Raw genomic sequence first — 121,896 nt, 5'->3', positions numbered from 1 at the left:
GTCCACACAGGAACTCTTTTCCTACAAATATAAGTTGCATCTTTTTGGGCACTCTGAAATTAATTTCCTAGATTTTAATGGACAGCCTGTAGTTCCACTGCTTTAGCTTACACCTTTTCTAGCAATTCTTTCTCTAGTAGATGTCAGCTTTATGGATTCTAAGGATCATTTTGAAAATTTGGTGTTCGTATCACAGTTACATCAAACTGCTTTCATCTAATAGTTAAACTAAACTCTTATAAGGAATTGCTGTTCTCCTGAACACACCGGTGAGTTTGGAACATATCCTTAGTTGAAATATGGGCTATATTTTTAGACAGTCTTAAAAAATTAAGGAAAAAAAGGTTAATTAAAACATCAAGAGATGTGAACTTGCACTGAGCTTGGCTTGAAAGGCTGAGCAAGCCACTTCCTTTCCAACTCCTTTTCCTTTCAGTGTATTCAGGACAACAAAGAACCCATGATCAGGTACCAGGAGAGGATCATTGTAGGACCTCTCTTTGCATGTTCTTCCTCATGTGGCCCCCACATTCATCTGAGAGTTAACTTTCACTGCTATTTCACATCACTGTGTAGTCACTAAGCTCCTGTGGGATTGGCTTTGGCATCCTGTTACATTGAGCTTTCCCATAAATTGTGTCTGTCCATCCTGACACCATTTCTCACATCCTGGGTTTAGCAGCAGCAAGAATTGGGCTTAATCATTTACTGAAGCACAGGCAAAGCAGGGGCTGTAATGTTCATTGTCAATATTTTGGCACATGCAGCTCCACTCATGCTCAAGGGTTTCACTCCTCAGCAGAAAAGGAAGCAATTTGCAATGTCATTTTGTTACTGACAGGATTTCTGGAAGGCCATGATTTTAAGCACCCTAGTCATTGTATATTACTATATTTATGCAAATTCTTTTCTCTCCAATCTGATTGACCCTTTATGACATTTGTTTCTCAGGCACAGCACCCATAAACACTGGATAAATTATGTTTTCTTCTAAGAATATGCTTATGTCAACCCCTATTCTTTACCAGCATCCCTAGGATTTTCTCTTATTTTCTGAAAATTAACTTTGAGCAAGGGATGTTGCCAATTCCCTGAGCTCAATCTTTCAGGAATAGAATTGTCTTAAGGGTGGTGCATTATTTGTAATTTTCATCTTCAAACCAACTGCTCTGGTCTCAAAAACATATGACTCATTCTGAAGTGAATAAAAGAAGGTTGCCTGTAAGAAGTCCCATCCTCCACATACATCTCTGATGAAATGATACATCTCTTACTGAAATAAGATTGTTAGGTCTAGAGGGAAAGGACTTATCATTTTTTGGTCTGAAAAGCACCTTCCTTTTCCTTTGGAAGAAGAGAAGTTTGTAAGGATGACCTGCTACTTCCCTTAAACACCTTGTCCCCCTTACAAATGTACCTCCCTCCTCACATCAGAGTCTAACATCCAAAGCCCGCTCTAATTTTTTGGGGTAAGACAAAAAGGAAAAGGAGATTCCTTCCCACTGTTCTTTACAGAGAGGGAATCTTCACGATCCAGCCAAGTCTCTTTTCAAACTAAGCTTTTATTACAGGCAGGTATTATCTATGAGCCTGTCAGCCCATCAGAGAGTGATGCAAATTCCTTGATTCCCAAGGAGAGATTTTCTTCTCCTTGCAGTCTTCATTACATCTCAGAGTCCTTCAAAAAGTTGAGCTAAAGATCCATCACCACAGAGAACACTGTGACAGAAACAGAGCAGACCATGTTTGGTGACACCAACTCATTCTCAGGTGTCAATTAAAGAAAATACAGTACACTGTTGCCAGATTTGGATGTCCCTTATCCCTTGACAGTGATGCCAACTGAGGTGCAAAAACCTGTCAGATGCACCTGCACTCCTGTGACTTGGGGAAGAAAAAGGTGTCTTTTCCTGTTGCTGACTGGTGATTAAACATGTCCCAGAGCACAGCAGTTGATAGCCCACATTCTTCTTCTAGACATGCACCACGATCATATTCTATATAGAGATTAGTGAGTTGGGATGGAGAGATGCTTCTGTTTTCTCTTTCTGGGGACATTACAGAGATTTGCTCCCTGGCTGTTATTAAGGTTACAGTTTGTGATGGGTTTAGTCCAGGCCCTGGTAGGATAAGTAATACCAATTACAGTAATCAATAAAATGGATTTCTGACACTGCAGTTTCCTAAATGCTAAACCAGAATATAATGTACCCATCTATGCAGTAAAAAATACTATTACACATTTGAACATCACATATTTACAGCCAAAGGTTGACATCAGTGCAAATTATGGCTCTGTAAAGTACACCAGAAAACCTGAGTCCTGGGACTTCAAACACAAAGGCTAAAACCGAGACATGCCAATGACTGAAAATTTGCAGACTTCATGTCCAGATCCTGTACCGTACAGGGCACCAAATTTCATAATTCTCATTTATAGACTCTAACCGTGATCTCAAGTACCAGATTAGATTTCTCCTAATTCTAACCCATGCAATCGCCAGATAATGTATATATTGATGTGCTGGATTGCTAAACCAAATCTTCCTTATAGGCAGAGATTAGTCCCTCTATAAAAGTAAAACACATGGCTGTGGGTCATGTCTGCTGACACTTTTTGGGCTGTAGAAGCCTAAATATTGGCTCCAGCCCATGTCTTTGGGCTAACCTCAATAATAAGAATAAGGCAAATCCCTACAGTAGCATGCAAAGCAACTGAAACACACTAATCTCTGAAAATTTAGACTGAAACTGAAATATATCATTTGAACATTAATGAAATACACTGAAATGCTATTACTAAGCATATACTGAATGTTAGTCATAAATGTTAATAATATGAAGACCCCAAACTGAGTTTTGTTTTGGAGATCGAGTCCTACGATAACACAGAAGGTATTATTCTTGTCAGTCCATTGTCAGTCCTCAGCCTTCCTTTTAACCTGTCAGTGCCTGAGCTTCACCACCAGAAGCCCTGACTGTGAGCCCAAATTAATGCTTAGTAATATCAGTATATTGACCAATCCCTAGAGTAAATGAGAGCAAAAGGTCCATGCCAGGCACCTCCCTGGAACTGAGCACCACAAAGTTGAGTCACTAGACTTATAATCTAACTTTAATTCAAACCATAAAATTAATTTGAAGTCTAGAAAGGGGATGAGTCATTTAAACAGAAAAGCTGCCAGCCCTCTTTTAACCGTTTGGGCTTTTAAAATCCACAGAGGCTCATCTTTCCAAACCTTGACCTTGACCCCAGCCTTCAGCATAGCATCCCTCAGGAAGGATATGGGGACCAGTTCAGGTCCCCAGCCCTAATAGCTGTCAGTGCTGGCAGTCCATGCTGTGAAAGAACTGTTTGGGAGAGGTAAAGAGCTCCCTGCCAGAAGGGAGCTCCTTCCATCTATGCTGGTACCCTTAAGAAACAGGTAATGATGTGGACTTTTACTTTTAGATTTCTAAAACCTAATACTCAGTTCTAACCCCAGACATAATTATAGGCAAACAGAAGCCAATGACTAGAAATTTCCTGATATAGCAGAAAGATATTTGGATAACAACAACAGCTTGGGGATTTTTAAATTGCATTTTCTCTCATCAGATCAGGTCAAGAATTCTGCCTTTGCTGCAGATCATTCCTGCTCCAGATCAGCACTGCAACCTGTGATATAACATAGCCTTACTGAATAATTTACATATTTGCCATAGTTTCATTAGTAGACAGAAAATTCCTGCCATATTTGAAGTACAAACTCAGAGCTGTTGAGCTTCAGTGCCCCGCTCAGAGCTATTGAAACCATGCTGGGCTTGTGCAACTCTTGCAGGAGGGCTGAGAAGAAAAGTGATTTCTCAGAGGCAGAGTTCACATTGAGAGCATTTAAAAGAGAGTACAACGATTTCAAAGGTCATTGAAACTGAAGAGGAAAATAACATTTTCTCATGTTTTAAATACCTTTACCTCTGCCAAAGAAAAGGGGATTTATCATGCTGAGACAATTCACTCTGCCAAACACCCAGCCAATCCTTGTTCACTGTAGGTGTCTTTTAAACAACAGAATCCGAATAAACAGAAGTACTGAACATTTCAGAGGAATAATTCAGATTCTTGTAAAATAATGTTCACAGTAAGAAAGAAAGCAGGTTCCACAAGCCTCTGGCAGCTTTAACCAAAGCTTTCTCCACTACCATTAATTTACAGTATTCAATACTGCCAGGAGAGGTTTTTGTACAAGAGCTTGTTATGTGACCTTTGAGACCTTCCTGTTGAATGCACATCAGAAGTTACTATTCAGTTCCCACTCTGAAGTCAAGCAACAGCAGAAAAGTTCCAAAAAGGAAAAAAAAACCTCTCAGAGCAGTATACATTAAAATCTACTTGTTGCTCTTCTGTATAATTATATTGACCCAGGAAGATTTCCCCCCTTGCATATACACATTTAACAGATAATTTTTTTGCTTGAGTACATAAGAAGTGAAAGCTTGAAAACGTGTTAAAAGAATTATTTATAGTAGCCTGAGTGTGATGTCTAAGAAGGATGATTCTTCATGTTACAAGAAAATTACTTCATACCAAGTCTGAAAACCCCTGTCTGACACTTTTTCACTACTCTTTTGCCAAGCTGAGGGTGTTATTTGTCAGCCATATGAAAAGTGGTGACTGTTTCTGGAAGCCTCTATTAACTGTCCTGAAGGGGTAATGAAATAGTTGCAGAAAATTCTTTCAGTTTAGTTTTTAGTCACAAGATTACCAGGAGCCTGTGCTAATCCTGCTCCTACTGTTGAACTGAGAATTCAGGTTTAATTGATAAACATAATTATAGACAGACATATACAACTTCTTGCTCACCTAGATTTACCTTTCTTTTGTTAATTTTCTTCATTCTTCTTATCCTGGGTCATTCTTCACAAGAATCGAATCTTGCACAATATTTTTTTTCCTATAGTTAAATCTCTTGTTTTCTTGCAGCTGTGATTCAGTAGAATTAGTCCATACACTATTTGAATAAAAATGAACAAACAATAAGAAATATATTTCATTTTGTGAGACATATTTAATGAAAAAGTACTCACTTTTATCAGCTATCTGTATTCAAAGCTATAACCATTTCACTAGGCTCAGGTTCAGAGAGGAATAATTCCTGTAGGGGGAAAGAAACAGACGTTGAACATTTCTTATTTAATGAGATCCTGTTCTGACAGACATTCTTCAAAAGATTTTACCCCGGAATGTTTTGCCACTAGAAGTCTGCTCTGTTGTATGTATCAGAGGACAGATTCCACATAAAATGAGATTCCAGTCTAGCTCAAATAAATCCATACTCTAGCTTTGGGATAAAAACATTTTAAAATTATTTTAGAGGAACTTGTTAGGACCCACTGAGAAATGTTATGACAGTATAAAGTGATGTCCTTATGGCTCAGACTCCAGAGAAATCCAGTTACATCCAGAAATGTATGTAAATCTGTTTCTCCTCCTCCTGCTCTTCAAGATGTTCAGTAATGTCCACAGCTGAAGTGACTTTAAAGGCTCTTTTGGATTAAAAATATTTCTGCTACTGACTTTGGCAGTACTATAAAAATAACACAAACTTCCAGATTCTATCCTTCATCTTCCACCTATGATTATGGGCTCAGCTGGGATCTCTGTGAGGACAAATAGAGTTTCTAAGATGTATTTTCCTCTCTACTTCTTGCTTTTAAACCGTTTTCTCACCTTTTTCAGAATTGAAAATACGATAAATCTGTATTTACATCAGCTGAATGATGCATGTGAGAATTTTGAGCCTTCGTACAGCAAAATTCATTGCAGTACTACTGCTACTCATAAACCATGGAAGGGCAATGGTGTTAATATTCCTCTGTCTTAAAAGCCAGAGGTGCTCTTTCAAATTAACTTTTTTGGTTGGTTTGTTTGGTTTTTTGGGGGTTTTTTTGTTAGTTGGTTTGTTTGGTTTTTTTTCGGTTTGTTTTTGGTCTTTTGGTCTTTTGATGTGTTTTTGTTTGGTTGGTTTGATTTTTTTATTTGATTGGGGGGGTTGGGGGCTTTTTTGTTTTTTTAAGTTGTTTTTGTGGGGTTTTTTTGTTTGCTTGTTTGTTTGTTTTGGTTTTGTTTTGTTACAATAAAATAAAATATACCAATGAAACATAGCCAGTTGTGCATGGAAAAAAGTGATAGACTACAGAATGCAAGACAAGGAAGCACCTTTAATCAATTATCAGTTATCCCAGAAAAACTGATTGTAATCCCATGCCCTTCCCACATGAAGGCTTCTACCCCCTCTACACCATTCTCCTTCCTTGCCCTCCCAAGGCCACAACCCTGAAAGTCTGTCAGTCCTTCTTGCAAGACCTAAAGTTTTCTGTGATTCTTCCTAACTTTTCTTAGTAACTTTAGTGAGACCTCCAGCACTCTCATTTAACTTGCAATTACATTCCTTCTATGATTCCTTTTAACTTAAAAGTGACATAGAGGTTCACTAATCAATGATCATATTTAACAGGCCAATCAATTTAACAGGCCTTCAAATACCCTTTCCTCTCGCTCAGCTCAGTTTCTCTCTATCACTTCTAATGGGATCCCCCAGCAGCTCTCCCTGAGTCCTCACAGGGGCTCAGAGCACCCGAAGGTAACTTAGTGTCCACATGAAATTCACAGGATATTTTGAGGATCCTGATGCATTTACAAAGGGTTTACTGAAAGAGCAGTAAGGCTTCTGTCAGAGCAGTCCCAGATCATCCCAAAAACTGTTGTCAGGGGTTTCACTGACTTACATTTTCCATCTGAACCCAGTGGATATGATCACATCCCCAAACCACTATCATAAATGTGACTGACTGATGAGCTTGTGAAAAAGCCAAGGCCTGAGAAGGCCCTGCTGTGTCATCAGCATCAACATAAGAAATCTGTTAATCCAGAAATAAAAAATAACAGCAACAGTGCTGTAATTGTGATCATCTCAGGGCATAGACAAAGCATGGTTCATAAGGAAAGGCTTTTTTTTTTACCCCTTTTTAAAAAATTGCAGTCAAGTAGTGAAGTTGGAAGTACAGATAAGATTTTGGATACACATACGAAGGTTTAATGAAGGGGTTACATTGCCTGAAAGCCTTGCCAAATTAAAAGACTGGCCAGTTGATATCTAAGTGAAGCAATGAAAATTAGATAAAAAATAAGGTTTTCTTTGATTGGAGTGACTAACCATAATATTAGGTCCCATGTGCTTCTTCAAGACAAATTAAAATGCTGATGAAGCCATGTATCCTTATTTACTCATCAGGAATGTAATGAGTCTTGTTTCCCTAAAGGCAGCTGAAATCAAAAGGAGGAAATGGAACATTTTGTACTTTCCCTATGTTATATCTCTGTTTGGGATGGAGCTCTCCCTCCCCTGCCCATGCTCCTCTCCGGGCCCTTCTCCCTGGCACTCTAAACTGGGCACAGCAGCAGCAGGAGCACACTGGTCAGCACAAGTGCCCTGAGCACTTTTCCTGCCACCTCCCAGAATCCATAGCAATAATTTACAGCAGGATTTCAAAATCCATGCCTAAAAACAAAGGGAAGACCTGCAGAAGCTGGTCAGGATCCAGTCCCCACCTGACCGTTGTCTGACCACCCATCTCAATGCAACTGTGACACTACAATTTAAAGGTGCCTTAAGTGCTCTTCACAGCCTGTTGATCCTCTTAAGGAATTCTTTTCACTCAAGCCTTGCAACCCCATGTGACCTCTAACAACCCCAAACTTCAATTCAGAAGAGAAATGAAACAATACAATCCTACCAAAAGGAACATATCCATAACACAACGTAGCAGCCAGTCAGACTACTTATATTTCAAGTGTATATGTACGTAATTGTCCTTCCATGATTTAGTTGAGCCCTGGCATGTTAATTGAAGAATGATAAGAATTTTGATCTTCTGTTACGTTTTATTGAGTCCTTTACATATATTTTCACCTCAGGCAGTCAGCCTGTATTAACTGGGATTCACAGCTGCACCAGCTGTGAATTGATGGAAAAGACAACAAATCTCCTTTATATCATGGATCTCAAAGTAAGGATACACTCAGTAATGTAGTCTTAAATGTTTTGCTTGATCAAATTATAAATTTATTAAGTTACAAGGATTTCAGTACTTTTCTAGGAAACCTCTCATCATGTTGATCCGATTTAGCTACTCTAACAAGTGCTTCTTCCCCAGTCTTTAAATAACTGTAGACAGCACCATTCTACCCAAGCCAGAGTTTGTTTCTCAAGCTTATAGTTCACTAAAGACAGACCTGAAACTCTTATTCTAAAGCATGTAATATACATTTCCTTCCATGTATGACCTTGAATAAACTTCATAAAAACTCAGTCTCCCTTTTTCCACAGAGCAATAGTTACTCCATTTAACTGGAGTAAATAATTACTCCATCTGCACAAAATGCAGAAAGACTGAATGAAAATCTCTGTTGTGATAATAGAGAAATTAGAAATTCTAGCATAAAACCACTAAAGCTGTACAGTCAATGAACCAAGTGAGGGAAAAATTCAAATACATGTCTAAACCCACTCCTGTTCTGCATTATTTCCCTTAAGAGACTCATTCTCATTTGAAGTCCTTTCCTCAACTGGGATCAATGTGCACTATACCATATTTATTATTTTAGGTAAACAGTACTACTTTGGGACTCAAGTAATATCATAAAACAGAAATATTAAGGCCTTAAGAATAATTTCTGAATAAAAAATCCCACTCGGGACTATTAAAAGTTTCAGTTACAACCACCTTTAGCTCTGCGAGTAACAAATTACTATTTCCAGTATCCTGAATCTGGAACCAATTAGACCATTAAAACAATTAAGGGCTCTTTCATTCATTTTTGATGTCTTACATATCACATGTTCAATAAATTTGAGATCTGACTCAATTCTTTGATTTCTAGCCAATGCCTTGGCAACATTTCCATTCAGTTCAGGGAAAAGTACAAGTTTTCAGTGCAAGTGGTGAATTGCTTATGTCTGTATGAATTATCTCTCACAACTTTTTGGAGAAGATACACCATCAGTAGCAGATAAAACTGCATAATTTCAGGCTACTGTCACCTAAGCTCCATTTACCAGGAAAGAAAATACACTCAGCATTTGCCTGTGATGATTTTCTATTGCTCTGCAATGCTCTCTAATGCCTTCCAGCTGCATTGAGGACAATTTGTTCATTTCTCTCAGTAATCAAAATGTGTTTTGACTAGTAAGACCCTATTTAGTTTTTCTGTAATCGTTTTTCTTAATGGGAGTATTTTCCAGATGTTATATTAGTCTAGTCATCCGGGCCCCCTTCCAAGCCCTGTGGAAAGTTTGCTGTCATGAGCTGTCATTGGTGGTGTGTTTTACAAGCTGCCTAATTACCTGACCCCAACACAGTTCCAAAGCAATATATAAGGATTCTGGAGCAGCCCTGGGAGAAGACACGCTCTCTGCTAGGTAAGTGCTACACCTGTCTCTACCCAGAGCTCTTCTTCAAAATGAAAACAAGGAACTGGGACAGAAAACCCAAAGTTTTCCTTTTGAAAGAAGATTTAGTTTTTAGCTTATGTTTCCATTTGACATATTGCAATGCTAGGTTATAGTTTATAAAATTATGTTGCTGAATTACTAATGTTCTGTCAGTATTTGGTTTTCTAATAGATTTTTATTTATCAGTGTTATAACTTTACACATTGTTGTGCCGAAGTCAACCCATGTTAGAACCCATGACTGTGACTGCAGTATACATGTAATAGAATTCTGTAAAAATTATTTCTATTACTTGTTAATAACGAATTTCTATTGTCTTACTACAAAATTTAACAACTAATTGACTAATAATCAAGAGAGAATTTGTGGAGTAATTATAAATTAGCAATTTGTCCTTGAACAGTTTTATTATTTATTTTACGTTGTTATTGAACTAGTCTTATATATAAAGATATGCACTCCATTTTTTTAAATTGCAAACTAATTGAATTGCATATAGTGATATGAGATTATTTCTTTTTAGGAATGATGTCGTACCTGAAAGTTATGATCATATGGAACATACTTTGCTTATCCCTGGTGGTCCTTTCACTGTCCTTGATTCCAGAAGTGTCTTCTCAAGGTACAGTAACACACAAAATTAAATGGAGGGGGTCCAGGATATCCGACACAAACTAGAAATGCTTCAAATGCATCATCATAAAAATACTAAGAACTAGAACTGTATTCAGAAAGGAAATATGATTCAGTTTCATCATCATATATGAATATTTTCATAAAGAAATTTTGGTGCAACACAGTCCTCTTTTGTTGAGGAATACCATAAAAATATAAATGTAATGTAAAGTGTGTAGGAACTTACTACATTTTCCGTAGATATAGTCTACAGATTCTCTTGCCCTCAGACTGATGTATTTAGCCCCAGTGATTTTCAGTTTGATTCAGGAATAATCTAACATGACAATATCCACAAAGGTTAGTTAGAAATATTTCAATAAGCTCAGGGGAAGGAATGTCTCTACCTTGCTATGTGCTTTGCCATTAAATGCACCATTATTACCACCACTGAAGCAAGTTTGGGGAATTATTTGTCTAGTTATACAGATTTGTATTTACTCTCCAAGCTCTATAATTGATATCTTAACCAAAGTAACACTGCTACAATGAAGTGGAACATGCAGCCTGGCAAATCCTGTGCTGTTGCAGTTCTCTAGCAGCTCCCAAGCTGTCATGGGGATAACACTGGGTATTATTTTCTGGTAGAAAATTATTTATTCCTACTTGATACCAGAAGGCACAATGTCATGTATCCGAGCAGCTCCTCAGGGCACACCCGATGCCAGTGACCTGGCACTGACCCCCTTAATAATCGATAGTTTCAGCAAAAATCAAGACTTTTGTCAACAGCAATCAGAACCATTCAGGCATTTTCCTTGCGAGTAACTCCATAACTTACAAGTCATAAACTCAAAAGAAACTAATTAGGAGGTATAACTATTGGACTAAAACTATATTAACTATATAACCACTGGACTTATTTTCCTTCCATAAAGGAAGAAGGGTTCAATATATTGGGCATACATCCATAAAGGAGGATGTCCATCTTCTCTTTTCAGCTCCTGTATTAATAGCCCAGTAATTCAAGTTCGTTGATGTCTCCAGTTATTCCTTAGTTCCACTTTTCTATTTGTAGGAAAGTGGTAACAAGCATTACAACTACTTGCTGAAAAATCACAGTATATGTAATATATGTAATATATGTAATATTTGTTATCCCATGGTCTTCCTTGAGACACACACACGAGGAGTATGTGCTGTTGGAAATTGTCTTTGGTGTTGTGTTGTGTTACATGTTATTTCCTTGTTGTTCCTCAATGTTTCAGCTGATTATCTGTTTGAGCTTGCTGATTGTTCAGCTTCTTTGTTTGTATTTAGGGACGCTTCACTTGTGGTCCTGCATGTTTCATTTCCAGAAGAAGCTGGTAGCTAGCTGTGTTAGCAGAGATTTCACAGAGGAAGGGAAGGAATATCTGATCTGGCAGTAAAAGGTAGCAAGGCACTGCCAAGCTGGAATGCTCACAGGGTAAAGCAAAACACCTCCTGATGTCTTGTTTTACCACCAGTTATCTGCACCATTTGCTATTATCCAGCTCTTTTCAGCACTGCAGCAGTCTGGCAGTAAAGCCATCGTGGGATGAGTTTTTCTGTTAGTCTGCTAACAACTAATCTCCTGATGAACTGTATTTTATAGGAGGCGGCAGGACTAGATCCCAGTTGTTCTTAACCTTAGAGCTGATACCAAATTCTTCCCTGACATCAGGGAAAAAAATATAGTGTAGGGGTTACGCAGATTTTGAAATTTCCAATAAAAATGGCTTCAGGGAGCTGTATGTATTATGACAGTGCTCTCCAGTGTGAGAGGCAACCTGATTAGATGGGTTATTATGAACAGCATTACCAACAGTAAAAATCAGACACCTGAGGGATCTATCAGGTATGGGCGTGCAGGTGCATAAACAGGCACATACTTGATTCATACAGAGAGTGAATCAATTTGGAGAATAAATCAGCAGAGCTCATATACTGCCTAAGGTGAATCTGCAGGGGCTGGTTTGGACACCTGTGTGATACTACAAAACCAATCCTCAAGTATTCCTTAGTTTTCAGGAGAAAGAGAGTAAGTTAGCTCAGTGGAACACCCCTCTAACCTGAACATGGGCAGCATGCTGCTGCTCGTCCTCAGGCTGGCTCAGAGCAAACCTGTGCTCCACATGCCTTCAGGAGGGATCACATCAGGCCCTCAGTTTCTGCAATAGCAAGTGAAGAAACCACATTCTGTAGGGAGAAAAAAAACAAGAAGAGAAACTTTACTCCTTTTCCGTTCAGCATTTCCTTAAGGACCATTGTGGTTTGGCAATGCTTACACCAGTGTTGTGTGATTTTAGATGTATCGAGCTGTACAGGGAGATGTGGGGCAGGGTATTCTAGAGAGCATGACTGCCAGTGTGATTTTAACTGTCACCACTACATGGAGTGCTGCCCTGACTTCAGGAAAGTCTGCACAGTGGGTAAGTTCCCAAACACAGCCAGTTCCTCTCCACAAAATTCCCCTCCCAGCTCCCTACCACACCAGTGTCTCCTCTTTGAATGCTTAAATGTCTGTTGGTTCACTGTGTCCTTGTTACCTCTCATACATGTATTGTTGTCCCCCCTCAAAAACTCAGGATAACCTCTAGCAATCCAAAGAAAATTGTGTATCCACAGGTCATTGCCAAGCAAAGAATTTTGGTTTTTACAAAAACAGAACTAGGCAAGATGGACAAAAACAGTTTACTGTTTGTTTTCTACTCCATACTGCATGTGTCTGTCTCTTATACAAAGAAAAAAAATGGTAATAGCAAATTCAGGGTTTTGCAGAAAGAAATTCTGGCATATTCCAACTCAAATTTAAGAAGTGTGGATGCTGTAGGGTCTAATCCAAAGCCAGGGTGTTCTTTTATGGACAGAAATTGACTCTGGATCAGAAACATGTCCAGAGTCTGCTGGAAAAGATGGTTGAATGAATATTACTTTATGCCTTATTTATATGCAAAACTGTACAATGTAAATAAACACAGGTTTTTCAAACTGCTTTGCTGAGCATTAAAAATATTTTCTTAGGAACTACCAATGTCAGAAATGTCAGTGATTTGGATAACTGCAATTTGTTATGCTACACTGTGTTTCCAGTAGGATTACATGGGTAACAAATACTTCTCAGATCCAGCAACACTGCCGAGCATTGCCTAAAATGCAGATCTAGCACTCCCTAAAATCCCAGTTCTGCTGCCCTGACACTTTGCACTTCAGCCCTCCCCATCCTCATTTTGCTTTGTGGGGGGACATCGGCATTTCTCACAGCTAAAAGTGTAGACTGAAACATTTCAATTGTGTAGACTATTTATTTACTGTAGGTCAGATTCTAAAGGTATTCTGGCATCTGCATAACATTTAATTAAAAGTTTAAGGCTAGAGGAAGTCTTTGCTGTTCTATTCCAAACCAGTGAGTCCAGGCAAGCACAGTAGGTGCCATCCTGAACGGATGCAGGCAGTCTGGCTAAAGACTGTTGTTTAGTTAGTGTAGGATCAATGCTGACTAAATGAGAGAAATACCAAACATTATTTATGAATAAAAACTTCCGTAAGATAATAAAAATAATTCTCACCTGTGCACGTGGGATGGCTCCACTGGCATCAATAGACTGATTCCACAACTACACTAATCCAAAGATGTTCAGAATCTGCCTATACAGTAATCCTAATTTTGCTAGATAGGGATTTAATTGTAAAACATCATTTTATGCCTTGTGTGCCACAGAGGCAACAACTGCAAGAGACTTATGTAGAGGAAGTACTTCTTCTGAAGTCTGCCATAGCTGCACACACTCTTTCCAGCACAATTTGGTCATTACTTGATATGAAATAGTGGCTTGGTAGGTGAAGTTTTCAGAATTTAACCAAAAATGAAATATTAAAATCATGTGGTTATTAATCATGCCGAAATGTGGTAGATACTCCTTTAGTACTAATAGTTTAAGAACTGTATTAAACAGTTCCAAACTGATCTCTCGGGGTAACTTGGTTTACTTGCACTCACAATTAGGTTGCAGTGTTTTCCTGGACACACAGGTACAATTGGTTGTGACCCAGTTAGGCTGCTTATTTTTCAGAAGTGCTTTGGTAGACATATCATTATTGCTGCAAAGTGATACCCTAGTGAACACCTTTCTGCAAACCCAGCCCAGAAATTAAATATCACTCCTGAGATCACTGCTATGTGGTTGGGGAAGTGGAAGCCTCCTACGGTGGGACCTGGCTAAAGTGAACACGGAGGTCATGTTTTATTGCAATGTAAATCAAATGGTCTCGATTCCTGCAATGGCACAGTGCCCTTCTGGCTGTACTGCCTGATCCAAACCCCTCAATTACAGACAAATCCTGGATTACACCAGGATAAGCACCTAGTGGCAGCAGCCTGAGCAAATGACTTCACTGTAGAGAGGTCCCAGCGTTCAATGTGAGCTGGCCCAGCCCCTGACTGTGCTGCTCTGCCTCCCGCAGCTGCCTCCTGCGAGGGACGCTGCTTTGAATCCTTCGAGAGGGGACGGGAGTGCGACTGCGATGCCGACTGCGAGCGCTACGGCAAATGCTGCCCGGACTATGCCAAGCACTGCAAAGAGGGTAAGAACATTAGAACATTTCTCCACTGCTGTTTTTCAGAGAGGTATCTAATTAGAGGTGCTTTGCTTTACATAAACACAACTGTGTGGGCTTCGGTAACAAGTAACAAAAGAAAACAGAACAAAAATAACAAAATCTAATTTCACAAAGAAATTGGCCAGTTTCTCAAGCATGAATACTTGAGACACATACAGGTAGATATACTATGGACACATAGTCCATAGTATGTGTCCATAATACTATGGACACATACAGGTAGATATCCTGGAAACCGTCACCAAGATGTGAATTCTGAAGGTAAAGTTGTATTTTGCATTAGGCTCTTTTGGCACTAGCAATGCTCTAATTAACTATCAGAACCATTACTTGGAACACCACATGGAAGGACAGGTCCTGCACATCAATACTAAAAGTCAATGAGAGAAGCTGGGGAATCAGAACAGTTATGTTTGGAAAAGACCTTTCAAGATCATTGTATCCAACTATTTCCCCAACACTGCCAAGGCCACCATTAAAATGTATCCCCAAGTGCCTTCCTGACATGGCTTTTAAATCCCTCCAGGGATGAGGACTCCATCACTGCCCTGGGCAGCCTGGTAATCTAAACCTGCCCCGCTCCTACTAGAGGTCATCTACCCTTGTCCTCTCCCTGTTCCCTGGGAGCAAGGCCCAATCGCCCCCTGGATGCCCCCTCCTGTTGTGCAGAGCCACAAGGTCCCCCTGAGCCTCCTTTGCTCCAGGCTGAGCTCCTTTCCCATCTCCCTCAGCTGCTCCTAGTGATCCAACCCCTTCCCCAGCTCTGTTCCCTTCCCTGGACACTCTCCAGCCCCACAATATCTCTCTGGCCATAAGAGACCCAGAACTGGACACAGCCTTCAAGGGGCCTCAGCAGTGCCAGCACAGCGGACACTCACTGCCCCAGGCCAGTGCCAACACCATGTTTGGGACAGCCCAGGGGCCATTGGCCTCTTGCCCACCTGGGCTCATGTCCAGGTTCTGTCCCCAGCACCCCCAAGGCCTTTTCCACTGGGCAGCTGAATAAATGAATTGCAGTAAAAAGCCGAGTTCATCTCGGTTCATCAAGGTGGTAATGGAGGAAGGTTCAACTCCCTTAAAATACCTGTCCATCCAAAAGTGGAGAACACCTACTTCATGTCTTCGGATAGCAGTACCTGGACACCCAGACCACTTGCTCAGGGTCACTGCAGTCACTGGCAACTTATTAGAGATATGCATCCTAGATCCTCCTCACCCCAAACCCAGTGTGGGAAGAGCAGCCCAACACAGAAACCCATCCTGTGGGGCAGAAGGGAGGAACTGGATGTTACACATTCACACCATAGCAGGAAAAATTTTAAGAAAACATGTATTTAACCTTTAGGCTTTAAGTTCAGTCTAGGGCAAAATCACACAGACCTGCAGTCATTTCTGTTTGTTCTGTCCTTCTCTGCAGAGCCTGGTGGGGTTTCAGCTGAGCACAAAGACACAGATCTGGAGGTGCAATCCCACCCTCATGTAGCTTTAAGGACACCAGCAAATGAGCTCTAGAAAACACCAACAGAATATGTTTCATTTCATCATGTCCTTAAACTTTCTGCTACCTGCAGACCTAAATTAATTTCTGCCAACACACTTGGCAAATATGGTTTGGCACCAGGGCACAGCATCCACAGAGCAGCCCATCCACCTCCAAGGCAGCTAATTCCCAAAGCCTGCAGCGTAACACACAACAGCTGGCTTTCGAAGTCCCAGTTCTCTTCACCCAAGTGGTCCTCAAGTGCTGGGATAGTGGCTTGGCTTTGCCACACAGTTGCACTGTAAGTTAGACTGAAATAGAGTCTGTATTCACCATTTTTAACTGAATGTCAGAGAAGTGTCTTGCAAGCATCTTGAGGTGAATTTGCTGCTTTTGAGGCTGCTTAATGCTTCCCTCTTTTTGCTGAGTTTATTGAACCAAAACACTGTTAAACAATTTCTCTTCAGTTAATATATAGTGAAGAATTAATCAATTGTTCCTAAACTTAGTTTCTTCTGTATTTTACTAAACTTTGCTGTCAATTTTTGTCAAAATACCCAACAGAAATACCCCAAACCACTGTATTCAGTATTTCTTTATTTATACTATGTGTGAATAACTGAGAAATTTGTTAAACCTCTTGGAATAAATTTGCTATTTCAGCATCCTCTGAACATTTTTTTATGTACAGTAAAGCCAAGTGTACAATGTATATCCAGAGCTCACTGTTATCTTCCCGGTCCTCCAGAAGTTCTTTATTCCCTGAATACCCATACAAACTTAACCAAAACATTCCTCTTCCCAACAATTGGCTTTCAAAGGAGTCATTCAGCCTCCAGAGTGATTTTATTCAAACTACAGTTTTTCTCTCTTCCTCAATAAATGCTTCAGGATATAGCACAATACCCAGCCTTTCTTGTTTAGAGCACTAGCTTACTGTGAAAGTAAATCCTTTGACACCATGGTCATCCCTTTGAGACAAAAATCCCATTCCTTTTGTAAAAAGCTCATTACACACACTCTGGCAGTTACCAGCTCCCTTGGTTGGATCAAAATAATTAAGCCAGTTCCCTGAGCTCCATCACACTTCCTTCACAACTATTAATTTCCTTCTACAAGGCCATGCTGGTAGCTCATTTCCAATTGTACAATTTGAGCAAAAAATAATTATAAAATATGATCTGGCTCTTACTGGATGCTGAAACCCCATCTACTCTGCAGAGCTGGAAAATCCAAGAGCAACTTCCTGTTTCTCCTAAAACTCAGCCTACTAGAAGTTAGCTTAATACTTGTGTTGTTTCCTTGGGCCATGCCTGCTTTGTAGCTCCTATCTCCTTCGAGGAAACCATTTCTTTCAAAATATCTCCAAAACAATCACTTGTGCAGAGTTATCACATCTGAAGAACTACAAGGGGATAATCAAAATAAATTCTTGGCTAATATTACAGCTCTCTTGCTTCCACTAGAGCAAGTTAGTCCCATGTCATCTATAGTAAAAAAACCAAGCTGACAAAATAATAAAACAAATTTTCAATATATAGAACACTTAGAATTCATCTTTTTGCCCACCCCAAAATTTCCATTGTCTAATAATACCTCACCTCAAACTTCTGGGAAACACATTGCATCCATTTGTGATGAAGCACCTCAGAATCAAAGGGGTATTTTTGTTCTTTTTCATGCAAATAATAGTGTAAAGAATCCTATAGATAAAAAGAAACTTAGTTTTAAATAGAAGGTCACTGAAATTTTGTAATGACTGTTACACAGTTGACACCAAGCACCTATAAAGATAAAATAATCTGTTAATGGGAGCACTTCTCTCTTTCAGCAACCACAGAAGCGCCAACCCCGGAGACTCCTCCGGACAACAAGTCAACATCTAAAAGGTCCTCCACAGATGAGGAAGAGCTGCCAGAGGAAGCTGTAGAAGGTAGGCAAGTATATGCATGCACTGGGATGGGTGTTACCTGAAGGAATTTCCTGAAGGACCATTTCCCTGCTCTGGAAATAGAAAGCCGATCCTAGACATTACCAGACAGTTATCAAGCTTGGAAGCAGTCAGTTTATAAACCGATTACCTCACCAAGCCCTCAGGACTTTGGAGAGCTCACTCAGCACAGATGTGGCACTGGTGATGTCTTCTGTGTCTCTGTTGGATTTTCACACACATCCTCCAAAAACACAGTACAGACCATTGTCAGTCTTGAACAGCATCCACGGCTGGAACAGGAAGGGTGGGACAGCAGTGAACTGGCAGAACCAACACAGGAAAATGTCCTAGCAGGTTCCTCTAGCTTTAATCAAGCCAGACCTTGCACTGCTTCAGAGAACACAGGATTTATTTGTCCTGACTAGAAAATATGCTGCTTTCCTGTGTTCTTTGGTATTGTTCCAGTATTTGAAGTGATAATTCAGAACATCAGTTTGAACTTGAAACACAAATGAAAAGAGACTAAAAGTCAGTCAACCCTTTTCTTTTTATTCTTTTGTTTTGTTTTAAATTTGGAGTACTTTCTGCTGTTCCAATTGCCTATTACAAAAACGAAATCAATATAGTGGGTTAAATGAAAGAAAATTAAGGAAATTCATATAACCATTAACAGGACCCCAGGTGGCTTATGGCATTTTAGACACATGGGATGGGAGTGAAACCTATTCTGCAATGCTCTGCTCATACTAAATACACAAACTTTGTGAAAGCAGAACTAAACTGCAAAATCTTGGGGAGAGAATAGTTAGGGAAACATTGAAATGCAGAAGCATTTATTGTTCTTTTTTGCTGAAAATCAACAATTTGACTCAAATTTACGTAACTATAAATACAAGTGAAGAGATTGTTTTAAGAAAGTAGAAAACAGTCCAAGGCATACAGTATGAGATGCAGTCAGGGCTGTGTGTTCAGGAATTATTTTCCTCCTGCTTCCCTACCTCTCTCCTCCAATTCTAGGTCATTGGTGCAGATTAAGTTATATTGTAGAGCAGCGAAATAGAGGAAAACAACAGACTGAGAAGGGAAGTGTTTTATTATAAGGACTATTTTATAGTGTGGCATCCCTTCCATGAAAAAGGCAGGAAACTGCAGACAGCCTCACCTACATGCACCAAAGTAAACCCTGCAGTGCTGCACCTGGGGCAGCGCCAGGCTGGCCAAAAGGGATCACCTAACACTGAGCTGAGCTGCTGCAAAGCCCCATGCAGACAAAAGGAACTCCCATTTCACCAGTCCAGGTTAGTCTGGCCATTCAACCAATAGGTATTGCAATCCCAAAGGGAAGTACCGATAACTAATAGGTATAATACATCTATAGGCAATACCTGCCTGCAATTCTAAAAACTGAACCAGATTTGTATTTGTTCTGTAGATCCCGAAATCCAAGTGACCACTCCTGTGCCAAGGACAGAACCTGCAGACACAACACCTGCAGCCACAGAGGCACCAACTACCACCGAAGACCTGCCCACAACCCCAAAAGTAGAAGATACAACCCCTGCGGAAACAGCGACTGAAGCCGACCCTCCCACCACAGAAAAGGCAGAGGATGTGACCCCAGATGCCACAGAGGAACCAGTGACTGAAATGGACCCTACCGATAACACCGCAACACAGGACCCAACACCTGATGCTACTGAGGAACTAGCAACAGAGAGTGAACCTCCCACCAGCCCCACACCTGAGGAAACAACCCCAGAGGCCACCGAGGCACCAACAACTGAGGCAGAATCTCCAACCACCCCGAAACCAGAAGAGACAACGCCAGAGGAGCCAACAACGACACCCACACCTGAAGAGACAACCCCAGAAGAACCGACAACTCCCACACCTGAAGAGACAACCCCAGAAGAACCGACAACTCCCACACCTGAAGAGACAACCCCAGAAGAACCGACAACTCCCACACCTGAAGAGACAACCCCAGAAGAACCGACGACCCCCAAACCAGAAGAGACAACCCCTGAAGAACCAACGACTCCAAAACCAGAAGAGACAACCCCAGAAGAACCGACTCCCATACCTGAAGAGACAACCCCAGAAGAACCAACGACTCCCATACCTGAAGAGACAACCCCAGAAGAACCAACGACTCCCATACCTGAAGAGACAACCCCAGAAGAACCGACAACCCCCAAACCAGAGGAGACAACCCCAGAAGAACCGACGACTCCCACACCTGAAGAGACAACCCCAGAAGAACCGACAACTCCCACACCTGAAGAGACAACCCCAGAAGAACCAACGACCCCCAAACCAGAAGAGACAACCCCTGAAGAACCAACGACTCCCACACCTGAAGAGACAACCCCAGAAGAACCAACGACTCCAAAACCAGAAGAGACAACCCCAGAAGAACCAATGACCCCCAAACCAGAGGAGACAACCCCAGAAGAACTGACAACACCCAAGCCTGAAGAGACGACCCCAGAAGAACCGACAACACCCACACCTGAAGAGACAACCCCAGAAGAACCGACAACTCCCACACCAGAGGAGACAACCCCTGAAGAACCAACAACACCCACACCTGAAGAGACAACCCCAGAAGAACCAACGACTCCCATACTTGAAGAGACAACCCCCGAAGAACCAACGACTCCAAAACCAGAAGAGACAACCCCAGAAGAACCAACAACTCCCAAACCAGAGGAGACAACCCCCGAAGAACCAACAACACCCACACCTGAAGAGACAACCCCAGAAGAACCAACGACTCTCACACCTGCAGAGACAACCCCAGAGGAGCCAACGACTCCCACACCTGAAGAGACAACCCCAGAAGAACCAACGACTCCCAAACCTGAAGAGACAACCCCCGAAGAACCAACGACTCCAAAACCAGAAGAGACAACCCCAGAGGAACCAACAACTCCCAAACCAGAGGAGACAACCCCAGAAGAACCAACAACACCCACACCAGAGGAGACAACCCCAGAAGAACCAACAACACCCACACCTGAAGAGACAACCCCAGAAGAACCAACAACTCCCAAACCAGAGGAGACAACCCCAGAAGAACCAACAACACCCACACCTGAAGAGACAACCCCTGAAGGACCAACGACTCCAAAACCAGAAGAGACAACCCCAGAAGAACCAACAACTCCCAAGCCTGAAGAGACAACCCCAGAAGAACCAACAACTCCCAAACCTGAAGAGACAACCCCAGAGGAACCAACAACTCCCACACCTGAAGAGACAACCCCAGAAGAACCAACGACTCCAAAACCAGAGGAGACAACCCCAGAAGAACTGACAACACCCAAGCCTGAAGAGACAACCCCAGAGGAACCAACGACTCTCACACCTGCAGAGACAACCCCAGAGGAGCCAACGACTCCCACACCTGAAGAGACAACCCCAGAAGAACCAACAACAACCACACCAGAGGAGACAACCCCAGAAGAACCGACAACACCCACACCAGAGGAGACAACCCCAGAAGAACCAACAACACCCACACCAGAAGAGACAACCCCAGAAGAACCAACAACACCCACACCTGAAGAGACAACCCCTGAAGAACCAACGACTCCAAAACCAGAAGAGACAACCCCAGAAGAACCAACAACTCCCAAACCAGAGGAGACAACCCCAGAAGAACCAACAACACCCACACCAGAGGAGACAACCCCAGAAGAACCAACAACACCCACACCTGAAGAGACAACCCCAGAAGAACCAACAACTCCCAAACCAGAGGAGACAACGCCAGAAGAACCAACAACACGCACACCTGAAGAGACAACCCCTGAAGGACCAACGACTCCAAAACCAGAAGAGACAACCCCAGAAGAACCAACAACTCCCACACCTGAAGAGACAACCCCAGAAGAACCAACACCTCCCAAACCAGAAGAGACAACCCCAGAGGAACCAACAACTCCCAAACCAGAGGAGACAACCCCAGAAGAACCAACAACACCCACACCAGAGGAGACAACCCCAGAAGAACCAACAACACGCACACCTGAAGAGACAACCCCTGAAGAACCAACGACTCCAAAACCAGAAGAGACAACCCCAGAAGAACCAACAACTCCCAAGCCTGAAGAGACAACCCCAGAAGAACCCACAACTCCCAAGCCTGAAGAGACAACCCCAGAAGAACCAACACCTCCCAAACCAGACGAGACAACCCCAGAGGAACCAACAACTCCCAAACCAGAGGAGACAACCCCAGAAGAACCAACAACACCCACACCTGAGGAGACAACCCCAGAAGAACCAACAACTCCCACACCTGAAGAGACAACCCCAGAAGAACCAACAACACCAAAGCCTGAAGAGACAACCCCAGAGGAACCGACAACCCCCAAACCTGAAGAGACAACCCCAGAAGAACCAACAACCCCCAAACCTGAAGAGACAACCCCAGAGGAGCCGACAACCCCCAAACCAGACGAGACAACCCCAGAAGAACCAACAACACCAAAAGCTGAAGAGACAACCCCAGAGGAGCCGACAACCCCCAAACCAGACGAGACAACCCCAGAAGAACCAACAACACCAAAAGCTGAAGAGACAACCCCAGAGGAGCTGACTGCCCCCAAACCAGATGAGACAACCCCAGAAGAACCAACAACACCAAAAGCTGAAGAGACAACCCCAGAGGAGCCGACAACCCCCAAACCAGACGAGACAACCCCAGAACCAACAACACCAAAAGCTGAAGAGACAACCCCAGAGGAGCCGACAACCCCCAAACCAGACGAGACAACCCCAGAAGAACCAACAACACCAAAAGCTGAAGAGACAACCCCAGAGGAGCCGACAACCCCCAAACCAGACGAGACAACCCCAGAAGAACCAACAACACCAAAAGCTGAAGAGACAACCCCAGAAGAACCAACAACACCAAAAGCTGAAGAGACAACCCCAGAGGAGCCGACAACCCCCAAACCAGTCGAGACAACCCCTGAACCAACAACACCAAAAGCTGAAGAGACAACCCCAGAGGAGCAGATGGCCTTGGCAGACTCTCCCACCCCCCCCAAACCAAAAGAGACAACCCCAGAGGAGCCAACAACCCCAAAGCCAGAAGACACAACTCCAGAAGAGCCTACAACCAAGGCAGACTCTCCCACCACACCTGAATCAGAGGATGCAGACTCTGCAACCACCCCTGCAGCCCCTGAGGCTGACACCACTGCTGGTGAAGTCATGGCTGCTTCGAGCAATGCTGCAGCCACAACAGGTGGAATGGACTCCCCCACACCTGGAGCAGACACGATGCTTTCAGATACCACAACGGAGAACAAGGAGAAAACAACATCCAAGAAAGACAGAACTACTCTGCTAAAAGACATTTTCACAGCTGCAACTGGGAAAGACACTGTTACTGTAGGTATGGTGACAACAGCTAAACCAGGTGACTCTTTGAAAGGTATGGATTACATTCCAAACACAGTTCCTACAGCCAAGTACCCCATCACAGGTGAATCTGAAACAATTTCTGCAGACACCAAGACTGCAACAACAGCAGCCACAGCTACCTTGCCCAATCCCACTGTGCTGGCAACAACCATCAAAGCAGATTCAACTCCTCAACCCAGTGAGGCTTTAACAGAAAATGAAAAAGAGACAATTACAGAAACTGAGCAGACTGGGCCAGCATCAGCTGAAGAGAGCCCAGGTGCTACTCGTGTCGTTGTGGAGACGACAACAGATGGTAAAAAAGAGGTAACAACTATCACTGAGCACCATCAAATAAGTACCACAACTGAAAAAGAAATAGAAGATGTCACTGAAAAGGCCCCTGGTATTGACAAAGAAGAGGTAACTACAGTTACCAAAGAAACCACAACAAGGGATAAAAAGGACACGATAGAAGAAATGTATCTTGTTTCTAACGGGACATCCAAGCCAACAATATATTTCCAGGAGGTCACTGAGGCCAGAGAAGAGCCTCATCCAACTGAACCTGAAACTCTGCCAGCAAAAGAAGAGCCTGAGATAAACAAGCCTTTAATACAAGTTGGGGACCTGCCAATGTTACCTGGAGAAACACAAGGTAAGTGCATTCCACCAGGTACAAAAGCACCAGTAACTCATGGGAACATGGCACTGTCCTGGTGGGCAGCCACAACCACAGCTGCTGGTGTCCTGAGTACTGGAACCTCAGTTCTCAGCTGTGGGGTTAATTAAATCCTCCAGGTAGTTTGCCACATGATCTAAATTAATTGGCTTCAATAATTTGTCCTACTAAAAATTGTTTGCTATAAATACTGTAGAAGATGCAAACAGACAAAAAATCAAGGGAAAAAGATGACAAATTTCTAAATCTCATGAAAATGTTGCTAGGGAGTCAGGCTGCATATCCACCCTCCCTCATGGTACCTAACCTGGTGTGGTTAGATGTAAAATACTTGAATTTCTGTCTAAAAGAGATTCATCCTTCCTTTATATTTATTTAATTGCATATATATTTAATGGAAAGGAAGTGAAAATGCTTTTTTTTTTTTTTTTTTTTAAGAAATAAAGAGAGGAAAGGGAAACCACTAAATCAGCTTAAAGAAACAATAAAATCCTAGAGCATGGAGCAAGTCCATGAGGGATGGAGCATACAAGCCGTTTGTAGGTGTTTTCATGAATTACGAGGTACTTAGATGGCAATAAGGCAAGACACTCACACCTGGTCTCGGCACTGCTGGGGCCACAGCACCAGAGCTGAACTTCCCCAGAACACATCCCCGGTGAGGGATTAAACCCTGGCCACCAGCGGGGGGAAGGGGGAGAAGCTAACGCCGTTCTTGTGGAACATTAAACAAACTCACCTGGCTGTGTTTTGCAGACAGCAAGAACGACGAGAAGGACCTGTGCAGCGGGAAGCCGGCAGACGGCATGGTGGCCCTGCCCAATGGCACCCTGGCGGTCTTCCGAGGTGAGACTGCTCCGAACATCCTTCACCCGCTCTGGCATGGCCCTCTTCCTCCTCATATTCCTCCTCCACCTGCCCCGGCCCCGGCCCTGGCCCCAGCCCTCCTTCTTCTCCCGCACCAGCCCCGGCACAGCGCCGGGCCTCCTCCGTCACCTGCTCCAGCTCCCTTCCGCCTTCTCCTCCTCCTTCTCCTTTCTCTGACTCAGTCCCTCACCTCGGCCTCCTTCTCCTTCTTCTCCCTCACCTTCACCTGACCCGGCCTCCTTCTCCTCCTCCCTCACCTGCCCCTGCTCTCTCCTCCTCTCGTTCTCCTTTCTCTCCTCCGCCCTCACTTGCCCTGTCGCTCTTCCTCCTCTTTTTCCCCCCTCACTCGCCCCGGTGCCCCTCTCGAAACTCTCCTCACGAAACTCCCCGGCGCCCGGAGCCACGCCCTGGGCCCCCCTCACCGAGCCGCCTCAGCCGCGTCCCCAGGGCAGGATTGGGCTGTCCCCTCGCTGTCCGCAGGGCAGGACGGCGCTGTCCCCTCGCAGCTGTCCCCCCCAGCTCCCCTCACGCCTGTCCCCCGCAGGTCACTACTACTGGCTGCTGAACGGCCGGACGCCGCCGACCACCAACCCCCGCCGGATCACCGACGGCTGGGGCATCCCCTCGCCCATCGACTCCGTCTTCTCCCGGTGCAACTGCGATGGGAAAACCTTCTTCATCAAGGTGGGAGCGGGCCCGGCCGGCGGGAGGGGGCGAGGCTGATGAGGAGCAGCTGGGAAAGGAGCTCAGCCTGGAGCAAAGGAGGCTCAGGGGGACCTTCTGGCTCTCCACAAGTGCCTGACAGGAAAGTGCAGCCATGGGGGTTGGGCTCTCCTCCCAGGGAACAGGGACAGGATGAAAGGGAACAGCCTCAGACTGTGCCAGGGGAGGTTTAGATCGGGTATTGGGAAAAAAATTGCCTGAACTTGTTCCTAGTATGTCTCCCATCCTGAAAGAAAATGATAATGAAATGCCCAAACTTCATTAAAGATGGTTCACAGTTATTTCCCAACAAATCATTCAGTCCTGGAATTCAAGCAGTTTGTTATATCCATGAAAATTTGAGATTTAGACAGCAAACCCCTTTGTTCCATGACTACTCATAAAAATCAGTTTCTAAGACACTCTTGCCCTTCTCAAAGGTTAAAAGGCTGCAGAAGGTATTTTATGAAGCTGCAGCAGTTTTATCCTGTTTGTAATGGATGTAGGAGTGATTCTAATCAGATTTACAATGTAGCTATCAAAGTGCTAGTGTTTATGGATTATTCTTCATGTTTGTGTTGAAGTTCAATAACCAGTTATGTTCCTCTAAAGCTCATTTTTTTCCCTCTAAATCCTCAGGGGCCCCTGTACTGGCGCTTCACTAATGGTGTTATGGATCAAGGCTATCCCAAACCTCTTGCAACTGGATTTGCAGGGCTAAGTGGGAGAATAGTAGCAACCCTCCCCGTGGCAAGATACAACAGCAGACCAGAATCTGTTTATTTTATCAAAAGAGGTATGTCCCCTATTCCTGAAGTGCAGGGATTATCAAAACATGCTTGAATTGCCTTAGTCAGGAATAAAACACTCTTTCTCTTGACCCAAAGACCTATTTCTTTCAATCCCAGAAACACAAGCCATGACAGTGTTCCAGGTGCTCAAATATAACCTGAAGCTTAAAAAAAATTGTATTAGTACTTGGAGGTCTTTCAGTGCATTTTCAACCGGGTCTGTAAGGGTAAGAATCAGCACTGTAGTGGTTAAACATTGAAATAAGTTTTATCTGGTGGTAAAGCTAGTTTAGTCTCAAGTTAACTAGAGAAGGGAAGGCTTTAATCTTCCAAGTTCATAACTATGTATGGATATTTCCCTTTCTATTTCTGATTTCCTGTTTTAAAGCAATTTCCTAGTCTTACATAAATGCTGTACTGCCACCATAAAAATGTTATTTTTTATATTTATATGGAGTTCCTGTGAATATGATGAAATTCTCATACCTGATCAAGCTGGTGGTTGGGGCGTTTGTTTTTGAGGGTGTTTGTTGATTTTTTTTTTTATTTTTTTTTTACCTAACAAATGTGTGCTTTAGATGGGAACATGCAGCAGTACGTGTACAGACAAGAACCAGCCAAGAAGTGCCAAAGAAGAGCCCGGATCACCATCAGATACCCAGCCTTTGTGCCCAGAGTTGTCATCCGGCGACGCTTCCAGCGCGCCGTGCGAATGCCAACTGTGATCCGCACCGTCAGGATCAACCCCTACCCCTCTGGTAATGTGCTCACTAAGGTTCTCCTATACAGCTGCTTTCACCCCTGTAGGTTCTGACACAATGTTCTGTTTGTTTTTTTAAATACAGTACTTTTGAAGGTTTTTAATCCAGTGGCTGTGCCTGGCTGTAGGTGACACAGTCCTACAGCAGACGCTCCCACAGCTCCTCACGGAGGGTTCCTTTTGCTTGCAGGAGTTCTGCGCAAGGAAGTCCAAATGACAACGTACTGGAGAGGCCTCCCCAAAGTTATCCACTCAACTCTGTCCGTGCCCAATCAGAACAAGCCCGATGGCTATGATTACTATGCCTTCTCTTACAGTAAGTTAAGCTAAAGCACATCACTATGGATCTCAAAAGACGGGGCGGTGGGGAAGGAAGAAGCTCTGTTACCACTTGTGGCACTACTTTCAGCACCCCTAAAAAGTCCTGAGAATTAAAATGTTGCCCATAATCAAGAGATGTTTCTATTAAAAATCAAGTTACAGTTACAAGTTGCAGCAATAGAGTACAGAGGTTCAAAGGTTCAAAGCAGCTAGCTGGGACATGCAGTGCCAGGGAGCTCAGCCTTGTAAAGTGACAAACCTTGCACTTAACAAAGAATTATGTTAGACTGAAGTCCTTGGATCACTACACAGCAATAACTTTTCACTGGCTTCTACGGAACTATGTTTCTGACCAAACTCAAAAAGGAGGGTGACTTAGCACCAAAAAATCATTTATGATCCCAGATTAGGTAGACTCATTCTCCCAGCCAGGATCCCGTACAACTATTCCTCAGAATTTTCTCAATTTTTCAGAAAAAAAAAGCTCTAAGAACAAGCCATACCCAGATACAGGATATTAAAGTCCCTGTCAGTAAGATCCAATTCCTCACCTTGGAGGAATCGGCCTCACAGGTCCATTCACACTTAGGGACCATGGACTTCCCACGTAATGAGTGCAGGATTGTTGTGAATTTAGTTTGTTTGATTTCCAAATTCTTAAGACTATTTCTGTGCTCTAACAATACAAGAATATTCTTCCCTGCTCTTGGGACAGATTTAATTATTAGCAGTACTATAAAACTTAATGCAACTAAGGACACGTAAAAAATAAAGCTGAGGACAGAAATTTATTATTAGAGCCTCTCAGCTCCATATATGCACATGGAATGGAAAATCTGTTATTCACGCCTAAGTGACATTAAAATGCAGGCTTGAATTTCTGGATTCTTTCCATGCACTAAATGTAGTTTCTGGAAGTTAATCCTGACCTCTCTTCCTTTCAGATCGGTACTACAGTTTGGATATTGGCAAAAGAATAGCAAGACCTGTTACTGCTCTCACAGGAAAGACTGTATCCAAAGACTGGTACAACTGTCCCAGCAAGTGATGCACAACAGAGGAGTTTAAAAAAAGATGCCAATTAAATGTCAACATTTTTTCTAATTTTATTAATAAAAGACATTGAAATGTGTGCACACAACTCTAAGTATGAAATGCTGCTTCAAGCTCTGGCTTCATTACACTAAGCAACCACAGGCAAACTGGCACTTTGTATACACAGCTGGAAGTACTTTACATTTCATTTAACTAATGTTTCCTCTGTTCAGGCCTCCTCTGCCTCCCATGGCATGAGTTACACCTGTGAGGGAAAGAAAACAAGTGCATTAGTATAAACCCTTCTTACCCTTTAATCAACCATTACACATGTGATATTTCATCCTTCCCTAAGGAATTGCCAGGGCAGTGGAGTGGTTCCTTTCTGATAGAGTTTAAGACCTCCTCTCTCCCCTAAGCCTGGTGACACACATACATGTCATGTGTGTCATGCAAAATGTGCTGGGTACCCAACTAACAAGCAGAGGATTCTTACCACACCTGAAATCAATTAGTCCCTTATTTTTATTATTAAAAAAATGGTGACAGGTGGAAGAAAATCTATCCTAGACCCACCTCCTCATTTTTTCCCCTTAAAATACCAGCTAACCTGTATTTCAAAGCTAATGTTGAATCCTCTACAATGCTAAAATAATGCAGAATATAATCCATCTAAGGATTTTAATACAGAAGTTGCAAAGCGTAATTTCTTGTCATGGTTTAACTATATTGCACTAAAAAAACTGTAATACTTCCATAAAGCTTTTTTTCAATGAACACACATTGATATAACTAGAACCCTTAATGTACCAAATGGAGACTGCTCTTTCAGGCTAAACCCAAAGGTTACTAAACTTCTGTCCTAACATGATTTTTGAAACCTTTTAAAACTTTGAAGTGCAAGATCTAATGCCCTTTACTTTCTCTCTGCTGGTAAGAGCCAGATGCCACTGCAGAAGGAAGTCTGCCTCTCTAAAACCTGCTCAGCCTAACACACTAAACCCACACTGGAGCTGTTAGGTTCCCATGCCAAACCCCAGGGCAGGGCTGCTGTATCCCTCCATGTCTGCCAGCAAGGCCAGCCTGTAAAGCAGCACTTCAGAGGTGGTGCCCACAGGAGGAAAGTGCCAGAGGGTGTTTGCAGCAGCCTGGCTGTGAGCAGCCAGGAGCACTTACCCCTCTGCCTGTTGAACTGCCGGCCACGCACACCTGTCCTCAGCGTCGGGGGCTGCAGCCGGACACGGCGCAAGGACTTGGGCTGAGTGCTGCTCGTGTCTGTGGGGAGAGGCAGTGCAGAAAGGGTGGCTGTGCCTGCCACAGTCTCACTCTTCATCTTTACACCTTTTGATATGCATGTTATGCTTTCTTTACTTTAGAATTACAAAGGTGCCTCCTTGTTTCATTGATCTCTCCTCTAATATAAATAAAAGCTTCAAAACAAATAAGTTTGGGACTTCTTTTGCTATCTATACAAGGGGGTAAACTGGTAACAGAGATCACCTTATTGTTGTTTGACAACTGAGTAAAAATATTTTTAAAGCTGACTTCAAAGATACCAGTGGATAAATCACCAAAGTGTCAGTAACGTTCACTCCTTGAAGTGTTAGTCTTAGCCTACTCCAGTTACTGCAGTCAAAGGAAAAAATGGTTTGCCAAAGTACTGAAGTTACAGGAATGATCTTGCTCTAAGAGAATCTGGGGAGACCTCAGAGCCCCTTCCAGTGCCTAAAGGGGCTCCAGAAGAGCTGGAGAGGCACTTGGGACAAGAGCCTGGAGGGACAGGAAAAGGGACATCCCACTGCCAGGGACATCCCACTTCCAGAGGGCAGGGATGGATGGGGGATACTGGATAGGAATTCTTCACTGGGAGGGTGGGGAGGCCCTGGCACAGGGTGCCCAGAGAAGCTGTGGCTGCCCCTGGATCCCTGCAAATGTCCAAGGCCAGGCTGGACACTGGGGCTTGGAGCAACCTGGGATAGTGGAAGGTGTCTCTGCCCATGGCAGGGGGTGGCACTGGATGGGCTTTAAGGTCCCTTCCAGCCCAAACCATTCCATGAATCTGTGACTCGAAGACTTTTCTCTTGTTTTGTGTATCCTGGCTGCCAGCCATGATGCTGGACAAGGAAGTTCCTACGCTTAAGCAAAAGGTATGAAACAACTGTTTTCCATGATTATCCTGTACCTGCAGATGAACTTGAAGGAGGATCCTGACTAGTTGAAGGAAGATCTGACTCATCAGATGCTTGAACAGTCTCTTCTTCTTGCTGGCTATCAATTTCTAGACCTGCTTCTGAAGTAATGCTACAAGGGAAGGAGGGGGAGGAGAACCATGTTAGTGTATTTACACAGTTTCAAAAAGTTCACGAAAAAACCCCTGTCTTGGAAATAAAGATTCAATGAAAAACAAAAGTAAAATACAGCATAAAATGATAAACTATCCCCCTTTACATCTGTAATGTATTGTGTCATAAAACAAAATATAGCAATTATAAACATAAAAAGTTGCACTTGAAAAGCAGAAGACAAAATTATTTGCCTACAAAATTCAGTAAAAACTGCTTATTCCACCGCCAATGCTACATCTTCTGTACATGCACTGTTTTAACTGGGTGACTTAATTATATTACGTGTGCTTTGCATGAGGAGTGGTTTGCTGTATTACACAGGAATGCTGTAGTCTTCATTCTGCAAACTCCCATCCTTCAACCTCTGCCTTTACCCTCAGTATTTGACTACTGCAGAGCCCTCTGCATTCTTAAAATATACAGGTTTTTTTTTAATATAAGCTTTGTTAAATCCCAAGGAGCAAATCAGAAGAACTTTGGTTTTGGATGAAGACACAGACTGTCTTCCTTCACAGCATTACCAAATGCTGTCTGAGCTGCCCCTGGGTGACAATGAACATGCCAGAGGTGCCAGTGACCCAAAGCAGAGGTGTTTTACCCTTCAGACTCTGCCTCTGCGAAGACCTCGTCGGCGTCGTCGCCAGCGCCGGGCTCGGTGGTGGTGGAGAGGCTGCCGGTGGAGGTGGTGACCATGGGCACGGACTGGGACGCGTGCTCCGAGGCATCAGCTGAGGCACTCTCTGTGAACACCGTCACTGCAGGGACACCGACACCCTCAGTGCCACTGCCCACACAGCACCCTGCACAGCAAGGCAGCCTGGGGACACTGCAGAGGGAGCAACAGCACTGCACTGACCCCCAGCTCATTATTCGCTGCTTCAGCCTACAAACCTCCTGCCACTTACCCGGTGCTGCCACTTGCAATGGAGTTGTGGGGACACTACGACCCCCTGATTCCTCCTCATGGGCAAGGAAGAGTGGGGTTTCATACATCCCTAAACCTGCAACACAAAGTTCCAGTGACAATCAAAATCAGCAGCTAAAAATACGACCAACTGCTGTCTTCACTCTGGACACTTGATGAAATTCAGCTATTTGTACTAAAGTAATTTTTGTTATTCTGTTTTGACTTACTGTCAGAGCTGATTATAACTTATTGGGAGGTGAAACCTGCATGAAAACATTGCTACTTGTCTTTTTAACTTTCATCCTTGCATTATGCCATTATTTTGCTGTGAGCTCTTATCAGAGAAGAGCCTGTGTTCCACGCCAGCAGGGATGCAGGGGAAACAGACACATTCAGGCCAACAGCAAACACAACAACCTGGCCACCTCTTAGCAGGTAAGGAAATAGCACAAAGATTTCTTTGAATTTGCTGTTTTTCCCTTTTGTTTCACTACAGGGAAACTACAACCAACAGCGAAATTGAAGTTAAAAACCATTCCTTCAATATTTCATTTAATTTCAAAATCCTAACACAATTAGAAATGTAGAAGCTTGAAGAAAACACCTTTTCATTTTCTGTTATTCTCTCTCTGCTGACAATTATTTAAGAGTTGCAGGTTTCCACACTTCAACAATTTCCTGATGCAGAATTGTGCTTTGTTGGACTGAATTATCCCTTTTTCACTCTAAGACACATGGAAAAGAGAGCCCAGAAATGGTTTACCTCCTTGTGATGCCAGCTGCCCGAGATCAGAGTGACTGGAGCTGGTTTGTGGCATGTCTTCAGGGGGCCCAAATCTGAACCGAGGCACTCCAGCTACCTGGGGGGAACTGGCAAAACACAGACTTAAGGAATTCTGCAACTTCCCCAAAGATCAGGGCAGGGGGGAAGAACTTCGACCAAGAAAACAAAACATGTATGAGACAAAATGAACCAATACTGACCACAAAAATCAGCTGAGCTACTGCTAAATAAACAGCAATTAGCTTCTCAAATTATTGGGAATGCACTCAAAATCAGCAGAACAATCCTGAAGAGAATTTTTTTACTTATCCATCCTATAAATTCTCACAGTTTTAAGTGGATTGCTGGACATATCCAGAACATTCCAAAAGCAAAAATGGAGGTAACTTTTCCTACTTTTATTGGCAATATTAATGGGGTGGGAGGAAGAATGAATAAAGAAATGAGATTAACTTTTTTTTGTTTGTTTTATCTCTTCTTAAATCACCAAGTTACGATACACTGGAGATCATTCACTTCCTAATTTGCTGATCAGTTATATGACACACAATTCAAACAATAATTACTTATCTGCAAAACCAGTCATCTATCCTACCAGCTAGCATGTTATTCCAATCACAAGTTCATTTAATTTAAATGTATCTTCATTCCACTGAAAACCAGAAAGAAATGGAATAAAAGAAAAGCCTTTCTTTTTTTCTTATTTTTTATTTACATCTACTTACTGAATGGCTTCTGCAAATCCATCTGTACGATGAGGAACTACAAGAGTTGGTGTGCTTGGAACTGTTCTGTCCTCATCATCAAAGAAGTGCTGCTGCTGGAAAAAAAGAGACTGATATGAGAGCCTACAATGTATTTCCAGTTTTTACCAGCTGACTTAAAGGTTGATTTTTCCACATAAAGGACAGATTTAGCTCTAACAAAATTCTTGTTTAATTTCAGACATCTAAAGCTGATGCCTTTGATCTCACAAAAGGTACTTTATTCAGTCAGTCTCTCTCTTTTCCCTCACTGAACCTGAATTTGTTCGCCAAATACAGCTGAATAAAGGGTTCAGTATTAGCTGATGGAGACAGCATAAATTCGCCTTGTTCCTTTAGGATGAGGCTTAACTTAGTATTATTTTTTCCAGCAACATAGCCACTTTGACTGACTCTAAAAACAAGTAAACAAAACCACCTTAGACAAAACCAGTTCAGGTTCTTTTGAAGCCTTTTGCTTCCTGGGAGTTTTCTAGTCTTTGCCTTCCATTAATATAGGAATTAACAAGAGTAGAATATTTTCTGTAAGACAACAGAAACCATCAACCCCTGGAGTCAGCAGCCAGGCTTCTTTAAAAAGCAAAATCAACCCCAAGAGTTAGGAATGTTCCCTCAAAGCAGGTTTTTGGTAGTAGACTTTGATACACTCACCATTCCACCTATCCCAGGGGTCAGCTGAAGGCCTCGCCCCACCGACTGTCTTCGAGTCATCTGGATTCTCTTTAAAGGAAGGGAAAGAGGAAAGTAGTGTGAATGTGGTCCTGGAATTCTAACATACAAGTGTTCAATCAGAGCCAAGGAAAACAGCTGAATGAGTAAGGATAGCAATTACCATGCAATCACAGAATATCCTGAGCTGCAAGGGGCCCACCAGGATCATCCAGTCCAACCCCAGGAAACCCAAGAGGAGCCTGAGAGCATTGTCCAAATGCTCCTGGAGCTCTGGCAGCCTTGGGACTACAACCATTCCCTGGGGAACCTAGTCAGTGCCCAGCACTGTGTGAGGGATGATGGGTAAATTCTGGGCAAGTGACAGTAACATTTTACTCAATTCTCTATGGAATACAGAAAACTTGCACACAGAAATATTGTGACCACAAACCTCAGCACAAGTTAAGAGTAAAGGATCCTTTCAGTCACGATATTTTTGAAGAATTCCTGTTGTGATATTTCAGTTTACAAAATCTACAGGTCTTTGACAAAGCATAATCACGGGTCAGGCACTGACCGTGAAAGGTTTAATTTGGAAAAATCAATGGCAACACGCCTTTGCCTCATTACACTGGGGCAGAGACTCATAAAAACCCTTCCAATCTGAGCTACAACTTGGTCAAGAAAAGCTTTTTTAGTGGAAATATGAGCCACAGACTGACAGAGCACTGGTACAATATGATAAGAATTCCAAGATAAAAAGCAGTAAGGCACTTGAGATGGATTTTATGTTTCCTGTCCAGCACGATGACACCCATGCAGGCAGTCGCTTTGCTCAGCTACCATTTCTAGGATGCTGAACAACTGTTTTATTTACAGGAAACAACGCAGTAATTTTTTTCAAAGTCTTCTGAGGTGCTGGAGCTGGTCTGTACCTGCACTGGGGGCCCCAGCTCCTGGGGAGGGGCGTGGATGGTGAGCCGTGGGGGCAGAGGGTGCGGTGGCCTGCGTGGGGACTGCGGGGGCCGCGGGCCTTGCCGCTCAGATGCCGACGATGGCTGCTGCTCCCTTGGGCTCTCGTGGGGAAACGTAGACTCGGCAGCAGTTGTGCTCCCTTCTCCTACAACACAAACACAGGGGGAAACACTAGGAACCAAGCTGAAACCACAAAGGCAAATCTTTCCATTCTACATTTATTGCCTTGCAAGCATGGGGAAAGCCCGGTATTGTTCTTTAAAATCACTTAAAGAGGGTTTGTGCCAGCTGCAACACCAGCACTGAGACGAAGTATTGATTATTCAGGTGCTGATTTAGAGACAGATTAATCCACTGAGCCATTAAGTTTCCACAGCAACCAGAGCTTGCAGGATTTTCAAAGGAACTTAGAATAAATCCAGAAAAGAACATTTCAAAAGAATCCACACTGCAGGTTGAAATGGCCTTTAGTACTTCACTTATAATTTTACTTTTAAGTGTAGATTTTAACATAGGGAAAATAGCTTCTACATTCCCCTCCCCCTATATACAGAGCCTGTGAATAACATGGAATAACTGTACCACTGTTCTGAGAATCTGCTGCCCTCTGGTTGCTTTCAGCTCCTCCCATGCTCTCCTCAGTCTCTGTTCCAGGATCTGTACCATCAGCACCCTAAAACCCCACATAAAAAAAGTATGAATAAATAAATTATAGGCTGTAAAGAGACTATAAAAGCACTACAAAAGTATTCAGCAAGCAAATAAAGGCAAATATTTGACAATCTTAAAATATTTCTGTAAGTATCTACAGCATTAGGTAAATGTATATAACTGTGTGAGATACCAGAAGTTTTCAGTACCTGTGCATACACAAACCTGAACAATGTAGCCACCATCATTTAATAACAACAGACAGTGAAATATCCAGCTCTTGAAAAGCCTCACCAGCTTTGAACTACAGTATTTGCTGCTGGCTCCTGCACTTTGTATTTTCATTCTGGCCTCTCAAACATTCCAAGTTTATTTTTCTTGTGAAAACATCAGTTATAAGAAATTACCAGCACCCAGTAGCAGCCTCAGCTTTGGGAGATGAATTCATACCAAGATTTTCTCTTCCAAACATTCAGATCTGTGCATTACAGCACTGATTTATTCAGAGAAATTTACCAGGCTTTTAAAAAAAGGTAAAAACCTCACCTCAGCATCATCTGCTTCATATCCATCATTGCCATCAGCACTACCAGTTCCTTCATTGCTGTCGTCACCTTCATCTCCCATCCCTGTGTCTTCATCATCATCCTCGTCCTCCTCTTCCTCATCATCATAATCCTGTGATGAGACAATAAAAGAGCCTTCGGGAAGCGCAGAAAGGGGAGTGGAATAGGCTGGAAGTGGTGCACAGATTAACACCCACCCAGACACTCTCTCTCACCCTCTTCAACAGGACAAGAGAAGGAAGGAAGACTGAAAAGCTTGAGAGTTCAGATAAAGGAAGGTGAAAGAAAACGTCAAGGTGAATTAGCAAGTGTCTTTAAAACACTACAAGCTCAGGCAACATAAATACAGACCACTTAGTCAAAAGTATTCTGATTAAATTAGTCCTGCCTGGCGAGATTTACATCTGATGAAAGACAAAATCAAAGTGGTTCATCAATAAAGGAATTCCATGATATACATACTTCCTGCTCTCCTTCATTTTCTTCGTCATCATCATCTTCATCATCACTATCAATTACAATGACATCATCTCTCTTGGACTGGCCATCCTGAGATGAGGAAGTGTTTTGCTGGTCTGACTGAAGGGATCCAAGATCTATTGGGATAGACTGGGAAGTCTCCTCACTATCCTCAATGGCAGCGTATTCCCCCTGTGTCACACCCTGCCAATGACCAAAGGAAATCACCACAAGAACCAAAATTAAATGCACCATATACAACAGCAAGAGAACTAGACTCTGATGCTTAGAGGACAAACAGTTATTGCAGCTCCTTATAAACTGACCACAGGGAGGAGAGGACAAAGGAAAAGGTGACAGGTGACTGTCAGTGACTGAACAGTGCAAGTCTAACCTTCATAACATTTTAAGGGGTTTCCATGTGAAACACGCAGGATTTCATTTGAGATTTCATTTCTAAAGATACTGAGAGTTTGGGGGTCAGATGGCTATTTCTGCTGAAGATTTTTGCTTTTTCAAATATGCTTACTTCTCCAATTGAGTCTTGTGAGTCTTGATTGTATGTTTGTGCCTCCACCTCTCCATCAGTGCTCTCTTCTGCTGTCACTTCCTCCTGGAAGAACAAATATTTTTCTCATTTAAAAGCCCTCATTAGCCCTAAACATGTTTGAGATTTTTTTACTTCTTTAATGAAAATAATCTTTTCCCACAAAGATTATGGACAATATTTTCTTCCCCTTCCTTAGAAATGCTTTTATGTGGCATCCCACTTCCCTGCCCTGGAGAAATACAACTTCCCCAGTCCAGTGGACCTCAGCATCCCTCAATCTTTTCAGGATCAAAAATGAATCAAAGTTTCCCATTCTACCTCCAGCCTCCCAGATAATTAAGTGATAATGTTCTCACACAATCCTGCCCTTTTTCTGTTATGAACATCCTCTGGCACAGTTAATGAAACATCTTTGACTTCCTTAACACTCTTCATGAGTTGCCTGCTGTGAGGCTCTGTCTCAAGTTCAACCCTTTTCCACAGCACATCCCAAATCCTTCACACCAACATTCACACCATCTTGTGTAAGCTTTTCCAGCAACTCATCTTTGCTTTCCATCTCCTCAAGTACGCTGCATTTTGGTCCAGAGTTACTGCAGATAAAAATCTTCCAAACCACACTGAAAGAAGTTTGAACTTCTTCCTCCTCAGTCCTAGAATACGGCCCTCTCTCTTCCATCCTACAAGTTGTTAAGATTTACATCATTCATTTTAACTGGTTTAACCTCTGCCTTTTAAGATACCCAAATATAATAATTTCCTCCGCAATAGATTAGAAAGTCAATTAAGAATTAACTGATTTGCTCTGAAGTAACACATTTGCTCTTCCCCTTAAAATCCTACAAAGGGACAGACTAGGCACTAGCACTTTATATTCTTGCAAACCTCAGGCCCAACTCTCTGCATGATTCTCAGTTTCTTTGAAGTAGGTGCATCCACTGTTTCCTCAGAGATCTGGTCTGAGTTCTCCACAGTGTTGTCCTCCTCTTCCTCTCGGGAGCGTTTGGACAGTGAGGAGCTGGGGGTAGCTGAAACTTCAAAGACCTCTCAGTTATTTTCAGAACATAACACATGGACAAACCAGAAATCACAAGCTTTGGTATTTTCCGCTGGAAGATCAACTCTATTTTTGCACAACAGAATCAGAATCACACTAAGCCATTTCCTAGGTCATGAAAACATCAACCCCTTTAGTTACAAGTGTTAAGCTCTCAGGCCTTTATTCACAACTTAACTGACCCTAAATATAAGCCTTGGAGTACAACTCAAATATTTGTTCCAACATCTTTGCTTTGGACAAGTACACCTAAAAGTTTTAACAGTGTAATAGCTGCAACAAGAAAACCAACAGTTTGCAGAAATGTTTTTTTGGGGAACAAATGTTCTATTTACACTGTGTGGGATAAACAGATGTGCAACAGTGCATTACAGTGAGTAGCTTTAGAGTACTTCTCTACATTTTAAATTCAAGCTTAAGTAGCTTACTCATGGCTCCTATTATTGACCTTGCTCACAGTGCCATGGTAACAGAGCCAGCAAGGTTTAATGCATTAAACTCCAAAGCTGCTCCGAATAAACACAAAGTTTTCTTTTCTACTTTAAGGAATGCAGTGCCAACTGCATTTCAGAGGCAGCATTTCTGACAGTTCAAGAAAGAAGCCTAACTTCAAAAGTTCTTAAAATGTGCAGTAAACTAAGGGAGGGGAAGAAGACCCAAACTGAAGTGAGGCTGGTTTGTCAAGGGTCCAACTGGAGCTACTTACAAGGAACCATTGAGTAAGGCAGGCCTACAAAATGACACCAACCTGTGCCAAACACGGCTGTGGAGGTGGAGGGCCTCTCTATCTGGGAGCTCTGCACCACCTCCACGATGGCAGGGGCTGGCTCCTGGGCTGCAGGCTCGATCTGGGCGTGGCTTTGCTGCGTGGGCTGCACAAAGGCAGTGGCCTGTGTCTGTTGCTGCACAGTCAGGATGGGCTGGGCCAGGGAGGTCTGCACGTTGGGGCTGGTGGAGCGCACGGAGCCGCTGGCACTGCCAAAGACCGGGACGTGCTCCACGGGGCCTTCTGACTGCATGGCTGGAAGACAAACAGCACAGGCAGGGCTTCAGTTACCAGCACAGCTCACCTTCTCCCTCTCAGGATGCCTTGGACAAGCACAGTCACAGGTTTGCAGATGAATTAATGTTATGTACATCTCCAGCTGAGGAACCATGAACTTTGCTGCAGTAGCAATGGTCATGGAAGTGCAACACTCCAAGAGATGCAGGGACAATGGCACTGTCTGAGGGCCCTTCCCAACTGACTACCACCAACATTTCAAGGCAAAGGTAGCACTTTTGAGCACTGAGGATCCTTATACTACACTAAAAAGCTCACCTTCCTGAGTCTCCACCTGTGTTGTTGGCATAACTGTGGCTGTTGGGGTGGTGGTGGGATTGGTGACTGTGGCAGGAGTCACCATTGGACGGATGCTGGCTCTTGGAGTAGACTTATTGCCAGCTATTGCAGCAGCAGTCACTTTACTGGGAGTTGACACAACAGGAGTTGGTTTAATGTTTGCTGTTGGGGGATCTGAAGTGCTGGCACTGAAAAACAGGAGGTTGGTTTCATCATGGTACAGAAAGCAGATTTTAAAAATAACAAATATATTCTCACAGCCAGAAACACTATTTTTAAAAGCTTTTAAATTTAAAAGTCTGACAACAGCATAAGGAATTGTTTTCCAAACTTCTTATAGCTGAAAGAAGAGAGACACACTGTGCCATCAGTACGTTTTATCCAGCTTGGAGGATTGACAGGTTTCTTCCAAGGTAATCAAGTACAAATCTAGTAACAGACCAAAATGCTCATACTGTTGGCTGTGCTGGGACTTTATTACAGTGAGTAACACATTTTACATCAAAACTAATTCACTCAATACAGAGCAACATCCTCTCTTGGCTGAGACAAAGGGCAGCCAAATTTTAGGAGGCATTTTTGAAAGCCACCCTTTTTGAAAGGACACTGTTGTAACCACTGAGAGGGAGTTTATCCCAACTCAGTAGTACAGCAGTATTTCCCCATTTCAGAGCTTAGGCATTTGACTGTTTATCTGTCATTAGAGTTATCTGTTCAGTCCATTTCTCATTCTTGCACAAGGAAGATCCTCCCCAAACCAAAAAGGTTAAAGCAACAATCAGAACTACACAACTTGAAGAATCCTGAAGTCTGGAAACATTTTAAAAAATCTTCCATGTTTCCCAGCTACCATGTTCCTGGTGGTTAATGGGACAATTTACAGCTTAAAAGCTCTATTGATTAGATGTAGCTCAGAAAACAGGAGGAACACATTATGTCAACCAGTATCTTCACAGTTGCTTAAGAAAAACTATGAAAACCCAGTGGTTTGCTAAAAAGACAAGCAACTACACAAAGATAAACCCAAGAAATATCAACGACAGAAACTCTGCAAACCCCTTGAACTCACATTCCTCTTTCACCTGAAGCTGGAGTAGACTTGAGTGAGATTTGTCTCTGCTGTTCTGGGACCTGTTAGGTAAGAAACAGAAATATCATGTCATGTACACATGTAACAACAGGCAGCTTGGAAAACACTTTAGCAGCAGAGCTCTTTGCTAACAAATCTGTGAGGGAAATGCTTGTTGGGTATTTTCCTGGTCAAACTCTGTAATTACTGCAAATTCTCCAAACCAAATCATACCAGCCATAACAAAGCTGGAAACCAGTTTGGTAATTGGTGAGGTATTTTCTGAAGCTTTGAGACATGAGCCCATTACACTGAATGCATGAGTAAAACAAAAAAACAGAGCAGAGCGTGAACAGCTCCTTGGCTGACTCACAGTGAATGGCAGAACTGCCTGTTTGTTGGCACTGGGAATTCTGAGATTGGGGCAGGAAATCAGTTTTAAATCAAGTTCTGAATCCTTACTGAGCCCAACCTGTGCATTTCCAAGAGCAGGGCACCATGGCACCTGAGTGCAGGCGGGGCAGTGGTGGCTTGGCTGCTGTCCCAGAGCTGCCAGCCAGGATTTTTGTGTCCATTTTGTACCTTGTTTGTGGACTCCGGGGGCTCATCCCGCTGCTCGTGGTGCCGCTCCTGTTGCTCCCGGAGCTCCCTCTCCAGGCGGCAGATCCTCCCCTCATACTGGGACTTCAGGGCGCTCATCCGCACCTCCAGCTCCGTCTTCTGCTCCTCCAGGGAGCTGCTCTTCTGCTTCCACTCCTCATTCTCCTTTGTGAGCTGCTCCTTCGTACCTTGTGGAACAGGAAAGGGTTCAGCCTTGCTGAATCTGCACATGGAGCACACGGGTATTTTACCAGGTCACTGAAATCCTAAAAATGTTCAGCTATCAGAGGAATTCTGGGAGGCAATTATGCCATTTGTCTCTTTAATTACAATTAAATAAACAGAAACTAAAGATAGAAAAATATGTAAAAAATATAGATAAACAAAAAACTGAAAGAAGTAGTACCAGAAGAACAAGATGTTTCCAGCAAGCCTTACACCATCATTCCTCTCAGTGACATTTACAAACAGAGGAGACAATGTGTTTGCACCTGTACATTTAGGGAACAAAGAATTACCAGAGCTGTTAGTACAGCCAATCTGCTCTCATCAACAGAAGGATGAAAACTGGGGGTTATCATGTTGCCTGGCCAAAAGCAAGCAAAACTTTTTCTACCTCCAGTGTACAACTAGCTACATACTTCTATCATCCACTGGAGGAACTAAATTTTAAGCTTGAGAACAATTCCTGTAACCTCTAATCTAGACAACACTTTTCAGTAAAATATGACACACAGGCTGTATTTTTCATGCATCCTGTCTAAAGGTTTTTCCATAGGAATAATCAAAAAGCCCTAAGGACAGAAAAAAAATTACAATACCAGCTAATTGTGCAATTTTCTGCTTGGCTGCAAGCAAGGTCTTCCTAGTTTTCTCTTCCTTCTCAGTGATCTGTTGCCTGAGTTGTTCTTCCTGCGTGGTCTTCTCTTGTAGATCTTGATGGAAACGGGCCAGTTCTGACTGTAGCTGCATTATCTGCTCCTGGAGATTCCTAAGTTCAATTTCCTTTTCTGTTATAGTCTAGGGAGAGAGTGAGATTGTAAATGTTGGCCACAACCACCTACTTTGGCAAATACAGAGTCCAACAAGCTCAAAGGACCTGGTATTAGCTGGCCACTTGGTTAAGGTTAAAAGGCTTCTAATTAACAACAGGAGCTCAGTCCTCTCTGAATGCAAGAGCTGGACAACAGCATTCTCTTTCCCACTTATTCCAAGAAATAATGTGAGACACACTAGACACAGGATTTAAACCAGGTTTATGGTCTCTCTTTCCCAAGAAAGCAGAGGCACAATAGGTCACTTTACATGTCTCCATGCACACACATTCCAACACTCTCAAATTCTTCACCATTACACACTTACAATTGCAGTGGAGAATAGTAGTCTGAAATTACTCATTGTTCTCACCTTTTGTAAGCTTTCAACCTGAGTCTCCAAATTCTTTGTCTTCACTTCAGCTTGACTGAGAGTGTCTTTTAGCTCTTGTACTTCCTGGGCAGAAACTTGGTCTTCTTGTTGCTCTGCCAAAGGCTGAGTTGACGCTTCAGCAACCATCTGAAAGGCATCAAGGGGTACCAGGCTGAACGGGACTATCTGATCACAATGTCATTACTTCCACAAGATGCTTTTGTGTGCCAAGTGATCAGTTTAAAAGTTCTGGGCAAACCCCAGGAACTCTAAGGAATGCTCCAGTGCAATTCTATCTACCTTATCATGCTGTGCTTTCAGCTCCTCATACTGAGTCTTGTACCTGCGACCAATTTTCTTGACCTGTGTTATAGTTTTCACTTTTTCCTGTATGTCAGCCACTTTAGCATCCAGTTCTTTCTGCAAAGTATCCTTTTCTGTTCTTACTTTAGTTACTTCATCCTTCAGGCTCTGAACGAGATTCTGGCTTGTAGTCAAGGATGCATTAGTTCTAAATGACAAGAGACCAGAGGCAGATGCAAATGAGATGCTTGAAAACATACATACATTTCAGTATCACTTATTTATGCATTATCACAGGCATTATCTGTAGTGGATTATGTTTTCCAGGATTTTTTAATCCAGAATAGAAATTAATTGACAATACATTAGTTTGGAGTAAGTGCAGCTAAAGGACAGCTTGCAAAACAACTCTCACTTCATCTTACCTGCTTGTTATTAAACTACAGAAAGAATACCAAAGGTTTCCCAGTTATGTGGAAATTACACTTCCAGATACAGCTATAATTAGAACATTTTGCTTTGCACAAAACCTTTTACAAATTGACTAATACCACACCTGGCTACTTCTGCTTTAAGCCTGCCTGTTTCTTCACTCATCTGTTGGACACGCTTGGCATTTGCCTCCTTCTCGGAGAGCAGCTTCCGATACTCTTCAAGATCGGTGTCCTTCTGCTGGCTCAGCAAGTGCTGAAAGGGGGAGAAAACACTGAGCACTTTTGCAAGATAATTACACAGTTATAGCCAGAAAATCTCATTGAATTAGATGCATTTTGATATAGAATAGCCAACTTTGAAGCCGCATGAACAATGTTTTATAATTCAAATACATTTCTTAGTCTTTTGTTCTTTTAAGAAAATTCAGAACTTTTCTTTTAGTTGTTTGATTGGTGGGGCTTTTTTCCCCACACCATGTTCTTTGAAAGGATGCATTCCCCCACCTGAGTCCGGGCTTTCCAGCGTTTAACATCTTCTTCCAACAGCTTTTTCTCTGCCTGCAGCATCCCACTCTTCTCACTGAGCTCAGCATTCGACTCTTGCAGGGGCAGGATGTCTGCCTCGAGCTTGCGTACCTGAGAAAGCACAGTAAGGGATTAAACTCTGCATTTTATCAGTATGAAAGAATCTCTCAGGAAAAAGTCATGACAGGGTTTCTTTCTCAACTCTCTGCCTTCCAGTGGCCAGCTAGAGGAAGAGAAAAGGATGAGGACAAGAGCAGGGGATGACTCTACAGAGAAGAAAAAAATATTGGTACAACTTCCCCATCTTAGATTCTCACTCATTGTACTTCGGTACAGGAAAGAGCTTATTAATCATGTTAAAGTCCAATGCACTGGATTCCATTAAAATAAGCAGTATCTCCCTTTTAAACTCTTAATAAAGCTGTGGCCTGTTTTGTATGTATTCTTGTGCCATTTTTAATTTAAGTGCTGATAATATCCTTGTTCCTGGCATACCTCTAGCCAAGGATAAACACTGACTTTCAGGTTCATCTAAATGGAGCTGAACTACAAGCTTTCCAATGTTGTAGACGGACCAATGTCTTTTAAAATGGAAACTTTCCTCAGTGTATGCCTTCAAGGAATAATTGTAATCTGAATCGTTGTAATTTGCACGGGTGTATCTAGACACTAACTCATACGCTGAATATCTGAAAGGTTTACACATAGCTCAGTACTAACCTTTGCTTGTATCTGTTGTAGCTCTTGCTCCAGCCTCTCCTTCTCCTCCCTTAACATCTTGTTGGTTTCTATGAGTATGTTCATGGTCTCAGTCTTCTTCATTAATTCTTCATGCTGTGCTATGGTTTTTGCTGTAACCTTTGGGAAGATTTAACTCAGTCATTTGTTTTGCTTGCACATGCACACATACTCCACCTGGATCTGGCACAACACCACCTTGGAAAGCCATCATGGCATTTATTGTCTCACATGTACAGTCAAAACAAGTAAATATGGCTTAAGAGGTGGGAGATAGGGGAAAAAAAAAAAAGAGATAAATTATCTTTATTTTCCCTATTTATGAGATTTTGGAATTGCCACACTCCCTCATAGGCCTCAGAACAACATACTCCATTTGGTTTGAAGCAATCCCAGTTTAAAAAATCTGAAATGGTTTCAAAACTTCATATTTGGGCATAGGCAACCCCAGATCAGCCCTGTACTCATTGAAATCCCAAGCACTAACCCCCAGCCATACCTGCACCTTCTCCCTCTCAGCATTGAGGCTGTCCTGCAGCTCCTGGAGCTCCCTCTCCAGGTGCTCCACTCTCTGGCGGTAGCGCAGGCTCTCCACCTGCGCCACCTCGAACCTTGTCTCTGCAATCTCCTTCTCCCGACGGATAAACCTGCAGGGAGGAGTTCAACACCACATCACACCATGGAAATGTTCTCATGTAGTACAACCACGTCCTACCTGGCAAAAAAGCACTTGAATATTTAACATTAGCCTTCAAGTATAAAGTAATACAGGACTATTTAAATTCACAACTGATTTATAACCCCCAGGAGAAGGAACCCAGAGCTAAGGTTACCTAAGAATTTCCAAGATTTGTTCCTGGGATTTGCCTTCCTCATTAAGAGAAACATTGGCTGCAGTAGGGATGGCTTCTTTCATGGAAGTCACCATCTTATTGCTCATGCTCTCCAGCTGCTCATGTAACAATCGGTTTTGTTTTTCCAGATCCTCACAGCGGGATGCAAGTTTCGAAGCTTCATCCTACAAACAAAATTGTTCGCTGACTGTGATTACTGTGGCTCAATTTCTGCTAACTGAAAAAACCCACTGGAACAACAAATCCCATCCCACCTTGATCATTCTCTCTCTCTCTTCCCAGGAGGCTTTGGATTCCAACAGCTCAGACTCTGCTTTCTGAGCAGCCTCCTCCAGCTGCTGCCTCACCGCTGCGTTCTTTGCAACTTGCTCTTTGATGGCCTGCAGTGCCTCCACATCAGCAGCATGAAGCATCAACTCCCGCTCATATTTGTTCTGAGCTTCAGAAGCCATCATTGCCTGCACAAAAAGAGAAAAAAATAAACTCTGCTACCCTTATGTTATATGTTGGATGTGTACAAAGAGACAAAATCAGTGATCACAAAGCAAAAAAAAACCACTGCCCTAACCCTCTGCTATTCTCAAACACATGAAACACGGAATGCCAATCTACTACAGCTGGGGTTGGATTAAACAACAGCCAAAAGTTTTTCAACAGCCTTGACATCAATTAGTGCTGCTGGAATTCTCATCTGCAGAAAAGTAGACTCCCTACAAAAACCAGCTGCCAACAAGACTATGTGATCAGCTGCTGCTAAATATCACACTGCCCCCAAGTTTTAAAAGATGACAGTCCCATTGTGGGTTAGAAAAATACTTTCCCTATTGTCTTGTTGGGAGAGTTCAGTGTTCTTTTCAGCTCCCTCCTCAGGAGATGGAGGCAGCCATTCATTAAAACCGGTTAATTACATTCCCAAACTAATATTTTTACATAATGAAACACACCTTAGAAAGAGAAATCTATTGCATTCAATAAGCAGCTGCTCCCAAAATAGAGAATGTGCTCTTCCAGCACTTTTCCTGCCTCCAGCAGTCCCTGAGTAGCAGCTCAGTTTTGAATTCAACTGAAAGCTAACATGAAGTTGACCATCCCTGGCTGAAATAGGCAAACACAACAAACATACTTGTTCCTGGCAGTCCCTCCTGGCCTGTTGTTCATTATTCAGAGCTGTGCTGGCTCTCTGAAGAGCTTCCTGAACTTCTGCCTGCACAGCTGACAGACTCTTCTTCAGTTCTGACAGCTGCAGTGACAGGGGAACAACAAAAACCAAGTAAGAAGAAGCCCAAGACTAAGAGGCAAAGTATCTGCCAGAGTGCTGAACACAGTCATTCATAATGAAGGGTGATTATTTTATTATTTATAGATTAAAATTACTATTAAAAGAAATACTTTCTATATTTTGAGTTATAAATACACAGAGCTCTTTCCTGGTAAAAATATCATTCATCCTTTACTTTCAGACTTTTGGGCCTGCAGTAATTCTAGTTACAATAATCTTGTTTCCTTCTGAAACCTCCCACAAAGGCTCATGTTTTCCTGCTCAAAGTTCAGGCAGAGAATGACAGCTTTAAAAACACAATCACTCCATTGAAGTGACACAGTTGATGTACTGCTCATGTCTGGAAAGCCCAAGTTCTCTGTGTACACTCCAAAATATCAGGTTCAGGGCACTCCTACACCATGAAACCCAGCTGAAGCTGAGGAAGCTGTGTAAAACCCATTCCTGGGGACTCTGTGCAATAAGGCAGGGCATGTTCAGGGCATACCTGTTGTTCCATGTTCTCCACAGCTTTACGCTTCTCCTCCTGCAGCTCTTGTTTTTCTTTTTCTGACTCCATCAACTTCTTTTCCAGCTGTGCCTGATACTCTGAAGACTCCTTCAGACGAGCTTCAACTGTTGTACGAACTTCCTCTGTCACCTTCATTAAAATCCATCATGAGATCCATTTTGTGCCCCATTAAACACATTATTCTGACATGAAATGGTGGATTTTTTTAAACAATGTAAACCCAGGATAGGTATTCCCAGCTTCTACTTTAGAACAACAACGCTGAAAATGTGGAATATCACAATGAGCAATGAATTTTTGTTCTTATAAACAATAGTAATTAACTACTTACTTGTTTTTCCTTATTGAGGGATTCCTCCAGGCTAAGAACCATGGCCCTGTACTGCTCCACATTACTGGAACTAGTCTTGAGCCTCTCTCTCAGGTCATTAACTTGTTCCTCAGCTTGTCTCAGCCGACTTACAAGATCATCCACATCTTCATTTGTACTAGACTGACCTGCCATATTAGAACACATTCATTAACCGACATTTAATTCTGTTTTTAAACCACTGTTCTCTTGAAAACTGAAGTAATTTTAGGATAGTAACATGGAAAAATCAATTACTTTCACAAAGCTTCCCTAAATAAAACTGTTACCCCTCACCAAATAAGGGCTTATAATGAACACTGTTGACTATTCAAACCTATGTAACCTAGTACATTTAAGCTCTTTCAAATAAATATAAAAGGGATCCTTTAAGAAGTTTTGCTTTATTTTACCCCTTTCTCAAAGACTGCTTGGATGTGAATTTTACATTACCAAATCATCCTGGTTATCATTTGTCTAAGTGACTGCAGTAACAAAGAAGTTTATTATTCAGTATACTGTTTTCCCAGTTCTAAATTATTATGGATTGTGGATTTTACCCTTCTGCAGACGGAAATGTTTAACTAAAGACAAATTAACTGTAGAAGAAGATTTTACCTTTCCCTGGAGGTCTCTGTGAGGATTGGGATGTGAGCTGGGCCTCAGTGTTGTTCAGCTGCTGTTTGAGCATGGCACTTTCCCTCTGGGCGTTCTTCAGCAGCTCCTTCGTGCTCATGTGCCGGTTGGTCTCTGTCTCCAGCTGCCTCTTCAGGTCCAGGATATGAACCTGCAAACAAAAGGTTCTACAGCTTGCAATTATTCCCAAGTGGCGCAGAGGCCAAGTGTGGTTGTAAATGTCAGATATGGGGAAGAACACACTGCGCTCTGGCAGAAGTACATGCAGTTTTATTTTCCTCCAAACAGGTTCAGCAATTTACAATTACCTCTTGATTCTTGGTAAGGGAATGTCTTTGCTCCACCTCATTTTCCAGTTTCTTCTTCAGCTGAGATATCTCACGCTCCAGCTTTTCTATTTGATTATTGAGTCTCTGCTTCGTTTCTGTCTCAGATCTCTCCAGTATTCCCTGAAAAAAGAGCACAATCCACTCTGTTTACAACACACCTCAATTTTCTTCTGAATTGCTGCAGCACTTCACACAAAGTTGTCATGACACTTCTCCCATCCAAAAAATAATTAAATAAGTAGATACAGAAAGTTATGAAAAGTAGCACTTAGAATGTCTGAGTTAGCTTTGAAAGATTTTTTAAAATAATGTCGATAATAGTAAATATTATTAGAAGAAAATCTATTATCCATGCAGTCTAACACCATGGATTAAAAAAACCTCCAAAAGATCTACTACAGAAATAGAATTCAGTCACATGATTGTGTATCCTTAAATAGACACTAAGTGTCAATATACCTTATAATAAATTACTTAAATATAAAGAAAGAAATATTACTTAACAGCAAAATAAACTACCAAGGCAGGCACTGGCAAATTTTGCTATCATAAAAATTAACATTACAAATTTCTTCCTTTTGTTTTGTTTCATGTGTTTTGTTTCCATTTCATTGTGAAAATCGTTCTCATCAACTCACAATTCTCTACTGCCCAGGTAAATAACAGAGTATCATAATGTAGGACAGAAATCCCAAACTTGCTGAAACAAATTCCCCAAGCATTTTATGTTGTGTTGATTTGTACCCACATAAAAATCCATGTCAAGCCCCAATCCCATGACTGTTTTATTTGATCTCGACGGGTATTTATTGAAAAATCTGACAGACCTGGGCATAAGAATAGCACCACATACCTGAATTGTTCTCAAATTGGTGAGCAGCAAGTTCTGTCCTCTTTGTTCAACCAGCAGGGAGTCGCGTTGCTGTGTCAGACGCACGTCTGACATCTTCAGGATATCCTTCTCTTTTTTCAAGTTTTCTGCTCTCACCTTTAAGACAGCAAATAATAAGAACTTTGTTGGCAATCCCAAATCCATCCATTAAATTCAGTAGTATTTGAAGATCCATGTGAATTAAGCCAAGAACAGTAAGAACAGAACCTGGATATTCTGCCTTCCCCAAAAACTGAAACACCTTGGAATGTTCTTATGTTTCCACTCTTCACTTGAGACATTTCAGGATAATCATAAGGAAAACTCTTGTGCTACCCTGGAATATCCCGCAGTGCCACATGCTGTTACTGACCTCTGCCACTGCCAGTTTTTCATTAGCTCCTCTCAGGTCCTGAGTCATGGTGTTAATGATCTGCTCCTGCTTCTGAGTGGTGGCTGTGAGCTTCTGGGTTCTCTCATGCAGGGAGGTGATTTCCCGGCGATAGCCTTCCACGTTATCCTGCAGCATCTCGTACCTTCCAGGGAACACAGCAAAGCAAGTTTGTCCCAGTGCACTGCTCAACTCAACAGGCACATGCACACAGCTGTGTGCTTCATGGGTTTGTGCTTCAGTTTGTCCATGTGCCTCAGTCAACTACAGCTTCTACTATTGGTCCCACCAGCACTATTTCCTTCATGTTCTTATACAGAATAGACAATATTAATGTTTAACTGAGCAAACAATATCAAGCAGCCAGAGAATATGTAAGGCAATGACATTAAATAGCTGAGTTACCGTTTGGAGGCAAATTCCAGCTGTGTGGATATCTTGGCATTTTGTGACCTCAGGTCTGTGACCTGTTCCTGAAGCTTTTCATTCTGTTCATTCAGCAGCTTATCGTTCTCTGCCTTTTCTTTTTTGTAGTTCTCAAAAACTTCCTGTAACTGCAACAAAGAACAGACACAGAAGTGCTTATTAAGTGTAAAAAGAATTATGGACAGCTTTCTACAGTGTCTGCTGAAAAATGTACCTGCTTAAGAGCAGCCTTGGCCTCCACAGTCTCCATGGACTCACTCATGGATACTGGAGCAGGAGTTGCCATGGACTGAGGTAAATTCGGTCGCTTTGGAGTAGATGTAAGACAGATCTCCTCTGGTAACATACCTGAAGCTACAAAATGGTAAAGGGAGTTTTAAAGCAACAACTCTGCTTGCCCAAGAAGATCATGCAGCCCCTTCAGCCTGGGTACCTTGCAGAGGAATGATGGCTCCTGTGGTCTGGGTGAGCAGGATGCGGAACATGTCTCGCTGGCGGATGATGGACTCCACGAGCTGCAGTTGGTGCTGCCGTGACTCCCGCAGCTGCTGCAGCTCACTGACAGCCTCATCCAGCTGGCTCTGGAGCTCAGAAATCCTGAAACAACAACAGCTGCCTTCAGCAACCTCACAGAGAGGTGCCTCCAGGTGTTCTGGGCACCTTCCTTCTAGGAAGACTTTGAGGGGCTGGAGTGTGTCCAGGAACGGGAACAGAGCTGGGGAAGGGGTTGGAGCACCAGGAGGGGCTGAGGGAGCTGGGAAAGAAGCTCAGCCTGGAGCAAAGGAGGCTCAGGGGGACCTTGTGGCTCTGCACAGCTCCTGACAGGAGGGGACAGCCAGGGGGATTCAGGCTGTGCTCCCAGGGAACAGGGACAGGATGAGAGGGAACAGCCTCAGGCTGGGCCAGGGGAGGCTAAGGATGGACAGCAGGAGGAATTTCTCCATGGAAACAGTGGTCAGGCCTCTGGCAGGGGCTGCCCACGGAGGATTGCAGTCCCCATCCCTGGAGATGTCCAAGGAAGGCCTGATGTGGCACTCAGTGCTCTGGGATGGTGACAAGGTGGGGATCAGGCACAGCTTGGACTCGATCTTGGACATCTTTCCCAACCTCAATGATTTCATGAAGCTATGACATAATCCTGCAAGATTCTGTCTTCAATCCTAGGAAGACAGGCCTTTGGGCTCCCATTTGTAAATGAAAAAGAAGCAGGCCTCTTCCATGAACAGCAGAATTCTATTCATGTGAATAAGTTCACAGAAGTCAGCAGCATGAGCAAGGAGTCAGGCTAAGAACCTTTCACACAGAATTCACACCTGTGGCCTTTATAGTTAGTGAATTAGATATCCACACATGCAGTTTTTTGTTCAGGTAACAGGAATGAAAACATATCTTTTTAAAAACAGCCCTGTTGTGTGAAATCGCAGTCACTAGAAAACCAAAAATTATTTTTACTTCAGATTTTGATGAAAGGACCTATTATTAGATATGTAACTATTAACCCATCTTAATCTAAACCTGAAGGCAATGTAGTTTAATAAGGACTTGCTTTTATGAGTTACATAGCTGCTGCACACAATAACAATCAGGAGTAAAAAACTGAAAACTGCTTGAATGAATCCCTGTTACTACTTAGTACAAAGTTAATGAAAAGGAAGAGGTGGCCTACTTAGATGATGTTGTTTCTTGCTCCTCTTTTTCTCTTGCCTCTCCCAGCTCCCGAAGAGCCACCAGGAGACGCTGATTCTGCTGCTGAAGCTCTTGGATATTTCTGTAGGAGACCAGGTGCTGAGTGATCACTTCAGAAGAGCTGCTGATGTCAGCAGAGCTCACTGCTTCATCACGGATCACATGGTTGCCTCTGGCTTCCTCCAGTTCCATTAACAGCACACAGATCTGAAAAAGAACAGACCTCATGTAAGGCTTGCACAGATTCTAAAGTTTGCTCTGAAAAACAACGTATTAGAAACATGGAACATGGAAATTAAGCGGTTTTCCCCACAATGTGCAGACAAGTACCATCAATAAATCCTTGCAAGACAATTATATGACAGAAAAAGATAGCTTGACAAAAGGTGACAAGATCAGGAGGGCATAAACTGTTCAGTTCTGTGAACAGATCACAGGACTAATCTAATAAATTAATAACAAAGAAATTATAGAGATGACTTTTGCATGCCAGATGTTTAACAATATTATCCTAAAGCAGCATCACTTCTATCCAGCTAAGCTTATTCCAGTTTTGAAAGCAGAAGTACCATGCTAACCTGAGGAGAAGCTTTAACATCACCAAGGCACTTAGGACAGCCAAGTCTCCAAGACTGCGGCTGAACACAACTTCCAAGTAAACATCAGCAATGCAGCAGCACATGAATAAAACCTTTGCAAGAAACAGCACATTTAACCACAGCAATGCTGCTTCTACCTGCTGGGAGAGATCCTTCACTCGCACTTCCAGTCTCTGGCTCTCCCTCTCAAAGAAGGAGGCATGTTTGTTTGCTTGGTCAGCGCTGTCCTGCAGGCGATGGATCTCCTGAAAGCACACCAACAGGAGCAGACATCACACCTCAGCTGGACACATTCCTTCCCAGAGAGATAACAGCATGTGCAGACATGCCTGGTGAACCAACTGCTCCTCAAAGTTACACTCTCAAGGTTCAACTCCAGATGTTCCAGAGTCAAAAGTCACATTCATTCATGCTGTTTTGGTATATGCTTTAAAACTAGGGGGAAGGAAGCATCAAAGTCCAATTTTATGCCAAATAAACACTAAACTTTGTTTATTCTCTCAGAAAATCAAAGATTGTAAATCACCACTATAAAAAACTACGAAATATGTTGGTTCTGTAAAATACTTTGTACAGTTCCAGAAACTGTAAGCCACAAAGTCCAACACATTTTTTCCCATAGTGAAAGTTGGCTGACAGATCTGTTTCATACATTTAAGACAGCAATCAGGTTTAAAGAATTGAAAATTAATTTTTTCCCATAATTTTACATGCTTTTTTATTTTATACCTTCATTGCTTGTTCCAGCTTTGCAGACAGACTCGCAACAGCTTTCTGGGAACGCTCAAATTCTTCCCGCTGACGTTTTAAGATTGGGGCTTTGGCTTCTACTTCCTGCACTATTTCATCCAAATATTTATTGATTCTCTTATTCTCCAGCTTTTCCATATGCAGCTGATCCTGAGTTTCTACATAGGCATTGTACAGCTGCAACAAAAAGTTTTTTGGTTTGTTTTTGATACATCTGTGCAGATCTCTTAAAAAAGAACCACTGGTAATTATATAATTCACACCTTAAGGCACTACAATATTATACAACTCTAAACCAGTTAATTCAGAGAAACAAGTTGAACTTTTAAAATATGGTTTTAGGACTCACACTACAGCAACGAAGTTATACCTATTCATTTTAAAATAGCAAACTTCATAGTGCAACTGCCTGCAATAAAAGAATACTATGAAAAAGGCACAAATCTTAAGCAAATTAAAGACAACAGAAGTATCAAAACCAGTACTACAGCATAAAGAAATTTAATGGCTGGATGAAACAATCAATAACAAAGAATGACAATACCAATTGCATAAACAGAAGTGTAAAAAAAAAATAGAATTTGTATGACCTATCAGTACAATTATTTTTTTTTTTCAAGTACAGGTCAAAAGTACAGCCGTACAGATTAAAAAATTATGTAAATAAGCAAAAAAAGGCTACTCCTCCAGGAAATGCATATAGAAAGTGTGTTTATATTAACAAAACCCATGTATTTCTGAATTTCATCTACTCAAGAAAAACTGTAAGGTATGTTGAAAAAAATCCCAATAACTCAGCAAGTGAAATCTACCTGAAGTAAGATTTCCTTGCCTTCACCAGCCATGATCCCAAACCCAAAGAGTGCCCCAAACCTGCACCTTTCCATTCCCAGATTGTCACTGATGGCACCCCAGGGGCTTTGCTGCTGGAGAGCTTGTGCTCACTCACCTCAGTTAACTTCATGCCAGGCTTGACCACTTTGGCCACAGCTGCAGCAGTGGGAGACATGGCTGCCAGCTCCTCCTCAGACAGGATGGCTCCTGGACACACAACCCCACAATTACCATCAAAAAACTGCAATAATCCCCACCAGAAATACTCTCAAATATCATATCTGACTGGATTTATTTGCATTGCTGGACAGCTGTTGCTATTAGGACTCCTAAAATTTAGGTAATTTCAGAACATGAGCAGTTGAAATAGCTGGAGCAAGGCTTAACACCAGGTTTTTTATCACACTGTCAGAGGTTTGGAGCAGCAAAGCACTGGTTAATTTTCAATAAATTAACACAGAGATAGAGCAAATGTACACCATGCCTGTGTTCCTTCCTGCTCTCTATCCTTTAGAAACTATGGATACGCAGCAAGCAACAAAAAAGACAGGACTATAACAGTGAATACTAAGCAAGATTTAATGTTAAACAGAAATTTAAGGACAGAGATTTGTTTTCTGCTGCCTTTTTTTTTTTTTAAGAGGAATGTAAGAACTGTTTACCATCTCCATTTCCCTCTCCAGAAAACCCTAAAATCGTGATGATTCAGCCTAGAAGAAAAGTTTCCTCTCCCTTTTCTTTGAAAGCATGGCAGATTCACAAAGGAACCCCAAAAACACTATGATAAAAATGCACTTTCTGCTGAGGGAAGCATATTTATACATATAGATAAGCATATGTATATATATGAAAAAGCTTCTAAAATTAATTATTAGAAATTACCAAAGATACTATTAGATGAATGCAGTTAGTTCTTACAGAAATTCAGCACAATATTCCCTTGAAAGATGACAAAAGCCCAAGAGCTTCTGTATTCCAGGTCCCAGCTTATCCCACCTTTGCGCTTCGTAGCCGATAGTAAATCATTGGCATTCTCCAGCTCCTTCTCCAGCTTACTGATCTTCTCTCTCAGCTCCTTCTCCATGACAGCTTTTGACTCTTCCACCTCAGCCAAATGCTCCTGGGCTGCTTTATTAGCTGGAATTAAATCAGGCAAGCAGGTTGTGTGTTGTGATTTGTTTTATTTATTTTTTAAGTATCAGAATTTACCTGTGTACCTTAAATTTTACCTTATATGATCTGCAGAAGTACATACTGATAAGAAAACTCATCAGTGTGAGAAAAGCACGAACCACTGCCTATCACCTTTGCTTAGAAAAGGGCAAAAATATGAACTGTCCTTTTAGCAGTGAAAAGGAATCTAAACTAAAAAACTAAAGTGAAGACATATCTCGCAAAATTAGACCCCCTCATCAAAATCTGTAGTAAAATTCCAGGTTTATTTGAAAATAGTTCCCCAAACACAAGGAAATTTAACAAGTCAGGTACAATTTTTGTTACAAAGTGATTGATACTTCCATCACCCCAAAAGCCCAATGAAGTTCCTTTCAGGAACACACAAATCCCAATTTTTCAGAGCATCGAGGTACTCCAAGGAGCCCAAATATTCTCCTACCTTTGCCATCTGTCCCTCCCAGCTTACCTTCCCCTGCTTCCTTCAGGAGCTTGTGCAGCTCTTCCACTGCTCCTGTCAGCTCATTGCTCTTCGCCTCTGAGTCATCAGCAGCACTCTGCACAAAGCATTTTAGCTAACCTTTAGTACACAGCAACAGCAATCCCATGTTTACAAGAAAGCTCAAACTGACCCCAAATTATGGACACAGGTTTTTCAGTAAAAAACACTGAAAGATTCACCTAAGGTGGACAATCCTTTCCATGTGGATTAAGCCTCACTTTGATGCAGATTGCCCATTTGAGAGTAAGAAGCATCAGGCACTGATTTGATGTGACAATTACCTATACAATGTATGGTCTTTAGCTTTTTGCAACTGCTGCCTCTTTTCTTCTTTTCACTAAAGAAAACTGGGAATTCTCAATACTCAATTTCAAAGTCTGAAAATTTTGGTAGTTTTAGGGACTTTTATGTAACTGTTTATGTTTCTTTGCTTCCAGCTCGAGATCCCGCAAGTGCAAAACTGTACAATATTTATTTGGGTATCTGCAAGAAAATTCACAAAGCAGAGCTCCGTAATCTGTGCCCCTAAAATGTGCAAACCAAAGAGACATCAGTTTTGCTCCTTAGATCATTTAGTCAGAAGGTTACAGGGTAGTTTTCACTTCTGAGTCAACAGAACAAACATTACTTGTTTAGATGGTGTGTCTTTACACACATATTCAGCTTAACCAGGTCACCAATATCTGCAGTGTTCAGAAATGACCTTCTAACTTGGAAAATTCTCTTCCACGGTCATACTTTGCACGTAAACTTTTACCTCATAACAGATCCTCAGATTTACCACATTTTTACAACATGAAACTTCAATTTTAAGGTGACTATTTAAACCCCGGTTTTGCTTATTCTCTGAGATAACCCCAACAATGTAAGATTCTAAACACTGACTAAGACAGCAGCAAAGAAAACAATGTTTTGAATGTTTCACAAAGTTCTGCAGTGGAAGCTTGCCTTTCCCACATTCACGCTCTAGGGGGAAAAAGACCCAAATTGGCCTGCATTACATCTAACACTAAGCTTCAGCCCCTACTACAGTTCCAACAGAATTAACAAACTCACCTTATACAAGTTGGATAACTTTATGTGGGCATTCAGTTCATTGTGGAATCTCTCCTCCATGCTTGCCTGTTGCTCTTTTGCCTGGGAAATGAAAGAAGAATAGGGTAGGGGAGCATTCCACTATTTCTATTGCACACAATTTAATATTTTGATTTGTAGAAGCAACAGTAATGCTGTTTCATGTATTTCAAGCTGTCTCACCTCCTTCAGTTTATTCAAAAGCTCTTCCACATGCTTCTGAAGGTTTTCATTTGACTGTTTCAAGCTGTTCACCTGTTCTTCCATTCTAGAAACCTGTTCAGAGAAAGAATGAGAACACCTCATAAAATTTTTAGTTCCTAGTGATGCCTTGATGGGCTTACCTAAAACAGAGGCTAGACAAAGTTAAGAGAATAAAAAGCAGTTCAATTTATTGAAGGGCCTTCAATGTGCATTTAGGGCAGACAGACCCCAGGCAAGAGGCTACACCCAAAATGGATGGCAGGTCACGAGTTTTTCATACTTTATAAGGTCTGTCCATTTACATACCAAGCCTTAATCCTCCAATTATAGCTTCAGGTGATGATGTCAATTACTCCAAGTTTCCTCCCCCCAATTCACTGCTGTTTACAAATCTTGCTGCCTGAGGCAGCAAGGTATCTTTGGATTCCAACCTTTAGAGGAATTGTTTTGTCTAAAAATGCTGAGAATGGGAGCTTTAGCACCCTGTATGGAATCCAGTTATACACTAAATTTAGATGCATTACAGATATATTACAAAAAACAGAAGCTAAAATCCTAAGGCACCACTAGTCCAGTTTGTTTTGGAAAATACTTGTCTCATTGTTTTTAATTTAAAAATAAAAACAAATCCAAAAGTTGCTGAAGGAGCAGAAGGGGTTACTCAAATAGTTATTAAAGTACCTGGCTTTGTCTAATACAGATGATTAATCAGGTGGTATAATTTCTAAGAAATTACAAAAGCACTCAGTAATTCCATTACCTCCTCCTTTTTGTTCTCCAGACTACATTTGAGCTCCAGGATTTCATTGCCTTTCTCCCTGGCAGTATGGAGCAGTTCATCTGTTTTGGCTTTCAGCTCAGCATTCAGCCACGTGTTCTGGTTCTGCAGCAGCTCTTTTTCTTGCTCCAGCCTTTTCTCCCGGTACTGAAAAGAGAATTGCACAGTGTGATTGTAGTAGTGCCACAGAAAATAAAGCAGCCAATTAAACTACTCTGATTAGAGGAGGAGTAGCAAAAACTTGCTGTAATTTGGTAAGTACAGGTGGTGTTCATTATTACACTGGTAGTAAGTTACAACTATCAAGCAACAAGAAACTCCTGCCATTTGAGTTAGTTTCCTCAAAATTTCCATTAGATGGGAATATAGACTAGATTAATAGCCTTTTAAAGGAAAATTATGATATTGAGGTTTTTGTCCCTGCCTTCTCTCTTTATGGAGTTTATCCTGCCCACAGAGTAATGGTACAGGTTGACAGCTAATTATTTTTCTCCTTTCTACCTCCCTTCACAGACTTGGAGTCCTTCCTAGCAGGAAGGAGCAGCCACCACTGCAACCAAGGAGACCTGGGCATGCTTGCCCAGACCGATACTCCTTGTCTTCTAGGAATACAGATCTCACTTCCAGTCACAGCCACCAATTTTATAAAAGAATTTGCTATAAATAACAGGAACTCACTTGACCTACTTTCCAAAGAATCATGATAAAATGGTGATTACATCACACATAAACAATGCAGAACACACACTGAGCTTATAAAGCCCTACTCACCTTCATGGAAACATCTGATGTTTGAAGCTCATCCAATTTCAGCTGAAGTTTTGCCTTTTCTGTGTTTGCTTCTGTGAGCTTTTCATTTAAGCGTTTAACATCCTCTGGAGGAGGGAAATCAGTGTTAGAAAAGGCTGTTGTGCAACAGCTTTAGTTACTCAGTGTAACTAAATTGTAAAGAATGACAACAGGCAAGATACTTTGGATGTAATTGTATGTTGGGCAGTAAGATACTATATAAGGCATGTTTTTAAATCGAGAAATACAAGCACCGAACTGCTGTTTTTCTGCAATTAGTATGTTATTTCCTGCCTTGTTTCCTTTCCTCTAAATACTGTTTCCTGCTAATCCAGTATTTAATGCTGCAGGCACACACTAAATATTCCATTCAATTCAATTGCTGAAGCAGGTTTTATTTGGTATTTATTGACGTGTTCCTGGCTGTACCATTTAAATGTTCAACTTCCTGAGATCGCCTTTCACTTGTTCGGACCAAGTCTCTCTTCTCAGCTTCCAGTTCTTCCTTCTCTCGACTTAACTGGCTCTGAAAAAGATTGCAGAAGGGCCATAAAGAAACGTGACCAGCTCTCTGAAACAGTCTATGGGCACTCCTTACACTCAGAGTCCCACAGCAGCGAGCTGAACCTCAGTGAGTTACTCCAGCCAACTGAACACTGGGATAAGAGGCTTAGAGTGGGCAGACAAATCACAATGGAACTGCTCAAAACTGCATTTCAATTGAATATTCTTTGAAAGACAGCTGTGACAGTTAGGAATTCACTGAAACACTTTTTTTGGTTACATAAAAGATGAAACAGAGTAAACAAGGAATGAACACATGCATCAATGTAAAAATCAAAAAGTCAATAATCTTGGATCATTTACAGGCCACACTGTCTCTGCCCTCAAGGTATCACTACAAAGCATCTCAGTCAGGCCCACATAAGCACTTCTGGGGAAAAAATCAGATCCATCTTCTCACTGTGGAAAAAAATCAATCTAATAGTCTTGTTTTAGCTTCCTGCTCCAAAATTACTGTTCTGCTGGATCAGTCAGCTCAAGTGACTCATCCTGCAACCTAATGATTTTTGGGTATAACACAAAGAAAACTATGCCAGAGTGTGGGAAAGGACGAGGAAAACCAGAACTCTTGCTTATACCTTTGTCTGAATTTTGGGGGTTTGGCCTGAAGTCACTTTACAACCAGCTTCAGCTGGAATGGAACAATCCATCCAAACTGAAACAAAAGCACCTGCTCATCTGTCATTCAGTTTGCTAGAACACCAGCTTTACTTAAAAAAATCCTCACAATTTTCCTGCACACACACCACATGGACATGTAAATGCCTCCATCAGCTCATATGGGTACTGATCTTGATTTTTAACTGGGAACTGAGTGCATTCTGTGCTGCAAGGGGCCAGGGAAAGCACAGGATTTGAGCTCCTGGCCACATCCTAGCAGTACCTGAATGGCCTCGTTCTGGTCCTGGGCAGCCTCGAGCTCCTTGTTCTTCTCACTGAGGACCTTCAGCTGCTCATCTGGGGGTAGAAGGGACAGCAGTGAGGGATCTCCACTGTAATGTGGCAGAACTCACTCTCCAAACGCCACAGAGGCAAAATGTCCCTGACAAACATTTTTAACAAGAGAGAGAAGAATTCCAGACTTTGCTCTGGAGGGACCAGGGGTTACTGAGGCAGAATAAGGCAATCCTTAGGAGAGAAGCACCTTCTGTGAGGATACATAGCCCACAGTACCATTACTACTCAAATCAGAAAGCAAGGGTTTTTTTTTTCCCATAAGAATAAGAAATTCCATTAAAAAAGGCCAACTTGAACACTCCACCAAAACATATCTCTACAAATGGCAGCTGATAGAGGGATTTTCAGCTCCTATGTAAAACAAGCTCGTACAACATTGAACCAAAGGGGGAATGTCCTGCTCAGCCCCACTTACGAAGCTTTTTAAGCTCCTCCCGCAGAGTTTGACATTCCTGGGTCTCGTTTACAAGTCTCTCCTGACTCTGAGCCAGTCGCTTTTCCACTTCAAAGTATTGTTGTTCTGCAAAATAACAAAGTAATTTCAGTTTCACTTAATGAACACTCTTTTCTTTATCACCTTTACGAAGGACAATTTCAACACAAATATCTAAAAATACTAAGACTGTAATAGAATTTGAAAGAAAAAAAAAAGAAAAGTATTTCTGAATGCTAAAACCTGCACTTCCACATTGAATGAATGTTGTTTAAAATACTTTGCTAGCATGTTTGTGTTGTGTTGCCAGAAACTGAGATATGTTTCAACCTGGTCTACTGGAAGATGTCCTGGCCCACGGTAGGGGGTTGAAATGAGATGAGCCGTAAGGTCCCTTCCAACCCAAATCATTCCATGATTCTATGATATGACCCATCAAATAAGAACCTAATTAATCTAAATAGATCTTTAACATTTCTGATCTAGCCAGAGATATTGTATTAGCCCAATAATGCTGTCTAGGCTCATCAACTTAAAACTCCTTTTACCTCTGGAGTATTTCTATACACATACAATAAAATCCACATAATCCCAGGTATCAAGGGATTTGATCTGGAGAAACTTAATGAAGACTTCTTAAAATTAATTCCTGGGCTCTATTCCCTTAGCAGTGGAAAAAAAAATATATCTGAATTCTGATTATCTGAAACAGTAACTGTGTCATGGAGCTTCACTGTAAAACACTCAGGAAAAGGAGAACTAATCCCATTCTTGGGCAGGATGGTCTTCTAAGAAAGTATTGAGGGAGGCTTATTTATCTTCTTCTCTCATATTTTACAATTCCAAATAATGCTGCCCCTCCTGCCACACACAAGAAGAATGGACCTGAAAGAGACCTGGAAGAATGGGCCTGCCAAAATTTGTAGGTTACCTTAATTTACACCCCACTTTAATAATTCATTTACCAAGACTTCTATCATGAAAGAGACTGAAAGTCTGAAAGGTAGAAGTAAAGTTTACACCAGAAGTGTGTCACATTCCCAACAAATTAATTCATATCCACAACTTCACTCTTGTCTCCTGCTCCCTACTGCTATTATTGCCCTGTGATCAACTCTTCTCCAAATCAATATAAAAAAATTGATTCCATTGATCGTTTTCTAGAATGGCATTTAATGAGAAGGTATAAACATAAGGCTCTTTGAGAGCTACGTGAACAAAGCTGTATTTTTCTTCCACAACGAGAACCAAAGCAAACTGACCACAGAACTGTTTAGATTGGAAAAGACACCTAAGATCAGAGTCCAACCATTGGCCAGCACTGCTAAGGCCACCACTGACCCATGTCCCCAAGGGCCACATCTACAGCTTTAAAATCCCTCCATGGGGACTCCACCGCTGCCCTGAGCAGCTGTGCCAGGGCTGGACACCAGCCCTTTCCACGAAGGATTTTTTCCCAGTATCGAACCAGAACCTGCCCTGGTGCAACCTGCGGCTGTTCCCTCTCATCCTGTCCCTGTTCCCTGGAGCACAGCCTGACCCCCCAGCTGTCCCCTCCTGTCAGGAGCTGTGCAGAGCCACAAGGTCGTCCTGAGCCTACTTTGCTCCAGGCTGAGCTCCTTTCCCATCTCCCTCAGCTGCTCCTCATCAGACCTATGGTAGATAAAACTCGACGAAAAGCTGTTCTTTAAGCCCACTTCGAAGGCTGTTTTAACCCCGAACATCCTTAAGCAAGAGAAGTAAAAACAAACCAACAAAAAAAAGAGAGACTCCAGGAGCTAAAGCGAGAGACAAACACCGGTCAGGTCCCATTGTAGGCCCCTTCCCAGCCCCCAGGGCACCCCCCGAGAGCCTCTGGAGGACAACACCGCGCTCCGAGCTCTGCCCGCGCTCCCTCCCCTCAGCACAGGGACAGGGACCGCGGCCGCTCCGCGGGCCCGCCGCCTTCCGCCACCCGCACTCACCGCTGTCCACCTTGAAGCGCTCATGGCGAGCCCGCAGCCCGTCGATTTCGCCCTGCTGGTCGCCCAAGAAGCGCTCCAGCTTGCCCTGCACGGCGCGGGGCAGCTTTGCGAGCTCGGCCCGCTCCAGGAGCTGCTGCAGCACGGCCGCCATCGCTCCGGCACCGCACCGCCCGCCGCCGGGCGCGCTTCCGCTTCCGGCACGGCCGCGCCGCCCGCCATCATGGGTGTGGCGGCAGCGCCGCGTCATCGCCACAGCCGCTATAGCCGCCACAGCCGGGAGAGGAGACCACACGGCTTCGTCTGTATGATGTATACCGATCTGTCTGTGCTTGCAGGGCACACCGTGTGCCCGGGAGGTGAGGAAGAGGCACGGCATCTTCTGCCACTCCCAGTATGGCGGCTCGGCGGCGGAGTGCTCCCTCTATGGGCCCTTTTCCCGCGCTCCGCTCGGCATTGGCTTGCGTCATCTCCGTGCGCCGCCGCGCTTACCGGTGACGTTCGGCCACCTCAGTGTCTCGGCTGAGAGAGCGGCAGCTGCCGGAGCTGGGGATGTGCAGGTGTGATCGCGGGCTGGGCAGGGCTGATCGCGGGCTGGGCAGGGCTGATCGCGGGGCTGATCGCGGGCTGGGCAGGGCTGATCGCGGGCTGGGCAGGGCTGATCGCGGGCTGGGCAGGGCTGATCGCGGGGCTGATCGCGGGCTGGGCAGGGCTGATCGCGGGGCTGTGAACAGGAGCTGATCGCGGGGCTGTGGGAGTGCTGAGCTCGGCGTCTGGAGGAGCTGATCCCGGGGCTGTGCAGTTGCTGATTCCGTCTGTGGGGACCCAGCTGTGGGGGCTGAGTTGAGGTGCATGAGCGCCTTCCCTGTGGAGGCTCAGGGTGCCTTTTGCTTCCTTACCCTGTGCTCTTGGACTTCAGGCTTTTTAATGCTTAATTCTTTGTGAGAGCTCTGCAGGTGTGAAGGGTTTTTCAGACCAGCCCTGCAGGAAAGGGAGGGCTCAGGCCCCTGGGTTCAGTGGGGGAACTGCAAAGGTGGCTCCTTGGAATGTCCACAGATGCTGCACTTTGAATGCTTGGGAATTGGAGTGGAAATGGTACAGGGCATGTTCAAGTGTTGCATTTAGCAAATCCATGTGTGAATGGAAAAGTGCATCCTTTACGTTTTGGCCTCTGATGAAGCATCATGCAGCAAGAAATTGTTGCTTGGAAGCATTCCAAAATTCAAATCCTTGTTTCAGTTTTGGGCCCCTCATGACAAGAAAGACAGGGAGGGGCTGGAGAGTGTCCACGGAAAGGAACAGAGCTGGGGAAGGGGCTGGAGCACCAGGAGTGGCTGAGGGAGCTGGGAAAGGAGCTCAGCCTGGAGCAAAGGAGGCTCAGGGGGACCTTGTGGCTCTGCACAGCTCCTGACAGGAGGGGACAGCCGGGGGATCTGGACTCTCCTCCCAGGGAACAGGGACAGGATGAGAGGGAACAGCCTCAAGCTATGCCAGGGGACATTCAGATTCCATATTGGGAAAATTTCTTCACTGAAGGGCTGTTCAATGCCCTGCACAGCTGCCCGTGGCAGTGGTGGAACCCCCATCCCTGGAGGGATTTTAAAGCTGTGTAGATGTGGCCCCTGGGGACATGGGTCAGTGGTGGCCTTGGCAGTGCTGGGGGAATGGTTGGACTGGGTAATATTACAGGGATTTTTAAATCCAAACAATTCTAAAGCATTCTTATGTGAGACTCGTTTTCCTGTACCCATTGCAGTGTACACACCTTCTTTGACTTTATTATCCGTTTTTTAGGTTGGAACTGCAACACCTCACTTAAACCTGGAGCCATGGGTAGAACTTACTTTGTCGAGGAAGGTATCGGGCAATACCTGACAGAGCTCAGCACAAAGGTGAAACCATATGTCACTGGCCTCTTGATAGGACAGGTAAGTGTGCAGTGTCTTTCTGTTTGTTCCTGTGAATTGGGGAAACCCCTGATCATCAGTCTCATGGTGTGTTTGCTTCTATTGCTGTTTGGAAAGTGTTCCCCACAACGGGACTATGTCATTCGGGCTGTGCGAACTCCTCCGAAGGAGCAGCAGCAGGAGGAGAGAGTGGGCCCTCCCAAGCTGGCATCCCTGGATGAGGAGTGGATCACCACACATGCCAGTCAGGTGAGGATTCACCCTGGAAGGTGACAAAAGGGTGGGAGGAACAGGAGGGAAATAAAATGGACACAAAGTTATCTCTGCACTTGTGTCATCTCAGGCCTTTTTCTCAAAATGAAAGTGCTTTGCTAACCACTCCGGGCACAGATATTTTAAATCAGAAATCTCCTGATTGTTTTTAGGTATTTGATGAAAGGACACTTGATATTGCTAAAGGGAGAACACTTGCAGGGTGTGTTCCTGCATGCAGAGAGTCCTGTAAGTGAAAACCAGTCTCCCTTAGTTAATTTCTGCTCTTGGTGCATTCTTGTCTCATTAGTGGTTTTTGAGATCTCAAGTTCCATGGTTGCTAGATTGCCAGCTCCTACTAATAAATGTTCATTTTCATTTCCAAGGTGTCCAGAATGCTCCCTGGAGGGCTGCTGGTTCTTGGTGTGTTTATGATTGCAACTCCAGAGCTGGCAAAAGACAGTCAGAATGCTTTGCGCAAGGTGAGCATAGTTCCTGCTGGAAGGACAGCAACATCTTCAGCTGTGTGTCTGAGGAATTTTCTGTCATTGACTTGACTATTATTGAGTTGGTTTTTTGCTTATGTTACTTTGATGTCTGGGTTTGAGACTGGAACCTCGGAAATCCCTGTCCTGTGGGTCACTATTTGTTAACCTCCTGTTTGTTGCTGTAGTAGCAGATCTGAATTTCTGTTTACTGTGTTTGTCTGTATTTACTGAACATGAATGTCCTGGCTTAGGGAAAACATCTTCAAGGTGTATATTAAGCTAAATCCTTGCGGCAAAAGCACTAGTGATGTTAACATTTTAGCTTCCCTTGACAGAATGAATCCCTCAGTTTAGAGGTATTTACAGTAGTGGAAGATCCATAATTCTGATTCCTTTAAAAGAACCATCTTGTCCAGAACTTGTGCATTTGACTTAGGTGTGTGGCATTAAATTTAAAATATACTCAGAACTGTTTGATAGATTTAAAATGCATTTTTATCACAGTATTGGAGCACCTACTGTCACATTTGGTTTCTGTTTTGAGGAGGTAGGTTCATTTTACCATTTTTGTATAATAATGATGAGTGATTAAACATGAGCAGGTTTGGAAGCCTGAGATCCAAGAGTCAATTTTGGCAGTTCAGTGCAATTGCATCTCTGTCATCCAGTGCTTAATGAAACTAGTAGCTGGCTAAAAAAGGTGAGCAGTGTCCAGGTGATCAGTGATTGCTGGATTAAAAATGTGGAGCTTTTTGCTTTTTATAATTAGTAGCTATTTTGATTTTGCACAGCTGTCTTTTCTGATCCTCAGCTGATAGACATTAAGCTACTTCTGCAAGTACAAAAACACACAGGTTGGACATGTGAATATGTGCTGCTTAGTTTGGTTTATCAGGGAGCTGAATTGAGATTTCACGAGCCCCTTCTACTTTGGTGAAGGTGTCTCTGAATCCCTGTTGAATGTTCTTTTAACATGACATTTGGATGATGTGTGAACTGTGTTTCCTGCTTATACATAATTTTGATATCACTTGGACTTAAAACTTTAGTACAAGACTGTTTTCCAGGAATTACAGTGCATATTTTTGTGGTAAAATCCATAATATTTTTTTGGTCTTTAGCTGATCTTCTCAGTGGAAAAGTCCTTGAGTAAAAGAAGGCTCTGGAAACCTGATGAGGAGGAGGTCTCAGACAGAGCAGCTCTTCAAATCTGTTCTGCTACAAAAAAGTATCCTTTATGGGCAAGGTTTACTGTCTGAGGCTGCTACCCCTGACCACTTTTATCCAGTCATTGCTGAATGAATGAGAATTTGGGAGGAAGAAGCTGTTTAAGTTCAGGTAGACATGGATAAGTTGAAATACTGAAGTTTTCTGATTAGCCATGGTTAAGGCTATTGATTGCCTTGTCCTTGCAAAATTTTCATCATTTCTTACAAGGTTTGTCTTTGTGGTGGCATCAAGTTACACCTTTTCCAGTCAGTCATGATTTGCATAGATTGAAGAAAACATCTGAATTACTGTTTGTCTTCTTGAATTGCTGTTACCAATGGTGCTTGCATGGAACTGGGGGAGCAGCAGGGATGTGGGATCAGTACTAATGCTGCAGCAGAATGCAGGGGCTGTTGGTAATGACATAACATGAGCAGAGTTAATTAATCTAGTTAATCAACCTAGTTAATTCTATGATTCTGTGAGAGAGATGAGGACAAATTACAAATTGGTGCCTTGGTGATCAATACATATTGGTCTTAATTTGTTTGTAAGAGATGGCACAGCATGACTGTGGTAGTTGGAAATTACAGGCAAATGTTTTTCACTCTTTCACACGGATGAAAGGTGAGAACTTGCTCCAGAGCATAAATTAGTTCTTACAAAGAAGTTTAGTAAAGGACAAAGTTGATTGTGAATTGTTCTTAGTTGTTCTCTTGCTTTTCACTGGATCTTTTTCTTTAAGTAGCCCAGAGTAGTTTGCCGAACCTACGATGTGCAAGACCCAAAGGTAAGCTTGTTCTGCTGTGCCACAGACAGCTTTTAATGCATGGCAAGTAATGCTAAAAACCCGTAAAAGCCTCAATACAGTGCTTTGTATAGATGCTTTATGGCTTTTCTTTTCTGCTCTCAGAGTTCAGCTAAACCAGCAGATTGGAAATACCAGAGTGCTCTGACTGCTTCCTGGTTAGCTTTGGGCTGTACAGTAAATGTGAACATCCACATTCCACTTCTTGCTACTTCCCCAAACCATGACCTGGAGAAGAACACCAAGGTAACTCACTGCCTGCACCAGTTCCTACACACCAGTAATGGCACTCATTTCTCTGCTGGAAATGAAATGAGAGAGAAAGATTGAAATAGTTCAGGAAAGGAGTAGGACTAATTAGTGGAGAATGCGTAGCAATTATTCCTCTTTTAAATGTAACTTCTGCTGTGCTCAGTGAGAAGTTTCCTCTGTTCAAAATTATGTAATAATTGTCATGAGTATCTCAGGTAACATCTCTGGTACCTCGCCTAGAGAAAAGTTACACCCAGGGGGGGTCCTTTTGGTATGAATTGACTTTCAGTGGGCTGCAACCCCCTCTACAACCCCCAAATCCCTGGGGCGGCACATCAGTATTTTGCACTGCTTTGTAGCGGGTTGACTTTGGCTGGGTGCCAGGTGCCCACTAAGCTGCTCTATCACTCCCTTTCCCAGGGGTACAGGGGAGAGAATAAGAGGGAGAACAACTGGCATGTGAGAGAAGGCAGTTTTGTTGCCATGAAAGGAAAGAAATAAGTGAGAGTATAAGCTAAGGAAAACCAAGTCATTCTGTCCTTCCCATCAGCACACAATAGTCAGACACCTGGGAAGCAGGGCTTCAGCACACCTAAATGGCTCCTCCAGGAGGCAGACATTGAAGAGCCACAAATGGCCCCCCTTCCTCCTCTGTCCTTTAGCTTTTATATCTGAGCTGACATCATATGGCATGGAAAATCCCTTTGGTTGATTTGGGTCAGCTGGCTTGGCTGTGTCCTCTCCCAGGATCTCGGCCACTCCTATCCCTTTGATGGGGGAAGGAATGTCAGAGGGAGAGCACTGCTCAGCAGTAGCCAAAACACTGCTCTGTTATCAGCACCCCTCCAGCTACTAATGCAAAGAGCAGCACTGGGAGGACTGTGAACTCTGCTTCAGTCAGACTCAATACATGTTTGTTTCTTACTTTGTTCTGAATGTGGTCCATTTAAGGTTTAACTTTGGAAAAACATATAGACAGGGTTTTTTAGAGACTTTAAAATTCTCTCAGAGTAACCATTAAAATGTATTTCTATGATTTTCAGCACAATAATGTCCAACCCTTTAGTGAAATTCTGTTTCCTCTTTCTTACGATCTTGTTTTTATTTATTTTAAAGAATGGGTTAAACCGGTGGTCAAAACAGATAGAAGACAGTGTTTTTCTGATCAATGGCCAAATTAAGGATGAAGATACAGAACTGTTGGAAGGGCAGGTGAGTACCAAACAACAAGGAGTTGAGCTCTAATAGATGTGTGGTTGGAACCTCTGTGTGACAAAGCATTGACTGAGATCTCTCCTGTGCGGTATTTGTTGATCTGATTGGGTGTTCCAGGTAACCAATATACAGAACTCCTGTTCTCAGCTTCAAGCCTGCATATTGCCTCTCCCTCCTCGGGCAGTGTGAGCACAGTAATTATGTGTGAAGTGACTGAAGTGTGTCTATTGTCTATTACAGAGCACGAGTGAGGTGTGAATGTGGGTGATGACATTTCAAAGACCTATGTCTGTCACCTTACTTGGCTCGTGTATTCATCTCTCCCTTCAGTTTTGTACTTCTATTCTTATGGTTGGTCTCTAAGTGATATTTTTCTCTCTTAAAGGCTATAAACTAGGGCACATTTCATGCCATAGTGAGGAGACTGCTTCAGGGACTTTTTTTTCCTGTTTCATGACACAAAGAATTTTTTATCCCCTCAGAAAAGGTCAAGAGGAAATACTCAGCCCAGCATTCAGTTTTCTGATGTCAAGGTTCTGACACAGCTGGTAAGTGTTTAGTGGTCTGCAAAGTATCAGCTTGCTTATATATTACAGAGTGAAAAATAAAACAACAAGGTTCTGCATTATTGTCCAGAAGTCCTGTTTTACTTATTCCTTTGGCTTTTTTTCCCCACATGGATATTGAGTGTGAAACTGATTGTTGACAATTCTGCATATTTTGTGCCTTTAAAAATTCTTGTGGTGTGATAACCACATTGTCCTTGAATTACACAGTATAGCTGAAAGACTGGAAAACAGGCTATGGAAAAGAAGCCCTGTGACTAATTCCTTTGGTAGTAGGATACCTGCAGGTACCTGTGTACATGGATTTCAAGGTGACTTTGCATCGGAAGTTCAGAGTCACCCCCACACTTTAACTTGCCCTGGCTAGTTTGGACATTCACTTGGATGCATTTGTCAGAAACTCAGCTGCCAGCTCTGGATTAAGGCACAGATCCTGTGAGCTAAATCATTATCTGCAGCTGCTGGGTCTGTGTCAGGAGTTTCCTCTCTACCAGAGTTATGAAGAACCCTAAATTTGGTACCCCTGCAGTCTAGGTCCTGAAGTCCAGATGTGTCCAGGCATTGTTTCATAGCCTTCTGTGTTTTGTCAGGTAGTTCCTGGATTCTCAGTTGTGTTCAGCAAAACTAGAAATGTATCCAATGCTATTTTAAAGACTCCGCAAGTTTCTCAGCATCCGTTGTTGTTACAAGATATTGTACTGAGGTTGATTGCTGCAGGGAGAGGAAAGCTCTTTATTTTGGCAGAAATAGTTTGTGCAGTTGGTGTGGAAGTTGTTCATCCCTGTGTTTCCAGGTGTTGTCCTGGAGTGCTTCATGTACACACTCATTGTTGTGGTAATTAGGGAGAGCATTTCTAGGCAACAGTTTGATGCAGCTCTCAGTGTGACCACGTGTGTAATTTGGTACTGACTGATGGGATGACTCCCAGCACACCCTGGGTTACACTGTATAGTAAACATGAGAACTAAATGGCTCCAAAAAAGATTTATCAGTTGCAATACTGTTACTTGCCACAAGCCTGGAAAGTTTTAAAATCTCGTAGACACAAGTATGTGAAACATCTGGAGAAGCAAAAGCATTTTCCATGATGGAAAACAGATTCTCAGTCTTACCTAATGAAATTAAAAAGTAAAATAAAATTAGTTGTAAATTATAGGGGAAACAGGTTGTGTGTAAACAGCTGCTGTTAATTTGCTGGCTCTGATTTTGGTGACTGAGATAAGAGTGGGATGTGTTTGTTCCCCAGTGCCAGGGCCCGAGCGCCAGGTCCACGGCGACGGTGCAGGTGTGCAGTGGCTCCATAAACCTCCGGGGAGCTGTGAAGTGCAGGGCCTACGTCCATAACAACAAGCCCAGGGTTAAAGAGGCCATTCAGGTACTGTCAGTCCAGCAGAAATATTCTGCTGAAATACATGGAACTTGCCATACTGGTTTTTCTTTGTCAAAATGGTCTAAACTGGGGTCAAAATGTTGGACAGGAGGATTATTTTAGAAACCATCCATGCAGACTCAGTTTGTTTTTTCTCTTCTAGAGAGGGTGTATGCTCTGGGTAAAGCTGGGCTCTGGGGGATCTTTGCACAAATTGGCAAAGAGATTAAGCTTTGAAAATTTCTCTTAAAATTAAGAAAAAGTTTCAGACTGTATTTTTATATTTGTAGAGGTAAAATTCAGATTTTTTTTTGCTCAGTAATTTATTTTTTCCCTTACTGTATCAATGCCTCGTGATTATTTTTGTTTGGCTTCAATGGTAAATATCTAGAAGTTGTCAGATCTTATCCTAGCAATCCTAAAGCTTTCCTCAGCTTTTCATTTTTGTTTTGTGGTTCTCCTTCTTGATACCAATTCTTTAGATGTTAGTTTCTCTTTATTAATAAATTATTATTTATTAATTAAAAAAATTACACTCGTTTTTATTTTCTGGGAAAAAACTATTCTTTCATCGTGGGTTAAACTTATGGGGCTTCTTTGGTTGTTTCTTCCTGGTTAAAAGCTTTGCAAATGGCTTTTAAATTGCTGATGATTTCACTTGTGTCCTTGCAGGCTTTGAAAAGAGACATAATAAACACATTGAGTGACCGGTGTGAAATACTGTTTGAAGATCTGATTTTAAATGAAGGACCTCAGAAAAAAAGTAAGAAATAAAAAAAACCTCTCTCAGCTTATATTTGCAGTGAATTTTTGTTGTAGAAAATTCTGCTGTGGTGAAGTTCCAGTACAGTTATAGCAGAATAAAAAGTAAAAGATATAATTGCTGCTTGGCAGCCTTGAATTTTTCTTAAATCTGGACACTTTTTGTCAAGTTTGTGTCCTTTAGCATCACAGCTTTCACACCATGTTTATGTTGAGTTCCTGTGACCACAAAATGCAATTCCAACTTCTTCCTCACTCATCAGAAATTTTGTGATTTTTTAAAAACTTCTGTAATTGAAATTCCTGTCTCTGAAGTTCCAACTGTACCTTGCACATTTTAAATTCTCATTTTTATTTTTGCAGTCCCTGTATGATATTCCTATTAATATTGAAGTGTGCTAAGACTTGATAGAGACCAGATCTCTGAGCTCATGCTGGGGACCTTTTAAACTTCTTTAAGTCAGTGCAGTGGTGTGGTTGTCTTCTTGTTGTGCTTAAACCAAAAAAGAGTTAATGGACATGCTAATGGGAATATCTTGGGTAGCGAGAGCCTTTCCCGTTGCACGTAATTCTGAGTCCCCTCTGTAGGTGGCACCCCAGCTTCGTGGCTCTGGGTGTGACACCTCTGCAATCCCTTGTGGTGCTGAAATCCTCCTCCTCGGAGCTCTCAGCTGCAGGCTCTGCCAGAGCCCTCCTGCAAGTCATTCCAAACCGAAGAAAAGCTCTGCTTAGCGTTTTGTGGTTTGGTTTGGAGCTGTCCGGGGTGTTTCTGGAGACTAATAATGTAAGGACACAAATCCATGTAATAGCAGCCAAGTAAACCAGGCAAGTATGAAAGCAGGATTTTTACACAGAGACCTTGAGCTCTTCTTTTGCAATGACTTTATCTTATGCTCAGAGATTATGGGGGAATCTTATCATAACTGGCAAGGCTTTTATTTGGATGGTATTTCTCCCTCTTTTCTCTTAGATTTTGAGAGGGAATATCATGTCTTGCCTCAGAGACTGTTTGTCCCTGTTGCTGGTTCCAGTGTGATGCTCAGTGATTATAAGTTTGGTGATGAGGCTGCTGGAGAAATCCAAGAACGTTTTGTGGAGATGTTGGATCATCCTGTGCAAGCTGAAGATATCCACATAGCTGAGGACATTAGCACAGGTAAATATCTGACAGCCAGGGCAGGCTGTGTCAGGGTTAGGAAAATTCTGACTAATGGCACAGGCCAGGTTTATCCAGATATGGATATGCCTAAAGTCAACTTACTTTGTATGCAGCTCTAAGGGTTTATAGCAATTTATTACAGCTTACATATGTTGTGGAAAATGGTTAAGTTTCTTGGAGCAGACTTCTTTTTCTCCTCTCAAACACTTTGATTTTTCAGTGCACCCATTGCTGCAGCCCATGAGCTGCAGTGGAAGTAAGAAGAGATGGTTAAACAGGGTTTCTGCGTGCCACTCTGCACATGAATTAGAGGGATCCTACACTGACAAATAAACTCTTAAAAAACACCCTGAAAGCCTTATTTTTTATATGAATATATATATTTACTCTTCTTAGTGCTAAGTAGTTTTGAGATGAGTTAGAATAAGAAGCTGAGTGATTTAGTTAAGTTTACTGTTTTTTCACTACGGAATTGAAAACACTTTAAAGATTCCACTACCAAAAAATACTTATAGTCTAATGTGTCTCTCAGGAAGTTTTTGTGCTAAACCTGATGTTTTAAAAAACACAAAGTACCTTTCTTTGTTCTGAGTGTTTTAATTTATGTACCAAATGCAGTGCCCAAACCTGAAGATTTGTGATTCACCTGGAATGAAAACAAAATTGAGAGCGCTTTTCATTTTCTACTGAACATCTTACAAGTTTATGATCTGATTATGAGACTGCTATATTCCCTTTAATACAGATATTTTGCTATAATCTGGTTACTGGCTTCTTCTTTCTGAATATTTCTGGTTTATGTCATTACCAGACTGTTGGGGTTTTTTCCCTTGCAATGTTAATTTCAACGTAGAATTCAAATGTGACATTGAAGTGCATCTAATAATGTTTCTGGCAGTCTTATGGGAGAGATTTTTCTCCCCTTTCCCCCCCCATCAACATGCATATGAGCTGCAGGTTCCAGTTTTATAATTTAAATAAATAAAAAATCCAACACTCATTCTCAGCTCAGAACTACAAACACTTTTTGATGTTGGACAAAAACTGGGCAATGTAACCGTGACTTGCTGTGCAGGGTGAACTGTGAGTATTGATATTCTCCTTGACCTGCTTGTTTTCTTGGAGGGGTTTTTGAGTTTCCCAATTTCAGAGCTGACCATAATTTCTTGTCTTTCTATATGAATCAGCTCCCCCCAGGCTTTAACTAGACCTGTTAGCTGGGAACTGACTCATCTTGAGGAGTAAGAGGTGTGCAGGAACCTCAAGGAAAACAGGAAAGCCAATAAATATCTCTCTGGCATTATAAGAGTAACTTTAATACTCTTAAAACTAATTACCATTGAGCTTTAAGGAATCAGTGTAGCTTAGAGAAGCAAATGAGTATTGTTGTAGCAGTGGAGTGAGGTGTGGGAGGAGAGAAGTGATGATTCAGTTCAGCTTTATTGCTTATGTAAGGCTGTGTGAGCTGCAGGTAGGAAGGAAACACCTTTCCAACTCACAGCAGAGCATCCCAAAGATTAATGCCAGCAGTAGGTGTGAAGTGATGGCCACAAAAGGAGCTTGTGTGTTCTTGCACCCTGCTGCTTATAGATTTTTTAAAGAAAAGCAAATTAGAGTGGGTGTGTATTTTCTTTCAAAAGCCCCCAAACCCACGAATTAAAATAATTGCATGGGAGAGGAGAGGGAAAAACATGCAAGGGGATTTTGGGAAAGCCTGGCCTTTTCCTGGTGACCCCCATAAAGTTTGTCCATGGAATGGGCTCTGTTACTAGCAGTGATACAAATAATGCCATCAGCACAGCACTGTTCATTCTGATAATTAATATTGAGGCATCAGTCACTTGTGGTTTATTGAAATCACAAGTTATTTAGACACTTTTATCACACCAGGAAGGTAATTTTAGAAATGAGTTCTATTAAATGCATACAAAGTGTTCTGCATTCTAAAAAAACCCAAAACCCATTAATTATGGAATTTTATTTTTATTGCTTGCTTTGGTATGAGGTGTCTAAGTATTGCTGTAAATGTGTTTTTGTGTTATAATGAGAGTTTGTGGTTTCCCTTGTGCAGAGGCTTTTCCAATGCAGCATTTTGACTTGGGGAGTATGTGTTGTTTCTCAAAGCTTAGCTCTAACTTTGTTAAAAATAGTAATATTCAATAATTGGTTTGTAGGGAATTTTGTCATCAGCCTTTCTGTATGTGTCCCAGTTCCTGTGTTCTCTGGCATCTACCTTGAATTAACTGAAAATGCTGTTCATAGTGAGGTTCTGGGGAAAGTTTGCAGATAAAAAGAATTCTCTGAAGTTCAAGAACATCAGCAGGCTTTTGTTGCTCTTCAAAATATGCACTTCAGAAGAGGATCTAATCAGTACAGGCAAAATATTTTTTTTAAGCAGCATTTTGTCAAAATGTGAATTTTTGAGGTCAGTTTTATGTGTTTCCTGAGCCTGGCCTCTGCTGCTGTCTCCTACAGTTTTAGTCTCTTGGTTCCTTGCTCAGCTCTCCAGTGGGGACACCACTGGGTCATGCTTTAAAATTGCTACGTGGAAAATAGAAAGTAAACCCCGAGCTATTTATACATGAAAGCCTTAAATAGCTCTAACACTGTAATTTCAAGGTATTTAGTGCTCTAATACAGGCAGCTAAAAGCTCTGCATTTGTGATTGGCTTTACTAAATCCCTGCTCCTTCTTGGTGCAGGGGGTGGGTTGCTAAATACCCTGAGTGGATAGACAGAAATAAGACTTCAGCAGTGGTAATCACTTCCCCATCTTTGTTAGGAAACTGAAGCATTAAGGATTCATATAATTGGTACTGGAAAACATCTGCCATGAAAACTCTTTTGTGTGATTTATGCTACAGCTGCTTCACATGCAAATCTTCCAGAATGTGATAGCATAAAAGTCTCTGGTAACTAAATAGCTCATGGGTGGTTCGTTTTTCTTTTTCCTTTTGTCTTTTTATTTTTTCTCTTCTGAACAAACCAGGAATGTGCAGCTTCCAAAGGTCCCTTCAGCAAAGAGAGGCACAAAGAAGCCTTGAGTTAGAAGGCACAGACCATCCTACCTGCTCATCAAATGTACAGCAGAAACGAACCTGCTGGAGCTAGACTTCAGAGGTGACCCAAGAAATGCAGTCAGATTATCCCAACGTGGATAAAACATCTTTTAGGGAATTCAAAACTCTGGACAGAACATGGTTCTCCTACTGTGCTAGTTAAAATACGTACTAAAAACCTGTATTGCAACAATTAATAACTCCTCTACTCTAGCTGAAGATTTCTGCTCATATTTTAGGCAGTTGAGAGAGTGTTTTTCTTGGTACAGAGAAAATAATTATGTAGCCAGGGCCTCATTGAGGACCAGTGGGATTCAGGGATATTTGACAATTTCTCCTCAAAGAAACACACTTTGCACTGGAATGTTATCTTCATTTTACAAGTATGTGCTGCTGGCAAAGAGATCTCACACATATACTAAGCAATGTTTTGTGTCTGTTTAACCATATATCATTATCCTGCTGAGTTTCATAACAGACAGGTATTAATTGCTCTGCTGGCGTACATCCTATACAAATTCAGTGGGATAAAAAAGCACAAAAACGGGTTCTAAAAGCCTACTTTGGGTGCTTTTGTGTAACAGGTCTTGTGTAAGTTTGACTTCAGGAGATTTTGAAGACCATCATCCACATGACTCACATTAGATGACAGAAACAACCTTTCTGATCACGTCTAGATTATCCATTTCCACCAGAGCTAATAGAGAAAGTACTCTGTGAATCATTTGCATATGAATCACATAAAGGATGTGCCTTATTGCTCAAGTATGTAATTTGTGATTTATTGCTGATGGACAACTCCACTGTGGAAATGGGAGATCTGGTTTTATTCAGATCAATGTCCCCTGGCCTTCTAAACTCTGATATCTGGTCCTGCTGCAGGTTTCCTTGTTTCCTGAACAGTCTGTTAGGCTTGTTCTCTTATCTGAGTCTGCCCATTCTGTTCTTCCCAGACACATCCAGCTCTCACTGCCATACACAAACACTTTCTGTTACTCTTTGCTTGTGCAGAAGGTGCCTATGGCTGTAATCCAACTTCAAACTACTGAACTGTAATCCAAATTTTGGGCAAGTGAAGCCGTAGCAAACTCCTGGAAACAGGAATGCTGAAGGCCTTTGGCCCACCACCATCCAGCAGCCTTATCACTGAGGGGTGTGGGGTGTCTTCCAGGCTGGCTCTGCGTGGCACAAACAAGTGGGGCTGGAGGACTGGAGATTAATCCCCTTCTTTCTCTCCTGCCTCTCTAACAGGCTGGGCATAGCCAAGGGATTAGGGAAATCTTTGGAAAGGAAGTAGATACAGGTTTGGGTCCCATCGGCCTGGAAATAGACTCAAGCTCTCTCACATCCTGGCTGAGCAGACTAAAGATTTAGTAATTCTTCCAAAGAGGAATGAGTCTTCCATGCCTGCTGTGAAAGGGTATTTTTAGGGTATCTTCAAAAAGAAATTTCTGTGGTTGGAAAAAAAGCCTTTCTGGATGTTAAGTAGGGAAGTGCTGTCAGGCTCATCCTCTCATGTCAGTGGGATTTGCATGTACCCTGAACTTGGGACAGATGGCTCTAAAGGGAAGCTTTGATCTTGGAAGGTGCTTAATGGTGCATTTGGGTGGTTCTCTCTCAGGGTAGTCAAATTCTCCCCAGGCTATGCAAAGAGGGTTGGGAATGTTACTATGGAAGCAGGGTGTGGAAAATGAGTTTTGGAAGAGGACCTCCTCCGAAAATGTATTTTGTCCCTTTAGTTTTACCCTTCCAGCCATAAAGCATAGTTCAGCACTGTCCTGTTGGTACTGTACCACTTGTAATGCAATAAACTGTTTTTTTCTAGCATAAATACACTTTATAAAGTTGATGTGAAGTTCTTGGCCTTTTGCATTAATTCACTGTAAAACATAGCTGTTAATTTTTTCCTTCTTCCCTTGGTTTCCATGCAGTTGATATTTGTCCAGTGACTGAGAGCCCAGGTGACACACAACAGGCACAGCTGACAAAAGCAACGTTGCTGTTGAAGCTCCAACAAAATATGGGTATGTTGCTTCCCAGATCTTTGCTGTGGCACTCAGAACCTGCAGTGGGCCCTTTCAGGACTGTTAGCTCCCACAGCCTCCTAATTGTCAGCTCAGGAATTCAGGGAACACCAGCCACAGAACTCTCCATTGCAACTTCTCCATGGAACTTCTCCATGGTGCTCCCTCACCCAGCTCTCAGAGATCTGTCTGCACTCAGTACAGCTCTTTTTGCTGTGGGTCTGTTTGTATTGAAATAGTTATGCTTCAGTGAACAAAAAAGTAACTTTTTTGTTTTCTATCAATTCTTTGAAGTAGAACATGGTAACTGTAAGATTAAATAATAACAGTAAATATGTGTTTGCTTTGGATATAAAAATGTTTTCCCTTCGATCATGACTCAGGATTTTTGGGGCTTTTTGTGTGTCTCCTCAGCTGCATCAGTAATGAACATGTTAATAAAAGTAGTTTGTGGGGTAGCTCTTTTTGTTTCTCCTCATGCTCATTCCCCCTGACCCACTCTTCCCTCCCTGCCTGCTGCTGCCTGCGCTGCCCTTCCCTCACTGCCTGCTCCCTCTGCATTTAGGGCTGGTCGTGGCAGCCGCTGTCGCAGTCCTGGCATCGATCTTCTCCTTCAACTACTTCAGTGATTGATCTCCAGTGATTAAACTCCTGCCACCACAGCCCCTTGGAAGTGTTATCCATTCACAAGATGGAAACAACTGGGTTATTATATTAGTAATTAAGAATTGTTGCCTAAATCTCACCAGGTAGATGTGCAATATAAACTTTAACAGTAGGTTCAGTTACCTTGTTCCATCATACACTTCCTAGATCAAGCAGAATTATGCACTTACAGAATCAAGTAGAAGGTGAATCAGGTTTACAAGAAACAAACCCTGTTGCTCTGTATAAATGAATGATAATATTATTTTCTAGGAAGATCCCTTAAACAAATATAGAACCTTCATTTTCTTGCTTTTGGCTCCTTTAATGCAAAATGCTGCTCCTGGTGTTTCTCAGGGTATTGGTAAAACCTGCATAACGACCTGGTATGACAAATCCTGCTTTAAGGGTTCCTTTGCTAAGAGAAATCTTATTTTATTACAGTTAATTGGGGGAAAATTAGATTTAGTGAAGCCAGCATTTCACCATATGCATTGTTTTAGATAATAGTGGCTAACTAGCATAAAATGCATATGAATAGTTCCTAGAAGTTCCAAGACCAAGGCAGCCTGTAAACAGCTTGGTTCAAGACCTGGAGAACTCAGAAATCAATGAAATGCATAGCACTGGTGAGCTGTGTGTATGCTGTCTTTACTCAGTGCCTCCTGATGAGGATTTCTCTGTCCAGCTCCAATACAATCATCGTTATCTTGGAATTGTAACTATTTCAGCAATAGCTACACCTAGGCAGGTCTTGTGGGCTATCTTGTAGATACAGATGAGTTGTCAAAATTACTGCTAATCAGGATTTTTAGGCTATAAACAGAGAGCTTTCCATTATGAGAGATTCTCCTGGGGGTGTTGGCCAGTTACATGTTTACTTGCCATGAGGAAGGTGGAAGGAGGGAATGAGTTCTAGTGAAGTTAATGAAGATAATTTGTGTATGAAATGTGATGTTTACTTGGACCTGAACTACAACAGAAAAGAATTAAAGGCATTTTAATACCAATGCAAATTTCTTTTTTTGTTTGAAGGCACTGGAACACAAATCAAAAATATAAATAATTTGATTCTAAAGCATAATCAACTGTGTGCTAGGATGCCTTTATTAAAGGCAACTCTAAGACAGATGTCTATAATAACTATGATTGCCTCATCTCTGTATTCTGTTTTTACATGTTTGGAAAAAAAGAGCTGCTTTTAGTATTGTAAGTATGTTTTGAAATACAGCGTTGACCTTCTGTGCTCAGCATTGCTCAAGTGGGGCCTCCTGGAGGAAGGTGAGTGTTGAAATGGAGGCACTGGGTTCAGCTGTTGTGGGTTTTATGGTTGCTTTTTATTCTGTGCCAGTAGGTGGAATTAGTAGGTAGGAATCAACAGGCAGGATAGTGTCTGGGGGAGGCTGAGCGTAATCCAAAAATGGGAATAATTTTGTAACATCCTTCAAAATATGGTGGGTTTTAAAATCACTCTGCTACAGCCTCTGTTGGAAGGACAAATGGGTGTAATGAGAAAAAATGTCTCTTTTTATGTCTTATTTGTTCGGAGTTTTTTTTTGAGGGGAGTAGAGTATACTTTTGAAGGTAAAATACAAAGTTATTGTTCTGTAGTTGTCTTACACAAAACTCAGCCACTGAAGTGAAGTACAACATCTCTGACACCAGAGAAGAAAATTGTCCTGAAACACTCTTCTGTAGTTGTTCTTGTTTAGTACTTGTGGTGTCAAAAATCAAGCTTGTTGGCATGTGTTATTCCAGGGATCCCCTAGCAAAGAACTCTGTTTTTCTTCCCCTCTGCAAGCGTATTCAAGGCTTAGTAAATGATCCTTTTCTTTGTTATGATGGTCAAATTAATCTTTCAGTTTACAACGAACTAGGTATCAGGGATCTGTGGAAGTCTAATTTTCCAGTTTGAGCTTGGAAGAAGGCAAAGAAAGAAGCTGCTCTGGTGGAGATTTTAGGTGTGATGTAAGAGACTGTTGAACTATCATCTGTGCAAAAAGAAATTAATTAACCCTGTCAAAGAAAAAATGAGTAATTTGACTTGTACCTACAGATTGAGCTTTCCAGTCATCCTGCCATGAGGAAATAGTGGATGGAGAAGAAAGCAGGTTCTCACTTGTCTAAGAATTACAGGACTAACCAGGAGGGGATTTCACTGTCCCATCTTTTCTTGTACCATTTTGTGCCATTGATAGCATAAGAAAATGAGGGCTTTAGGATAAACTAAAATGTGTGTGTAGGAGAAAAGCAAAACAACTTTTTAAAAATCTATTTCCTGACTATTGCATAACTCTAGCTCAGGTTTCATTGTAGGTTTTTCCTTTTCCTATCTGTATAATCCTCTGAAGCTTTCAGTCTGTGAAAACTCCATCGTGACTGACACAGAGCTTTGTTGACTTGTGTCCATGATTGCAGATATATATTTATTTTAATATGTAAGGGTCCAAAGGACTGGTTTGGACTTCCACATCTGAAAATCAGGCTCTTCTAGGTATAGTTTTAAAATTTATGATACAAAATAGTTTTACAGAATCATTATTTTGTGTGCCATGGGGTTTTAAGATGTAGTTTGAAAATCCTCAGTGGTCTTGGTCACTGAGGTTTATAATTCTTCACATCTGAGGGCAGCATTTGGTGTGTAAGTTGTGACAGGTTATTGTGATAGTTTGACCCCAGCTGGTAACTAAGGACCACACAGGGCTTGTTCAGCTCCCTGGAGCAAGGGACAGGAGGTTTGGAACAAAGATAAAACTCTTGTGTAGTCATAAGAACAGTTTAATAATTGAAATAAAGTACAATAGAATTGGAGTAATAGTAATGATAAGAATGAAAAGGGAGATAACAAAAAGAGAGGGGGGAATACAACCCAAACAGGTGAGTGATCCCAGTGCAGTCCCTCACCAGGCACTGATGCCCAGCCTGTCCCCAGCAGCCATCAGCCCCTCCCTGCTGACTCCCCTGGTCCATACCGTAGGCATGACATCCCATGGTGTGGAATATCCCTCTGCCCGGTGGATCAGCTGCCCTGCCCATGCTCCATCCCAGCTCCTGGTGCAGCTCCTTGCTGGCAGAGCCTGGGACACTGCAAAGTCCTTGACTCGGGTGAGCTCTGCTCAGCAACAACTGAAACATCAGTGTGTTATCAAAATGATTCTCTACTGAATCCAAAACACAGCCCTGCACAGGCTGCTGGGAGGAAAAATAACTGTCCCAGCTGGCAGCAGGACACTGGCATCTGCCAGAGGTTTGCTCTCAGTCTGAGCAGCAGTGACACCAGTGATAATTGGTTCCCCACTCTGCTCCATCAGAATATTTGGAGACGCTCAGGTCTCTGTGACTTTGGTCAAAAGGAAGAGTAACCACAGCCCAGGGCAGCAGGAAGGCTGGTCCCATGTTCTGATTGAAGCATTTGCTGTTTGCTACTCAAAAACCTTCATGCAGAAAATGTTTGAGTCAACTCTCGCTTTTTGTTTTTAAGGTGTTGGTGGGTTTTTTCCTGCAGAAACAGATAACTGCTGTGATCAGAGTTTTATTTGCAACTTCATTAGTCATGAGCTTCTGTTGAGGCTTGGTGCCACATGTGTGTTTGCTCTTTGGTTTTTGTTTTATAAATTATGGCTGAAGGAAATCCTGCTTAAGCATGCTTAATCTGCCTCTTAAATGGGAGTGTCAGCTTATTTCTTACAGTAGCTATAGGTACAGCTTCTGTGATGTTATTGCTGGGGTTTTGTGCTTTCAGCCTTGTTCTCAAAGACATGAAGCTCATGTGATGAGGCTGCTTATGTGCAGCCTAATAGCTTTTAAACCAAGTTGGATAAAGAGGGAAAGTTCTCAAGAAAGTTAAATTCCCACAACATAAATGGAGATTTTTTTTGGTGTGTAGAGGATAGAAATCCTTCATGTCTCTTCTTTAAAACACATCATTAAAAAAATGCAAGAGAAATACTGTCCTACTACTCAGGTAACTTGTTACTTCTGTGACGGACACAGGATAATTTAGTATTTTCTACATTAACTCTTATAAAAATCATGCAAATGGTAGATCTGCAAGTGGTAGATCTGCAAACATTCTTAAGAGACAAATGAAATGTTAAGGTGATTTTAGCTGAGCAGCCAACCTCACAATTCAGTAAGGGGAGAGGACTGCTCCAAGAGAAAAGCTTCATTCCTCCTGGAGTTCCATCAGAAAGACTTGTGAGAGTCTCTCATTTAGCAATTTACAACATGGAAATCATGACATTTTGAGAACATGCTATTTGAATTATTGTATAATAAAGTCATAACTGTTTCACAGGTTAGAGAAGATTGCATGAGAGATGATAAAGAACTTCATTTGTGTTGCTTAGGTGTACATGAGGTGAGATTTCTAGAGCTCTGTTAAAAGTAGAAAAACCAGTAAAAAGTAACATTTTGATATTTTCCAAAAAAGAACAAACAAAAGAGAAAATCTTTAACGTTTTGATAAGCTCAAATGTTATCAGCAAAACTGTGCTATTAAGATCTTCTGTCCTCAGAGTCAAACCCATTCTTTAGCTTTGCCAGTGTGCAGAAGTCACAGAAGTGTTTCTAATGTTTTGCTGTGTTGTATCAGAGAGAGGAAGGTTTTGAGTGAGTTTACCCCATGTCTTCCTCTCAAACAGATTGTTTAATTGTAGCTCTCAGCAGCTTCCCTTCAACAAAACTGAAAACTTTGAGTTTAGTGAATGTCTAGTGAGTGTTTACTAATATTTCCCATGTTTTTAAGGCTAAGGTTATGTACTACCAATATATTTCACACTTCCAATGGCAGGTTTTGAGAGCTGGTAAGCTTTATTCAGAGTTATTACATAAGCACAACATACTTTTCCAGAAATTCACAGACATTTAAAATATTGCTGCCCAGCACAGGGAGCACTTATAAACTGAAATCAGCTGATGCTGTGTCTGTGTCAGCTGTTTGGGTGAAAAACTTACAGGAGAACTGAGCTAACTTCTCTCTTTGCATCAGTGTTGAATTTTAAATGTGGAATAAAATATGACCTAGATACTTGAGCCATTTAGGAATGCAAAGGCCTTGGGCTATTTGTCTATCCTTAACACTACTTGTTGTCGCCAAAGTTGGCAGAAGTGAATCAGAGGAGCCAGGACTTGCTGGAACTCCAGAGCATGGACATGGCTTTTTGTGTGCACAGAGGGATGGACCAGTCCTGTCCCCAGTGAGATGACAGACTTGTGCTTTGTGGAGGCAGGCATGGGCCCTCCATTTTTCATTTTTTCCCCCTGTATTTCTTAGATACCACCAGTATTGTCTGCTGTTCTTCCTATTACTTGTGGCTGGCATAGAAATAATTATGTACAGGACTGCCAATCGTATGTGTTTTAGGTAGAATTCACATACTAACGGTTAAACAATTGTTGTATCTTTGTATCTTACAAATAAGTCAGCAAAGACAGCTGTCTCTAAGTGGGATGGGTGTTACTGACATTGATTTACAGCTGGCTGGAGAGGAAGGGGAGGCAGTGAGGACTATGGCTCTAATTATTCAACATCTGGCTCATCCGTGCCATTCCCCAGCGCCGGAAGCTCCCTCTCAGGTAGCAGCCCATACTCATTCAGGAAAGCCTCCACATCCACAGCAAAAAACTCCTCGTTGAACTGTTCAGAAACACTAATGAAATTGCTGAGGAGCTCCCCAGCCTTGTAGACCAGCAGGGAGGGCAGCACCTCGTTGGAGAAACGATCGCCGGCGCCCGTGCTGGAGGCCTTGATCTTGCAGAACTTGACGGTGGGGTACTCGGCCGCCAGGCAGGTCAGGCTGCTGTTGAGGGCCTCGCAGCCCTTGACGCCGTCCTCGTAAATGTGCACGATGACTGTGGTGGTTTTGTGCTCCTTCTCCACGGCCTCCAGGAACTGTTCCCCGTTCTGCAGCTCACACAGGAAGCCGAACTTGGGCCCGAAGCTGAGCCGCTGGTGCATGTCCTGCATGCAGCGCTTGCGGTACTGCTGTAGGCAGCTCTCGTCCTCCTGCGCGTCGTGGATCAGCTCGTACTCCTGCATGCTCATCTGTGAACAGCCAGAGAGGGCTGTGAGCCACTGCCAACCCCTCGGAGATGCAATGGGGACACACCCACCTCTTGGCTCAGAACACCAAAAGCTGAGGGAGAAGAGCCATCACTCCCTATAGTGACTCTGGGAGGTCTCATCCAGAAGTAGGTGAAGATCCTGTCTCAACACTTCCCTGTCAACATGATGGTACTGAGGGCAGTGGACACATTTGGCAAAATTTTATGGATCTTGCAAAATCTGGTGGAAATTTTGCCAGTAGTGGGGCAAGTTTAATTCCTGTGTTATTGGGAGTTTGGTTCCCTCCTGTTTCAGAATTAGTAAATGGTCATGAGTGATGTTCAGGCTCAGAGCTCTATCCTGACTAATAGGTTCTTAAACATGCCAAAATTTTTCCAGTGCCTTAACCAAGGATAGAGCATTGTGGTAGGGAAGGAAGGAAGAAAGGTCGAGCTGTGCTGTGATAGATGTGAAATACACTGCTTGTTTTACTGAAGTTATGCTTTGCTTGAGAGAGGACTGGATAGAGAGAATCACAGAACCATTAATTAAGGTTGGAAAAGCCCTCTAAGATCAAGTCCAACCATTAACCCAGCACTGCCTAATCCACTTCTAATCCATGTCCCTAAGCACCACAGCCCTACTTTTTTGGATGCTTTCAGGAATGGTGACTCCATCAATGCCTGGGCAGTCTGTGCCAATGTTTAACCATCCTTGTGGGGAGAAAATTCTCTTGATATTCAGTCTAAGCCTCCCCTGGAACAATATGAGGCTGTTTTATCTCATCCCATCACTTGTTTCCTGGGGGCAGAGCCCAACCCCCCTGGCTGCTTCCTCCTGTCAGGAGCTGTGCAGAGCCACAAGGTCCCCCTGAGCCTCCTTTTCTCCAGGCTGAGCTCTTTTCCCAGCTCCCTCAGCCGCTCCTGGGGCCCCAGCCCCTTCCCCAGCACTGTTGTTTTGCATGTGCTTGTTCTGTCTGCATTGTGAAAATTCTGCTAAATTACACAGAAATTGGGTAGAAAATTCAGGATTTTCTAGCTTATAACATGTTTTATATAAAGCCAAAGTTAATTCATAATTCTTTTACTTCTCTTACCTTACGGCAGAATCTCTCTCTGGTGTCCTTATCATCTCTGCTGAAAGATCTGTGTGGTGAAGACATTTGTCTAAGCATTTCTTTCTTGCTTGGGGGTAAGGAGTCTCCATCTTCACTCTCCAACTTGAACTTCCTCCAGTCATTGATCACACCTTTGGGCCCTAAGAGAGATGAAGTTGGGTGAGAAAGTGGCTGCAACAAGGAGCTTCTTGAGAAGTTTCTGCACTCTGCTGTTTTGTTGTTCTGTGCCTCAGTCTATCTGTCCCTCCTCTTTACAGAGCACTCTGCAGGGTTGCTGAGAACTGGAGGGAGGGAAGGAAGGAAGGAAAGGAAGGAAGGATTTTTCTTCTAGCCTGGAGCACTTTGATGGTCTGGTTCCTATCAGGATCCTTTGGAAGGATTTTGGTGAATTACATGAGGAAATAAGCAGTTAACATGGATGAGGATGTTGAAACCTGATAAAACTGCCATGGTAGCCAAACACTGTGTATTGTAGAGATATCTTTGATTTCTTTATAAACAGGGTATTTAAATAAGTAATGTGCATAAGGACTCAGAGCAAAACTAAGAATGCAGGACATTTGAAATTATTTTTAAAAGCCCCAAACAATACCTGTTGCACTGGATGAGTAACCCATAAAGTAAATTATATTTCTGACTGTAACACAGGTCTTGGTCTCTGGAGATGCTTGATTAAACTGCTTAAACTTTGAAATTGGGGAAAAAATTAATTTCAAAATTCCAGTGCTGTTTTTCAAGATGAAAAATTTTAATCTGCACCTTAGGTTTTAAAGCAAAAACGAATAATATTTCAGTGTCTTCAGAGGTGAAGTTTCCTATGGAAAATTTAGAAAAGGCCGGATGAGCAGCTCTCACTTTCACAAGGAAGATTTGATGCAAGTGAGATGTGGTATGTGTATATATACATATTTCATAGAATGGTTTGGGTTAGAAGGGACATTCCACTAGACTAAGTTTCTCAGAGCCCCATCCAACCTGTATATATATATATCCTAATCTTGGCCAACAGTAGCAAGGCTGGTTGGGAAAGAACCCCAGAGTTATAGGAGCTGCACTTATTACAGCTCCAAGGAAAAGAAGCCCTCAGAGCACAGGGAGGGAATGATTGGCATCCTGTTTCCTGTCAGTCTGGTGGAGGAGATGATCCCTGTCTGTAGAGCTGAACACAATGTCAGTACTCATAAAAATCCTGGTGACTGAGCACTGGATTAAAAAGAATGATGGTTATGAGCGAGGCCTCTTTTAAAGCTTTTAAATGCTGTGCTGTGTTTGACACAAGGGGCATTTTTAGCATTGAGTGTCCCTTCTGGCAGGAGGAAAAAATCATTTTGTCTTTCTAGTGAAACACTATCACCAAATTCTAGCATGGGAGAATAGGTTATGTTGCTCATTTGTTTTCTTCTCTCCTCCCCAGGACAACAAAGAGAAGCAATAAACCAAGAGGAGCCACGTTGGGCCATGGCTCTTGGTCACTTAGTCAAGTGTCCCCCACTTTTGCCCTTTGCCTCAGGTTTGAGGATGAGCAGCACAAACTTTGGTGTTACCTGCCCTCCATGGGGCCTGACATCTCCCCCAAAATACCTTCCATTGCCTTTGGAACCTGTGTTGTTCTGCAAGAGGTTTGGCCAACCCGTTGGGACTGCTGGAGCTCTGGACTTCCCCAGTGACCACCGGCAGTTTAGCTAATTTTTTAGGAAAAAACCTATTAGTGTCCTTGCCTGTGTGTGTTGCCTGTCCTTCAAAGTCTTCTTCCAAGCTGGTGTTGGCATTTTCTTCCATTTCAGTGGCTGCAATGGAGATGCTGCAAGTGCCAAAGGGAGAACAGTTAGTAACAGGATAGCAAAGGGCTAATCTTACAGCAGGTACAGCACAGTGTGTAACTTCCTGCAGCTGGGGACTATCAGTGAAGATCAAAATACACATGGTAATTATGGAGCTTGTCATTGTCCCACAGAAAGCAATTGGGACATATGTCAGTCTCCTTAAAGAGGTGTCTGGCCAGATACTCAGGTGAGGATTCCTTCATTATGTTGTTCCTTCCCACTCACTGGAGAATATCAGGGACATGGTCATGGGAAATAGTGAGTGTAAAACTTCCTGCAATGGAAATGTGTACTGAGGTGGTTTTTTTTAATCCCCCTTGGAACTGGGAACCAATTAATTTTCCAAGTGCTGTAATTATATATTTCCAAGGGTTGCCTGAACTTCTCATTTCACATACAGAAGATGGAATTAAATACTTGAACCTGTTGAGGAAGAGACCTCTAAATATCCTGGAGCTGGCTGGGCCACGTTTGTTGCAAAACAGCAAATTGATGGTGGTTATAAATCAAAATCACTTTCTTGTTCCACCCTTTCCGTAAACCAGGCAGCCCAAGGAGCCAGGTGACACTCTCAGGTCACTGTGATGCACCAAAACCCTTTTTGTTTCTTACAGGGGAGTTTTTGAGGTAGAACCACTGTTATTTTGAGTGTTTCCACCGAGGAGTCCCAGCTGGGTGGTGCCAGAGCACTGCAGAGCAGCAAGAAGTCTTCAGGCAGGTGGTTTGAGTGCTCCCATTAAGTCTAGACAAGTTTCAGGTGTTCAGGAGCTCAGTTAAACTTTCTTTGACTTCACAGTAGCAAAGATGCTCTCATGCCATGACGGCCTTATTTAAGAGCTGCAGGAGTGTTATACTGGAGTGATGTAGTGGTGTATGCACAGGAGGGAATGCACCTTCATTTTTCCGTAGCAGCACAAAGGGAAAATGTGGAATAACAGCTGAGCAGGACACAAGGTATCTGATTCTTGTGTGTATTGGGACTAAAGCTGATTAGCAAATGTACAAATAAGTTGTCCCATGCGTGTACTCATGGCAATTAATCAAAACTTGGGGGAAACTTTGCAAGTGAGTTTGGAAGAAAAGCAGGTGATAAATTAAGCTTTATTAGTATAAATTCTGTGGGTTGCCCTGTAGATAGATTGTTGTTGCTGCATAGATCCAGATTACTGGATCAATTGCTATTCCCTGAATTCTGAAATAGAAATCTGAAGCTAATCCCTTCTCACTAGGCAAAACTAAGAATCTTTGCCATGTCAGGGATGAGCAGAGATGTGGATATGCTGGGTCAAAGCCTTAAGTCATTCCCTTGGCTTACACGGACATCTACAATAAGCTTTTCTGTTGCTGCTGCTGTGGATTTTCTTTGTTCTGGGGGTAACAAGTGGGTTTGATTCTCTGTGTGCTTTGCTGTTTCGTTGTTTTCAGCCCTGAAAGGCACTAAAAGCACAGGGTATGAAACCCAAGCACTCAGTTGCATGGTCAAACCAGAAAACTTGACAGTGCTTTTGGTGAAACATCTCTCTTCCCAGAGGTGGGAATGGATTGCTTAACAAATGAAAGGTCTCTGTGAAATTTATGTTACTGATCTACTATGCCCCATAAATCTGTGAGGATTAGATGAATCACAACAGCATAAAGGCTGTGTTTCACCATTCTTCTGCAGTGTGGCACGAGGCAATAACCCCGACCATGCATAGGCTGGGAGGGTGACGATGGGCTGCAAGTGGGAACTCCTAAAGCTTAATCCTGTCACTGTGAGCCGTGAGCCAGGCATGCAAACCATTCTCCTTTCCGCTCACCAGGGCTGTAAATCCTTGTCATTCTTATTTTGGCCCTGCAAGAATGGGGCTGGCCAAGCCAGGTGTTTCCCAAGCAGGCAGCTGAGGAGCAGGCACATGGACAGGGTGGTCCGTGGGAGGTTCCAGGCTGAGCTGGCTCTCCTCGAGGAAAGCGCAGCGGAAGCTCTTGCATGTCATGTGTGGGCAAAGTCGGGCAATCACCTGGGCAGGAAACTCTCCCACATCCTCATCAAGGGCTAAGGTGGAGCTGTTGTGTGGCAGGTTGGGGTTTCTTTCGGTGATGAGGAGGTGTTCTTTTATGTGCTGGGCAAGCAGTATTTTCCAAAGTTAAAAATTAGCTTCCCAATAAATGGAGAAGTGTGGGTGCTGCCAGGTGGGGAGGTTGTTGTTGTGCAAGGGCCTCTGTGAGGAAATGTCAGTGGGTGAGGCTGAATCAGCACAGCAGAGTGTCACTGACTGGGTCAGGATGGCCCATCATGAGTGTCTCAGATGGAAAGGTGCCACCTCCCTGCCTTTACAGCTGTGCTGGGACCTGGTGTGCCTGGCATGGGGATGGCTGGGACTCTGCATCACATGGCAGCTCTTGCAGGAGCAGCAACCCTGTGGAGAGGCTCCTGTGCATGCAAGGGGGGGTCTTAATGAGTTGGCTGACAGTGCTGTCTTTTAGAAATTCCTTTAAGGTCACCTGACGAAAGTCATCAACTTAAACCCTATTTGACCTGAGGGCATCATTGGGCTTAGGACTCAGAGGCAGTGATTCACTGCATGGGGATGGTTGGATTCAGCAGGGATGGCCTTGTGTCCTGGAGAATTTCCATCCCTGGCCATCCCAACGTCCTCTTTCAGATTCCTTACTGCTCCACAGCTGATCATTTTCTTTTCTTTTATCATGTAGGTGTGCAGTCTCTCAACCCCAATCCATAACTGGCTCAGGCTAGTAGCACAGAGTCCCCTGAGAGGACATTGTGTCACACAGCAGGAAGATGTGCAGTGATGGTGACATGATGATTAATGTCGTCCCTGGAGTTAGTTATGTCCCCCACTTCTAAGGAAGCACCCACAGACCTTCCAGCCCATCAGCTGCCATTGGTACCCATCCCAAGCTTCCCCTTTGCACCATTCTGACATTCCAGATGAACAGCAGTCTCTGGGGAGGGGAAAATTGCTGATTTAGAAGATCTTTTGTATTTTCTTTAGCTTTTCTCATTGATTTTGATGACTGAATTTGGCTCCTGAGAAATTCAAATGGGGGTAACAAGTTCTTGTTATCAGGTCTGTGGGTCATCAATGTACCAGGCCATGTCTTGTCATGCATATAGTGACTTCACATATGTATTTTAAGAGACTGATCATTCTATAAGTTCTTTACTTTCCTGTCTTTATGTCAGATTTTCTGAGTGAAAAAAGAAAAAAATGACAATTTCTTCATGGAGAAGATTTTTGCATTCAAAAAAATCACTTCTCCAGCAAGAAAAAAACCCCAAATGTGAAGTATAGGCATGATGCTGCCATTTTATTTCTATGAACTGTGGATCTGTTGTAGACCAGAAGCAGAATTCCTGTTACTGTTGCTCACTCCTCTGGTGTCATTAAACTGGATGGGCCAGCCTTACTACATGGTAGAAACAACTGTTTAATGAAGTGTTTCCTTTTTATCCAATATGGAAGAAAGTTCTCTGCTTAGTAACAAAGCATAGAATCATGAAATGGCTTGGGATGGAAGGGACCTTAAAACTCATCCAGTGTCCCCGCTGCCATGGGCAGGGACACCTTCCACTATCCCAGGCTGCTCCAAGCCCCATCCAACCTGACCTTGGACGCTTGCAGGGATCCAGGGTCATAATTATATGCCTTTGGCCTTCACAGAGATTTTTCTGTTTACCCAAAATTACAATTTTACTATTTTGTGTTGCTCATATTGAATTTCTGATGTAGCTCAGGAAGAAAGCACTATAATGTAATGAAGTCGTATTTAATCCTGGTAATAGATTGCAGCTGTAAATACAAAAATAGTGTCTTCTAATTGTGAGTTATAGTTACAGAAGAGAAGGCAATTTAAAAAAAGTATATCTCTTAACAAACTGTAAAAGACAAGATGTGTTCTGCATAGGACAAAGCCAATAAACAAAACTTGCTTTCCAATACGAGAGTTTTTGCTGCAGGTCCAGTAAGTAAACATAAGCAATATTTTTCTTAAAATATAAACATGTTCGAGGCACAAATTTGCCACTTTCCATCTGTGCAAATCTTGTAAAAAATGCTGTTTGTGTCTGGATTTAGCTAAGGCTGTAAATCAGCAGGAGGCTGCAAATCCCCAGTGGTCAGTGGGACATTGCTGGTGAACGGGGATGTGTGGAATTTCGGGGACCCTTGAGGGGGAAGAGTGAAAACTGAAGGGTGTTTGGCAGTGAGATGTGGTTGCTCATCTCTGTTTCGAGTTCCATGTGGGTGGCGGTCAGGCGGGATGTGCTCTGACTGTTCCCCTGGCTCTGGCCTCTTGACAAGAGTGTTTGAATTTGAGCAGCATTTCCCTCTCCCAAGGGCTCATTTGAATCTTGCTTCTCTGCCTGTTTTCCCTGGTTTTCATTCGCAGAATTCCCTCCCTGGTTGCTCTTGTCCCCTCTCTCAAATGGTAATTAATGGTCACAGACATACTCAGTGCATGCGCAGCTTCTGAAGCAAGCGAGACAAGAGAAGGAGCAGCTGTGGATTTAAATCTTCGTGTTCCTGAAATTTGGGGGAATTGTGTAAAATATCATGGAACTGGGGAAGGCATCATTCCCCCTGTCTGGGCAGTGGAGTGAAGCAAGTCCTCTGTGCTCTGCACATACCCTTGGGAGGGCTGGCGTCCTCCTGTACCTGCAGCAAGGACAGGTTTCCAAGGATCCTTTCCAAGGATGTGCTGGGGTTCTCAGGAGGCATTAGCAGCATTATGTAATTGAGATCAATGCCGAGGCTTCAGTTCCAGCCCTTTGCCCCTTCCCTGATCTGCTCCTGCTGCCAGTCCCTGCGCCAGGGAGCAACTGCAGCTGCCCTTGCATCACGGGAGATGCAATCAGATCCCTTACAGGAAAGTGGCTTAAGACAGGATTAAGAGACAACCTTCAGGGCTGCAGTCACCTGCTTTGACTGCTGGTGTCACCCCAACATGCAAAGACAGGCTGATTGTGTGGCAAAATGGAAACATCCTGGGCTAAAGGAAAAACGTGGTGTATCATAGAGTGATCAGGTCACTGTGGTTGGGGAAAAACATAATTTCAAAACACTGGGCCAGCCCTTGATTTGCTAGAGAAGAGGTCATCTGATGGGAATAAAACATAAAGCAGGCTGGGCTGACGCAGGGAGCTGCCAGCTCTACTACACGTCACTGCGACTGATGAGAGGGTTATGGGATCGGATTATTCCCTCTATCCGCTTTAGAAGAGTTATGCTGTTCTTTCTTTGTGAGGTCGAAACATTTTAGATAGATGAGTCCAATGTTTAATTTATCCTTAAGACTTTGCCAATTAGGAATTTCCATATGTGACTACCCCTGGCTTCAGCATTTGTTGGCCTACAAGATCACAGGATTAAATAAATATCCCTTTCTCTTCCTCTTTATTTTCGTCTTTCAAAACTTGGCCTATAATTATGCACGAGGAATTATTCATCTCTTCTGGATTGCACATTTATTTCTGGATATCACTCCAAAACAGGAAATTAGCTCAATGCCTTTGCAGTAATCAGTGACAGGACAAGGGGGAATGGCTTCAAAATGAGAGTACCTTTAGATTAGATAGTGGGAAGGAATTCCTCCCTGGGAGGGTGGGGAAGCCCTGGCACAGGGTGCCCAGAGAAGCTGTGGCTGCCCCTGGATCCCTGCAAGCGTCCAAGGCCAGGCTGGACACTGGGGCTTGGAGCAGCCTGGGATAGTGGAACGTGTCCCTGCCCATGGCAGGGGGTGGCACTGGATGGGCTTCAAGGGTCCATTCCATCCTAAACTATTCCATGATTCTGTGGTTCTATGATACACTTCTACAAAAGCACCAGAGTTTTGCCTGGAAAGGTAGAATGCAGATATTTTAAAACGGGACTTGTTTTATTTTTTGAGATAATAGTTGCCATTAGTATGGCAATCGTATTAGTATTGCCAATAGTTGCCATGTCAAATTTCAATTAGCATTAGCCAAAAAATTTTATTTGAAAGAGCATAATTTTGTATACGAAGTGGTGAACATCTTTTGAAACTTGAGATTCAAATTTTGGGGTATGTTGTATATTTGTTGGAGCAGCTCCATCATTGTTACTATTGTGATGAATTAATATTTTTTTTTATTATTTTATTATTCTGCCAGGTAACCTATTATTGATTTATCTTCTTTTTAAACAAACTTGGCTGTGTCAAGTAGGGTGGAAGAGGAAGGTGGCTGGATACAGAGGAAATGTCTATTTGAAGTCAGAGCAGAACAGCCAACGTTTTCAGATGCAGATTACTTAAAGGCACAAACTTCAATCCATGTTTAACCTCAATGCCTGGCCCGATTTGTCAGATGGATTGGAGAGTTCACCATGGTGCTCTGGGAGTCTGGGTAAAGTTCTCAGTTGAAGTTTAGGCTCACGTTTCTTCTGAACTCCACATTCACATTTGCTGCAGTTGACACATCCTTCAGAGCCTTGCTTGGAGTTTATTGCTGCATTTAGCAAAGTCGTGATGGATGGCAGAAGCCCAGGGGAGAGATTGTGCACATTTTTTCCCAAGCTCAACAGATGTTTGCAATGTGTATAATCCCTATAATTTGTCAAAAATCTCTTATGTCAGAGCTGTAACTCTGGCAGTGACTGGAGATGGGCACTTGGAGAGGTTGATGGCTGCTGTTTTATGGAAAAAAAGAAGAAACTTGACTCTGTTGTGACATTAATTAAAGGTCTAGAAGAAGTTACTCTGGGAGGACTTTGAGCAACTCTTACTGCTCCTTTCCATCAAAAACTAAAAGGTGCCTGTGGGGCAGGGCTGAGAGGAGTTGTGGAGCTAGAAGAGCATCCATTGTCCCTTTTGGGATGGGTTTGACCAAGAAAGCCTCCCAAGGTGCTGGGCATGCAAAAAATTGCCCACAGAAAACAGTTAAGAAAATAGTTTTGGAATGATAACAATTAGTTCTGGTGGGGGTTTTTTCCTGTTTTGGGTTTTTTTTTCCCCTCCTTAGCTAGTTAATATACAAACGTGTATTTGTAAATGTAAATCAGTACATCATTTTGGTTTTTACATTTTTCATATCTACACTTTGTTCTCATCATTTAGAAAAAGCAGGCTTGACTTAGCCAACAGACTCCCTCTAAAGCAGGGTCTAAACAGTCTTTATCTCAAATTTGAGAGCTAAACAATTTTTAAAAAATTAAATTGTTCACAACAGCTTTCCTGTTAATGTATTCTTCATTCCAGCTTTCTCTGAGTGTTAACATCTGTCCTCTGAGATGCGTGAAGGTCTTGTTTGCTGCTTTCCCATTGTTAAAAATTTGGATTGCTGTCTAACTCTGAGCCTCTCTCCCTGAATTAGTGCCTTTCTCTGCAGCTGGGCCTCCTCACCCCAGTGACAGTCCCTGTGTGAAGGGAAAAGAGTGAACAATCTGCTGCTTTGGGCACTGGGCAAACACCCTTGACCAGGGCTATTTATTGACTTTGTGGCAGTTTAATTAGATTTACACTCTCGTGATTCAGGTGTAAAGTAAGTCCCAGCAGACCAAGGAAGACCTTGTTATGGTAGGGAAAGGGACAGGTGACCTTGGCTGCTCAGGCAGGGGTGGAGTCCTCACCCCTGGAGGGATTTAACAGTGGCTACCCTTAAATGTGGCACCTGGGGACGTGTTTTGGCCTTGGCAGTTCTGGGTTAATGGTTGGATTCAATGATCTTGTAGGTCTTTCCCAAACCTAAATTCTGTGATTCAGCTTGTGCTCCCAAGAGTTTCTTGTGTTTTCCAGCCTACAGCCTTGGAACTCTTCTGTAGGACTGGCAGAGCCCAGCAGTAGTGCTCATTTGTGACTGCCAGGGGCTTCCTCTTCCTCCATTCTCCCTTTAATTATTCTGCTTAAGTGTCCTGAGTGCATCCTCACATCTTAGAAAAGCTGACAGATTAATTTCCTCATTCCTCTTAGATGGAAAGATCCAGAGGTAAAAGTGGTCATTCTGTATTTGTTAAAGACAGCAGAGACATTGTCAGAAGGATGCTGCCAAGTCTGGAGTTGGATTCAGTATATCCAAAAGAGAAGAAAAAAATTCCCTCTATTCAACTGTAAAGCTGTGGCCAGCTGGATGTGGTTTTGGGGTTTTTTTACTTGACCATTTACCAAAAAATGCAGTTATAATGTAATTGATTAAATGATGCGTGCCCAGGTCCTGCTCCAACCAGCTACTCCTTTGCTTGCAATATCAGAAATAACATTATCTCCACTGAATGGTCCTGACATCCCTGTGGCAGCTATGATTTCATGAAGTCACAGTGATAAGAGGAATGTATTCCTCTTTTCATTTTTATCAAGCAGAGGATGAAAGCCAAAGCAGACAGGATTGTGTGGCCACTGAAAGCCCTGGAGTGTTTACATCAGGTCTGTAACTTCCCTATAGCCCAGAATCACAGACTGGTTGGGGCTAACCCCAACCAAGGGACCTCTGGAGATCACCCAGTCCAGTCCCCTGCTAGAGCAGATGGATCTCATCCAGGTGGGTTTGAATGTCTCCAGAGGAGGAGACTCCACAGCCTCTCTGGGCAGCCTGTTCCAGTGCCCAGTCATATCCTCACAGAAATGTTTATCCCTTTCCTGCCGAGATCTTTTGTAACATTCATGCAATTCCAGAGGTTCATGTTTTCCTTTGCATCCCGTGCTTGACTCATAGTTATAAATGATGAGCTTTTTTCAGCTAGTTTGTAAATATCTTTACATGTGGCTTGTAAAACTGCACAAAATTAGAATTATTTTGCTTCCTTTTCGGACCCAGTGAGGCAAACTGGGGCTGCAGTTATGCAGCAGCTGAGGCATGGACTCAAGTTTCCCTGAACATGTAAATAAATGTCATGGTTTGAAGCACAGGCTGATGGTTTAAAACACACGTGTTCCCTCTCCTGCTCCAAAACACAGCTCAGATAAACAGCAGAGCAAATCTTTGCCCAGGGACTTGCTTTTATGCACGGAAAACCTGGAGCACAAATGCTGCGCCAGTTTTTCTGTGCACAGTTGGTTATTTCTAAGACTTCTTCACAGGGACTGCTATGACTCTATCCTAAAATTAATTCTAAGTATTTTAAACCTTCCCTGTGCTCAGGGTATAGTTGTATCACCTCCTAAGAAGCCATCTGACAGTGTTCTTGAAAGCTTCTGACATTCAGGGAGCACGGGAGCATCAGCAGCAAAGCTTGTTGTAACAAGCAGGAGGAGGGACCAGGAGCTTGTCGCAGAGGAAAAGAAGGAAAAGGGAAAATAAAGGCAACAAAATGATCTGGTCGGAAAAGATCTTTATGTAAACACCTCTGATTCGTTTCATCCACTTCATGTGTGCACAGCAGCACCCCAATGCCAATTGACCCCTCCCAGGGATGGGATATGGAGCTGAGCCCAGGAGCAGCGCTCCAATTACCCCATGCTGGGAGCATGGGATGAGTATCACTGATACTGCGGCTCTGGTGAGGACAAAGTGCCCCAATTCCTTGGGTTCCTGTGACAATCTTGAGGGTAAATGGAAAATATCCTCAGCATAGGTGTGTGAACACAATAGTCCTGTGCTGCAGGAACCTTCAGCACTGGCCCAGAGCAGCCCTGGCTCTGCTGTCACTGGGGCTGACATGGTAAGATAAGCCAGGTCCTGACCCCTTGTGTTTGCAGCAGGTGACCATGGGATCAGCAGGAGTCAGGACAAGGGACCCTGAAGATGTTCTGAGAGCTTGGGAGAGCTTGTTCTGTCCTCTTCTGTCCTGAGAAGAGATCCCAGGAAGCAGCACCTGCCCACTGCTCACCTTTGCCACGCTGGATGTGCCCAGGTTTATTTTGTGACACTCCACTTTTGGTCGCAGGCAAAAGACACATTTGGAAATACGGCTCTCTTAAAAAAAAACAAACTCAAATCACAATTCAATTAACTACTTAACAGCACTAGATTAGGCTGTAAACAGCAAATCTATATTTATCCCTTTATTTTAGACATTGCAGGACAATTTTGGGTGATGCATCAATATTCATACTGAACAAATGATCGAGCATAATTGGGCATAATCTAATTTTAAAGTCCTATGATGATTGTTACTGTGTTTTAATTAAAAAACCACTTTCTAAAATTAATGAAGTTATGGAATCACAGAATGGCTTGGGTTTGAGGGGATGTTAAAGGTCATCTTGTTCCAATCCCCTGGCATGAGCAGGGACACCTCCCAGTGGTCCCCAAACACAGATGTGGATAAATACATCCGGTGTGTGGTTTGCAATGGGCTGTGGGTTACTGACATTGCTGAGCCACTTGGTTTAGTGGCCTGGAACCCTTTTTTGGGTGAGCTACGGAGCTTGACTCCTCTTGAGAGGATGCAGGCATGGATAATGGGGACCACAATCTGCTCTCCTTGGCAGAGACAGTCCCTGGAAGCGAAGGGCTGAAGGTGGCTGTGGCATGGGCGCTGAGGAAGCCCCCAGGGTCTGAAGGCACTATCTTTAGATCCCAGATCATCCATGTCTGGCTTGTTTCCTCCTCTGGCAGAGCCTGACTTCTCCTAAGTCCTTCTGAGCGCTCACTTCATCCTGTTTGGCTTAAGGCTTAGCCAGGTTATTTGTAGCCAGGCCGTATTTCCAAATGTGTCTTTTGCCTGCGACCAAAAGTGGAGTGTCACAAAATAAACCTGGGCACATCCAGCGTGGCAAAGGTGAGCAGTGGGCAGGTGCTGCTTCCTGAGATCTCTTCTCAGGACAGAATTGAGGTTTCCCCATGACCAATTGTGTGCGACATTGAGCCTTCACAGGAGCCACCTCTGAACTGGTGGCCAACAGTGACCATGGACCTGGATTTAGCTTAGAGTTGCCAGGGAAGATGCTTCATCACCTTCTGCGTGCTTGCAGAGATGTGAGGTCCAAGCATTTGGTCCAGCATCCTTTAAAACACTCTCCACTTGCTTTATTTCAAATTTTCCAAGGCCTTCCCTATGGGATCTCTGAGAGCAGGAGTAGCTGTACCCACACAGCTGCAAGCCTGGGCAGCACCCCTGCTCCCAGCAGGAATGGGAATGGGTGCTGTCCTTGGGCTCTGCTGGAGGCAGCTGTTTGCATGAATTCCAGCTATTTGGAAGCACAGGAATTAGCACCCCAATTGTTTTATTTGATACTTCATGCCAAAATGCCAAGCCTTTATCATAACATGCTTTCATCTTAAATTACAAACATGTCTTCAGTTCCATGCAAAGCAACTCTCTGTAAGATACTGCACAAATGGAATAATTTGAGAATATTTTAATTATGTCACATTATGAATGATTTACAATACTGAAATGGCAAGAATATGCAAATAGAAACTAATGTAATTTCCAGATGTCATTTGAATGTATTACTTTAATGTTTTCAAAACAAAGATAATGCTTTTGTGGAAGATCATCTCTCTCTGCAGGAACCACTGCTCTTGCCATTCCTTCCCCTGACAGAATGCAGGGAGAAAAACTGTATGGCATTTGCTCACTGCAATTTCCTGCATTTTCCGTGTTTGTCTGATCTGTGGCTGATAGATTGGAAAGAGTTCTGGGTCATCAAAAAAGAGTTTCTTGTTTTGGCAGGCAAATATATGGAGCTATTTTTCAAGCTCATCATTATTCCTCTGCTTGTCATTGCCCTCATTTTCCATGTCTCTCTGTAACAAAAATGTCAATGAAAAATTCAAATGTTTCATTTTAGCTTAAAAAAACCCCCAATTATTACAAGAGGTGACATGAATTCTCCACATCTTTCACTTGGAAGGTTTTTTGTTTGGGTGGTTTGGTTTGGGTTTTGTTCTTTTACTTAAAAAGTGCAAATCCCATATCTTTGGCCAGCTCTGCTCATACCTGGTGTTGGGGTAGACCCCATTTCTCACTTTCACTTTGTTGTCTTCTGCTCAGAGTTCTTTGATATCCTCATTCCAGTAAGCAGCAGAATAGGAATTTTTCTGGACTGAGATGCTGACTGTGGAAATGCTCTACAGCTTTCCCTTTAATTCCATAGGCATTGAGCATTAAAGGAAGGAGCATTCTGCTCAATATATTAATAAATTGATTTTTAGCATGTTCCAGCTTATGTTTAAATCCATGAGAGAGGTTTCTCTGTATTTGGATGGAGGCTGAAGTCTGTGCTCATTCAAGCAGTTGAGAATTAAGAGCACTATTCAGTCTCACTGTGGTTGGCCATGTGCTCCAGAGTGAGCCTCTTAGGGAGTTTAAGATGGGATAGTGCTGAAAGCTGGTTACCAGACCCTCCAGCTGAGTTCCCCGTGTCCTTTGGCCACCTTACTCAAACCAAATCTTGGAGGCAAGCTGATTTTGTTTCCTCTCCTTGCTCACCAAAGCCTGCCTAAGTGGGCAGTACAATCTCTGCCAGAGGTGCCCTGTGGGGTTGTTAATCTGCTATCATATCACTGGCTATGGGAAAAAAGACAATAGTCTAAAAGACGGGGTGGGAAGCTAAGGATAATGTAGCTTTTGTCCTAAGTTCTACACTTAAGACTTCTGAATTTCAGAGCTGGTGCAGAGTGAGAGTCACAGCCTTCTAGAGCTGCAGGTGGTTACCTACTGAGCTGCCTAATCCCTGGAATCTTATGGACAATTACTTCAGCACTGATTGCATTGGCCAGGCTCTGTTTTTTGCTTTGGAGGGCTGGAAGGGACCAGGAAATGCTCTTAAATGGTGTGATTCACCCAGGAAAAACCTTTGCAGTTGAGCTGAGGGTATGACCAGATGTCACCACGAGTATTGTGAACTTTGTAAATGGGGAATGTGGGAACCCTGTGATGGCTTTGAGACCCACTGCTGCTAGAGAGGAATTCCCCTCACCACTGGAAACCAGCAGCTGCTCATCCTGGTGTATAGTAATCATCTTTAACTATGCTATTTGCTCTCAAGTTGTATTATTTTGGTGATTATCTGTCATTCCCTAATGCATTCCCCTGTGTTTTTAGCTGTGCTGTAATTATATTTGCTAGGATTAGACTTTAATATTTATAACAGAGATCAGCTTAAAATCCCATTCTGAAATGGGATGAAGCACTTACATGTAATTCTAGCAATTTGGTATAGATCAGCTGCAGAAGAGTGGCTTAGGTTGAAATTATTCCCTCCTGTCAAAAAGATGACAAATACTTGCAGGAAACCTGCAAAGCCATGGATTGTGCAGATGACACTGTTTGTGTAAGGGCGTGGAAGCAAAAATCCAAGGTGTAATTTTGCCCCAAGGTGTCTTGACCACTCAGACCCATCCCAGTCACAACATGCTCATCTTCTGGGGATCTCTGCTATCCAAAGCAATCCCACAGACCCAAAAAATTGGAGTTTTCTCCATCTTTTTATGTGACACATCGTTTATGCCTTTTGTTACATACCTGTGACCTGCCTAAAACCAATGCTGTCACAACAGCTACAGAGAGAATTGTCTTGTCCAGGGTACGTTTGGGTTATTATCCTTTCACATCAATATTTGTGCTCACCAAAATATTCTTTTGCAAGAAAACAATTCTTGCAAAACTGAGCTGAGGTTAGTTACCAGGATAAGAAGGATTTGTTCTAAACAGCATTTAGAATTTCTGTCTCCAAAATGGGCCCAGACACAAACATTTCCTGGAGATTATCCCAGAGGTTTGAGCCCTTCACTCACCCTTCCTCAGATCACCCAACTCCATCCCAGCACAGGCAGAGGAATGTATTTTATGTTCTTTATGTTCTCTTGCAGATCCTTATATACACATTAGTATTCAAAGGTAGGTTACAAAAGAGTCGAAATCCTATTTTTGAATCAAATCAATACCAAAATCAAATTGAGAGAGACAGGCTTCCACACATGGAATATAAAAGCCCTGTTAAATTAGATACAGGCATCACTTCCAATAGTCTGGGCACACACAGTCAACAGCTCAGGGGGCTGATTTCTAATATATTTCCTCTTCCCCAAATGACCTCAGCTGGAGTGAAGCACTACTCATTGCCCATGCATTCATTTAAAGCACAGCTAACGACAGCTCTGGCAGCTTGCTGCTCTCAGATTAATGAAAGCAGCCTGCCAAATTCACAGCTGGGAACCTGGCCTAGGCTCTCATCTCACCAGCCCAACTTCAGCCTGATGCTGCCAAAGGTGAGGCTCTTCTGACAGACCCCATGGCTTACATTTCTCTATTAGAACTTTTCATACACCACTAATACACCTTCAGAACACCATATTTTTTTTCCCCCTAATGAAATCAAACTTGAAAGGCAAGGTTTGGACACACAAATCACAGTACCTGAGAGGCTTAGTCCCTCAGCTTTGCTTTTGCCAGGCGCTGACCAATGTCCTTGGAGGTTTCCAGGAGAGGAGCTGGATTACAACTGACCACAGTGAGACCTGGCCCCAGATTTACATCCCTCTGGAATGATGACCCTTGCAGAAATAGCTTTGGACAGGTAATAGGATTATCAGGAGGGAATTAGAAAATTCTGTTCATTAGTTTGAGCCAATGAAGCTGCAGACTGGAGAGAGGTTTAAAGGATTTGGTGCATACATGTAATTGGGCAGGGAGAAAAACAACTGAGCCCCAAGAGCTACCACAGATGGCACCTTACTGTTGCAGAGCCAGGTGTATTAAAAATACTGGAGATGTACAGATGGATTATAGGAACAGTGCAAGAACCCATTACTGGATGCAGAAAAGATGTCCTAACAACGCTGATGGCATTTTCAGTACTTCTGAGCTGTGATGGGACTCCAGTTTATAAAAAGAATAAAAATAGTCACAGAAATGACGCTAATATTTAAATAAATCACCCAGTCATACCCAGTTACTCATTAAGCACTGACAGAGTGCAAATGAAAAAAGGGGGAGGGAGAATTTTGTTCTATGGAAGACTGTAAATGTCTTATGTGGCATTAAGGTTCATTAAATTCTAAGCAGTTTTGAATGGAAGACTTGCATTAATGGAAGACTTGCACTGTGATATGTAGCTCGATGCTTTGCAACCACGAATATCCCAGAATGCCAGAATGGTTTGGGTGGAAAGGGACCTCGAAGCCCATCCAGTGCCACCCCCTGTCATGGGCAGGGACACCTTCCACTATCCCAGGCTGCTCCAAGCCCCAGTGTCCAGCCTGGCCTTGGACACTTGCAGGGATCCAGGGGCAGCCACAGCTTCTCTGGGCACCCTGTGCCAGGGCCTCCCCACCCTCACAGGGAACAATTTCTTCCTAATATTTAATCTAAATCTCTCATCTTTTAGTTTAGACACATTCCCTCTGTTCTATGGCTCCTTGTTTAACCAAAATCAGCAAATTTGAACCAGTTAAAAATTCTTATATAGAGAACATCCTTCACAGGTGTAATGTTGAGGGTTATTACCCCATGTGAATACGGAGAAAGAGTTTCAGGGTATCCAGAGCTTTCGGAATTGTGTCTCTGGAGGGGTTGCTGGAGTGGCTGTCTGGTGGCTTAGGTTATCCAACATTTTGTTCCTGATAACTCTGAAAGCTCTCCAGAGGTCTGAGTCCTCGTTAAGACCAGCCTTCATTAAGCCTCATCCTCCTGATGTCAGAAAGGCTGGCACAAGGAAAGCCCCTCCTTCTCCCAGTGCAGGAGGATCAGGTTAGGGAACAGTTTCACAAATGGATATTATCAAGACCACAGGAGATGGGGTGCTCAGGAGGGCTGAGGGACTGGAGCTATCTCCAAGCATTGTGCTCTAATTTAAAAAAAAAACCAACAACATAATTTTGAGAAGCTGAAATGGCAACAGTTCCTTTTCAAATGAGACATTCCAGTTCAGTGACATTTTTCCCCAACTTCCAGCATTTATGCAGAATTTTATATACAGCTGTTCTTTGCTTGTTTGCCTGGTTTTATTTCCTGCTTGACCTACTGGAAGGTGTCCCAGTCCAAGGCAGGGGATGGAAGGAGATGAGCTTTAAGGTCCCTTCCAACCCAGTCCCCTCCGGGATTTCAGGACTCTGTGTCTCTGTTTGCTAAACCTGCCCTGAGTTATTTCCTACCTGACACGCTCAAGCTGCCAGACATTCCAGGTTCTTCATTCCTTTCACTTCCTTATGGACTATCTAAATGTCTTTCATGAGGTAGTTGTTAATTTTTACTGCAAGATCCCATTAAACTGAGAAGCTCACTTAGCTCTGTTCCAAAGGGCAAACCAAGAAATTTCATTCCCTGTGAAAACATATAAAGTCATAACACTGTGTAGACAGAATTCAATTTGGCAGTGAAGTAGCCTATGGAGCTTTTCCAGGGCCCCACAGGAGGAGGACACACATGGGGAAAAGGGGCCAGGGAGGGAATTCCTAGATATAAATTTGTCAGCTTTGAAGATTTAAGCTGGCATTTGATTGGAGACTGCTTTGTATTTAAGCAGGATATTGAATATCATTGTTTCAAATTTTGAACCTACTACTCTTAGCTGTTTTGTCCATTTTTCCAACTTCAGACTATGAGATGTTCTCTTCTTTTAGTGCAAGGCCTGGATATGATTTAACTCCACTACCCCCTCAGTTCTCCCTGCTGCAAGTCACAGGAACATAAAAAACCATCAAAACCTCCCATTATGCCTTGTGGAGGACAGCTTTTAAATTAGGCTTTGTTGGGTCTAAAAATGACATTTTAAAACAATTTAGTCTTCTATAACTGGTAAGGTTTCTTAAATTTTTAGGGTTTTCCTGTTTTTCTCTGTTTTTGAAATCAATATTTTATTCTACTTTACTTTCACTGAGATGTCATTTCTACAACTTCAGCTTGAAACATGCCCTTAATGTTTTTAATTTAGATTACATTTTCTCTTCTAGCAAGCTGCAGTGTACTTGCCACGATTTCAGACAAAATATCTCTCTGCAAAATTGATTACTGGTGTTATTTTCTGATAGTTTTTTATCCAATGATGAAGAATTTGCACTTGCAAGAACACCTACAAAATTACAGTTGTTCATCATTGGCTCAAAAAGCCCCTTTGTTGCAAAAAGATTGATTAAATCTTGACGTGGAAACTGATCCTAAACCAATTAGGAAAACTCCATTTGTTTGCATCCTTGTCATTAAGTTAAGGAAGATTAAAATGCAGAGCAGGAAGAGGAGTAATGTGTGTCCCATACCTCGTTTGTCACCGAGCTGCAGCGTCCTGCCCTGTTGCACGTCTGAGGCACAGCAAGGATTAAAATTGTGGCTCATTCAGTCGCTTTTGCACTGAAGGAGTCAGAGCAGCCTCCTGCTGTCAGGGACAGACTTGTCCCACCTTCCCACTGCCCAGCCATCCACTGCCCTTCTGCTCAAATGCTAGTGTGAGGTCAAGATGTCCACGTTCCCTCGACCTCCTGAGGATTCAGGGCCCCCTGAGGTGTGCCAGGTTGGGATCCAGAGGGATTCAGGAACTGCAGGGTTCCTTTTGGGAGTTCCTAGAACCTTGGTTCTAGGAGTGCTTTGAATCTAAATCAGTTTGCCATCAAAACCTGTCCCACTGAGAGTCGACGCAAAACTGCTGAAAGCGTTTGGTGAGGGCTGGAACTGCTCCTGGATTCCATCGTTGCATCCAGAGGGAAGACCTACACCCATATCCATATTCCTACTTTAGTTTAATGACTTTGTCTTCCAGAGAGGTTCACCCAGCTTTTTGAATTGCTTTTCCTGCACATGTGGCCTTTCTTCAGTCCTTTATTTTGCACCGTTCCGTGTTACCCGTAGAGGTCGGTGTTTGCCTGGGAAAGCAGAGCCTGGAGCTCAGCAGTCTCTGTCCTGACATCCTCTTTGCTTCAGAGGTGCTTCCCCCACTTCCCTGGCATAAAAACCTTACATTAATCTCTTTGCTGCTTCTAAGGACATAACTGAGAAGGAAGGTGCCAGTGTGTATTTTGGGACATCATTAGGCTTTGCTATCTTTAACAGATTTTAGAAGATCAAACATGGTATTTAACAAACCTCCAACAACTTGACATTTCCTAAAATATTTGCATATCTTAAAGAGGAGTAGAGAATAACTCAGAGAGAGAACCATGCCTGCAGTTATCACCTTACATATATTTTATGCAGTCATTTGCTGGTTGAGCACATGAAACATTTTCAGTGATGTTCTTGTGGAACAAAATGCTCCCTCTTTATTCTGACACTCAACCCCCGTGATTTATCGGAGTAGTAACAGGAGGAGAGCAATTACAGCAACTGAGATTATGAAAGATATTTGGGGAAATAAAGTCTGTGGAGTGGTTTTGAGTGAGGGAAGTATAAAAGCTGTCACTCAACAACCAGGTTGTGTTATGTAAGGACTGTCTCCTCAAATGTTCATTACACAAACCACAGGTAATGTTCCTAAACACATTTTAATATTTTATTTAAATTAGTTTCTGTGTTCTTTCACATGGAAAGTGAGGTGAGAATTAGTATTTTAATTAATAGTTCTGTGTATTCCTGTAATTAAATTGGCCTAATCCCTCTTTGAAGAGTGACCATTTTTCTACAAAAATCAAACCAATTGATTTAATTGTTCAGTACTTGGGACCCCATTCATTGGGAAGTTTCTATGAAGGATAGGTTATCAATTAAATGACTGGGGGAAAGTGTGGTGCAGCCAATGCTTTTGGAAATGTATCCATGGAAATCTTCAGCTGAAAGTGCTTATACATCATTTCTAATATTAATTTTCCCTTCTTAAAACTGTTTTCCCCTCCTAAAGCATCCTGGCAGTGGGTGAGGGGTTCTGAGTGTTGAAATCTTGTTTGCACCCAGGTGTGTTCCCTCTAACTTTTTTATTTTTATGAACTTCCCAATCCCATTTTTTTAGTCCTTTTCTAAAATTTATTAATTAAGTACATAGGACAGCACTATGTATGACTTTCTCAATTTACATCCAGGCAAATGAAGATTGCCTCTTTTCAGATTTTCTTTGGAATCTGCAGCCAGAAGGGAGCACTGTTACCTAAGGCACTGGAATGTTCCCCTTATGGTTTCTGCTGGCTTGGTGTGTTTAGGCAGCAAATTCTTTCACTGCAACAATGGGTAAAGGGCGAGGCTGGGAGCAGTTAAATGATGCAGTTTCTGTACTGATTTGTTGCCACATAATGAGACTTTTGTGCCTCTTTCATTGCTGCTGGTAGGCTCTGCTTGCTGAAACTGAATGGCAGCTGGCAGTGAGATGAAGCAATTCTCCCTTTGTCTTCTCAAAGGGATTTGCCATGGATGTGTTTCCAGAACGGTGATGGATGACCCTCATTTTGCCACTCCTCAATGGGGTCATAGAGTTCTTTGGGTTGAAAGGGACCTTGAAGCTCATCCAGTGCCACCCCCTGCCATGGGCAGGGACACCTTCCACTATCCCAGGCTGCTCCAAGCCCCAGTGTCCAGCCTGGCCTGGGACACTTCCAGGGGTGGGGCAGCCACAGCTTCCCTGTTCCAAGGCCTCCCCACACTCTCAGGGAAGAATTTCCTCCTAAAATCTAATCCAAATCCCTCTTCGTTCAGCCTAAACCCATTACCCCCTGTCCTGTCACTACACACCATAGCAAATCCTCTCTCCACCTTTCTCCTAAGCCTCCTGTAGCTCTTGATTTGTCACACAGACAGTTGTCAAGACAACAGGGAGTGGATGTCTGCATCCAGGATGTTCCTGGTCCCAGGGGTTTGGAGCTGAACCTGCTGTTTCCCAGAGCCAGGCTGCCCAGCTCCCCCTGCTTTGGACAATGATTCCAAGGATCAGAGTACACACATGGATGATGTCCTGGAGAGCTACACTGTATGTCTGTAAAGTCACCTATGAGCAATTGTGGAATAACAGAACATCCTGAGCTGGAAGGGACCCAGAGGGACCATCCAGTCCAACCCCTGTCCCTGCACAGACACCACAACAATCCCACTCTGTGCATCACTGGCAGCATTGTCCAAATGCTTCGGGAGCTCTGGAGGCTCTGTCAGTGAGAGCCCAGGAAGGGTCTTTTGAACCTCTCCCCTATTTGCCCATTTCAAAGCAAACCCAAACCATTTTTAACAGCAGAGGAGTGCAGTCCTTGCTGGTATCCTTAAGCTCCTTCCTATATTTCTCTCCAATGTCCAGCTGCTCCTCCAAAGTTTATTTAAGGTTGACTGCCATGGGCAGCAGTGAAACTCTAATTGCCTGTGCTAATGCTGTGGGGTTTGTGCAGTTTATCAAGGGCATCTTTTTGGCAGCTCTTTGGAGAATCCACCACGGGAATGTCAGGCTGCTTGTGCTAGGGGCCAGTGGGAGGCCTGTACCAGGACTGCGGTTACAACACAGAGAGAAAACTATTATAAAACCAGGGGATAGACAAAAAAAAAAGGCAGAACTTCCCAGGACAGACACACAAGGGAGAAGGACAGTTATTCATAGGTCCTGATACAACACCGCACGTCATAAAGTCATGCAGGGCCAAGCCCGATGAATTTGGAGCAAAATGGGGAAATAAGCCAGCAGTACACGCAGGTATTTAATCAGCACATAATCACAGAGAGGCCTTTGGAAGGAGCCTGTGCTGGTCATCAGCTCCAGTCCCTTGCGTCATGGAAGAGCTGAGCCCTGCTGAGTCGCCAACAAGGGAGGCCAGCGGGTCATTGCGGCCAGGGAAGAGCTTTCTTGGCAGCTCCTGCACTGGCCAGCTCTTACAAACAAAAGGACTGTGGTGCAGCATTGTTGAACTCTGGGAAGTGACAGTAAAAAATGGGATAGCTTGGGCTCCATGGTTACTGCTTCCCAGGAACTTCCGCCCGAGTGTTTTCGGGGGTGAAGTAAACATGTAATTTTGTTTTCTGACCAGGAGTCATGGAAAATGTTTTCTGGGAGCTGAAATTCTGGGCTTTTTCTGGATGAGCTTTTTGCTAAAAAATCTGGGGCTCGGATGCATGTGCTGGTTTATGTTGTCCTATATACAGAACAACATAAATCATGCATATATGTATATATATATATCACCTGCATATGTTTGTGTTCCACACACATTTAAACATGGCAGAATGTGACTTCTTGAGTTGCTTCTGCTTCCTCGGAGGAACTGAAAAATTACAGAAGTTTAATTAATTGAAAATTACTTTTCCAATCAAGATTTGCCCTTTCAGTGCAGTGAGTTATCCAAATAGACTGTGTCTTACCCAGGTGTGATCCTAGATAAAGCTTCTAAAGAATTTTTGAGATCTCAGGTCCTTTGTGAACTCTTTGCCTCAGGTATTTGAGATTCAAATTTCTTTTTCATGCATGTCATTGAGAGAAAATCTGGAGTGAGAAGATGTGCTACCTCTGCGTTTTAAAGGACAAGGACCAATCCTGAGGTTCCATGCTACAAATTTCAGCTTGAAACTTTTCCTTTATTTATGTTTTGTTCTTCTGTGAGCTTTTACCCTTCACAAGGCTCTTGGATGTTTCTTTACCAATCTTTTTCATGGATATTCCTTCTATAATCTGGCAGATCCCAGATTTTAAGGGAAAGAGATTGTATTCTCCATCTCCTGGGGCTTTTACTTTCGCTGTTATTTAAACTAATCCATTTCTTAAATCATACTTGTTGGCTCCCACTCTTGCCTGATTTATGTGTTAACATGTCTGTGCTGAAGGTTCTTTCCTTTTTCCATCAGCCTCCAAGGGTTTGGCTCTTTTCTTTACCAGTGCTGCAACCTAATCAAAATCACGCCTTACAATCTTGCAGTTCTAAAAACTTCTGTAAAATAACACATAAGCAGCTACTTTACTTTCACTGTCTGTGCAAAACTGCAGCAGTTAGATTTTAGACGTGAGAATTAATGTTTGTGCACATCTCTCACAAGTTTTATTTCCTGAGCAGTGGGAATGCTGGGAGTGGCACATTCCTCTGCTCAGAAATGTGCAGCTGCAGAATATATCAAAATACCGTATTTAGATGAATGTTTAAAGGCTGGATCCAAGCAAAGAGGATGATTTGAAGGTAATTTCTGAACAAAGAATCTTCTCTAGATTAATATAAATGGACCTATCAATATCTAACAGGGGCCCTTCTAACTCAGCTCCTGAAGGGTTGTAGAAATGCATATTGGAATCAGTCTTGGCTCTATTTCTTCCTTTACCAATTGCTTCATAAAGCATCCAGGGAAATGCTAACAATTATTGCTTGGTCATTATCATTTTATCAGTAATGATTGTCTAGCTAATCACTGTGAATATTTCAATCTCAGCTTCTCTTCCACATAAGACGCTCCCTATCTAGCAGGGGGAAAAGGTCTGTAGGGCTTTAGTTTTCATATGTACTTACATATTTTTTCTTATCTTATTTCTGGATCTGATATTGCCAGGTTGGATGAGCTCACCAGATCTTCTGCCCAAGGAGTTTAATATAAAAATGGAAAGGCAGAAGGACATCCATGGTCAAGACTCTTGTTTAGCTTGGAGTAGGGTCCTCCAGTGTGATGGCATTTTCTCTTTTGGCAACATTTCATCCAACACCAGCTTGCTCAGGAAAACCTGGAGATTTAGATATTAACAGGAGTGGCCTTTTGAAACCCTGAGCTGTGTGTGATCCCTGCAGCTGTCCCATGGTGTTTGTAAGTCAGGAGCCCGAAGCCTGTGACATGAGCAGCAGGAATTTACTTGTAAACCAGTATCTGGTTAGGACATACCAAAGGATATAGGATGTGTGTAATATTGGGGCTGAGTGCCCACTGAAACCCCCTGCTCTCACCACCTAACCCCCTTAGCCTCCTCTGAGAAATCCCAGCCATGTGATCCATGGGGGGAATTAAAGTTCACTGTCATCAGCTGCCGGATGAGAGAGCAACATGCCCAGTGCCTCACATCAGCACCTCTCATTGTCAGCAGTGATTCACGAGGTGCAGCTCAGCTCCAGGGTGTCCTGAGTGAAGGAAATTTATCCAGGGAAGCCTCAGCAGGACATGCACGTGAATCTCTGTGTGTGAAGGAGAAGCTGAATGTGAGGCCCTGGCACAGGGTGCCCAGAGAAGCTGTGGCTGCCCCTGGATCCCTGCAAGTGTCCAAGGCCAGGCTGGACACTGGGGCTTGGAGCAGCCTGGAATAATGGAAGGTGTCCCTGCCCATGGCAGGGGGTGGGACTATTCTGTCTCTAAGGTCCCTTCCAAGCCAAACCATTCTGGGATTCCACGTGGAACATTGCACAGCCATGCTGGGGTGCTCTCAGTAGAGAAATCCACGGAGCTGTGTGTGGGGTTAATGTCACACCATTCCTTTATTGCCTTGTAACAGGAGCAAGAGAAAGGAGTCAAGTGAGATTCCAGGTGTTTTCACAGTTACAATCAGAGCACTTGTGAAGAGCCTGCACAAGCACCACCTCGGACTGGGTGTGCTGGGTCTGCAAATGATGTACTGCAGGAACTACAGAGAGAGAGAGAAAACTGTAACGTGTAAACTTCTGGTTTTTATGGCACAGAGTTCAGTTTTATCTCAAGACAAACACCACTGAATTGTGCTGCAGAGGTGTAGCCCTTTGCAAGTATTGGGACTTCTCAGCAGCAGTGACAGGCAGGCAGTGAGCAAACAGATGATGCAAGTACCTGAAAGGAGGATGAGGAAAGGGAAGGCTTAAGGTGAAATGAGTGTATCTTGTTCTTTCCAGGTGTAATAAGTAATCACAGTTTTGCAAGCAATTGAAAATACAGTAAACACTTTAAAAACACATTATTTCCTTCCTCCTTTCCCATTCCACCTTGGCAACAGGTGGAGAGAGTGATGCTGCAAGGAGCACCTGCTGCTCAAAATGCTTTCACCAGCCCCTGGGGTCATGGATAACTGGCTTAAATTCCAGCAGGATGCTGTAATTTATGTTCCATGGCTGAGCAGACACATCTGGCCTGGGCTTAGGGGACCACAAAGATGGCTTAAAGCTTCCTCGACGTCGTAACCCCTCTCCAAGTTAAATACATCCCACAGCTGTTACTGAAGGTTGTGGTTGTTATCTTCTCCTATATTTTTTCTGCCTTTAGGGTTTGCTGTGTCGTTTCCTAAAATGAAATCGCTGAAGCAGAAGCTGTTGGAAGGAGAATTTCTCTCATTTTTGCTGACTTTCCCGTAATCTTTCACTGGCAGGGTTTGAGAATCTTTTCCGAACTGTTAGATAAGGCTCTATCTAGCAATGGAAAAACCTCATTATGTGTTCCAGTGGTTTAAGTCTGGACTCTTACAGATGTGTATTTTGGCTTCTCTCTGCTGCAGCAAGGAAACAAGGAGATGGAGGAGGTAGGGCTGGCTGTCTCCTCCTGCTTTGGTGTTCTTTGTGTATGCATTTGGATATTTCAGTGGGTTGTTTCAATATAAATATTTAAAGAATAATGACAGAAACCCCCAACTGAAGTGGAGAGCAGCTCCAGAGCTGCTCCAGAGAACGTTTGTGTCAGGACAGCTCTTGACTGCCAAGGAGGAGGGTAGAGCATGTTACCAAAAGATGGGAGATAACTGCCAGGCAAAATCACAGCCCAGCCTGGCACTCCCACCCTGGTCTCCAGAGTCAGGAAAACACCCTTGGAGTGCAGCTGGTGTGGGAATGGAGCCCTTGCAGGGCAGGAGCACCACGGACTCAGCAGCAGCATCTCCCTGGGGTTAAAAGAGTCTGAACTATTGCAAACCCTGTGGGGAAGAGCTGCTTCCCAAAGCTGCTTCCCAAAGCAAAATTAGAAACAGTCCTGTAATCCCCATACGCAAACCTTGGAGCAGATATTGATGATGATCAATAAAGGGCCGTGACACAACTTTCTTTATTTTAAATTATCTGGGATGTCCTTTCCAGCCATAAGGATTCTGTGATTTAATACTTCCAGCCAAAGAAACCTTCTCTTTCCCTTGCTCAAGAGGCCTCAGCACAGGGGTTTAGGAATTCAGTGCAAGGGAAAATAGATATTTCTGGGTTTGTTTTTCTTCTCATTGACCTGCTATGACTCCAGGGTCTGAAATAAAAGAATCACTTGTGCTCTGAAAACATCTTTTGGTTTTGTTTTCTTTTTGAAGAAGAAGTAGTTTATTCTCTGAGGTTACCTGAGTGTAGGTAAAATTAACTTAAGAAAATTCACTGCAGCCACCCCAGCTATGGATCTGTCTGGTGTGCCAGATGGATTCCTGAAGACATTATGTGCATAGAATTTTTAGAAATAAGCAGATTTAATTCATTTTTCTCTTCCCTTTCTTATTAGGCCAATTGTGAACTTCTGAAATGGAAAACCCCCTTTTTCTCCTGCTGGAATCCCCCAGTCTGATCCATGCTTGCTGTTATTGGTCCCGTTTGTGTGCTGAACAGACTTTTCAGATTAGAGCGGGGCAGGAGAGAGATGTGGCTCAGCATGGTAACTCAAACTTGAAAAAAGAGCTTTTTTTGAGTCAAAATATCATCATCAGTGCTTTTTTATTTTTAATTAAAACATTTTGGCTTAAATTTGCACCACATGAAGATATATTATTAAATCTTGAAATCACCAATGCCTTTGGATAACACTTTCATTTTAACTTTAACCAGTGTTTAAAGATTTTGCTGTGTTTGAAGTGAAATTTTTCAGTAAAAAAAGCCCAGATGGCTTTGAACTAACTCCTTTCCCCCACCAAAGGGAAATAACCAAATAATAAAACCGAAAGGTTTCCCCTCAGTGGTAAGTCAGTGTCCACTCGGCCTCTGGTCCACAGTGGAATGAAAGGATTCCCATTCTCAATGCCAGCTGGGGCTAGCAGTGACTGCAGAGCCTGTTATTCACTGGGTTCACATTCAGCACCACCCCGAAGAGCAAAACACATTGCCCAACGCCTCAGAAGAGCTCCCTGCGGTGAAGAGATGACTCCATCAGCTGAGCTCCCTTCCTCTGTCCATTTATTTTCTGGCTGGATTCATCATTGCGGCGTCAAAGCACCCCTTCAGCCGTGGAGCCCTGGAACCCAGGGTGTGTCACAGCCCTTTGCTGCTGCAGATCCTGCCTTGGGTTCCTCCTCCTCCCTCTGCCCTGCTCCTCCTCCAGGGTGTCCTTCAGCATGGGGTAAGTGCACGTAGCCCCTGAATAGTGAAAAAAATTAATCACAACCTATTGTAGTTTTTTTTTCTTTTCAACTCATTTTGTTATTTTTCCAGGCTTCTGATTCATTCAAACAGAACAAATTTCCGTAGTAAGGTCTAAGGTGTCAAAATATCTCCCTCAATGCCTGATTATCTTGGCTGCTGTAATTTCCTTTTTGAGATGTTTTGACTGGAAACAATGATGATGGTGGACTCAACACTAATGACTCACTTTCAGAGAATGGGGACTTATTTGAATTCTTGGAATTTGAAGGGGGATATGCAAAGCACCTCTCCACATTTTCACAAGGGTTCAGTGTGAGCAAGCCAGGTGGTGACCACAAATAGGTTTGAAGAGGATGACTTTGAACTCATTCATTTGAGAGAAGCAGCATATCCAGGGACAGAAGAGGGTGGAAGAGTGGCCTTTACTTTGGTAGTGATTAATAAAATGGATTGAGTTAATGAGATCATTAGTGTTTATGTATGGAGCACTTGGCCCAGCTTGTTTGTGCTACTGTGGCACAGCAGGTAATTTGTTCCCTGCTCAGCAACAGTTCTGGTAAATGTTTGGCTTTTGCTCATTCTGCTTTATAAATCACCTGGCAAGTGGTGTTATTGCAAAGATTATTTCTAAATATGTGGTAGCAGAATGGCAACTGAGGGAGAGGGAAATGTCTTATAAAAAGTTAATGCAGCTTCTTTTGACATTTTCATGGTCAGCTGACTGCCTCAAGAGAGATTCCACAGTTCCAAGTCCTTGTCTTCTCAGTCCCACAGGGATGTCTTTGCTTCCTGGTTGTCTTCTTGTGGAGGGATTGTGGCCCAATCCCTTTCTGGCTTTGCAACATAAAGCTCAGTGACTGACTGAGGTCCCTTAGAACTTCCACCTCCAACTTTGTCTTAGCTTTAAGCACAACTCAGTGAGTTACACCTTAATAAAATTGAATTTATCCATAAAATTTAGGTTCTTTATTTCCTTTGATCTTGAACATCACAGCTGTCACCAGGCGGGTCACAGACATAATGCAGGTTCTTTTGCAGCACTGTGCCCCTCACCCGAAACCTGACCTCAGTCACTCTTACAGGGATACCATCACCAAAAGAAAAGATAAACTCAGGGTTCTGGGTTTCCTTTTGTCACCCACTTTGCCTGTCCTGTATCAATGCATTTTAGGCATTTTGATTGTAACCTGCTTGAAAAAATTAACACTAATTTGACAGAATGCTTCCAGACAAAAAATTAACTGCCCAAACTGACCTTTGACTACCCTTCACCAAAGGCAATACATCTGAAACCAAACAAACTGGCAATTCTCCATTGCTGCTGGGGTGTCTGTGCCTGACTCAGAAAACATGACCCAGGTGTAGCCATGACCCTTTTTTAGTTTCCAGTTTTCTGTTCTGCAGCTGGAAAATCCCCAAACGGCATGAGCTGTCACTGTGCCTCAGTATCAGTCTGTGGGTGATGTGTGAATGTCCTGCTGCCCCTTCCTGTCTGCAGGGAAATGCTGGGGCATCTCCACGATCTTCTGCAGGTAGAAAGCTCTGCATGAGCTCTCCAGATTGTAATGTCCCACTGAGGTTTTGCCCAAGGTGAGTAATCCAGTGGGAAGCGTTTCTGCACTGAGTGGACCATGCCTGGAAATCCCTGTGCTGGTGGAGCGGGTCCTACTCACACGAGAAACCTGGATTTAATCACAGTTTTCCACAGGGTGTCTCAAATTCCTTAGAACAGAGCAGGGGTTGAACTGTCTGGAACGCCAGCCAAAGGGCTGGTTGATATTATGGCAATAAGCTGGAGATAAATCTGCTGCTCCAAATAATTTCAGTCTGCACCATTTCGTGTCTTGAGATCCTTCTGATCTCTGCTTGACTTTGCAGAAGGGGACTGAGAAAAGAGCCTTCTTGCTGGGTTTCAGATTGGTTCTCAGCTCTTCAGCCAGTATAAGAAATTTAGCTTTAATTATTCTGAAAATGCCAACAGTGCCTTGGTGACTGTGGTGAGTTTTCTAAGGTGTCTGCATGGAAGCTTTGAACAACACCCATAGAAAGGAAAATTCCTGTACTGACTAACCTGTTGCAGCTGAAGAGTAACAAAGAGTAAAATCCAATATTCTAGGAATTGGCACTAATTTACTTGATTTTGAGCAATCCGTCTCATTTTAATCCTTGTTTAAAGCAGAACACACCCTGCCAAACCGTGCACTGGTGAGGTTTTTATTTTTCCTTTCCTTTACCCTGTAATTGAATTGTTCCATAATTGCACCTATTTGAATCTGAAACTCAAATTAGGACTTGAAAGAGGGAATGCAGGAGAAGACATGACTATGGCAGTGTGAGGAATTCAATGTTCCTCTCTGTTAGTTAGAATGGTTTATAGGTTTATACTCTAGCTCTAATCCATTCCCCGAAATGTAACAAATCCCATTTTAGTATGAGACCAAATAACTTTTTTTTTTTTCTTTTTTCTTTTCTTTCCTTTTTTTTTCTTCAGTGACAAAAGGTTGTAAAGTGCATTTATGCTGCTCTGGCTGCAAACTTGTTGCCCCAAATATTTTGATGTCTATCTTGCTGTAGATATTTAATATTGCAGTCACAATTTTTTTTTTGCCAGGTGTTGAGAGACACTGTTCCTTGTGTGCTGCTCTTTGGGGTAGGTATTTATTTACAGGGACACTCGTACCTAGCAGATCCCTCTTGGAAAGCAGCAAATCTACCATGTCCTTAAGGTCTGATGACCTGTAGATACCAATTCTCCTGAGCAGGAACCTACTTCTGTCATAATCCAGACAGAATTACTCCTGTCTTAGTTTCCTGGCAATGTAAATTACAATGAACCTGGCTGCTCTGTACTCCATCAGTCCTTGCTCCATACCTTTTTCCATCCTTACAGCCCCCATAAAGACGTCCCAGCCCAGCAGCAACTGCTGCTGAGGCCACCTCGAGCATCTTTACTTTGCCTGGAGACAGCATGGACACAACAACATCCCACTTGTTTTGATAACTTTCCGTTTGTTTGGATAATCTCCTGATAAAATTCCACAGGCGGATTATTCATGTGCTCCCTAGGACACGCGGAAATTGGTTTTGATGGAAGCCTGGAGAGCAATGAGATGATTTTCCTCTCCAGCCCCTGGCCCAGGGCTGATCTGGGTGCAGAGAGCAGCAGTTCCACTGCAGCTGCCTCGGTCTCAGTGTGAGTCCTCTCCCACCACGTGTCCTTGCTTTGAAAGGCAGAGACAGCTACAACCCAGTTCTGATTCACCTGCTCTGGTTGTGGCTGTCTTAAATTGTAGAACGTTTTTAATATGGGGTTTTGCTCTTTTTTAATGAGTTTCTGCCATCACTGCAGGGTGTCTGTGTAGGGTATCAATCAGACCTTGAGCGTTTACTGAGCGGAACTTTCAAATTTGGTTCTTTGGTAGCACAGTTCTTTCTGCTCCATTGTCTGCTTCATTGAGACAGGTGGAATTTTGTTTGAAATACCTACTTGAAGGCTGGATGGTTATTAGTGCTTCACTACTAGACTGAGGCTAGTGGTTTTAACAGAGGAAATTAAGAATCAACTTCCTTTAAGCAATAATTGTTCTAAAATTGTCTGAAGGACCATTGATGTGATTCAGCACGACATTTCCTAGCACAATCTGCTGAAACAAGCCCTTCATTTTGTTGTTTCACCCAGAAAGAAGAGAATGGTATTTCATCTCCTAACTGAAAATCTTTCTTCCTGAATCAAGCATCTGGCAAGTTTTCCCTGCTGGGAACCCAGTGGGCTGAGTATGTGTGAATTCACACTCTGAGAATGCATCCACGCACTCAGGGTGGACTGTGCTCATCACTCAGCAGAAACTGATATTAGCCCTGCATTTGCACGTTGTATTTTGCATCTGGTTGCTTAAGTATTTTGGATGGACTCCCACTGACCTTATTCATCAGAGGAGGTTAATCCTGACCAAGTGCTGGGGTCATGCTGGTTCTGCTCAGGGATGAGAAAAACTCATTTTTCACTAAGTGAGAGAGAGAGTAGTGTGATGAAAATTACAGATTTCTTCTTTCACACTTTATTCATTTTGCCACATGCTCAGAGCAAAGCCCATTTTTCTCTGTTCAGCTTAATAAAAAGAGAGTTCTTCATGAAATTCAGTTCCTGATCTCAGGCCAAGTTTTTTTGTGGAGTAATGAAGATACAAATTCCCTGTTCAATTTATCAATCCTTTCCCTATCTTCAGTTTAGAAACGGATTTAAAATTATGCTTTTCTAGCTATGATGCTTCGTAAACCAACAGCTGTTCCCTGTGCTCTCTGAAACTCTCAGAGAACTTCTCTTCTTCATGTGTGGCTCCCAAGAAGGAGAATCTGAACACAAAAACAATCCAAAGCTGCCTTGGAAGGGTACAGTAAAAGGAGAAATATGGAAAAATACTTTGTCCATGTCTATGGGATTTGACACTGAGCTTTTGTGCCTCAAACACAGACAGAGTATAATTGCTGACTACATATGTTCTTTTTTAATACCTTATTGGGTGTTAATTTTGTATTCAAATGAACTTTAAATTTCTTTGTTTCATTAAAATAAAGAAATTTGTGTTATTTATTTAGTGTATTTTCTTTATATTTATTTACTTCATAATTATTTCTTTATATTTTCTTCATTTTGCTTCCTTTTGGGGTAGCATCTCTCACACAAAGTTATGGTTTGGGAATATCACCTTTAACTCCCTTTCATCATAATTTTTACCCAACGTGAGAAGTTTTGTATTTGATGACTTTCTCTTTTCATTTGGGCAGAGTAGTATTCCAGGTGTGCATTCCTAGCTAGTGTTAGCAGTGGGAAACACGTTGTTATTTTTTAACGATATATTGGTATATTAATTCCAAATTGGTTGGAAGTATCTTAAAAAAGGAAAAGTAAAATAAAGCCATTACTGGAAAAGGCTGTAGTTTTTAGAAGAATTCCAAGAGAAATAAAACAATAAACTGAACAGGCAGTTGTGTAATTGCCACACAGAAAAGAAATGGAAAAGGAAAAAAAGGAAACTCTTCCGAAGCTGGAAAAAATGTAGACTTTAAGACAAAGTATTTGTGTGGGCACCTTAATTCTCCACTAATAAAACAACTCTCATTAGCTTAGAGATTTGGAGATGGTTGGAAGAGCTAAATATAAAAAGAATCAAAAGATGCAGTGATAATCTACAACAGTGGTGTCCTTGTGCTAACTCAACATCTAAAAATTATAATGTTCATAAAGAGCTTGACTGTACAAATTCCAGGGATTTTAATTACCTATCTATTTTCTATTGGCTCCTTGCCTGTGAACAGGAGGGGATTGGAGCAGAAGAGTTTTGTGTGCTGAATGAAAACCTGGAGCTGTTTATCCTGCAGAGGTAATATTGCCTCAAAGGGGTTTTGTGGCTATTTTTAGGTGCTTGCAGTTCATTTTGGGAGACAGACACTGCATTACAAAAGCAGTATTAATAGAAATATTTCCTCATTTCTTAATTCCTGTGTGGCTTGAGATGACATCAATTATAACAATTTTATGAGGGTTTTTTTCCTCATCAAACAGAAGTAATTGTTCAGGGGAAGATTAAATCTTGGGCAGGTTGTTTTGCAAAGGAGAAGTTTCTTTCAGGAGTTTCCCCTGAAGAACTTTTCAGTTCCATTGGGGTGAACTGCTGCTTTGGAAATGCAACACTGAACTGGATGGAATGCTGCTTCCAGGTGGATGTTTAGAGGATAAATACAATGTAAGACCTTCCACAGGACAAATTCATTTGAATGGACCTTTACAATTTCCCTTTAGTTGTCTTAACTCTTCTGTTTTGTCCCCTTTGGACTTAAGGAAAATCTTAAAATACTTCCTGTGCTTCTGTTCCTTGTTCACCTTTATAAAACGGGAGTAAAATATTGGCTAATGAGAAACTTTGAATTTCCAGTTTTCAGATATGCTGGGGTGCACCCTTTTCAGAAGTTTCTATTCCATACATTCATTAAAGTTTCTGTTTCTCCTCAAAACAAAAATCCAAACAAGCAAACTTGAAGGGAACTCAGCATTAAATTTGCTTCTTAAAAAAACCTCTACTGGAGCTGCTTCCTGATTTCAGCAGGTGAAGAGCCAGATAGAATTTTTCTGTGTGTTTTCCCCTGATTTCCTGCACAACCCACTTCTGCTCAGCCTGGGGCCTCCCTTCTCTTCCTGTGAATGTCTCTGGGTCCACTTCCCCTCATCTGTGTCCCTTTTACACCTAAAGCCTGGAGATTTATAATTTGGGACAGATGTTGGCTTGGGAGCATCTTCTTTGGCCATCAACACCCAACCAAAAGGCCTCCTTTCCTCTTTTCTCCCCCAAACCAAACCACGGTTCTCATGATTTTATTTGATGGCCCCATTTTGCTCAGTGTGGGGAATTATGGAGATAGTGGCTGAGTTGATCCCATTTTCCTTTCTAATGAGTTATTAATTTCTCATATAATTTATATTCTCAGCCATTGATGACAGCTCTTAAATGTCACTTCAATCCCCTCTGCCATGCCAACAGATGTGGCTGGGAGCTCATTGCATTTCACCAAACCCAAATATTTGCATGGCCATCAATTACAGCCCAATTTGCAATCAGTACACGAGTAAAGGCACAAGATGTTTCACAGTAAAATAAGAACATTAAAGAAACTGCCCATCCTATGGGGTAATTTATCCCGCAGGAAAGGCAGTGTGGGGAGAATCCCTGGGCATGGCCATGGTGCTAATTAGCAAATTGAGCTCTGACCTGAGGGTGGGAACATTCAGATTTTGTTCTCTCAGCTTGTCATCTGTGCAGGTTCTGCTCCAGATGCAGGATGTGGCTGACTCTTTATGTATAAAATGTCATTAAAATACAGCAGAGAGGTTCCCTTGTGTTCATCTCTTCCACATTTTTGCAATTGAAAAATTTCATCTTCCATCTAAGGATGCAACAAATATTTTTGGAGTTTTCCTGTGCTCTGCAGGCATGGCCTTGGATGTCAGCTCTCTGTGCCCTAAGCACAAGCTCTGGATTTTGGGTCAGTCCTGCTTTTCATGTGGCTCTGCCTGTGCTGGAGGAGAAGGATTCAAGAAAAGGTGAGTGAGTGGTCCTTTGGTTACTGTCCTTACATGAAATGCAGAAAGTATAAATTCTGGCTTCACGGAGTGCTTAATTATTGAAGCATTTTGGAGCAGCTCCTGCAGCAAGCTTGGAATACTGTGCCAGGAGAATAGCTGGAGGGCAGCTGGTGCTAGGAGCAGTAACCCTGTGGGGAAGCTATTTTGACCATAAGAACGGTTTGAGGGGTTTTTTTGTCTCCAAGGTTCACACATTTTGGTGAAAAGACTGCTTTTGATCAGCTGCTTTCCTAATGGAACTGCTGGGAAATTTAAACACATCCCAGTAATTGGTATGTATAGATTTATGAATTTTTGTTGGACCTTCAGTGAAATTTGTAGGAAGCTTTTGGCCAAGGTTGTGTAGCATATCAGAGGTGTCAGGGGCTGTAGGTGGTGTCCTCTTCAGTTGCATGGATAAGTGTAACAATCAGCAGCAACTAAAGGCTTGGTTTCCTGTGGTCCAGCACCTCCTATCTATTTAATCTCAGTTAATATCTCTTTGATCTTCTGTGCTCCTTCAAAAATGCTATTGACACCAGCTGCTCATGGGAGGGGAAAGTTGTAAAAAATTTTCCTCCAGCTGCGTTTTCCATGTCTGGGGACTAAATTTAGTGGTTTTTTTTTCCTAAAAAGCTCTTTTTTAAACTTTAAAGGAAACAGAAGTGTTGGAAAATTCCACAGTTTTTTATTTTGTGACTTTGGTTCATTGTCAAAAATAGGTTGATGAAGCCTCCAGCGCAAGGAAAGGTTTCCTCATCAAACTCTTAACACTTAATTACAGTGATTTTCTGCCAGAGGCACCGAGAAGCCCATAAAACAGTGAACCATAGTCAGAAATAGTGAGGTATGCCTGGGAGCCCTTCTCCTCCCTGGGCCTCTTCTCTCGAAGTAAGACAGTCTGATTGATGCCAGGGACTGAAAAAAAACCCCCAATATCCAGTGAAAAAGGGACTCTGAGCAAGGCGAAATGGAAAATGACCCTTTTATGGTTGGTCACAAGGCCCAGTGTGGGGACAGAGGGGGAAAAGCTCTGCAGGAGTTGGGGAACATCTGGAAAACTTCTAAGTAGACAGTCCTTGTAATTTCTGTCCCCATTAGAGGTCAGGAACGTGAGGCTGACCTCCATCATGACCCCAACAAAACTCAGATGTTGCACAATGCGAAGTGGGGTCTTATCCCAATTCCTGGGTTTTTTCAGTGTATGGACAGTAAAATAAGGTCTGAGATAGAACTTCACTTCAATGCCTTTGAATGGGTTGGACCAAATATTTGAAAGGGGAAGCCC

General features: G+C 42.7%; 4 protein-coding genes across 10 annotated transcripts; 2 read left to right on the top strand and 2 right to left on the bottom strand.

The window, feature by feature from the left end:
• Positions 1–9,362: 9,362 nt before the first annotated feature.
• Positions 9,363–28,845, top strand: PRG4 (proteoglycan 4). Its single transcript, XM_085067295.1, has 12 exons — positions 9,363–9,461; positions 10,018–10,116; positions 12,440–12,562; positions 14,595–14,714; positions 18,062–18,163; positions 19,596–24,239; positions 25,020–25,109; positions 25,675–25,814; positions 26,472–26,628; positions 27,202–27,381; positions 27,574–27,699; positions 28,649–28,845. The coding sequence occupies exons 2-12, from the start codon at positions 10,020–10,022 to the stop codon at positions 28,750–28,752; spliced, it is 5,883 nt and encodes a 1,960-aa protein (XP_084923421.1). The 5' UTR covers positions 9,363–9,461; positions 10,018–10,019; the 3' UTR covers positions 28,753–28,845.
• TPR (translocated promoter region, nuclear basket protein) lies at positions 28,786–63,214 on the bottom strand. 4 transcript variants are annotated; one of them, XM_085068676.1, is made up of 51 exons: positions 62,820–63,214; positions 60,838–60,942; positions 60,349–60,422; positions 59,331–59,427; positions 58,884–58,987; positions 58,095–58,259; positions 57,314–57,406; positions 57,113–57,193; positions 56,024–56,111; positions 55,378–55,518; positions 54,497–54,588; positions 53,527–53,724; positions 52,935–53,042; positions 52,179–52,405; positions 50,946–51,109; positions 50,727–50,866; positions 50,492–50,640; positions 50,069–50,231; positions 49,678–49,812; positions 48,804–48,944; positions 48,478–48,646; positions 47,842–48,008; positions 47,487–47,639; positions 46,844–46,960; positions 45,975–46,178; positions 45,700–45,884; positions 45,366–45,513; positions 44,849–44,986; positions 44,108–44,239; positions 43,726–43,856; positions 43,167–43,377; positions 42,867–43,013; positions 42,281–42,479; positions 41,442–41,647; positions 40,860–40,921; positions 39,770–39,978; positions 39,197–39,469; positions 38,277–38,425; positions 37,371–37,454; positions 36,845–37,045; positions 36,363–36,494; positions 35,751–35,838; positions 35,126–35,310; positions 34,191–34,259; positions 33,501–33,610; positions 32,755–32,861; positions 31,990–32,085; positions 31,683–31,839; positions 30,922–31,040; positions 29,916–30,014; positions 28,786–29,004 (listed from the first exon to the last, which is right to left on the bottom strand). In XM_085068676.1, the coding sequence occupies exons 1-51, from the start codon at positions 63,193–63,195 to the stop codon at positions 28,949–28,951; spliced, it is 7,344 nt and encodes a 2,447-aa protein (XP_084924802.1). In that variant the 5' UTR covers positions 63,196–63,214; the 3' UTR covers positions 28,786–28,948. The 4 variants fall into 4 exon arrangements, with proteins under 4 accessions (XP_084924802.1, XP_084924801.1, XP_084924803.1 ...); XM_085068675.1 differs by having other exon boundaries at positions 35,748–35,838; positions 62,820–63,213; XM_085068677.1 differs by having other exon boundaries at positions 33,501–33,595; positions 35,748–35,838; positions 62,820–63,213.
• A 34-nt stretch (positions 63,215–63,248) lies between these two features.
• On the top strand, positions 63,249–79,614 carry ODR4 (odr-4 GPCR localization factor homolog). 3 transcript variants are annotated; one of them, XM_085068679.1, is made up of 14 exons: positions 63,251–63,376; positions 64,611–64,744; positions 64,841–64,972; positions 65,362–65,457; positions 66,585–66,691; positions 67,426–67,462; positions 67,586–67,726; positions 68,849–68,944; positions 69,430–69,495; positions 70,760–70,888; positions 71,555–71,645; positions 72,615–72,800; positions 77,793–77,885; positions 78,451–79,614. In XM_085068679.1, exons 2-14 carry the CDS (start codon positions 64,646–64,648, stop codon positions 78,516–78,518), a joined length of 1,341 nt encoding a protein of 446 aa, XP_084924805.1. In that variant the 5' UTR covers positions 63,251–63,376; positions 64,611–64,645; the 3' UTR covers positions 78,519–79,614. The 3 variants fall into 3 exon arrangements, with proteins under 3 accessions (XP_084924807.1, XP_084924805.1, XP_084924806.1); XM_085068681.1 differs by lacking the exon at positions 70,760–70,888 and having other exon boundaries at positions 63,249–63,376; XM_085068680.1 differs by lacking the exons at positions 63,251–63,376; positions 64,611–64,744 and adding an exon at positions 65,149–65,224 and having other exon boundaries at positions 64,858–64,972.
• Positions 79,615–81,934: 2,320 nt separating this feature from the next.
• PDC (phosducin) lies at positions 81,935–101,889 on the bottom strand. 2 transcript variants are annotated; one of them, XM_085068684.1, is made up of 4 exons: positions 101,778–101,889; positions 87,412–87,494; positions 85,673–85,833; positions 81,935–84,576 (listed from the first exon to the last, which is right to left on the bottom strand). In XM_085068684.1, the coding sequence occupies exons 2-4, from the start codon at positions 87,470–87,472 to the stop codon at positions 84,052–84,054; spliced, it is 747 nt and encodes a 248-aa protein (XP_084924810.1). In that variant the 5' UTR covers positions 87,473–87,494; positions 101,778–101,889; the 3' UTR covers positions 81,935–84,051. The 2 variants fall into 2 exon arrangements, with proteins under 2 accessions (XP_084924810.1, XP_084924808.1); XM_085068682.1 differs by lacking the exon at positions 101,778–101,889 and adding an exon at positions 87,940–88,378.
• Positions 101,890–121,896: the final 20,007 nt, after the last annotated feature.

Source organism: Lichenostomus cassidix, chromosome 8 (genome assembly GCF_008360975.1).
Source record: "Lichenostomus cassidix isolate B80296 chromosome 8, HeHo_3.0, whole genome shotgun sequence".
Classification (NCBI taxonomy): domain Eukaryota; kingdom Metazoa; phylum Chordata; class Aves; order Passeriformes; family Meliphagidae; genus Lichenostomus; species Lichenostomus cassidix.
Note: the sequence above shows the minus strand (reverse complement) of the source record. Positions and strands in the feature narration are given on the sequence as shown.

Excerpts from the sequence above, each read along its gene's own strand:
- PRG4 (XM_085067295.1), top strand. The coding sequence starts at position 10,020 with ATGATGTCGTACCTGAAAGTTATGATCATATGGAACATACTTTGCTTA. Across the intron at positions 18,164-19,595 it reads GCCAGAGGAAGCTGTAGAAG|ATCCCGAAATCCAAGTGACC; the intron begins GTAGGCAAGTAT and ends TTTGTTCTGTAG. Across the intron at positions 27,382-27,573 it reads GATCAACCCCTACCCCTCTG|GAGTTCTGCGCAAGGAAGTC; the intron begins GTAATGTGCTCA and ends TTTTGCTTGCAG.
- TPR (XM_085068675.1), bottom strand. The coding sequence starts at position 63,195 with ATGCCGTGCCTCTTCCTCACCTCCCGGGCACACGGTGTGCCCTGCAAG. Across the intron at positions 43,378-43,725 it reads CTTAAAGCAGAAGTAGCCAG|AACTAATGCATCCTTGACTA; the intron begins GTGTGGTATTAG and ends CTTGTCATTTAG. Across the intron at positions 42,480-42,866 it reads AGGTTGAAAGCTTACAAAAG|ACTATAACAGAAAAGGAAAT; the intron begins GTGAGAACAATG and ends CTCTCTCCCTAG.
- ODR4 (XM_085068679.1), top strand. The coding sequence starts at position 64,646 with ATGGGTAGAACTTACTTTGTCGAGGAAGGTATCGGGCAATACCTGACA. Across the intron at positions 65,458-66,584 it reads GTCAGAATGCTTTGCGCAAG|CTGATCTTCTCAGTGGAAAA; the intron begins GTGAGCATAGTT and ends TTTGGTCTTTAG. Across the intron at positions 70,889-71,554 it reads GGGTTAAAGAGGCCATTCAG|GCTTTGAAAAGAGACATAAT; the intron begins GTACTGTCAGTC and ends GTGTCCTTGCAG.
- PDC (XM_085068684.1), bottom strand. The coding sequence starts at position 87,472 with ATGGAAGAAAATGCCAACACCAGCTTGGAAGAAGACTTTGAAGGACAG. Across the intron at positions 85,834-87,411 it reads AGGACAGGCAACACACACAG|GGCCCAAAGGTGTGATCAAT; the intron begins GCAAGGACACTA and ends CATCTCTCTTAG. Across the intron at positions 84,577-85,672 it reads GAGAGAGATTCTGCCGTAAG|ATGAGCATGCAGGAGTACGA; the intron begins GTAAGAGAAGTA and ends GGCTGTTCACAG.